General features: G+C 47.3%; 2 protein-coding genes across 3 annotated transcripts; both read left to right on the forward strand.

Moving 5' to 3' along the window:
- The first annotated feature begins 11259 nt into the window (after positions 1-11259).
- On the forward strand, positions 11260-86389 carry FBXO42 (F-box protein 42). Its single transcript, XM_004603369.3, has 10 exons — positions 11260-11460; positions 36738-37004; positions 40264-40380; positions 53444-53578; positions 73971-74124; positions 75851-75961; positions 78599-78695; positions 79168-79224; positions 80198-80314; positions 81671-86389. The coding sequence occupies exons 2-10, from the start codon at positions 36755-36757 to the stop codon at positions 82784-82786; spliced, it is 2154 nt and encodes a 717-aa protein (XP_004603426.1). The 5' UTR covers positions 11260-11460; positions 36738-36754; the 3' UTR covers positions 82787-86389.
- Positions 86390-98248: 11859 nt separating this feature from the next.
- CPLANE2 (ciliogenesis and planar polarity effector complex subunit 2) lies at positions 98249-104253 on the forward strand. Of its 2 annotated transcripts, none has more exons than XM_004603368.2 (6): positions 98249-98378; positions 98763-98893; positions 101803-101955; positions 102644-102768; positions 102990-103126; positions 103536-104253. In XM_004603368.2, the coding sequence occupies exons 2-6, from the start codon at positions 98782-98784 to the stop codon at positions 103783-103785; spliced, it is 777 nt and encodes a 258-aa protein (XP_004603425.2). In that variant the 5' UTR covers positions 98249-98378; positions 98763-98781; the 3' UTR covers positions 103786-104253. The 2 variants fall into 2 exon arrangements, with proteins under 2 accessions (XP_004603425.2, XP_054995383.1); XM_055139408.1 differs by lacking the exon at positions 98249-98378 and adding an exon at positions 98421-98576.
- The last annotated feature ends 2636 nt before the right edge of the window (positions 104254-106889 follow it).

Consider the following 106889-nt stretch of genomic DNA (forward strand, 5'->3'; position numbering starts at 1 on the left):
AATTTTGTTTTTGTTTTTGGTGAACTCTGAGGACAGAACCAGGAGTAAGCCCTGAGAATCACCTGATGTGGCCCTAAAAGAGAACAAAAATTAGTGATACAGCTGCTTCAAAGGTGGGTAATAATGATTAAGTGACCTATTAAACTTAGAACAGTGCTTGATGCATAGTAAATTCTGAGGGTTAGCTATTATTTGGGGGGTCCTGCATATCTTAGGTTTCATAATTGGAAGGAGAAGTATAGCTCAGTGCTAGAACACTTACTTTGTATATACCAGATCCTGGATTTGATCTGTGACACTTAAAATTGCATACATAAAAAATAATTTTCTTTTTTTTTTTTGGCTGGAGCAATAGCACAGCGGGTAGGGCGTTTGCCTTGCACGCGGCCAATCCGGGTTCAATTCCCAGCATCCTATATGGTCCTCTGAGCACCTCCAGGGGTGGTTCCTGAGTGCAGAGCCAGGAGTAACCCCTGTGCATCGCCAGGTGTGACCCAAAAAGCAAAAAAAAATAATAAATAAATAAAAATAATTTTCTTTTTTAATTGAGTCACTGTGAGAACAGTTACAGGGCTTTTAGCATCGAGTCTCAGTCATACTATGCTCAAACACCCATCCCTTTACCAGTGCACATGTATACCCTCCCTCCCTCTCCCCCCTGCCTGTGTGGCAGATGATTTTCACTTTACTCTTTCCTTACTTTGATTACATTCAATTTTTGACAGGAAACTTACTATCATTATTTGGAGTTTTTCCTCTAACAGACCTCTTGGAATGATATCATTAGATTGTATGTTTTCTGTTGTTGGTAGCAAAGAGCATATGATGTTGCATGGTCACGAAAGCGGCCGCCCAGAGTTGGAATTCTGGTATTAAGTCCAGAGGCATTTCTGTCAGTAGCCACTGCATTCCAAGATTGGTTTCTGTGGCGCTGGGATCATGGCTGTTCAGGAGTGGAGGAGCTGTTCATGGGCTCGGGGTCTCATTTGGGCAGGAGGCAGGGCCGGTTCTGCCTCCCCCATCGAAAGATTCCCCATGCATCCCATCCCATCACTGTAAACTCCTACCTCTCTGTCCAATTGGTTCTGAACGGTGGTGGCCGCCATGCTGTCCAGGGGGAAAAAGGCCAAGGGACAGAAACCCTTCCCCTCCCGGGGCTGCACGGGGCCGTAGCTTAGTTCGGAGTCCAGGAGTATATCTGCCAGCAGCCGCTGCGTTCTGAGATTGGTTTCTGTGCCTCTGGGATAATAAAAAATAATTTTCACATAATTTATCCCCAAAACAAAAAAAGTGGGAAAAACAAACACTATGTGTTTTTATTATCAACAACATGTTTCAGTAGATTTCTTAGCATTAGGAATGTCATTAAGTAGTATGGTACTTTGGGACAGAGAAATAATAGAGCAGGTAGGGCTTTGCCTTGCATGTATCTGAACCAGGGTCAATCCTGAGCACCCCATATAATCCTCTGAGCCCCACCAGGAGTGATCCTTGAGCACAGAGCCAAGAGTAAGCTCTCAATACTAGTGAGTATGTCTCAAAAAACAAACAATCAAAAAATGTAAAGTTGACTATGTAGGGACAGTGCAACAGTTCAGCAGGTAGGGGTGCTTGCTTTTTGCTTTGTATGTGACCGACCGTATGGTTCCCTGAGTACTGCCAGGAGTAACTCCTTAGTGCAGAGCCAGGAGAAACTCCTGAGCATTGCCAAGTATGTCCCAAAAAGCAAAATAAATAACAACAACAAAAAAAAATGTGACTGGTGCAGAGACAGCTCAAAGCAAGAGCCCAACACAGTAAGATCTCCTGGGTAATTCTGGGTGCAAACCCCAACAACAAGCTGGGAGTAGCCTCTGAGTACCTACAGGGGATGTGGCTCAGAAACCAAAAAAGAAATTTAAGGGACATGCTTACTGATTTTCTAAATTCACAATTTCCTATCTCTTAAATATCGATCATCTCCTGGTCTGTCCATAGTCCACTGCTACCTACTTGCTTGTGGTGCAAACCACCCTTTGTACAATAAAGACTGCATTGTTTCAGACAGGGCTGGAGCGATTGTACAGTGGGTGGTGCAAACAGCCCACCCAGATTTCATCCCTAGCACCCTATATGGTCCCACGAACCTGCTAGGAATGATCCTCGAGCACAGAGCCAGGAGTAAGTCCTGAGCATGGCTGGGTGTGCCTCCAAAAATTATTCTGACTGAGCCTTGGCAGCAACAAGGTGGAAGAGCACAAGGTGGAAGAGCTTGTTTACTCCGAAGTTTGCTTCTTTTTTAGGTGGGAGAGGCTGTGCTCAGCACTTAATCTTTTTATATATTTTTTGCTTTTTGGGTCACACCTGGCAATGCACAGGGGTCACTACTGGCTCTTCATTCAGGAATTACCCCCGGTGGTGCTCAGGGGACCATATGGGATCCTGGGAATCGAACCCGGGTCGGCCGAGTGCAAGGCAAACGTCCTACCCACTGTGCTCTCTCCAGTCCCAGCACTTACTCTTTGACTCAGTGTCAGAGAGTGAATTTACTCCTGGCCTCCTGGTTCTGCACTCAGGAATTGCTCCTGGTGGTGCTCAGGAGTCATATGGGATGCTGGGAATCGACTCCGGGTTAGCCACATGCAAGGCAAAAGCCCTACCTGCTGTGCAACCCCTACATTTAGTACTTGGGGTTAGATTTTCACCAATTGAGTCCCTGTATTTTCAAGCTTTGCAGTTATAATGTACTACCAGCAGAGGGAGCACGTTTCTTATAATTTGATTTTGTTTGGCAACGAGCCTTAACAAAGAATTAATTTGGCATTCTTAAGACTGAATTTTCTAGATCAGAAAGATCTTGTAGACCATTAGAGAACACTGCAAAATAAATGGCTTTTGGGGGCAGGGAGATGACTCAATGGACTGAGCTCATGCTTTGCATACAGGAGATCCAAGTTTTATACCTGGCACCACGTGGTCAGCGTAGCACCACCTGGAGTGACTCCTGAACACAAAGCAGGAGTAGCCTCCACGCACCCCTGGGTGTGGCCCCCAAGAAATAAAATAAAGAAAAAAGAAAACAGAAAAGGAATAGACTTTGTTCCCTCAAATAGGCAATTAGGAGGTCAGCCTTGGAGAGGCCGTTTGTGAATTGGTTAGGTTTTTTTTTTTTTTTTGCTTATTTTGGGTCACACCTCGAGATGCATAGGGGTTACTCCTGGCTCATGCACACACAAATTACTCCTGGCAGTGCTCAGGGGACGATATAGGATGCTGAGAATCGAACCCGGGTCGGCCGCGTGCAAGGCAAAAGCCCTACCCGCTGTGCTATCGCTCTAGCCCCTCCCTCCATTGGTGAATTGGGCAAGTCTTCTCATTTAAAATGAGAGAATAGAATGAAGTAAATTCTAAAATTGTGGCAGTGGTGATAATATCGTCTTCCATGGAAAAATCCCAAATAGTTGAGGAAATGGCATGTCTAGGTATTGTTTTGGGGTCTTGCACATCTTAGTATTCATAATGAGAGAGAGAGGTATAGTTCAGTGCTGGAGCACACACTTCGCATGTGCCCCAATGCATGAATCATTGGCAGAGACCCTGAAGTGCCAACTTCTCTTTCCTGTGAACTGTTTGAGACACCAATCTTGTTTGGGGTTCAGAGACGTGCACTCAGAACTTCAGCATACCCCAGATTCTTTTTGTTGTTGTTGTTTTGGGGCTACACCTGACAATGCTCAGGGCTTACTCCTGATTCTACACAATGACCACTTCTTGGGGGACCATATGGGGTCTTGGGATCAAACCCAGGTTGGCAGTATGCAAAGCAAGCACCTTAACTGCTGTACTATCACTTTGGCCCGGTGTGACCCCATATGGTATGTAACTTTGTTTTTTCATTTTGCTTTTTGGCTCACACCCAGCGATGCTTAGGGGTCACTTCTGGCTCTACACTCAGGAATCACTACTGGCGGTGCTTGGGGGACCATATGGGATGCCGGGGATTGAACCCATGTCATCTGCATGCAAAGAAAATACCCTATCCACTATACTATCACTCCGGCCCTAGGTATGTAACTTTAAAGTTGTTTTAAAATAATTTCTCTATTAATTATTACCAGTAAATGTTTGACATACCCAGAGTGGCATAAAAAAGTTATTGAGCTAAGGATCATAAAGTGGGAAAAGTTTAAAAAGTCCTATGAAGCACTAGATACAACACTGATATCCGATATCAGGTGGGGAGATAGTACTGGGTTAAGATATTTCAATCCCCCAAGTCCCACAATTTATATTCCTTAGTTTTCCTATTGATTAAAAAAAAAGGGAGATAATGGTAATGACAATGTATACCAGTAGTATAGCTGTTGGGCTGGAGTGATAGCACAAAGGATAAGGCACTTGCCTTGCACACACTTGACCATGGTTTAATTCCCAGTACCACATATGATCCTTACAGCACTGCCAGGAGTGATCCCTGGGCACAGAGCCAGGAGTAAGTCCTGAGCATTGGTGGGTGTGGCCCAAAATTCAAAGACATTTTAATTTCTTTTTTTTTTTGACATTTAAATTTCTTATTTAATCTTATTAGAGAGGTAACAACCACCCCTCATATCTGGACCTTGTCTTTTGTCTCTTTGTCTCTACTTTTATCGCAATCAGACGTCACATCACAGAAATTGCTCAACGACACTATTTGCATCATGTATCCTGCCCATTTTCAAATCTCCATGAGCAATGGTAATGTCGAACATTCCTGATATTCCAGTTCATTTGTAAACTTGGCTCAATCTTAGCCCCTCCTACTTGTCAGGAGCACATGGTACAGCTTTCAAGAGTATAGGTTCTGGTCCAGAGTGGTAATATAGCAGGTAAGCACTTGCCTTGCTTTTAGCTAATCATAGTTTGATCCCTGGCACCATAATTGGCCCCCTGAGCATCACCAGGAGTAATCTATGCACAGAGGCACGAGTAAACCCTGAGCACTGCTGGGTATGGCCCAACACCTCCTATCTCTTCACCCCAAAGAAAAAAGAACACTTGAGTTCAAGTCCTGCTTATGATCAGGGGCTAGATACTTAATTCCCTTGTATCTGTTTTATTATCTATAAAATAAATTATTGGTGCAAAAACAAAAAAGAATACAGGGGCTAGAGTGATAGTACAGTGGGTCAGGTACTTGCCTTGCATTTGGATTTGATCCCTGGCATCCCATATGGTGCCTGAGCCCTGCCAGGAGTGATCCCTGAACTCAGGTCCAAGAGTAAGTCTTGAGCACCACTGGGTGTGATCCCCCCAAGAAAAAAAGAATACAGAACAGGGCTGGAGTGACATTATGGTAGATAAGGTGCTTGCCTTGCATGTGGTTGACCCAGGTTTGATACCTGGCGCAGCATATAGCCCTGAGTACAGCCAGGTGGGATAGTATTCCGCCCCCTCCCCCAGAAAAGAGTATATAATAAATGTCAACTGTGGAAACAGAGAGACAGTACAGCTGGTATGGTGTTTGCCTTGGACACGGCTGGCCTGGTTTCGATCCCCAGCATCCCATGTGGTTCCCTGAGAGCCACCAGGACTAGTTCCTGAGTGAAGAGCCAGAGAAATCTCTGAGCATTGCCAGGCATGGCCCAAAACCAAAACAAACAAAATAAACATCAACTGTGATTATGATGAACCATTTTTCTTTAATAATAGCACACTTGTGCACATTAGCACTTACTATTTTATTTTGTTGGTTTTCAGGTCCTATCAGGTGGTGCTCGGGGGATATTCCCAGCACAGTGCTTGAGAGTTCTTTCCAGTGGTGCTCAGAAGACTGTGGGGTGCCGGGATCCAACCTGAGCTCCAGCATGCAAAGCTTGTGCTGGGAACAATGGGTTAAGACAGTATGAGGAGACAGCTTAATTAATGGCTGGATAAATAGAAGTACGCCTATATGTGTATAAAGACAGTATGAGGAGAAAGGCAGAATGGGCAGAAACAGGAATCTAATATCTGGAAAGCGGGTACTGATGTGGAAAGCCACTGAGGCAAGGGTCCTGTGACTGCTCTGTCTCTGTTCTTCTTCCCAGGGGGGAGCAATCCCTTGAGATAAGCTCATTATAAAGTTGTCTGTCCCGATATATTTGAGGTCCTTAGATGGGTAAAAGCTTAGCTGGATACAATTCTTAGGCCCCTGTAATAATATTTTTAATGAAACGACTGTATTTTTTTTTCCTGAGAGGAGACTTTGGGCCACACCCAGCAGTACTCAGAGGTTACTCCTGGCTTTGTACTACTCCTGATGGGGCTCAGGAGATGATATGGGGTGCTGGAGATCGAACCCAGCACCAACTGCATGCAAGGCAAGGGCTGTGCTATCACTCCAGCCCCCAAATCTTGACAACTTTTTTTTTTCTTTTTGGGTCACACCTGGCGATGCTCAGGGGTTACTCCTGGCTCTGCGCTCAGGAATTACTCCTGGCGGTGCTCAGAGGACCATATGGGATGCTGGGAATCAAACCCAGTTCGGCCACATGCAAGGCAAACGCCCTACACGCTGTGCTATTGCTCCAGCCCCTTGACAACTCTTATGTCTAAAGTACTTTTTTCCTGATCTTCCTGAGGCACTTTCTCATTGAACGGGGAAAGCTGTTACTGTTTTTGTTTGTTTCATTTCTAGTTTTTGGTTTGTTTGTTTTGAGGCTACACCTGTCAGTGTCAGGGCTGACTCCTGGCACTGCACTCAGGGATCACTTCTGGCGGGGCTCCGGGGGACCATATGGGGTATGAAGGATCAAACTTAAGCTGTTAGTGATTCCTGAGAGCAGAACCAGGAGCACCTGAGCACCGCTGGGCTTGAAACTACCCCCCACCCAAAACAAAACAAAACAGCAACAAAAAACAGGAGTTCTCAAGATTTCCTTCCCCGTCACAGAATGTGTGATGCCATCTGAGTCTCTCCAGGAACACACTGGTCTGTCAGGCTCCCGTCTGCTGGTCTGCTCCTTCACCCAAGGTGTTGCTCTTCAGTCACGTGGGGAAGCTGCTCCCATAGCGCAGAGTTGACTGGCACAGGCCTGCCCACAAGGCATCGAGCAACCCATGATGCCAGCGGACAGACAACACAGAATAATCTAGGGTGAGGGGGCCAGCAGGGTCGTACAGGGGCTAAGTCACTTGCCTGGCATGTGGACAACTCTGTTCAACCCCAGCACCTCATATGATCATCTGAGCAGTGCTTGGAATGATCTCTGAGTTCAGAGCCAGGGTAAGCCCTGAGCACAGTCATCTGTAGACCCAAACCGAAACAATCAAACAAAATCTAGTGGGGTTTGGGAGATCGTGCCAAAGGCATGCCAGAGACCGGGTTTGGTCCCCAGCACGGGTTGGTTCCCTAACCATCTCCAGGAGCAACCCCCAAGTTCTGAGTTTGTGGTAGCCCCTGAGCACCAAAAGTGGGATAGCACAAAACAAAATCAATCTAATGCTTTTAGTACGAGGTTGGTTCAACCCAGAGAGAACTTGGGTTCCAATTTAGTTCTAATGGCTAAAGAGATAGTACAGGGCTGGACTAGGGCATTTGCCTTGCATGTGGCTGACCTGGGTTCAATCCCCTGCATTCCATATGGTCCCCTGAGCACTGCCAAGACCAATTCTTGAGTGCAGAGCCAGGCTTAATCCCTGAGCATTGCTGAATGTGGCCCCAAAAGCCAAAAAAAAAAAAAAAAAAAAGGAAAGAAAGAAAAGAAAAAGAATACAACAGGCAGGGGGTTGCCTTGTACGTGGTGGACCTGGGTTTGATCTCCCACTTCCCGCTTCCCCAAGCACCTCTAGGAGAGATTCCTGAGTTTAGAACCAGGAGTAACCCCTGAGTATCACCGGGTGTGTTCCTCCCCCACCAAAAATCAACTCAATCATATGCCCTAATGAGTATCCCAGGAGCTCCACTTAATTTTTAAATTTCATTTGGTGGAGTGGGGTTATAACTGGCTCTATGCTCAGGAGTGAGCCCTGGTGATGCTTCAGGGACTATCTGTGCTATCAGGGATTTGAACTGAGATCTTCAGAGTACAAGATGCTAGGCCTTTACATCCTGTACTATTTCTCTGGCCCTCAGGAGGTCCACTTTACTCCAGGTGGGCTCCTGACAGCTCAAGTGTGCTTCATATTTATTAGAAGGAATCAGAGAGATGATGCAGGGATAAGTACTTGCCTCAGATCCCAGTGACCCAGCATATGGTTCACTGGTCCTCACATATGGTCTGAGAGCTCTACTGAAGCTTTTTCCTGAGCACAGAGTCAGGCCAGAGAGACAGTATAGCCAGTATGGTGTTTGCTGCTCTTTTGTTGTTGTTGTTGTTGTTGTTGTTTTTTACTTTTTGGGTCACACCCGGCGATGCACAGGGGTTACTCCCAGTTCTACACTCAGGAATTACTCCTGGCGGTGCTCAGGGGACCATATGGGATGCTGGGATTCGAACCCGGGTCGGCCGCGTGCAAGGCAAACGCCTTACCCGCTATGCTGTTGCTCCAGCCCCCCTTTTTTTTGGGGGGTCACACCCAGCAATGCACAGGAGTTACTCCTGGCTTTGCACTCACCTGGTGATGCTCGGGGATGCTGGGAATCAAACCCAGGTTGGCCGTGTGCAAGGCAAACACCTTATCCGCTGTACTATCGCTCCAGCTCTGCTTGCTGCTCTTGATTAACACAGTGTTTTTAAAATTTGTTTTGTGGTTACACCTAGCTGTGGTCAAGGGTTACTACTGGTTCTTTGCTCAGGGATCACTCCCGGTGGGGCTCAGGGGTGGGGGAATCAAGTCCTTGTTTGCCAGGTGCAAAACAAGGCACCCTGCCTGCTGTACTATCTATCTGGCCCTCAAGCCAGTTTATATTGGTGACACCACATATGGTCCCCTAAGCATCAGCAGGAGTGAACCCTGAGCACAGAGGCAGAAGTAAATCCTGAGCACAGCCAGGTGTGGCCCCCAAATCGATCAACCAACCATACGAATTTAGGAGCAAGAGATGAAGCCTGAAGCTCTTAGGGCTTGTATCTCAGAAAATTCCTTACACTATATTCTGTGAAAGGGGATCGAGGAGTCTCATCTTGGTAGCAGGTTGCTCCCTTGGAATGGAGATTTTGCTATGACCCACCATCTGGCTGAAAGTTGATAGTGATATTGGGAAGCTCAGGAGCTTGGCCAGCCGATGACTTGAGTTCCTGCACTGCCCGCATGGCCTCTCCTTCTTAGTCCTGTGGCTCTGGATAAATGACTGCTGCTTCTCAGCACCCATCCTCTCATCTGACAAGGGAACTAGTAACAGTTTGTCCCGTGGTGGCTGCAGGAAAGAGAGGCTTGGGAGACAGGGAGGGGTGTGTGTGGTGTGTGTGGGGTGTGTGTGTGTGTGTGTGTGTGTGTATGTGTGTGTTTGTGTGTGTTTGAAATATTCTGCAGTAGCATGTGGTATTGGCACTTTATATGCATGAAACTTTATTATTAACAGTATGTAACTTACATTTACCCCAATTTTTTTTTTCTTTTAAGAGGTAGAGAAGGGATGTGTCTGGCTGCAGAGAGAACATAGAGGAACTAAGGCACTTGTCTTGCATGTTGTAGCTTGGGTTGATCCTGATTAGATCTGGGCACCATTACAAGGTCCTCTGAGCACCATTGGGTTGGGAACACTCCAACCTCCTCCACCCAAGAGAAAGACTTCCCAGGATGAGGACCACGCTATTCTTTTTTTTTTTTTTCCTTTTTATCCCCTCCCCCTCAGCAATGCCTGGAGTGAGTACAGAGCCAGGAGTAACCCCTGAGCATCGCTGGGTGTGGCCCTAAAAGCATAACAAAGACACAAACAAAACCAAAACACAAATATCTTTGTAACTTTGTAGTTTAAGGTCATTCAGTTTAAAATTTCTTTTTGAGGGGCTGGAGTGATAGCACATCCGGTAGGGCATTTGCCTTGCACGCGGCTGACCCAGGTTCGAATCCCAACATCTCATATGGCCCCCTAAGCACCGCCAGGGTGATTACTGAGTGCATGAGCCAGGAATGACCCCTGTACATTGCCAGGTGTGACCCAAAAAGCAAAAAAAAAAACAAAAACAAAAAAACAAAAAAAAAAACCCATAAAATTTCTTTTTGATTTAAAAAAATTTTTTTTAAATAGTAATTGGTTGGAGCGATAGCACAGTGGGTAGGGAGTTTGCCTTGCATGCAGCCGACCTGGGTTCGATTCCTCCATCCTTTTGGGTCACACCTAGTGATGCTCAGGGGTTATTCCTGGCTCTGCACTCAGGAATTTCTTGGGGGACCATATAGGATACTGGGGATTGAACTTCAGTAGGCCGCGTGCAAGGCAAATGCCCTACGCCCTGTACTATCGCTCTGGCCCTGACCATGCTATTATTATTATTATTATTATTATTTGCTTCTTGGGTCACAACCGGCGATGCACAGGGGTTTCTCCTGGCTCTGCACTCAGAAATTACCCCTGACGGTGCTCAGGGGACCATATGGGATGCTGGGAATAGAACCTGGGTCGGCCCTGTGCAAGGCAAACGCCCTACCTGCCGTGCTATCACTCCAGCCCCTGGACCATGCTATTCTTGAAGGAGATCTGAATTTAATTCTGGCATAACATGTTCGTCCTAGAGTCAGGAGCGATGGTACAATGTGTGGTGTCTTTGCCCCATGAGGCAGACCTGGGTTGGACCCTCTGTATCCCATATGGTCCCCTGCACTGCCAAGGAATAATTCCTGAATGCAGAGCCTGAGCACAGCCGGTTGTAGCGCCCAAACTAAACCAAAACCAAACCAACAAACGAAAAAAACATGGTCCTCCTAGCATCCAGCCAGGAATAGCCCCCTAACACTACCGCTCCAAAACAAAGAGATAGACAGTCTTCACATGCAACACTAGACTGAGTTTCCTCCCCTTAACAACACAGAGCACTACTACCCAGCACCTCTCTCTCAAGAGCTCTTAGATTTTCCAGAAGGGGTGTGTGCTACAGATGAGTTAATTCCAGGCCAAACGTCCACGTATTCTCTAGCCTTCGGGGCGGCGTGTGTGGGGGGGAATGCCTGAGGCCGCAGTGGGAAGCAGGGCGGATGCAGTTCCAAAAAAGGTGCTGGGTACCCCTAAGAAGGCGAGCAGACGTCTAGCCCGGGCCCTGGCTCTGCTACACCCCGCCCCGCGGAGGCGCAGCCGCGGCCACGCCCCTTCCCGGCGAGGCCCCGCCCCCGGGCCGGCCGCGTGACGTGTGTGCGCGCGCGGCGCATGCGCGCTGGGCGCTGTCTTCCCCCGGCCCGAGCGGCGGCGGCGGCGGTGTTTGAGTGCGGGAAGATGGCGGCTCGGGGCGGCTCGGGGCTGCCCCGGCTCTGAGCGCCCCGAGTGCTGCGAGCGCGGCCGGAGGCGCGGCCAGGCTCCGCCGGCCCTGTCCGCGGCTCCGTCTCCGCCGAGCGAACCCGAGAGCGTGGCGCGGGCCGGGCCAGGTGAGGCCTCTCCCCGTCCCGGCGCCTCCTGCCCCTTTCTGCCCCCCAGACCCGCGGGGGGACAAGTGGGCGCCCGCGCTGGCCACCCCCGCCCCCCGCCGGGGCGGGCACGGGTCCCGGCGGGCCCCGAGGTGCTGGGGGGCTTGCTGTCGTCACGCCCGGCCTCCCTGGCTTCGGCCGCGCAGGGGGAGCGCTCCTTTCCAGCCGGCCCCGGGCAGGGGTGGGGACCCGGGGGTCTCTCTTGTCCCTCGCTCTGCCCCCGCCGGGCGGCTTCTCGGGGCGCGCAGGGCCGCGGCCGGGGTTGGGGGGGCGGCGCTCGGCGTGCCAGCCGGCCCTGCACCCCGCCCCCGAGTCTGGAGCGCCTTTGGAGACGAGACGGAGTCGGGGGGCGCCCCGAGCCGGGGTCGCGGCCGAGCCGGCCCGCACCTGCGAGGCTGCGGCTGCGGAGGGGGGACCCGGGGGCTGTGCCCGCCGCACACGGCACGGGGCGTCTCGCGTGCGCCCACCGGCGAGTGGGCACTGCGGACCTCTGGGTGGAGACCGCACGTCCACGTTGGGACCGTGGGAAGGCGATTCTCGGGGTGTGTGGGGGCGGGGCGGGGGGCCGGGGGGCTGTGGGTTGCGGGAGCCCCGGCGGGGAGGGTGGGAACGGGCGTGGGGGCGGAGGCAGGACCATTGTACGCTGCAGGTAGTCTGCGGAGCGGCCCGGGTGCGCGTCCTGCCCTCGCCGGGGACAGAGCTTTGTATGGTTGAGATTCGGAGTGGTCCATTGTTTCTGTCTGTTCAGAAACCGTCCGAGTTTCGGTAGGAAAATAAAAGCTTCGTTTCGTAATTGCCGAAGCCTATGGACTTGTCTGGGTGGTGGAATTCTGATTTCTCTGGATTCAGGCTCGTTACCAGTCCTCACTTGTTGGCAGGAACGTTGGACTGTTATTCTTTTTAAAGATCAACTTTTTTTTTTTTTTTTTGGTGTTCAGATGTTAATTTGGAGACTTGGATTTAGGGAAGCTGATTTTGAAGTTGGGGTTGTGATATGGGGAATTCATTTAGAAAAAAATGTTAACGTGTGATGGTTTTAGGTTAGGCACAAATACCTTTTTTAATTTCGATTTCTGTGTGCTTAAGAATGATGACATCATGGGCTTAAAGGGACAAGGAGAATTTAAGAGGAAATGCTAGAGAGTTGAACATTTAAAATTAATTCTTTTACAGTTGAGAGTAGTGATGTTGTGTCAAATTCCTGAATGTTTTAATGTGTACAGTGTCATTGGCTATTCCTGCTAGTCATTTTGTACCGTGTAACTGCTTCTAACAAGTCAATAGATTATTCAGTCTACATTGACCATGGGTTTTTTTTTTTTTTCATTAAAATGACAGCTGTTTGATTCAATATCAGCTAATTCCTTGACCTTTTTTTTCTTTTCCTAAAATGTGTTCTCTAAAGGTTTACCTGAACCAACTTTTCTGTTACAGAAAATGGAGAACCATTCTAAATACAGTCAGTCTGCTGATGAGGTGATGAAATTAATGAAACAGTATATTCTGGTGGTGACTTTGGCATAATGCTTTTTGGTATAATGTGTTGCGTTGTTGTGCTAAATCATCATCAGGTCTTGATGCAGTTTCATGACACCCATGACATCATGCACAGCAGTAATTTTTGCAGTTCCTTCTCAGTGTCACAAAAAGAACAAATCAGGAAAAATCACCTAGAGTATTTATTTATTGATTGATTGATTGGCTTTTTGGGTCACACCTGGTGATGCACAGGGTTTACTCCTGGCTCTGCACTCAGGAATTACTCCTGGTGGTCCTCAGGGGACCATATGGGATGCTGGGAATCGAATCCGAGTTGGCCGCGTGCAAGGCAAACGCCCTACCCACTGTGCTATCACTCCAGCCCCCTAGAGTATTTCTTAATACCTTATTTCTGGAAGAACCATTATGTAGCACTGCCTTTTTATTTTTTCCCCCTGGAAGAGTTTATTGTTTGGTTTTTGGGCCACACCTGGAGGTGCTCAGGGTTTACCACTGGCTCTACACTCAGGGATCACTCCTGGCGGTGTTCGGGGACCATATGGGCTGCTGCATGCAAGCAAGTACCCTACTGCTCTACTTCTCTCTGGTCCCTAAAACTGCTTTTTGTACTTAGAACCTTTCTGTAAGATTAGCTGTGTGATTTCTGCTTTTTTTGGCAGGGAGGGATTGGGGGATGGAAGGGCCCCACACCTTTCGATGCTCAGGGCTTGATCCGAGTTCTGCACTCAGAATTACTCCTGTGGTGCTTGGGGGACCACATAGGATGCCAGAATTGAACCCGGCTCAGCTACATGCAGGACAAGGACCCTACCCGCTCTTCCGCTCCATCCCCAATTTTGGCTTATTATGAAGAACAAGCCCAGAAAATAACAACAAAGCCTGCGGTCGAAGAAGTTACCTCAAAGAGGAAGAAATGCTAGATTATTTTTCTGGATTCAGGTTTGTTATTTTTTTAGGTTAACTAAAATTAACAGGTTTTTTTTTTTGGGGGGGGGTTCTGTTTTGGTGTTATACTCCTCACTGAATGCTTGGGATTGCTCCTGGTCGTGCTGCACGGGTTCAGGGTAGAGGTGGGGGAGAATGACTACAACATGCTGAATAGGGCCTTGAACTCAGGGCATCCTGGATGTAAAGCATGCATGCACTCTAGTCTTTGAGCTTATTCTCTGGGCCTGAATTAACAACTGTAGCACTGGAGCACTATCATCCCGATGTTCTTTGATTTGCTCGAGCGGGCACCAGTAGTGTTTCCATTGTGAGACTTGTTACTGTTTTTGGCATATTGGATACGCCACTGGTAGCTTGCCAGACTGCTGTGCAGGTGGGATACTCTCAATAGCTTGCCGGGTACTCTAGATAGCTGAGAGGGACAGAGGAATCGAACCTGGGTTGGCCACGTGCAAAACAAACGCCCTACCTGCTGTGCTATCCCTCCAGTCCGAATTAACAATGCGATAAAATTTGAAGCCGTTTTGTTAAATAAATCCTTTTGGCTTCACAAGATTATGTGCTTCAAAGGAGGTTGTGTTTGTAAAAGTGGTTTGCAGTATAAAGGTAGATGAGATTATTTAAGAATGAATTCTATGAAAACACCTACTGATGATCCTCTGTGTACTGGGCATTTTGGAAAGTAGGTACTAATTGTAAAATTATGTCTTTTTTGTCTCAAAATTGTCCATAATCTAGTTGAGGAGTCAGACAAGGAAATCAGTTAATGATCATGTTTTGAAAGTAGTGCAATGAATCCAGCCAGGGAATGCTTCTCGGAGCAAGGATGGCTTTCCCCAGCCATTGCTATTCTGCACGAAAGTCTGCCTTTTGTGAGAGATTTGTTCTTTTATTTATTTATTGGGGATGGAGTGGGGTTTGGGCCACACCTGACGACGCTCAGGGCTTACTCCTGACTCTGCACTGAGGAATTACTTCTCAGGGGGCTCAGGGAGCCAGATGGGATGCCAGGGATCAAACCACCCGATCCACTACACTGTCACTCCAGCCCAGATACTTGTTGTTTTATTGAAAACCTCTTGAGGGGCTGGAGCGATAGCACAGCGGGTAGGGCGTTTGCCTTGCACGCGGCCGACCCGGGTTCGAATCCCAGCATCCCATATGGTCTCCTGAGCACCGCCAGGAGTAATTCCTGAGTGTAGAACCAGGGGTAACCCCTGTGCATCGCTGGGTGTGACCCAAAAAGCAAAATAAAATAAAATAAAATAAAAACCTCTTGAAAATTATCTTCGTTTTGGGGGGAGCGGCCACACCTGACTGCTTCGGGCTTGCTCCTGGCCCCGGGCTCGGGGGATTGTCCTGAGGGCCTGGGAGCATGGCTCACAGGGCTCTGGTGTAGGCTTTCTGTGTGGGAGCCTGGGTTCAGTTCCTGATGTTACATGGACACTCAACACTGCTGAGTGTTTCCCAAGCCAACAACAATTAAAAAAAATTATATCATGAGTTAATTTCCCCTTTTATTCATTCATTGCTATGACACTTCCCACACAGCAAGGCCCTGTTATGGTTTCTGCATTCTCAGAAATCCAGCAGTCTTGGAGGAACCTTTCTGAGAGTGAGTCATACAACACAGGCAGCAAATACAAACATTGTAGCTGCAATTAAAATATCTCAGATTACTAAGTGGTGACAACTTCAGAGTGGGGATGTTTTTTGTTTTTGTTTTGTAAAATTGGCATAAGAAGCACTGCATGGTTTTAATTTGATCATTTTTAGTTATTGTTTAGTTGCAGGTATCTTAGACCCTTGTTGATTACAGATTGTTACTACTCTACCCTTTTTCCCAATAAATGTATAAAATAAGAAGATTTTCTTTTTAGGTGAAGCCGACTGTTAAACTAGAGCCATACGAAACTATTTTACAAAAGCAAGGCCAGAGAGACAGCACAGTGGGTAAATGCCACCAACCCAGATTCGATCCCTGGCATCCCATACGGTCCCCTGAGTGACTGCGGAGCCAGGAGTAACCCCCTGAGCATCACCAGGTGTGGGCCAAACCATACACACAAAAAAGCTACCTGGGTCATGGAGAAAACAGCAGCTTAGATGTTGAACTTTATATCCCCAGTTTTTATATCTTAGTGTTTGGTTATTTTATAATTAATTGATTTGAGGGGGCACTGGCAGTGCTTACTCCTGGCTCTTCACTCAGGGATAACTCCTGGCAGAGCTCGGAAGACAGTATAGGATGCCAGGAATCCAACCCAGCACAAAGCAAGTGCTGTACTATCTCTCTAGTCCCTTGTTTATTTTGCCTGCATTGCAAACATTTTACGAATTTTGTCTTGAGTTGAATCTTTTTTTGTGTGTGTGGGGAGGTTTGGGCTCAGGGATTACTCCTGGCTCTGTAGCTCAGGAGTTAGTCCTGGCGGTGCTCTGGGGACCATTTGTGATGCGGGTGATTGAACCCAGTTTGGTCACATGCAAGACAAGCACAGTACCTGCTGTACTATTGCTCCAGCCCCCTGAGTTGTCTTTCAAGTGGTGCTATATTAATTGAACCTGTACGGTCTTTATCTTAATTTTTAATGATTCAAAGTTGTAGTTGATAGAAAAGTGAAGATATGTATATATTCCTTTTTCTGATAAGGTAACAGTTACGCACGGAAGAATACGGCTCGCAGTCATTTTAAAATTACCCTGTACTTTAGGGCAAAGCTGGAGAACGGGAGCTCAGTGCTTTGCACACAGGAGCTCAGGCTTCGATTTCTAGCACTACCTGGTCCACAAGCGTTTCAAGAGCAACCCCTGCACACTGCTGGGTGTGGCACAAAGACCTAAATAAGTAATATGTGAACTAGAGAGAGAGGCAGGGTTAAGGAGATTCCCTTATGTGGCTGACTCTGGTTTGATTACTGACACTGTAGTCCCCTGAGCACTGCTGGATGTGGCCCAGCCCTTCCTCCAGAACAACAACAACAAAAATGACACAGTTCTCTTTGGAGATCATGCCATGGGACCAAGTTTTCAGTTTCATTGTGTGGGTATTATTCAATAACTGGTTGCTTTTTGTGTGTGTGGGTCCAGGGATCAAATACAGGGCTGGGCACCCATCACTGATCTCTGATCCACAGTCTCACCTCTTCAGCTGTCATTGTTGGGGTTGGGGACTTGGGGCCCTACCGATTGGTGTTCAGGACTTATTCCTGGTGGGATCCTTGGGGACCATATGTGGTGCCGAGTGTCAACAGAGGTTGGCTATGTGCCAGGTAAGCCCTCTTTGCATTTTCTGATTTTCATGAATAGCATGTACTCCAATATTTTCTTCAGCAATTTCTCCAGTTACTTTATTGTTTCTAATAAAGCATTAAAACTGAGGCAAGAGGGGCTGGAGTGGTAGCACAGCGGGTAGGGCGTTTGCCTTTCACGCGGCCGATCCGGGTTCGAATCCCAGCCTCCCATATGGTCCCCTGAGCACCGCCAGGAGTAATTCCTGAGTGCAGAGCCAGGAGTAACCCCTGTGCATCGCCGGGTGTGACCCAAAAAGCAAAAAAAAAAAAAAAAAAAACTGAGGCAAGAGATACTTCTTTTCTTTTCTGTCTCTGTCTTTCTCTGTCTCTCTCCTCTTTTTTTTTTTTTTTGCTTTTTGGGTCACACCTGGCAACGCACAGGGGTTACTCCTGGCTCTGCACTCAGGAATTACCCCTGGCTGTGCTCAGGGGACCATATGGGATGCTGGGATTTGAACCCGGGTTGGCCGTGTGCAAGGCAAACGCCCTACCCGCTGTGCTATCTCTCCAGCCCCTCTCCTTTTTTTGGGGGGGTCACACCTGAAGATGTTCTGGGGTTGCTTCTGGCTCTGCACTTGACAGTTATTCCTGGCAGTGCTGGGGCCACTATATGGGATGCTGGGGATCAAACTCAGGATGTCTATGTGCGTATGTGCAATGCAAGCGCCCTAAGTGCTATACGATCTTTCTGGCCCCCCAGACGCTTATTTTCTAGGTTTTTTAATAATAGAATTCTAGAGGCATGTAGCAGAAATGCATGTTTACCTTTCCTCCATTGTTTCTCTTTCTATCCTTTTTTTTTTTTTTTTTTTTTTTTTGCTTTTTTTGGGTCACACCCAGCGATGCTCAGGGGTTACTCCTGGCTTTGCACTCAGGAATTACTCCTGGCGGTACTTGGGGGACCATATGGGATGCTGGGGATCGAACCCGGGTCAGCTGTGTGCAAGGCAAACGCCCTACCTGCTGTGCTATTGCTCCGGCCCCTCTCTATCCTTGATCAGAGAACACAGATTATTAATGGCTTGATTTGACACCATCACCATGAAATTTCTTAAATCCTTTTTAGGCCCCTCCTCCCCCCCCCCTTTTTTTTTTTTTTGCTTTTGGGCTGCACCTGGCAGTATTCAGCACTCATACATATGGCTTGATGTTTGGGGGTTGCTCCTGGCAGTTCTTAGGGAATGTTCTTTTTTTGTTTGTTTTGGGGCCCCAGTGGTAGTCCTCTGGACTTAGGCCTGGCTCTGCGTTTAGAGATTATTCCTGGCAGGGGCTAATTGGGTCATATGTAGTGCTGGGGATTGAACTCGGATCAACTGCGTGCAAGGCACATGTCTTACCCTCTGTACTCTCTCTCCAGCCTGGGACTATTTGATATAAAGGATCAAATCTGGGTCTCCCACATGCAAAATATACACTCAGTATACACTTTACCCCTAAACCTTCACCTTGGCTCAATTGTGCTTTTTTCTTACGTGCTTTTTTGTTTTCTAAAGACTCTTAAAAACTTAGTTGTCCAGGTGTTCACAGCTCAGTTCATTATATTTTATTTCTGCCCCCAAGATAATGTAAATTTACCAGTCAGCTTCTCACTTTGTCCACTTCTAGAGGTAGTGTAGTTTTTTTTTTTTTTCTTTTTGGGTCACACCTGGCAATGCACAGGGGTTACTCCTGGCTCTGCACTCAGGAATCACCCCTGGCGGTGCTCAGGGGACCATATGGGATGCTGGGAATCGAACCCGGGTGGGCCGCGTGCAAGGCAAACGCCCTACCCGCTGTGCTATCGCTCCAGCCCCGGTAGTGTAGTTTAATTTTTTTTTCTCTCTCTCTTTGGGTCACACCCAGCGATGCTCAGGGGTTATGTCCTGGCTCTGCACTCAGGAATTACTCCTGTTGGTGCTCAGGGGGAATCATATGGGATGCTGAGGATCGAATGCAGCTTGGCCTCATGCAAAGCAAATGCCTTACCCGCTGTGCTGTCACTCCGGCCCCAAGGTAGTGAAGTTTAATTCTGGTCTGAGTGACTGTACAAATGGAAATATATATTTTTTCATTTTTCTTCTTTTTTCTCCAATATCCTGCCACATAGTTCTTTATTCTCTTACTCAGTATCCCTGTTCCTAATCGTGTTTGCTGCCCTGACTTTCGACGGGACTTGATTGAGATGAAGGTCTGTTGAGTAAGTGCTGTAACTCTTGCCTGGTCTTACTGCCAAGGTTCTGTCCTTTGCAGGTTCTGTGTTCTCAGTCTTCAGTATGGGAATTACAAATCCTACGTTATGACATGTGTAAAATATTTAGACATTTCCTAACAAATGGTAATAGCAGCATCTGCCAGAGTTTTGGTTTTTGAGCCACAACTGGCAGTGCTGAGGGCTTACTCCTGGCCCTATGTTTAGGGAGCACTCCTGGAAGGGCCCAGGAACACCAGTGGTGCTGGGATCGAAGCTGGGTTAGCTGCATGCAAGGCAAGCACTTTACCCATTGTAATAGCTCTCTTCTAGCTACTGTTATTTGAGTTATTATTCTTGGTAATCTTTGGAAATGCTTTTTCATTTCTTTGTGTGAGTGTGTGTGTGTGTGTGTGTGTGTGCGCTCGCGTACATGCATGTGTGTGCCACACCTGGTGCTCAAGGCTTACTCATGGCTGGGCTCGGGGGACCATATGGGGTGCTGGGGATCAAACCTGGGTCAGCACGTACAAGGCAAATACCCTTCCCTTCTTTAGTGTCTTTCCTGGCCCTCAACCTTGATGCTTAAGATTGAGATGATAGTATTATGACAGATCAATCTTTTAAAAATTTATTTTTTGTCTTGATTTTGGACCTTTCTATAGATTGTTCAGAGATCATTCTATATTTTTTCTGACTAACCTCACTCAGCATTGATATCCTCAAGTTCCATCCATGTTGTGGAAATTGCATGATTTTGTCTTTTCTTAGAGCTGTATAGTATTCCACTGCTTTCCACAATGGCTGAACCAGATGACATTCCCACCAACAGTGAATGAAGGTTCCTTTCCTTTCTCAACACAACCCTGTGGACACTGGCTGTTTCCAGACTTGTATATATGTACTATTTTCAGTGGTGTGGGATAATTTCCCACTATTGTTTTGATCTGCATTTTCCTAATCATGAGTGATGATGAGCACTTCTGGCAGAATAATGATCTGAATGTTTCTCCTTTGAACTAGAAGTAGGGGTAACTCACTGCCTAGCACCTTTTCTTTTTTGAAGAGGAGGGAGGCCTCCCTAGCAGTTCTCAGGAGTTGGGTGCCACTTCTGCCGATACTCAACTGAACTTTACATATGGCTTAATACTGGGGCCCAGTGATATAGGCCTGGGGACCACCAGACTTGTACCTGGAGGTGCTGGACGGGGCGTATGATTCCTGGGATCAAACTGGCGTCCCGTGCATGCAAACATATGCCCTTGACATCTGTGCCATCTTCTGGGCCTCCTCGCACTCATTTTTTTTTTTTTTGGCTGCTATTCTATTTAAATTTTATTTCTTTGTAAAAAAAATTAGTGAATCACCGTGAGGTACAGTTACAGATTTGCAAACTTTAGTGCTTGCATTTTAGTCATACAGTGGTCGAGTGCCCATCCCTCCATCAGTGCCCATTTTCCACCACCAATGGTCCCAGCATCCCCCCCCCCCCCCCCCCCCCGTGGCAGAGCATTCCCTTTTGCTCTCTTGCTCTCTGTCTCTCCTTTTGGGTGTTGTGGTTTGCAATAGAGGTATTCAGTGGCCATGATGTTCGATCTATAGTCTACTTTCAGCCCACATCTCCCATGCCAAGCAGGCCCTCCTAGCATCCTTTACTTGATGGTCCCTTCTCTATCTCAGCTGCCTTTCCCCCCAGCATACCTCGCACTCTTTTTTTTAATCTTTGAAATTCTCCATAATGCTCTTCATTGTAACTTCTTAGCCTGTTTTCCATGAATATCATCTGGTAAACTTTCACTTCAGCTAATCTCACTTCCTCTTGCGTATATCATTTTTATTTATACATCTGGATCATTTCAGCTCTTTAGAGTATTGCTTGCGTACATTTAACCATAGTTGCCCTGCATAATTATGTTAAAGTTAATATTCAGGTCGCTGGGGAGATAAGTAGGGTGCTTATGTTTGCATGCTTGAGCCCTGCCAGGAGTAATTTTTGAGCGTAGAGCAAAAATAAGCCCAAAGCATAGCCGGTGTGGCCTTCCACCTTCCCCCCCCACAAAAAAGAGAAAATTTACTGTGCTAAAAATGAAAATTACTGTGCTAATTACTGTCAGATACCTGAAAAAACATGTATCATGCTATGTAATTTTTTTATATTTTGGTGCCTTACAGGTGCATTTGCTGCTTATGTATTATGCATTCAAATATTCATTTAGTTTATACATTTTGTGTGTGTGAGGCAAAAATAGTTTTGTTTAAAGAAATTATAGAAGTGTGTGAGAGGTGTGAGGGAGAGAGATGTATTCAAGAGAGAACCCGGGCTTCACCAGAAGGGGCGTTTCAGGTTGAGATATGGGCCAGTCGCCAAACTGGAGAATGAGCCATGAAGTAAAAGGAAAGTATGATATGTACAACTGCTTTGGCTCCTAAAATCAATTTTTTTAAGGCACCATAATTTACAAAGTTATTCATAGTTGAATTTCAGGCAGACATTGTTCCAATACCAATTCCACGACCAGTGTCTACTCCCCAGTGTCCCCAGGTTCCCGACAGGGATGAGTCTCTCCAGGTAGCTCTATGCTCTGCCACTTGAGCTCTTTCTCTGGCACTCCGGTTGGTCCCATGTGTGTGACAAGCAGCATCCTAGGAAGGGGGATAGCAAAGAGAAGGGCATTTTGAAAAATGACTTCAAGGGGGCAGGTGAAAGTTTGCGTTCAGAATACCATGTAATGAAACGTATAGCTTTATTTATTTATTTTTTTCTTTTTGGGTCACATCCTGTGTTGCACTGGGATTAATTCCTGGATCTGCACTCAGGAATTACTCCTGGCGGTGCTCGGGGGACCATATGGGATACTGGGGATCAAACCCGGGTTGGCCTTGTGTGCAAGGCAGATGTCCTACCTGCTGTACTATAGCTCCAGCCCCAGTATAGCTTTTTTCTTTTTCTTTTTGGGTCACACCCGGCAATGCTCAGGGCTGACTCTCCTGGCTCTGCACTCAGGAATCACTCCTGTCAGTGCTCGGGGGACCATATGGGGTGCTGGGAATCGAACCCAGGTTGGCCGCGTGTAAGGCAAATGCCCTACCCGCTGTACTATTGCTCCAGCCCCCAGTATAGCTTTTTTTTAGAGTATGATTTTTAAGTTAACATCAGTGACTGTTTAATAATACCTCTTAAAACGGAGCAATAGAATTGTATTCAAATTCCGGTTTCTCTTTTTACAAAGCTGGGTCATCACGGATAAATTAATTTATCCAAGCCTCATTATTCTCATCTATAAGACATTACTGATAATATATCCATCAGAATTGAGGTAAGGATTAAATGATAAAAGGCACCTGGCGCATGCTCTCAGTATCTATTGATTCCTCTTCCTTTTATCATCAAGTCTTTACACCAGCTGCATTTTTAATGACTCTTGGTACTCAGTTCTGTGACTGAGAATATTGGTATCACCAGGGTTAGAATGCAGCCTGTCGGGCCGGAGAGATAGTGCAGTGGGTAGGGTGCATGTGGCTGACACAGGTTTGATCTCTGGCACCCTGTATGGTACCCTGAGCCCGCCAGGAGTGATCCCTGACTACAGAGCCAGAGGTAACCAACTCCTGAGCATCACTGGGTGTGGCCCCCAAACAGCAGGATGTCAGGGCTGGAGAGATAGTATAGGGGTTAAGGCACTTGCCTTGCATATCAGCCTTTGTTCTATTTCTGGTACTGCATATGGTCCCTGGGCACTGCTGGGTGTGGCTCAAAAAACAAAAGGCAGAATGTCAGATTCTACTCTAGATCTACTGAATCTGTAGTTTGATGAGATCCACATTATAATTTGAGAAGCACTGGAGCTTTTGAACTTTTCAATAAGTTTTCCTCCAAGTTCTGGAATCAGTCGGGATGGGAGATACGTGCTGAAAGTAGATAATGGACCAAACATGGGGCCGGAGCGATAGCACAGCAGGTAGGGCATTCGCCTTGCACGCGGCTGACCCGGGTTCGATCCCCGGTATCCCATATGGTCCCCCAAGCACCGCCAGGAGTAATTCCTGAGTGCAAAGCCAGGAGTAACCCCTGAGCATCGCTGGGTGTGACCCAAAAAGAAAAAAAAAATGGACCAAACATGATGACCTCTCAGTGTCTGTGTTGCAAGCCATAATGCCCAAAAGTAGAGAGAGTATGGGGAATATTGTCTGCCATGGAGGCAGGGTGAGGGTGGGAAAGCAGGGGTAATACCGGGGATATTGGTGGTGAGGAATGTGCAGTGGTGGAGGGATGGGTGTTTGATCATTGTGTGATTGTAACCCAAACATGAAAGCTTGTAACTATTTCATGGTGATTCAATAAAATAAAAAAAGAATATGTGTAATAAATAAATAAAACAAAAAAAAAAGATTTCCTCCAAGTTCTGATGATGATGATGATTTTTTTTTTTTTTTGGCCAGGGATGGGGTGGGATTTTGGGCCGCTCTGGGTGGTGCTCAAGGCTTATCCTGGCTCTGTACTCAGGAATACCTCCTAGTGGTGCTTGGGGTCCATATGGGATGCCAAGGATTGAACTCGGGTCAGCCACGTGCATTGCAAGCACCCTACCCACTGTACTTTTAACCCTGCCCTGATTTGATTGTTCTTTTTGCGTATCTTTGGCAGATAACCTGTACACTCCATTGGGGGAAAAAAAACCTTTTCCTCCCACACCCAGTGGTCCTCAAGACTTGACTCTGTGCTCAGGGATCACTCCTGATGGGGACTGGGGGACCATATCTGGTACCAGGTATCAAATCCAGGTTGACTGTATGCAAGGCAAGTGCCTCACCCACTGTACTGTCTCTCCAGCTCCTGAAATTATGAGTCAGAGAGATAGTTGAGGAGGTCAGTTGACCCCAGTTCAAGTCTGGGCACCACATATAGTTCCCTGCATACCACCAGGGGTCACTACTAAGCAGAGCTAGGCGTAACCCCTGAGTACCACTCGTGTAAGTGCTCAGGGACCATACAGGGTGCCAGGGATTGATCCCAGATTGGCTACATGCAAGGCAAGCGCCCTACCCACGGTACTATCACTCTAGCCCCCCCTAGATTTTTTTTTTTTTAATATTGTAAGAAGTTAAGAAGAATGTATAAAATATATACTAAAAGAATTGTGAGGTGGGTATGTAATCGTCAGTGGAGCACTTGCCTTGCATATGTCTGGTTCTGGTACTATCTCAAAGTTATGGACTGGGAAGATAGCTCAAAGGGCTGCAGCATGTGTTTAGAACACCTACATACACACGTATGGCCATGAATTGGAATCCCTGGTGTCCTATATGCCGTAAGTGCACTCCTAGCAGCTCTGGTATTTGGGTCTGGCAGCTCTGCTGTCTTAGTCCCTGACACTGCAAATGCTATTTGGTCATACTGCAGCCGTGTGTGTGTGTGTGTGTGTGTGTGTGTGTGTGTGTGTGTGTGTGTGTGTGTGTGTGTGTGTGTGTGTAAGCACCACGAAGGCGTGAAGTGACTCCCCATTGAGGCTGAAAGATGTGCCAGTGCCATGGCCTAGAAGTTTGAGCTCTGGCGGCACAGTGTGAGCTTCCCTGGCGAAGCCTCTCAAAGCTCGTGAGTCTCAGCTGACGGTGCAGCTCAGGGTGAGCATGTGTGCAGGCACAACCTAGGGGAGTGCCAGCCTGGGTGAAACATGGCCAAGGGTGCAAGCACCATGACCTGACACCTGATCTCAAAAATGTACCAGCACCCGGCCAGAGTGCTAGGCCAGAGGAGAGCATACTTGCCTTACATGTGGCTGACCGACTCAGATCTGGTCCCTGGCACTCCACAGGGTCCCTTGAGTACCGCAAGGGGTCATCCCTGAGCACAGAGCCAAAAGTAACCTCTGAGCCCCATGTGGCCACAAAACAAAATGAAAAGAACATCGCCAAGTTTGTGTGGAACCTTGGGTCATTGCAAAAACAACTTCCGTGGGCTGGAAAGGTAGATCAGCAGGTGGGGAACACATGCTTTGCATACAGGAGACCCAGGTTTGGTTCTGGACACCATGTGATCCTCTGAGCATTGCCAGAAATGACCACCGAGTACAGGATTGGGAATAGTCTCTGAGCAACATGGGTGTGATTCTAAAAAAATAACCCCAAAACCCTCACCAAATACCAGCCTCAGCAGCAATAAAGAGAATGGGAAATGAGATGGAAATAAAAATTTAAATAAACTTAAATAAAATTTAAAATAAAATTAACAAAACAGGGCTGGAGTGAAAATATAGCTGGTAAGGTGTTTACCTTGCATGTGGCCAACCTGGATTCAATTCCTGGCGTCCCATATCAGCACCCAAGCACCACCAGGAATAATTCCTGAGCATCACTGTAGGTCTGGCCCCAAAACAGCTAAAAATCAAAAATAAAACAAAAATCAAGAAAACTCAACAGCTTGTTGTAGCAAATCCAATTCGTAATTGAAAAGATTTCTTCTTTTTACATACTGCCATGGGGCTGGAGCAATAGCACAGTGGGTAGGCGTTTGCCTTGCACGCTGTCCAACCTGGGTTCATTCCTCCATCCCTTTTGGAGAGCCCGGCAAGCTACTGAGATTATCTCGCCTGCACGGCAGAGCCTGGCAAGCTCCCCATGGCGTATTCGATATGCCAAAAACAGTAACAAGTCTTGACAATGGAGACATTACTGGTGCCTGCTCCAGCAAATTGGTGAGCAACGGGATGGCAGTGACATACTGCCATAGAGAATTATTTTCAGCAGTTTGGAGTAAAATTTTTCTGTGCTGCCAGATACATTCATTATCACATTTTAAGGTATCAGTGGCTTAAATATCGCTATATATATTTGTGAAGCAAAATAGATTTTATTGGGAGGTTTTTGAAGGTGAGGAGGAAGGAAGGGAGGGGAGAGGAGAGAGAGAGAGGCAGAGAGAGAGAGAGGCGCTTAAGAAAGCTTGGGCCTCCCTGAGGACGGAGAGAGCCCCTACACACACCCCAGCATTAGATATGGAAGTATGAAAGTACACATCTCAAGAGCTCAGGTGACACATGTGCTTGACCACGTGGGCACAAGCAGCACGTGGACTCGGGCAGTATATGCACATGTCACTATATGTTTTTTGAGGGGGAGCTGGGTGGATCATATTGGATGCTGGGGATCTAGATCAGCTGTATGCAAGGCAAGCACCCTACCCACTGTGCATCTCTTCAGCCCCATCTCTCAGAAACCTTTTGCCTGTGGATATAGAAAATAGATTATATTCTATCCTGCCTTGAGGAGAGAGGACGAAGCAGATAGAGAAATGCAGTATAGTAATGGCTAGTATGCACTCAAGGATTTTGTGTAATAGGAGTTTAGGGCAGAGGTCTCTGCTTTGAGCATTTTCTGTATCCTGGTACAGTCAAGTCTGAGTGTATACAGTTTCTACTGTTAACTGTATGGTTATTTGCCTCTTTGTATTCTAACTTTCCCAAATAACTATTTTTGTTTGTTTGTTTGTTTGTTTGTTTTTTGGGTCAACTTGGTGATGGTTAGGGTGACTTCTGGCTCTGCATCCAGGAATTACTCCTGGCAGTGCTCGGGGGACCATATGGGATGCTGGGGATCAAACCCAGGTTGGCCGTGTGCAAGGGAAATGTCCTATCCATTGTGCTATCACTCCAGCCCCAAATAACTATTTTTTTAAAGAAAAAAATTTCCAGGCCAAAAAAAATGTTTTCTTGTTGGTGTTTGGGCTACACCCAGCAGTGTTCAGGGCTTACTGAACACTGTCTTCAGGGGCATCGAATCATAAGTGGTGCTGGGCATTGAACTGGGTGTGCTGTATGCCTTAACCTCTGTACTATCTCTCTGGGTCATACTTTCTTTCTCTTTCTTTCTTTCTTTCTTGCTTGCTTGCTTTTTGGGTCACACCCGGCAATGCTCAGGGGTTACTTCTGGCTTTGCACTCAGGAATCACTCCTGGCAGTGCTCAGGGGACCATGTGGGATGCTGGGAATCAAACCTGGGTCGACTGCGTCCAAGGCAAATGCCCTACCTGCTGTGCCATCGCTCCAGCCCCTCTGGTTCACATTTTCTTTGTGTGTATATTTTGGATCACACCTGGCAGTGCTCAGAAGTTTCTCCTGACTTGGCTGTGCAAGGCAAGCGCCCTACCCACTGTACTATCACTCCAGCCCCCCAAACTTAGTTTTTTTTAATACTGTAAGAAATTAAGAATAATGTATAAAATATATACTAAAAGAATTGTGCGGTGGGTATGTAATCATCAGTGGAGCACTTGCTTTGTGTATGTTTGGTGCTGGGGGTTTTCTGGACAGTACTTGGGGAACATCTGTGGTGCTTGGGTTTGAACTTGGGCTTCCTACATGCAAAGCGTGTGTTCAGCCCGTTAAGCAATTTCTCTGACTGCAAAATATATTCATTCGTTCCACACCCAGCAGTGTTCTGGTGCTACTGGGGGTTCATTTGCTATCCAGGAGGGAACACAGGCCAGGACTACCAAACTTGGAGCCTGTGCTCTACCCTGGTGATGGATCTCTCTTGACCCCAAAATAAAATGTGTTTTTTGGGGGGTGGGGGAGTCATACCTGGCTCGCTCCTGATGGTGCTCATGGTGACCACCTGGGGCACTGGGGATCGAACCTGGGTTGGCCATATGCAAGGCAAGTGCCAGATGCCTTTCCCACTGTGCTATCTCTTCGGCCCTTCTCACATCAGAATTTGGGACTCACGTTCGGCCACGGGTGCTCGCCAGGTTTGAAGTTCTTGCCCCTGCAGCCCTTGCACATGCATTTTCCAGGGCCGATCCTCTGAGTGGGACACGCAAGTTATGTTTGTGAGCTCACCCACTTTCAACAATGCTTCCACATGAACTTGCCAGTGGTTCCTTTCCTGGCCGTGGTGCTCCTGCGCCCTTAGTCATGGTTGTCATGGGGGCTGTGTTCTTTTGTGTGGTACTCACATGCACCAGCTGTGGGGGGCCGGAAATCATCCATGGTGTGAGGGATCACAGAGAGCAGAGCCGCCAGGACTGTGATTGGCACATGCAGAGCACCAGGGATTTAACGCAAACTCAAACCGTATACTTGCAAGGCAGGCTCTCTGAGCCACTGGGCTGTATTTCTGAAACCGTAAGGGGAATTAGGTGGATAACACTCTGTTTTGCTTTTTTTTTTTTTTTTTTTGGGTCATGCCCAGTGATGCTCAGGGCTGACTCCTGGCTCTGCACTCAGGAATCACTCCTGGCGGTGCTCAGGGGACCATATGGGATGCTGGGAATCGAACCTGGGTCGGCCGAGTGCAAGGCAAACGCCCTACCTGCTGTGCTATCGCTCCAGCCCCAAGAAGTGGATAACACTCTGATGAGTTAGCTACTTTAAAGATTCACTGACAACTGCTGTTGTCATTAAATTTGGAATGCTTTATAGAAACAGCTCTCTGAATTTTCCTGTCAAAACAGCTAACAGTTTGCTAATAGCAACAATGGTTATGCCACATTTTTCTATTTCTAGACTTTTTAATCAAAACATCAACTGTCGGGAACTCAAGAGTCTCCAGACTGTAGCCTCTCTTATTGGAGATAAGTTATTAAAGTACTATGTGATTGTGCTGCAAACCCATTGAGAAAAAAATGGTTCTTGCCCTTTTGTCCTACAGATACATTTGTGACTAGCAAAGTATCAATTTAGAGAGAGACTAGCAAAGTACCAATTTAGAGACTAAAAAAGTATCAATTTAGAAACTAGCAAAGTATCAATCTAGAGACTTTATTTTTGTGTGGGCGTCCACACCTGGAGGTGCTCAGGACTTACTCTTGTTCTGTGCTCAGAGATCACTCCTACTGGGGTTCAAGGGGTCATAGGTGGTGGCAGGGATCAAGCCCCATTTGAATGCGTGCAAAGCAAGCTGAACTATCAATCCAGTGAGACTTGAAAATATCTTTTGTTTTCATGCCACACTCAGCAGTGCTCAGGGCTTACTCCTGGCTCTGTGCTCAGGGATAACTTTTGGCTGGGTTGGAGGGAGGGGTGGGCATAGGCATATAGTTTGCTAGGAAGCAAACCCGGATCTGCTGCCTGCCAGGCAAGCACCCTACCTGCTCTACTATCACTCTGGCACCTCATTGCAGTTGTTAGGCTTTTGAAATTGTGAAGAATAAGCTTTCTTATATTTTATTTCTAAATTTATTAATCTGCTCAAAGGCATGTGCTTGAGGATTACTCCAACTCTGTCCGTGGGACCAGATGATACTGAGGATTGCACCTGGGCCTCCTGAATGTGAAATATGTGTTAAGCCCTCTGATCTATCTTTCCAACCAGCCTGCTGCTATTTTAAATCTTCAATTTATTTTTAGATGAATGAAATGTATTCCAATAAAGTGACATTTATGCCAAGAGAATTGTCAGATAACCAGTTTCTGGAAGTTAAAGGCATTAGAACTGGAACGATATAGTACAGCAAACAGGTATGCTGCTGGCTCAGGTTTGATCCCTGGCACCTTATGTGGTCCCCTGTGCATGGCCAGAAGTAATTTCTGAGTGTAGAGCCAGGAGTAATCCTTGAGCGTCGCCAGATATGGCCCAAAAGCCAAAAAAAAAAAAAAACCAAATAAACAAACAAAAAGAAAAGCAAAAAACAAGAAGAGAGCGATATCAAAGGTACTGTTACTCAAATATTATACTGGGAAGTTGGTCTTGCTGTTATGTAGGTAACATAATTTCTGTGAATGGTTTTCAATTCTTTACAAGTGTAGCACTATCTGCCAGGTAGTTCAGAAGAGTCTCTTACACTGGGGTCACTCATGGCTCAGGTCAGTGGTGCTTAAGGGTCACAAGGGCAGGTCAGGGACTGCCATGTGTTACAGGCCTTGCACATGCTAAGCATGTGCCCTATTGCTTGAACTATCTCTTCGGTCTGGCTTTCCTGTCCTACTCTGTCACAAAGAATTACAGCTAGAAGCAGTAGTCATATCTTAATCTCAAAATCTGGTTTTTTTTTTCTTCCCTTTTGGGATCATATGTGGCAGTGCTCAGAGGTTACTCCTGGCTATGTACTCAGGAATTACTCCTGGCAGTGCTCTGGGATGCTGGGGATTGAACCTGGGTCAGCTGTGTGCAAGGCAAAAGCCCTACCCACTCTGTACTGTCTCTGGCCCCGGTCTCAAAATCTTAACCTTGGTTTCTGTTTTGAAGGGCAGGGGTCCTGGATTGTAGAAATTTGATTTATATTTAGTTGTAAATATAAATGTAAATATAAAGAACAATATGTTTCCAAAGGGAAAAAATGCTGCCAAGGAAATAGTTTCATCAGTACCATCTCTCAGCTGAATCAGGCGTCATTGGGTCTGGCCCGGGAGCCTGGTAACTCAAAGGTCGTAGTCAAAATTCAAGAACCAGAGAGTTACATTAATCCTGGGAATGAAAGATCTTGGCAGGATTCAGTGACATGTAAAGGTAGGGTCTACTATTTTCTGGATCTGCTAGTGATGTCATCTGTTATAAAATAATGTGTTCTCAGCACAATCTTGTTCTAAGTAGAAATGTCAGAAAACCTTGCCCTCATCTGAATGTCAAGTGCTGGGAAGAGTTGGATGCTTACACTAGACAGATAGTCTATTCCTCAGGAGAGGGAGGAGTTCAGACTCAGTTTGTGGTTTCTCCTACAGACTTGATAATTTTGGAGTAACACACAAATCTGATGAGGGTGGGGGGAGACTTTTTTTTTTTTTCTGCACCACTCCTGGCAATCAGTGTTCAGGGCTTACTCCTTGATCTGTACTCAGGGATCACTTCAGGAGGGGCTTGGGGGACCATCTGGGGTGTTGGGACTGAACCAGGGTTGGTTGTGTGCAAGACAAGTGCCTACCTGCTGTACTACCACACTGGACTGGCAAAATTCACCCCTAACCACCTCCCAAGACTTTTTTTTTATGTGTGTGTGGTGCCGAAAATCAAACCCAGGGTGTCTCACGTGTGAAGCAAGTGCTCAACCACTAAACCCTGTCCCTGGTGGGGAAGATTTCTTTTATTGTTTTGTTTGGGGGCCACACCCTGTAGTTCTCACGGGTTATTTGTGGTTCTGCACTCAGGAATCATTCCTGGCAGGCTTGGAGGAACCATATGGGATGCTAACCTGGGTTAGCCCTATGCATCACAAGCTGCCCTACCCTCTGTACTATTTCACTGGCCCCTGGTGAGCAAGATTTCTTAAAGACTTTCATGAAAGCTCACATTTATTGTGTTAACATACTTACTGTGAAAAAAAATTTTTATAGAATTTCTTTTGGCATTAAAATACAAACCTTGAAAATGCCGATATTATCTGGGATGAAGAGTAGTGATTTCATTACTTAATAACGGAAGTGAAAATGAAGGACTGCAAATTGGTGCTGTGCATGTAATTACAGAGAAATTGTTCTGTGCCCATCCCTCTGTGCTGCTGGCCAAGTTAATAAACTTCCCCTCAGGGGCATGGGACTTGAAACTTTGTAGGCTACAAAATGGTTATATAGTGAGAATTGCTTAAAACTGGATATTACAAAAGTGAATGCCTTTATGGAGATTGCTAATTATACTTTGAGAAGATTTGAAAGGGAGTAAGAAATTGTTTTATTGGGCTAAATGGTTTGCTTGGGGGGGAATAATATAATTAACCTTTCAGAGCCTTCATTGATTATGTTCTGAAGCTGATACTAGGTTTATTATGGTCATCAAGATGTTGTGTCAGGCTAGAGAAATAGTACCGCAGGCGGGGCGCTTGCCTTGCGCACAGCTAACCCAGGGTTCAGTCCTCAGCACTATTTTATTCAAAAACTCAAGAAATCTGTTTATGGTGGAGAGGGATAGTGTAGTGGGTAAGGCACTTGCCTTGCACGTCGTGGCTGACCCCGCCAGGTTCAATTCCTGGTACCACCTTATGGTTTGCGGAGCACTTCCAGGATTGATCCCCAAGTGCGGAGCCAGGGGTAACCCCTGAGCATTGCCAGATGTGGCCCAAAAACAACAACAACAAAAAACCCTTTTTATTTTATTTTAATTGGGAGTTAAAACATGAGTAAGTAAATCAGTGAAGGTAGCCAATGAGAGGTGAAAAATGGTAAACTTACTGGAGAGAGAGTTAAAGATCATGGCAAGTTTTTTTTTTTTTAGTAGAGAAGGCATATTTTAATTTTTTTGGCTACAAAAAATTGCAATCTTTGTTTCTTGTTTTACATGAGTGCTGTTTGATGGGAGTTAAGAACAGAATTGAGAACATCTTCCTCTAGCAAGTTAAGCACAGGGATCAAAAGCTCGCTCTGGATAAGTTGTGCTGAGGGCGCTAACTCCACAGGGTCTTTTATCTGATACAGTTTTTAGCAAGCCTATTGCACTATTTCTGTTTGAGGGGTCACTAGGTTACTCCATTTAGCCAGTAGTTGTTCACTCTCATTAAGATTCTAGCAGCCACTCTGCTAGGACATACTCTAGTGTCCTGAGCTAATTTTATTTTGTTTTTTCCTTGGGCCACACCTGGTGATGCTCAAAGGTTACTCCCACCTCTGCCATATGGAATATCAGTGATCAAACCCAGCTCTGCCTCATGCAAGAAAATACCCTACCCCTGTGCTGTGCTTTCTTTTAGGCTCCTCCTGAGATAATTTGACTAATTTGGTTGATAAATTGTCTCGAAAAAAATATTGGTAGTTTTTTTTTTTTTTTTTCCCTTAAAAATAGGATTAAACCCAATGGTGCTCAGAGGCACACTCCTGGCTATGCTTGGTGGACTGTACGTGGTACCAGGAATAAAACCTGACTTGGCTGCAGGAAAGGCTTTACCTGATGTTCTCTCTCTCTCTCTCTCTCTCTCTCTCTCTCTCTCTCTCTCTCTCTCTCTCTCTCTCTCTCTCTCTGGCCCAATTTCATGAAGTTATTGTTTCTTGTTTTTGATTTGGGGCTACACCTGGGGGTTCTCAGGGCTTATTCTTGGCTCTGTGCTTATGGATCATTCTTGGCAGGCTCAGGTATTAAATATGCTGTCCGGGATTGGACCTGGGTCAGCTGCATGCAAGACCACATTGGACCTGGGTTCAATCTCCTGCACCCCATATGGTCCCCTGGAGAGACTTCCAGGAATGATCCCTGAGGCACAGAATCAGAAATCAGTCCTGAGCATAGCTGGGTGTGGTCCAAAAAGCAAAAAAAGGAAAAGAAGAAAGGGGCTTTAACCCATGCTATTTTTCTGTGCCCTCATGCAAAATACGTTCCCTATACACTGTACTGTTGCTTGGGCCCTGTTTTCCTTTTCTTAATGTGAGTTCCTTTTATTTTTTAAATTTTTATTTATTTATTTATGCTCTTTTTTGGGTGCATCACGCGTGGCAGTGCTCAGGTGTGTGAGATGCTCAGCATGCTCAGGCGATGCTCCTGGGAGTACTCAGGGAACATATGGGATGCTGGGAATCGAATCCGAGTTGGCCGCATACAAGGCAAACACCCTACCCGCTGTGCTATCGCTCTGGTCCTGCAAGTTCCTTTTTAAAGGTGTATAAAATTAGTATGAATGCTAGAGTTGGGGGACTGGAGCGATAGCACAGCAGGTAGGGCGTTTACCTTGCACTTGGCTGACCCGGGTTCATTTCCTCCGTCCCTCTCAGAGCCTGTCAAGCTACTGAGAGTATCCCGCCCACACGGCAGAGCCTGGCAAAGCTACCTGTGGCGTACTCGAGATGCCAAAAACTGTAACAAGTCTCACAATGGAGACGTTACTGGTGCCCGCTGCCTGCTCGAGCAAATCGATGAACAGCGGGACGACAGCGCTACATTGCTACAGTGCTAGAGTTGGGATGATGTGAGTGGTTTCAGTTCTGAGCTCTCCTGCTCCCTCATCTTTGGAACCTGTCAGATCTGCTCCTCTCCGCTGTCCTTTCCTCTGCTGTGGTGCCCAGGGCCTGCACACTTGGCTGCAGTCTTTGCGGGTTACGCCTGTCGCGCAGGGACCATGCTTGGCATTTGGGGGAAGTTTGGGGATCATACTCACCACAGCACTTGACCACCGAGCCACATTCCTGTGCCCCAGATCTTCCTTTGGTATGTGAGGAAGGCTCCCCCTTACTACCTGGACCCAGGGGCCTCTTGCCACTCCCAGTCATACTTGATTTGAGCCTGATGCTTTTTTCAGTGCTCAGGCCCAGGGTGCTGGGACTCACTAGGGCCACACTTGGAGGTGCTGGGAAATGGACATCCAATGTTTGCCATCACTTCAGGGTCTTGCACACGTAGAACGTACTCCAGCCCTTTGAATATCTCTCTGCCTAGCCACAGCCCCCAAGTCCCCCCCCCCACACACATACACATCTTTTTTTCTCCTTTTGGCTCTTTGGGTCACGCCATGTGATACTCGGGGGTTGTTCCTGGCTCTGCACTCAGGAATTACTCCTGGCAGTGTTGGTGGGACCGTGTGCCAGGGATCAAACCCGGGGTGGCTGTGTGCAAGCCCAACCCGCTGTACTGTTGTTCTGGCCCCCACACCCATCTTTCTTATGATGTACAATTCAAGGCCTCTTTTCTCTTTCTGCTATTTCTAGTGTCATCAGTGCTAAAGGTAATATAAATTTGTAAGGTGGGTAGTGTAGGGAATAATCAGGAATCGGGATGGGTATGTATTGTCAAGAGGAATAAATGCATCGTAAAAAGGAAACAAAATGAGTAGAAAGAGCTCAGAGGACTGGAGGATATGCTTTGCATGCAGAAAACCTGGCTTGATTCCCAGTGAAGAATGCTCCCGCAAGCACCACTGAGAGTGGTCTCCCAACACCACTGTGTATGGCCTGGAAACAAAACAAAATGAATTAAGAGACCTCTTCAAGGAGGAACTCACTGCCTGGCTGTAAGAGTATTACTAAAAATGTTAGTCCTTGGAGCTGAAGAGATGTACAGTGTACAGCTGAAGAGAGTGTTTGCCTTACATGCAGCTGACCTGGGTTTGATACCTGGCACCTCTGTGTGGTCCCCTGAGCACTGCCATGAGTGATTCCTGAGTAAGGAACCCTGAGTATTGCGGGATGTGCCTCCAAAATCAGAATAAAATATAGATGTTAGTCCCTCCAGTATCTGTCCCACTTTTAGAGCCAAGGTGATGTTCCTCTGGCTGAGCAGAGCAGTGATGTAAGCACCCCACCTTCTAACTCAGCATTAGCCTTCTAACGCCGGTCCTTCCTGAACTTTCTGTTGGACAGTCTGGGTCAGGTCTGCATCGTGGTCTAATGGTTCTTCCTTCCCAGCCCTGTTCCTTCAGCTCTTACCAGAAGAGTTCTCCGTACTAAACCTTTCTCCCTCCTAAAGCTAGTTTGTTTGGGGAGGTTAGGAGGTTCGTCTGGTGTTCCTCCAGAAACTACATGGACTGAGCGCCAGGTATCAGATTGGAACCTCCAAATGCAAAGTGTTAATTCTAGCCCTTTGAGCCATTTCCCTGCCCCCAGTGTGTTTCAACTTTTGCTTCCCGGAGAGTCTAACCTTTAACATACTTCTTACATAAATCACTCTATTTCCTTCATCTTACTGCTGCTTGTTTGAAAATTTTTTTTCTCTTTGGGTCACACTTGGCAATGCACAGGGGTTACTCCTCGCTCATGCACTCAGGAATTACTACTGGCGGTCCTTGGGGGACCATATGGGATGCTGGGAATCAACCCAGTTGGACGCATGCAAGGCAGATGCCCTACGCGCTGTGCTATCGCTCCAGCCCTTTGCTTGAAATTTTGCATGAAACAACGGGAATGGTGTATGAGTGCGCATGTGTGTGTATGTCTATGTGTGTGTGTGTGTGTGCGCGCGCGCGCGCCTGTGTGCCTCTCTGTGTCTCAACTTATGACTCTGCTATGGAGTTGTGAAGGGGCTCAGGGGACAATGTGCTGGTTATTGAACTAGGGTTGGCTGTGTGTGCAAGGCAAGCTCTTTAACCACCCAGCGGTGCTCAGGACTTACTCCTGTCTCTGTGCTCAGGGATCGTTCCTAGCAGGTTTGAAGGAGCTAATGGGGTGCTGGAGATAGAACTTGAGTCAGCTGTCTGCAAGGCAAACGCCCTTCCTGCTCTACTCTCTCTCTCCAGCCCCCTGTTTATAGAATTTGACAGTCATTCTGGTTTTCAGTGGACGGAAGTATGAGTGTACCTTTAAGGATTGATTAGCCCTTTGGAATGAGCTTCGTCTTTGAGATGTGCCTTTCAATTTCATGTCATTCAAATCAACTGATATGGCAAAGCGCAGAAGAACTGATTTCCTATAGAGGGCATAACTGCCTGGGTGCCTGTGCCTCAGTTATTGCAGGGCTTCTCACAGCATGTGCTGATACTTATTTCTTTCCCACTCTAGCTAACGAGTGGAATGTCATGGCCAGCTCCTCAGACAGTGAAGATGACAGTTTCATGGCTGTGGACCAAGAAGAAGCTGTGCTGGAAGGGACAATGGAGCAAGATGAGGAGCCCCATCCAGTATTAGAGGTTGACGAGACCAGACATCATCGGGCCATGTCTGAGTTGCCTGAAGAGGTCTTAGAGTATATCCTGTCTTTTCTCTCACCGTATCAAGAACACAAAACTGCAGCCCTTGTCTGCAAACAGTGGTATCGACTTATCAAAGGTACTGTGGAATGTAGAATAATGTATTAAGATTTGTTTGAATGGTTTACTTTATTTTGAGGTGCAGGGTATCAAACTTAGGCCTCACACCTACAAGGCTGAGTCACATTCTAGGCCTAAATGATTTACTTCTTGTTGTTTATTTTGGGGACACATCCAGTGATGCTCATCAGGGCTTACTCCTTGCTCTGAGCTTAGGGATCACTCTTGGTGGGATTCTGGGGATCATGTAGCATACTGGGCATTGAACTGCCAGTGCAGAGTATGCTCCTTGTCCTTATCCCTTACCCCTATCCTTCTGCTTTATCCTTGTTTCTCTGGTCCCCTGAAGGGTTTACTTCTTTTGGTTTGTTTCGTTTTTTTTTTTTTTTTTTTTTGGACCACACCTGGACGTGCTCGGGGCTGAGTCCTGGCTCTGCACTCAGGGATCATTCTGGGTGGGGCTCAGGGGATTCGCTATATGGAGTGCTGGGGATCAAACCTGGGTTGGCCAAATGCTTGCTCTACTCTCTTTCCAGCCCCACGAATGGTTTACTGTTTTTTTTTTTTTTTTGGCTTTTTTTGAGTCACACCTGGCAATGCTCAGGTGTTACTCCTGGCTCTGCACTTGGGAATTACTCTTGGGGGATCGTATGGGATGCTGGGGATTGAACCCTGGTTCAATGGCAGATGCCCTACCTGCTGTGCTATCTCTCCGGCCCCGTGAATGGTTTATTTTTAAGCTCCTAATTTTATTTTCTTTGTTTCTCCTTAACTCTGTGATTCTAACATTTACCTTACTTTTTCCCCTCTTTCATCCTAGTTGGTTTTATGAGTGGCTTGGATATGAGAGTATTTACTGAAGTTTAGTTTTAGGACTCTGCGCCTGCGTATTGCTTCTCAGGGTTGGAAACAGTGGTTTGGTCCACCTCCAGTGGTGCTCAGGGCTTCTTCCGGGTTGGTGCTCGGTGTTTACTCCCCGTGGTTCTCTGGAGACCAGGAGCCAGGACTGAACCAGGGTTGGCCGAATGCAAGCACCTTCTCCCTTTACTCTCTGATCCTGCGTCTGCATTCTCTTAGAGTTGATATGTTAAATTGTATTATTTTTGGGTAAGCAAATGAGGCAAGAGTTATGGGATAGCAATAATAACTAACAATGTAGTGGGGTAGGTGGATAGTAGGGATTAAGACATTTGCCATCTATATTTCCATCCCCGGCACTGCTTATGGTCTCCACACACACACAGATACAAGAGGCAAAGCATAAAGATTATGTCCATTTTACAGGTGAGGAAACAGTGAGGCACAGTTAAGTTACTGGTCAAACAGGAGTAAACAGAAAATCAAAAAACCACCTTAAGGAAGTTGGCTTTAGATGTCATGTTCTTTATGAGGATTGAATACTGTCTCTCTCTCTTTCCCTGCCTCTGTGTCTCTCTTAAAAAAACAAAAAATGGGGACGCCACCTGGCAGTGTTCAGGGCTTACTCCTGGCTCTGCACTTAGGAATCACTCCTGACAGGGCCCTGGGGACCTTATGGGGTGCCAGGTATGAAACCCACGTCAGCCATATGGAAGGCATGTGTCCTACCCACTGTACTATTACTCCTACCCCACCCCCTATTTCTGACTGAGATTTCAGCTTTAGGGACAGGTATATGTCATAGATTACCTGCTTCACATATTGAAAGCCCTGGCTTTCAGATACACATACTTTAGTCTTAGCTAAATGTTGACGCTACTATACTATATTATAAATTAAATGATAGCAGCTGTTTAGCTCCATTTCATTTTTGGTATTTTTATCTGTTTCTTTTTTTTTTTTTTGCTTTTTTTTTTTGGGTCACACCCAGCGATGCTCAGGGGTTACTCCTGGCTCTGCACTCAGGAATTACTCCTGGCGGTGCTTGGGGGACCATATGGGATGCCGGGGATCGAACCCAGGTCAGCCGCGTGCAAGGCAAACGCCCTACCCGCTGTGCTATCTCTCCGGCCCCTATCTGTGTTTCTTGTGATCACATCTGGCAGTGCTCGGGGAGCCATCTGCCGCCGGGATCAAACCCAGGGCTCCTTCATGTAAAATCTGCACTTCAGCCCATCCAACCTTTTCCTTGACCTCTAGGTTCCTGTTCTTAAATAAAGATGGACCAGGCAAGTTGAATAATTTTGATTATTGATTAATCAGTAATAATTATCAGTGACTTCAGTGGTCTGTTCTTTCCAGGTGACTATAAGACAGCCTTATGTACGTGAGAAAAACATTAGGTCTGAATTAGGTTTCACATCTTTTCCTTGATTCAGGTTGATTCTCATTGGGAGGTGGGGGTGCTTGTCAACTCCCCAACGGCATTGAAACTGTTTGCTCGACCATGTCCATGCTCATTTATGAAACTGGTAAATCTGGCATGCTCAGCCAGCTTCTGCTTGCAGAGTTCACGGACCCTTCCAAAGAGATTGGCTCCCTGTAATATGGATTTCGTCTCTAAAATAGAAGTTGAAGGGCTAGAGAACTAGTACAGTGGGTAGGACACTTACCTTGCTTGTGGCTGTCCCGGCTTCTATCCCTGTCATCCCACACAGTCCCCCGAGCACTGCCAGGAGTGATTTCCTGAGTGCAGAACCAGGTGTGACTCATGGGCACCATCAGGTGTGGCCCAAAAAATAAGAAACAGAAAATAAGTTGAAGAATCAGTAGTAAAGAGTTTATTGCTGCGTGTAAAAATGAGTTGGGGGCAAAGGATGTAGCTGAGTGGTAAAACGCATGCCTCATGCAGAAGACCGGGTTTAATCTCTGGTACCACATAGTCCCCTAAGCATTGTGGGAGTGACAGTGACCACAGCTTCTCGTTTAAGATGGGAGATGCTCAGTTCCCCTGGTCCAGCCAGAGATGTTTACAGCTGTTATATTCCAGGCATAATCATAGTCCATCTCACAGAGCTAAATTTCCCCCTCTTTGTTTGGTCTGAGGTAAATAATGTCAGGCTTTTTGTTGCCTCATGAAATGACAGGAAGGGGAGCAGAGTTGTGGTGTGGGCCAATTTTATTAACTTTGACGGAGTTGATTAATTTTTCCTAAAAGTAAGATGAAAGAATAGGATCTGGCAGTTTTGAAATAACAGAATTTTTTTCCTTTTTTTTTTTTTTGAGAGATGAAGGAAATTTGGAGTTCCTCAAAGAAACTTGCTTTATAAAAGAACTGCCATACTTAACAGATGCAGCTTTAATAATTTGCTTCACCAGTGAAGTACCTAGGCTGAAGTGGTTCCTATTTCTGTCCTTAGGTGTGGCCCACCAGTGTTACCATGGCTTCATCAAGGCTGTCCAGGAAGGAAACATTCAGTGGGAGAGTCGGACTTACCCTTACCCTGGAACCCCGATCACTCAGCGGTTCTCGCACAGTGAGTATGGGCTGTGGAAGCAGGCCCCCCCCCCCCACTGTGTTCATGCTTCCAGAACCTGCTGCAGGAGCGTGGGTCTGGTCTAACTTCTGAACCACAAGACTGGAAGCGACAATCAGAGATAGGGAGGAGAGTGAACCTAAATAATTGTAGGCATTTTGGTATTATTTATATTCTTCTTTTTGTGGATTATCTTAAAATTATGTTCCAGAGAGGTCCGTCTTGTGCTTCAGCAGTCTGAAACATGAGAGTAAAACAAAGGAAAGACATGCATAAGGTATTTCTGGTAACCACCTTAGTAGGTGTAGTCAGGGGTTAGCACTAAGTTTCATAATAACTGTTTTATCATATGTTCAAATTCAGTTGGGTATGGGGGTCACAGATATTTTGAACATATAAAGAAATTAATCACTGACTACAATTAATTTTTGTAGTTAATAGTTTATTTCCTTATACCCTGCTATTCTATTTCATTTCTTTATCAAAGTATTTTGCAGGGAGGCCTCCCTAAAGCATTGCCTAAGGGACCTGGGAGCCAGTCCCAGCAATACTTGTTAAGTTCTGCAGGCTGGAGTGTTCAAGACTTAGACCCAGTGGTGCCAGCTAGGGCTTCTGGGGTCAGCCTGGTGGTATACAGCAGAGTTTGAGATGTAGTGTGTCTTAGACCAATAATGGAAATGGTGTTTTGCAGAAAGAGAGATAATTGTGGGAAAGGAAGGGCCTCTTAGAAAGTACTGTAGTAAAAAGCCAGTAATGATTGGCTGGGGAATGTGGCGTTAGTGGCAAAAGCATGTCTTATATGCATGAGACTGTGGTTCTATTCCTGGTAAAACACACAAAACACACACACACATGCATGCACACATGCACAGAAGAACTTGAAAGATAGTTCAGTGGGTTGAGCTCTTGCTTGCTGTTCTGGAGGCCTGATTTCCGTCTCCACATGATCCCCCAAGCACAGAGCCAGGGGTAAGCATCTGAGCGCTTAAATCTGAGCATCGTGGCCCAAGACCTCCCTCACCCCTAAAAAAAGGAAAGTTCTCATAATTACTGCTATAATTGTATTATGTTCCCATTAAAAAACCTTCAGTATTTATCTATGCCTACAAAATAATATCTAAACTTAGCCTTATATTCAGAACCTTCCATATTTGACCTGTGTCTAAATTTATTTCATCTCCCAACTTTTCCCAAGAGGTCTCTTCAAAAAATTGTCACTTAACCTTTGCCATACTATTTTCTTTCTCCCTGGAGCAGTTAGCAGAAACTCCCTCTTCTTGAAGACTCAGTTGTAGTTCTAGCTCTCACGAAACCTTTTCTCAACCTTTTGGTCCACAGAAAACATCCCTTTTCAGGCTTACCTAAATATTTATCTTGACTCTTAATTTGGCACTTAGCTCACTTTGTGTTTTTATTTTTAGTGTGTACGTCTGTCTGTCTGTCTCTTTCACCCAGGATGACTGGGTGCATGTACAATATTAAGGATTGACCTCAGGACCTCACACTTACCCTTGGCACTAAGTAACTGAGCCATTTTTCAGGCTTTTTCTTGCTGGGGATCCCAAAAACCAGGACTGTCCTTATCACCGTCGCAGCAACAGGGTTTGAACTCATGACCTTGTGCTTACCAGGCAAGCATCTTAAGCTGAAGAGGAGGACCATCCATTAGGTCCCTGTGTATCTTTAAACTGTATTTTTAACTCTTTTTGGTTGTTGTTTGTTTCTGGTCGGGATTTGTACTTGGCAATGTGCAGGGATTACTCCTGGCTCTTCACTCAGGAATTACTCGTGGAGGTGCTCAGGGGACCATATGGGATGCTTGGGATGGGATTGATCCTGGACTGGCAGTGTACAAGGCCTACCTGCTGTACTGTCTCTAGGAATTTGGGAGTGGTTTAGCTGGGAGGTTCTGACTCAGGGTCTGTTCCGAGCCTGCTGTCAGCCAGGGCTATCATCATCTGAAGGCTGAACTGGGATGGACCTCTGGGGGATTTGCTTCTAGGCTCATTCAAGTAACTGTTAACTAGAGACTTAGACCTCATCACTTCTTTACTACATGGACCTTTCCATCTAGCTGCTCACAGTTTATGGCTTAGATTCTGGCCTTCCACAAATGGATGGATGATTTGAGAGACAGAGACAGATATAAAGACCCTCCCTTCCTCTCTTTCCTCTCCTCCCCTCTCATGCTCTGGCTTTGCACTCAGGAAGCACTTTTGGAGGTGTGTGTGGGGACCATATGGGATGCTGGAGTCAAACCCTGGTCTGCCATGTGCAAGGCAAGCATCCTACCTATTGTACTACCCTCTTGGCCCTCTTTTTTTTTTTTTTTCTTAAGGAGGGTGGTAGAGGCAGGGTTGGGGCACACCAGCCTCACACAGGGATCATTCCTATTGGTGCTTTGTGGGTCATATGTGAACTGGTGTCAGCCTCATGCAAGACAAGTGGCCCTTATACTCTCTCTAGCCCAAGATACACCAAAACTAAAGCTATGGCATCTTTCACAGCCTAATCTTTGAAGTGAATGCCATCTCATTTATCCTATTGGTTACACACAAATTGACCATCTAGATAGATACAAGGAAATGAAGGTCGCTGGAAGCTTGACTACTTCAGACTAATATACTCTCTGTATTCTGCATCCAGAAGAGAGTTGATTGAATAATTAGGACCCATTGTCATCTCTGAATTGGATCTAAATGGCTCCAATTCAAAGGATTACTTAAGCACCGAACAGTTGCTGTGTTTTCATTTCTTTCATGAGACTGTTTTTATTTGTGCTTGTGTAAACTAAAGGAGTAGGTCTCAAGTGTGTGGTTCCTGGACCTCTGCTGGAGAGGGCACAGCATCTGCGAGGCCTTTTCAGGGGCTCTGAGAAGTTAGAGCTGGTATGGTTTGTTTTAAACTGTGCGTGACCGTATGGAACCCGGGTTCCTAGAGCAGTCCAGTGTCCCCCTGCCTAGATTCATGCCTGGTCTGCAGAAGTTGTCCCCCACATTGCTGTGCACTCGTGACCCCTTAGTGGTGGGAGTGTGGCTGCCTGAGTGTTGCAGTGGTGGTCACGGTATGGTCGTTGGTGGTGCCATGCCTGTGCGAGTGGTAGTAGTGATAGTAACAGTCATAGTATCATTATTATGGAAATAGCTTTGAGAGGTCGAAGTGATAATACAGAGGGTTGGGTGCTTGCCTTACAATCGACCGCCTGGGTTCAATCGCTGGCCCCCCAGAGGTTCTCCTGGGCCTGCCAGGAGTGACCCCTGAGCACAGAGCTTAGTAGTAAGTCTTGCGCACTGCCGGGGGTGCTCCCCTGACCCTCCCCCTCGTATCTTTGAAAGGGTCTTGGATGTTTTTCAGGCATCTCCAGAGTATATTTTGACGACCTACGGTATACACTATAAGTATCTCTCTCTTAAGAATATTTAATGAAATTAATAGGAAAATCTGCATTGGGTCCAATATTTATTGTTAAAGGGAAGGGATAACTCTCACTACCTCTGGCTAACTGAAATGCCTCATTGTTGTTGAAAAAGGATCACAGAAACTATCTTTTAACTGAAACAGCATAAAATAAGTGCAGATTCCCAATAATTCATAGTGGTGGAGGGGATTCTCCCCCCCCCATCATTATGTAACCAAACAATATTGAGTGAAATGTTTTTTATGGACTTTCTGTAGAACCAAGATTTCTAAAGAAAGGGGCTGGAGAGGAGAGAAAAATGTGTGTGTTTAAGAGAGAACACGGGCTTGAAAAAAAGCTTCAATCATTTTTTTTTTAAATTTAGCTTTTTATTTTGTATTTTTAAATTTTTAAAAAAAAATTATTTTCATAAAGTTGTTTACAATAATTGATTGCATTCGGGGCTGGAGTGATAGCACAGCGGGTAGGGCGTTTGCCTTGCACGCGGCCGACCCGGGTTCAAATCCCAGCATCCCATATGGTCCCCTGAGCACCGCCAGGAGTAATTCCTGAGTGCAGAGCCAGGAGTAACCCCTGTGCATCACCAGGTGTGACCCAAAAACCAAAAAAAAAAAAAAAAATTGATTGCATTCAATATTTCAACACCAATCCCACCACCATTACACCTTCCCAGCACCATTATTTCGAATTTTCCCACCACCACTCAAGCCTGCTCACACAGGCAAATGCTAGATAATTTATTTTGTATTTGTTTGAATAGTACGAGATGTCTGTAAGGGTCTGTCTCACAGTGATTCACCAAAAAAAGTCAAAAAAAATAATACGAGATGGAATTCTAAAATTTTAAATAATTGGGGTCCAGAGACATCTCTGCAGTGAGCTGTTTGTTTCTGAGATTCATTCGTGAGTCTCTGGATCGTGGCCTAAGGTTAATGGGCTTAAATGGCACCTGGAGGCATCAGTGTGATGGCCAGGGCCCTGGAGGGGCAGGAGATGGGAAGGGACAGCCCAGTCCCAACCCCTTGAGGTCTGGTGTTTTCAGTCAGTGGTCCCGCGTACCTGGGTTTTTCAGCGGATTTATTCTCTTGTGTGGGGCTCCCTAGAGGAGCCTGTGAAGATGGACGTGAGGGTCATTGGGTTCTGGAGGTTTGCGGCTGCAGGGCTTCCTTTGGAGCAGGCGGAGAGAGAACACCTGCTCCCGTCTGGGGCGTCTCGGTGAAACCAGCCTGGTGCAAGGTCTGGGAACATCTCTGCAGCAAGCTGCTCAGTTTCGAGATTCATTTCTGAGTCTCTTAGTCATTTTCTTCACAGTAAAAATCAAATACTTCTGATGTTATTTATCTCTGTAATCTCATATCTTTTCCTATTGCTCAAATTTATGATTTAATTTCATTTCCCATAAATATTTTATAAGTGATCTTTTTGCCTTTCCTCGTTCTTCACCTGAACCCAAACTAGACTTGATATTGGCATCCGTGTGTCTCTATAATGGGGGGCTGTCTCCTGGGGCATTTGGAAATGTGTAAGGTTTATTATTCTGGCTGGATGAGGTGTGCTTACAGCCCTGCAGTGAGTGGAATGATCCCACATTAGGGTTTGGTAGTTGTTTTACCCAAAATGATAGGAGCCCCTTTGAGAAACACTGCAGGTCTGAAAAACAAACCAGCCGTGACCTTCCTCCCAGTGAAAGCCTGAGCCTTTCTGCCGCGTGGAGAAATATCTGCTTACGTGGCTTTCAGGACACCACCTCTTTGCTTGACCACTGACACAGCCTTTCACTGTCCACTTAACGAGAGATTCCCTATTAGGTCTTTTTGTTTTGTTTTGTTTTATTTTTTGCTTTTTTGGTCACACCCGGCAAAGCACAGGGGTCATTCCTGGCTCATACACTCAGGAATTACCCCTGGTGGTGCTCAGGGGACCATATGGGATGCTGGGATTCGAACCCAGGTCGGCTGCGTGCAAGGCAAACGCCCTACCCGCTGTGCTATCACTCCCTCCAGCCCCCCTATTAGGTCTTTATCTTCCCTGTGTATGGCTTTGCTTGGGTGCTGTGGCTTCGTTCTCTCTTTCCCTGCGATTCCATTTTCGTATTCATCCCTAGAATTGGTCTGCCTTTATTGATATATGAAAAACTTTCTTTTCTCTGTCTCTCTCTCTCTCTCTCTCTCTCCTCCTCCTCCTCCTCCTCCTATTCCTCCTCCTCCTCCTCCTCCTCCTCCTCCTCCTCCTCTCCTCCCTCTCTCTCTTTCTCTTTCTCTCACAGCAGTGCTTAGGAGTTACTCCTGGCTCTGTACTCAGTGGGGTTGGGGGACCATATATGGTGGCAGTGATGAAACCCGGGTAAATTGTGTGCAAGGGGCTGGAGTGATAGCACAGCGGGTAGGGCGTTTGCCTTGCACGTGGCCGACCGGGTTCAAATCCCAGCATCCCATATGGTCCCCTGAGCACCTCCAGGGGTGATTCCTGACTATATGAGCCAGGAGTGACCCCTGTGCATTGCTAGGTGTGACCCAAAAAGAAAAAAAAATTTGTGTGCGAGGCACACATTCTACCTGTTAGACTGTCCCTCCAGACTCTTCTTTTTCAGTTTTTGGGCCTCACCTGGCTGTTCTTAGGGGCTTCTCCCACCTCAGTGCTTGTGGGTTAGTCCCAGCAGTGCTCAGGAGACCATGCAGTGCCAGGAATTGAAATCAAAGAACCTTGTGCAGAGCCTACACAGCAGATCTTAGTCTCCATGGTGGGGAATTTGAGAATAGTCCGTGTTCTTTCTCATAGACTATTCTCAAATTCCCACCATGGAGACTAAGGGGTTTTGTTTGTTTGTTTGTTTAATAGAAAGGTTTACTGGAAAGTAAAAGAGAAAGGAAAAGAAACTCCCCAGCTGGGGAAGAACTTAGTTTAGGACTAAGTCTGAGACTAAGTTCTTTTTACCTCCTTCTCTATTCTGTTGGTACATTCTTCATACCTTCCCCTTATTGTTTTTTACTAGGTTTTAGCCATAATTATCTGTGTAGGAGAGTCTGCATACAAAAGAACTTCGGATTTGAAAGCAAGTTCCTTGGCTCTTCTAACCCACAATTTACTTATCTGTAAAGGGTGTATGGCAGATTCTATTTATACCACAGGGTTTCTGGAAAATCTAACTAGAAGACTCTTGTAAAATTTGTTTTAAAAAGTGATAGAATGATGACAGTGTCTCCTCCCAAAAATTATGTCTCCTTGAGAACAGATAGGTTCCATGCCTTAGACCGTGTCATGTCCACTTTTCATGACACCTGTTTTATATCTGTGGAATTAAGTGTAACAAAGAGATAGAAACAGTGCAGCTTTCCTATGTAGAAGTGTAAGACGACAAAGGTTGGGGAATTAAAGCCAGTTCACCTGGAATTTTGCAGAGTGTTTGCATGACCAATCATGCAAGACTTGATTAATGTAGGAGGACCTTTTCAGTTTGATACCGGGGTCTGTTGAATCCTTAGCATCATGCTTTGTGAAACATTGTGCTGTTTAGGCTCTAAATAGGGTCAGATCATTCCACACATATACTAATCCCTGTTCCTGCAGTAGCCAGCAGGCCCAGACTGGATAACCAACCTTGTTTGTTCCATCGTTATGTAATTAAAGGCCTTATCAAATATGTCCTAGCTTGTAGATGTGAGACATATGACAGCACAGTCTCTTTGAGCATGGGATAAAAGCCTCAGGACCTTTCCCTGGAGACAAGGAGGGAAACAAAAGAGTTAAACTTTGGAGAGTACAAAAGTTAGAGCTCAGTAAACATTTATTGAGTGACTATCAGGTTTCGTGGAAAATATGAAACAACTGGAAGTTCTTGCCCTTGACAGAATTCTAATAGAATAGGGAAGGACTCAGAATGCTGAAGACAAGTTTCTTGCTGCGTGTCTGATCATGACTATTTGAGTTGGCTTTCATAGGCAGTCATTAGATATTAGTCTGAGATGTGTCTGTGGTAGTTGGTCATGGGACAATTGAGTCAGTTTTAGAAAATTTGAAGAGATCTAGAGGTTGAAATAAACTCAATGTTGTTTCTTAGAGGATTCTTTATAGAGCATGTTCCAATGGTCCAGATATTCTGAAAGAAAAATGTTCTGGGGGCTGGAGAGATCGTTTAGAGGTAAGGTAGGGTTCAATCCCCAGCATCACGTCTGGTCCTAGTGCCCTAAGCACAGCTGGGTATGGTTCAAAAACAAAAAAGATAAAATGCGTTTTTTTGTTTGTTTGTTTTTTTGGTAAAAGGGGAATGACTACTTGAGCACTGGTATTTGCTCAGATTCTTAGTTTTTTTCTAAAGACTTGTTGAGTTTGTTAGGCTCTCCCTACTATACTAACATGTAGTTTGTCTTAAATAAAAGTACACAATAAGGGGCCGAAGAGATGGTACAGGTTAAAGCTCATACCTCATATACTTGCAACCCTGGTTGGATCCTTCAGCACTAAATGGTACCCCAAACACTACGGGGTCACTCAGGTGCTCCTCTGACCCAAGCAGCACTACATACTTGGACCCTTGCATTGAACTCCTGGTGAATCGGCTTTCCTTAACACCATTGGGGTGCACCCCCCACACGCCACCCCCCAAAAAAGAAAAGTTTAATAGAACACTGAAATAGTTGTGTGCATTTGGGAGGGGGTTGGGGGGACTGGCAGTGCCCAGGGCTGACACGTGGCTTTGAGCTCAGGGATCACACCTGGAGGGACTTGGGCAACCATGTGGGATACTGGGGATCAAACCTGGGTTTGCCATGTGCAAGACAAGTACCCTACCAGCTGTATTCCAGCCCTGTTTGTGTGATACTGATTTTTTTCTTACTCTGAGTTATATCTGAGTTTTAAACAACTGCCTAAATGGACTGCCTTCTTCTTGCAGCTTTTTTTTTTTCTTTTTTGGGTCACACCCGGCAATGCAGAGGTCACTCCTGGCTTATGCACTCAGGAATTACTCCTGGTGGTGCTCAGGGGACCATATGGGATGCTGGGAATCGAAACCCATGTCAGCCGTGTGCAAGGCAACCGCCCTACCCGCTGTGCTATTGCTCCTACCCCTTCTTGCAGCTTTTTTAATTGATTGTGTGGACATTGAAAATACAGTGTGTGAAACTTGTTGTTTCAGTTCCATTAGGTTTGTATAGTTAAGGGCTGTGCCTTGTCTTCCAGAAACTGTTGTTTGCTCAAAGGGAAGCAGGAAATGCTGCTTGCCTTATTTTTGTGTAGGATTCAAATGCATGTGGTAAGGACCCCATGGGACACAATTGTGGATGGGTTTTCAGTCCAAGTAGAGCAGAAGAACATTTGCTGACTCTTTACTGTAAAGGCCCTAGGCTGTTTGCTGCATGAAGCAGCTGTATGGAGGTAATTTTGAGGAATGGTGAGATACAAATGGGCCTTTACCTCTTTTAGTTGTAAATTCATGAATTTGTCTTATGAAATAATAATAAGACGCTAAGGTTTCAGAAGTCATGGATTATCAAGAGGAAAATAATACTTTTTTTTCCTGGCACCAGTTGGTTTGGTTCAAAATTGCCTTATTTGTTGGAGTGGCTAATTCAAGGAAAGCATGAAAAAACCAATATATTATCTGAGGCTCAACTCCCTTAATGGAAATAAAATGTAGCTCAGTAATTATCTTTTTTATCTGAGCTTCCATTTTTTGCAGTTCTTAACAAAGCTAAAACATGAGCATTGGGTTTTTGTTATTGTTGTTAAGGTGTTTGTAGTTTTTTTTTTTTTTTTGCCACACCAGCAATGTTCAGGGGCTACTACTCCTGGCTTTGCATTCAGGAATTAATCTTGGCACCCATGTTTGGGGGACCGTATGGGATGCTAAGGGATGCTGGGAATTGAGCCCAGGTTGGCTGCGTGCAAGGCAAAAGCCCTTCCTGCTGTACCATCGCCCCAACCCCAAGCAATGGGATGTTATTGGATTTTTCTTCATAATAGACTTTCTTGTCTGTTAAGGATTATGACCATCTGTTCCAAAGAACAGAGACTAAGTGAGCTCTCCAGCAATGACAGGACTTAACCCTCTTGCTCCTTGTCTGTACTCTGGTATTTGTTTCTCATAATCAGGCCACTTTTTGGAACTCACACCATGTTAAGGTACACGTTGTAGCTTAAAAGCTCTTGGGGGATAAAAAGCTCTCTTCATCCAGAGCAATAGTACAATGGGTAGGGCCCTTGCCTTAAAATCCTCTGAGCCCACCAGGAGTGATGCCTGAGCTCAGAGCCAGGAGTAAGCTCTGGGCACAGCCAAGTGTGGTTCCCAAACCAGTCAGTCAGTCAGTCAGTCAGTAAATAAAAACAAAGACAAACATTGGACTCAAGAAGCGGCCCAGCAAGTAAGGCGCTTGCTTGCCTGGCACGTCGCCGGCCAGGGTTTGAGCCCCAGCAGCAGTGATCCCTGAGCACCCCCAGGTGTGGCCCAGGAAATACAAAGCTCTCTTCAGAGATCACAGTGATTTTTACAACAGTTCAGTTCTTGGGGCAGAACAGTAGTAACAGTGGACTGGGCATTTGCCTTTCCTGCGGCTGACCCGGGTTCCGTCTCTGGCACGCTGAGCCCCATCAGGAGTGATCCCTGAGCATAGCCAGTTGTGGCTCCAAAACAGAAAAAAAAATAGTTCAATTCTTTATAAATTTTTGTGAGCGGGTAGGGGGAATGTTGGGCCACACCCAGTGATGTTCAGTGACTGTTCCTGACTCTGTGCTCAGGAGTCACCCTGGGTGGTGCTTATGGGACCCTGGACAGTGCTGGGGTTTAGACCAAACCAGCATCGGCAGAATACAAGGCCAGTAGTCACCTTAACTCCTGTCCTATCTCTCTGACCCTTAATTTAATTTATTATCTTTGTGTGTTTTTGCCACACCTGACAGCTTACAGCTTACTTTTAGCTTTGCAGTCAGGGATCACTCCTGGCAGTGCTCGGAGTCTATTTGGAGTGCCAGGAGTTGAACTGAGGAACACTGCATACAGGGCAGGCGCCTTGCCCTCGATATTATCTCTCTGGTCCCTATTTTATTTTTTATTTTATTTATTTATTTTTGCTTTTTGGGTCACACCCAGCGATGCACAGGGGTTACTCCTTGCTCTGCACTCAGGAATCACCCCTGGCGATGCTCAGGGGACCATATGGGATGCTGGGATTCGAACCTGGGTTGGCCGAGTGCAAGGCAAACGCCCTACCCGCTGTGCTATTGCTCCAGCCCCTCTGGTCCCTATTTTAAAGTTTGGTTTTTGCATCATAACTGGCAGTGCTCAGGTCTTACTTCTTGTTCTGCACTCAGGGGTTACTCCTGTCTAGGCTTGGAGGACTGTATAGGTGGGTGCCCGGGATTGAACCTGAGTAGGCTGCATGTGAAGCAGTTGCCCTCTTTGATGTACTAATGCTCTGGTCCCTGATTTTTTTTTTCTTTTTGGGCCACACCCAGTGATGCACTGGGGTTACTCCTGGCTCTGCACTCAGGAATTACCCCTGGCCGTGCTCAGGGGACCATATGGGATGCTGGGTCGGCCGAGTGCAAGGCAAACGCCCTACCCGCTGTGCTATTGCTCCAGCCCCTGATTTAAATTTTTAATATATTTAATTTTATTGTTGTGGGAACACCAAATAGTGATTCTCAGAGACCATTAAGGCCACACTCAGTGATAGGAGGGGCGTGTGATGCTGGGAATCAAATCTCTTGCCTCACACTTACAAAAGCTATGCTCTGCCACTTGAGCCCCCTGCCCCCATTTGTGCCTTTTAAACATTTCTTACTGCACTGATTTTCTATTCAGCACCCAACTGGGTAGCACCTGCTGAGGGGACTTTTGGATCCATTTAAAGGTTTAATAACATCATGCTTTTTCTCTGTTGCTTTGCGACCACAGTACTTCTGTGTTTCCTAAGCTAATTGGTCTTTTTGTATGTTTACTTCATGCCACTGATTAAAATTGTTTCCTGTCATTCTCTTTGCTGTAAAGATTTGTTTGTTGATTTGTGCTGTTGGTTTCATTTCAAAGCAAAACCGTTTAAGAGCAGGGCTAAGAGGAGAAAAAAACGGGAGGACAGCGTGCATCTGTTAGCACTGACTCGCTTTGTCTACCCGAAAAGACAGTGATGCAGATTTAGGTTAATCATGCAGCTGTGCTGAAATTTTATTCATTGAATGTCCTTAATCTACATTCATGTGTGCTCGTGCTGGAGTTCTGCTGTCTTATTTAATTACATAGCCAATTTGTTGATGTGTTCAGAAGCACTTTCCCTAGGTTCTCTGGCTCATGTTTAATTTCTGTAGGAGAGCTGCCCCAGCAGTGCTGGGGCCCATCAGGACGACACTGGCAGTGTCTTTCCATTCCAGGAGCTGAATCAGCGCCGTGCCTGGCCAGCCCTCTGTGCTCTCTCCTGTCCAGTCCTTCGTTAAATGGTTCATCAGTTGTTTTGGTTTGGGGGCCTTGCCTGCTGCTGCTCAGGATTTACTTTCGGCTCTGCAAAGACGGGATCTACTCTGGGGCAACCAAGTGCCAGGCTGGTGCCCTCCCTGCTGCCCCTGTCCCTCTGGCCTCTGGGCCTTATTTTGTTTATTTAATTTAAGAATTGATTAATTTTTTAAATGTAATTTGTTACGGGTATTCAGTATTCCAACACCAATCCCACCAGCTCTGCACCTTCCCTTCACTATTGTCTTCAGTTTTCCCAACCACCCCTTAAGCCTGACCCCATAGCAGGCCTTAATAATTTATTTAATATTGCTTATTCTCAATCAGACTGGAGCAGTGCACAGCAGGTAGGGCATTTGCCTTGCATGTGGCCAACCCATTTTCAATTCCTCCGTCCCTCTCTGCCCCTCAAGCTACCGAGAGTATCCCGTCTGCACGGCAGAGCCTGGAAAGCTACCCGTGGCGTATTCGATATGCCAAAAACAGTAGCAAGTCTCACAGTGGAGATGTTACTGGTGCCCGCTCGAGCAAATCGATGAACAACACTGTGCTATTCTCGATAATTTGCTAACAGAAGGATCAAAAAATGTTTCCTTAGAAGAACGTTAGTGGGACTGGAGTGATAGCACAGTGGGTAGGGTGTTTGCCTTGCACACGGCCAACCCGGGTTCGATTCCCAGCATCCCATATGGTCCCCTGAGCACGGCCAGGGGTAATTCCTGAGTGCAGAGCCAGGAGTGACCCCTGAGTTTCGCTGGGTGTGACCCAAAAAGCAAAAAAAAAAAAAAAAGAAGATCGTTAGTGAAGATTGTTGTTTCTCACCTTGAAGCCATTAAATCCTTGTATAAGAGATTACTAAGATATTGTTATAGGTTGAGCTGTCTGTGTTTATATTTGTAAATCAAGGTCGGTTGCATTCCAGTTCCATCCCATCCATACCTGGGCCTTATTTTATTTCATTTCATTTCTTAAATTTATTTATTGGAAACACATCATTTTATTTAGTCACTGTGATTTACAATGGAAAACCTGAGCCTTATTTTCAAGGCTAATGTTTTACTGACCAACATAAAGATTTGAAACTGGTTATAGAAAGTCAGTACCTGGTAACTGTTTTTAAAAAGTCATCTTTGGAAGATTGGGACTTTTGATGTGGTATTGAAAAGGCTTCAAAATTAAATGTTTTTATTGTTTTTCCTTTGCAGGTGCATGCTATTATGATGCTAATCAGTCTATGTACGTGTTTGGAGGCTGCACCCAGAGTAGCTGCAATGCTGCCTTCAATGACCTTTGGAGACTGGACCTAAACAGCAAAGAGTGGATCCGACCTTTGGCTTCAGGTATGAGACAACATGCTGACCTCTGCCTTTTTAGGTGATAATTCTTGTTATGTGGAATTCCTCCTTGATGCTTCTTTGGTGTTGTATTCAAGGACAGACTCCTGGGGCCCCCAGTCCTTTCTCAAACATGCTGAGTAATAATGCTTTTGAAAAGTCTTTGAACTAGAAAATAAAAATTGTATATGTAGTAGGGAATCCTGCTTCAGAGACCCCCATCCTAGGTGCCTTCTTGCCATTTTCTCTCCCTTCTATCCTTTTAAATAGACACACACACACACACACACACACACACACACACACACACACACACACACACACTCACACTCACACTCAACGTACATGTAATACTTTCTCTTTAGTATTGGTGCCCTCGCCAAAATTGCTATACTACTCTGTGAACTTACTTGCATGGTTTTCTCAAGTACTTGTACAGGTGTGATAGGGTTTTTGGTCCAAAGTGAAGAAGAAACAGAAACACAGAGTCGTGAGAACTATCACTGACTGACAGAAGCTATTGTCCCAGGGCTAAGATCTGAATATCTTTTGTTGTTTCCAGCTCAGATATTTGGGGAGTGTATAGAACATGCCTCTGCTAGTTACTTTCAATTCAGGAGTGTGGGAAGATTCCATGGTAGGTACATTCCTGTGTGGTTCCACTATGCCAAAACCGGTGGACAAAAACTGGATTATTTCCCTTTTCACTGGTGTGATGGAGTAATTGAATCTAACAAGTATAAAGTATTTTGCTACTTTTTTTTTTTTTTTTTTTGTAGACTTTCCCCAAACATTCTTCATTTGACTTTTCAAGGTTGAAACTCACTCTTGGACTAAGGAGACTTGTGTTTTTCATGGGCAGATTCATTATTTATTTAGGTCTTGATTTACTACTCTGATTACTAAATAGAAGGCAACGTGATATATTCAAAAGGGCACTGGAGGAAGGGTGAGGAAACAGGAGTTTCGTTTCCTTGCATCATTACCTGTCCTCTGTGTAACTGAGAAAGTTACTACATTTCTCTGGGAGAAATAGGGAGTAAAACTAGATTCTGTTTTTAAATGGATTGGGAAGGCTAGTTTATGTTTTCTTTTATTTCTGTAACCACTGCTATGAATGTCTTATTCATACGAGAAGAAACTAAGGTTTTGCTTTCCCAGTATACGAATTCCTGTTTCTTCCCCCCGTAGTAGGCAACCATAAGGCGCATACTAACAGTGAATACTTACCAATGGGACCAGGTCATGTACCATGAATTTCTTTATTAAAATTATTGGACAGGGGGCTGGAGAGATAGCACAGCGGGTAGGGCGTTTGCCTTGCACGCGGCCGACCCGGGTTCAAATCCCAGCATCCCATATGGTCCCCTGAGCACGGCCAGGGGTGATTCCTGAGTGCAGAGCCAGGAGTGACCCCTGTGCATCGCCAGGTGTGACCCAAAAAGCAAAAAAAAAAAAAAAAAAAAAAAAAAAAAAATTATTGGACAGATGGAGAAATGTTAGGGTTTTTTTTTTTTTAACTTTATTTAAAAAAAAATTTTTTTTTCTTTTTGGGTCACACCAACATGCTCAGGGGTTACTCCTGGCGGTGGTCAGGGGACCATAGGGGTTGCCGGGGATTGAAGCCGGGGAGGCTGCGTGCAAGGTAAACGCCCTACCCGCTATACTATCACTCCAGCTCTTAAAAAAAATTTATTTGAGGGTTTTTAGGTCTCAGAATTTTAGGACTTGAAGAGTTTTTTCTTTTGATCCTTTGTTCCAGGTTGTACTTAATGCAGTATTAATGTTTAGAACCCTAGATTCTGGAATGCAGTGCGTTTTCTTCATGTTAGAATGCAGCCCTGCTGTGTTTGGTGTAGGCCCATTCTCGAGCAGTTTTTGATTGTGCCACTCACAAAGCACAGGTGCTGCCTCTCTCTCTACTGTAACCACCATTTGTTTTGTTTTTGTTTGGGGGCCACACCTGGCAGTACTCAGGGCTTATTTGTATTTCTGCACTCAGAAATCACTCACTCCCGGTGCGGCTGGAGGGACCATATAGGATGCCAGCTGTGGGCAATGCAAGCACACTACCACTGTACTCCTCTCCAGCCCTGTAACCAGTTATTACTGTTCATTTGGAATGGCTCTTGTTCTTCCTTATAGAAAGGGAGATTTGGTGTGTGGGACCTTTGAAGCCTGTTGTCAGCCAATCTTTTCATGGTTTTGGGTTTGGGACATCACGCCTCAGCCAGAGCCCAGGAACTATTCCTGGTTCAGTGCTTAGGAGTCACTCCTGACTGCTTTAGGGACCAAAACCAGGTTGCCACAAGGAAGACAAGTGCCTTCCCGTCTGTACAAGTGTCTTTCCAGCTTTGTTTTTATTTATTTTAGTCATAAAGTTTAAAGACTTTTTTGAATCCCCCAGTGAAATCGAAATAAGTGCCTTGGTAATTAAGACTTACAGAAATTATTCTACAAAGTGTCTGAGTTTTAAGAAATACATTATTAATCTCTTCCCTTTTATGAAATAACAAATGAATGTTTAATTTCCTGACAAAGTGTCTCAAGTAATCAAGTTGCTACTTCAGCCTAATCTATAACTGACACTTAAGTTTTAGTGGAGGAAAACTGAGTCTTTTTAATGTGTCTTTAAAAAAAATAAAAGCAAACAAACAATCGTTTAATGGAGAGTCCTGTGAGAGTCTCCTTTAGGCAGAAATCCCATGGGAAGATTGCCTGAGGAAACGTTTCTATATGCTGTCATGATCCCAACCAAAATTGCTTCCCAACCGAAGCATCAGTGTGGTTTTCTGAATAGAACACAGTTGTTGATGTGTCTTGGTGCGCCTGACTCACCTAGTTTAGCCCATGGTGATGGGTAGGGAGGTTGGCCATTGGGAAGGTGCTCTGTACCACCCATTTAGTGCTAGTTACAAGGTTTTCTTCCAGCGCTTGAGCCTCTGCAAGTGGTGCTATTAGCTTTGAAGAGTGCTCAGTTTTTGCGTGTGACCCTTTGAAAAGCATGAAACAAACTGGAATAGTTAGGGATGGGAATAGAGAGTATTGACCAAGAATGTCACTCCAGCATGCATCTTTTTACTTATTTATTTGGATCATCTCCCGATGAGTCTGGAACACTCAATTTGGTTGATGTCTTTATCAGATCATGCTACCATATCAAAGTACCATAGACTGAATATTTTTTGTTTTCGGCTTTTTGGGTCACACCAGCTCAGGGGTTACTCCTGGATCTGGACTCAGGAGTTACTCCCCTACCTCCTCTGTTCCTCCCATATCCTCCTCCCACCCAAAAAAGTAGAGTATACTGTTCAGAGACTCAGTGGAAAGCTTCCAGAAAGGGGAAGCCAGTCTTTGGAATGTTTTAGTATCTCTTTCATTTAAAGAATGTCATGAGTTTGAGCCTTCCTATGTTAGAAACGTCGTGTGTTGAAGATTGTGCCATTAACCCATACGTGAATGGAAGCCTGCTGCTCGAGTCACACGTGCCTGAGGCCTTGCTGCCATCAGCTCCCCGAATGGGGGACTCCTGCCACGTTAATTGTAGTTTGTCTTGGAACGGTTCAGCTGACAGGGCCCAGAAGCTGCAGGAGTTTTCTTTGTGAAAATCTTTGTGAAAATTTCACAGGGCCTGAGCCAAGCCACGTGTGTAAGTTGGGGGCTTGACCCCTTCGTAATAGAGAACTTGAAAGCAGATCTCTCTGTGAATGCGGTGAGAAGAGCGGCACAGATGAAGCTGAGGTGGAGACAGGAGCCAGCTCATTTACTCCTGGCTCTGGACTCAGGAATTAACTCCTGGCAGTGCTGGGGGGACCATATGGAATGCTGGAGATCCAACCCAGGCCGGCCACATGCAGTGAAGTATTTTTCCCTAAGAGTCTCCCCAGGAGTGCTCCGGGGCCTGGAGACCTCCTTGCCTGTGATACTGTGGACTGTGGGCTTGGCGTCCTGCTGCCCTGCCCACCAGTGCTGGGGCACCATGTGGTGTCCGGAATCAGAGCGTGCACTCCAGCTCTTTGGACTCTCTCCCCTTTGCTGCCAGATATCATTTTAAATAATATTTTCATTGCTATAAGTTAAGGTAGACCCCCAGAATGAAACAGAATAGATAGTAGGTATCAAAATAATATAAGCGGGAGACCAGTGGTGTGGGCTAGAGTCCTAGGGGTGGGATGAAGAGTGGTTTGAGTGATGAGCCCCTGCCCCTCTTTTGTCTCTGAAGCCGTGCTGGGTTTGGAGTGGGGGTGGGGCCAGTAGGCAATTCTCGGCACTTGTTGACCACTTATGAGTCTGTGGCTCAGTGTAAGGGCCCAGTGGTGCTAGGGATGACCCAGACCACCCTGACAGTGGTTGGGGGCCTCCAGGGATACACCCAGCAATATTTGGGGAACATTGTACCAAGGATCAAACTGGGTCTGCCCATGTACGAGGTATGTGAGCTCCAGCCTCTGAAGTAAATTTTTTTTTTTTTTTTTTTTGCTTTTTGGGTCACACCTGGCGATGCACAGGGGTTATTATTCCTGGTTCATGCAGTCAAGAATTACTCCTGGCGGTGCTCAGGGGACCATATGGGATGCTGGGAATCGAACCTGGGTCGGCTGCGTGCAAGGCAAACGCCCTACCCACTGTGCTATCACTCCAGCCCCTCTGAGGTAAATTTTTATGTTAAAATGTGGGGACTGGAGAGGTAGTCCGGCAAGTAGGGTACTTTCCTTGCATGCAGCCAACCCAAGTTCAGTCCTCAGCACTGCCAGGAGTAATTTCAGAGCCCAGAACTAGGAGTAACCCTGAGCATCACTGGATATGGCCAAAGTAAACAAAACTAATGTATGGTACTTCTGGTGAGTTGGATATTGAAGGCCAAGATTCATCCAAGAAGGATTTGTGTTTCAGGTTTGTATAGCCAGATACGTAGCAGGGCACTTTGCTAAAACATGGAATCAACTATCTGAAAGAACTTCAGTTTTTCATCTCTTTAGACATTTAAATGGTGATCTCATATATAATGAGTCCTTGAGAGTTTGCATTTAAAATAGACGGTTTGCCTTCTCTTACATGACAGCACAGGCCTGCCTTTTGTTCAGTTAAATTCCTCTTACACCCTGTGTTTGTTCATGTTACAAATATTTACGAATTGCATGGTCTCTGCCTGGTATTGTTCTAGATTCGAGGAATGGATGGATGGATGGATAAAGTAGATTAAAAATTCTACTTCTAATGGAGATTAAATTCCAATGAAGGGAAACAGATATTTAAACCATCAGCTGTAGGGCCGGAAGGACAGTACAGAGGTTAAGGCACTTACTTGCTTGCTTGCACCATCCCTTGTTCAGCCTCTGGGATTGCCTATAGTCCCCCGAACACTGCCAGGTGTGGCCTGACACTCCCCCTCACCCCCCTCATCCCCACCCCTGCCCCCGCCAAATGACAGATACAATGTGTTAGAAGGTGATTAAGACTATTGAAGGGACTGGAGAGATAGTACAGTGGGTCGGGTACTTGCCTTGCACATGACTGACCTGGGTACAATCCCTGGTACCCCATATAGTCCTCCAAGCACTGCCAGGAGTGATCCCTGAGTGCAGAGCCAGGAGTAACCCCTGAGCATCGCCAGGTGTGTCCCCAAACCAAAAACAGACTATTAAAGCAAAACTATGGCATGTTAAGTGGACTCAGGAATAGGTGGGTGTAATTAGGAGTAGACCTCAAGAGAAGACGACCTCAGGCTCTTCAGTCAAGACCTGATGGCTGAGGACGTGATAGCTAAGGAGAGAACATATCAGAGAGAATGACCACTGCAAAGTTCCAGAGATGGGGGTGTGCTTGAGACAGTCAAGATAATGGGGAATTGAGTGGGACAGGAACAGAGTGAACAGGGAAAGGGACAATGGAGGAGGAAGTTTTACCTGTCTATGATGTTTTAGCAGGTGTAAGGACTCTGTCATCTTCTTTGACTGGTCTTTACTTGTTCTTTACTGATTGCTTGATTGCTTAGATAAAATAATTGGGAGCAGAACAGAAGCAGAGGAAGTTCTGACCAGTAACAATGAATATGCAATTGTAAACATTGTTGTTTTGCTAGGTGGTCCTAGGAAGCAAGATGTTTCACCTTCTGCTATTATACTATGGCAACAACTTGATTTTTTTTTTTTTTTTAAGGGAGAGGGGTGTTGTGGCTTGCCTGACCATGTTCAGGGCTTACTTCTGACTGCGCTCTCAGAAATCGCTCCTGGGGACTGTTGTGTGCAAGGCAAGCCCTTACCCACTGTACTCTATTCGCCCCCGGCAACAACTTCATTCTTAATCAGATTCCTTTGATTCAACCTGTGTTCAGTTCCCTAAGCGTATAAAGGCGTCTTGGGACCAACAGTGAAGTGTAAACCACTGTTTCTAAAATGAATTACACTTTATTTAGGCTGAAGTTGATTTTAGCATCTGCTTAATATTTAATGTTGTAAGAGGTCAGAGCAAATAGTACAGCAGGTACTTCCTTTCTTGTCTTACATGTGGCTGACCCAGATTTGATTCCCAGCACCCCGTATTGTATCCAACACAGTGCCAGGAGTGATTCCTAAGCACAAAGCCAGGAGTAAGCCCTAAGCACCACCATGTGTGGCCCCTAAATGAAAAATTACATAAATAGAATTTGGAGTATTCTGGCTTTTCAAAACTTCTTGATGATCAACCCAGCCCAGTTACAAAAGAGGAGCAGTTTCTAGTTTTAAAACTCTGCACAGACAATATAAATGTTGGGAGTCCAGAAATGTTGGTAAAGTTTATTCAATTGAATTTATTTTTTGGGGGGCTGGAGAGATAGCACAGCGGGTAGGGCATTTGCCTTGCACGCAGCCGACCCGGGTTCAAATCCCAGCATCCCATATGGTCCCCTGAGCATGGCCAGGGGTAATTCCTGAGTGCAGAGCCAGGAGTAACCCCTGTGCATCGCCAGGTGTGACCCAAAAAGCAAAATAAATAAATAAATTTTAAAAAATGAATTTTTTTTTTTGAGGTCTTCCTCCTAGTGTTTTGGTTTCTTTTCCTGTTTCTTCTTTTTGGGGAGAAGAGGCAGGTTCAGCAAGGAGAGCTCAGGGACCAGAGTGTAGATGCCCCGGGCATAATTGAGGACCACTCACTTGCATGATATGTGCTCTAGGGCCCTTTGGGCTGTCTGCGTCCCCTAGGTAAGGATTTAGAGGCCAGTTGACTTTTCCCACCCCCTTCTCCAAATTAAATCTACTTCATCAAGAATTTTGTGGGACTGGAGCACAAGCAGATAGGGTGCTTGCCTTGTATGTAGCTGACCCAGGTTTGATTCTCAGCACTGCATATGGTCCCCCGAGCCTGTCAGGAGTAATTCCTGAGCACAGAGTCAGGGTAACCCCTGAGCATTACTAGATGTGGCCCAGTAACCTAAAAATCAATACATAAAAATTAAAAAAGAAACTGTTTTCCCCTTTCTAGCTTGCATTTCTATGGGGAGAAAAAGACCAAACCACTATTCCTGAAAACCAGAGTAGATGACTCTTATCTGAATCATCTCAGAAGCTTACTCAGAAACAGAATTCTCCTTGTAGTACACCCACTCACCTGATCTCGAGGGCTCCAGGGAAAGTCTGCATTTTGGACAAGTGTCCCAGATGAGGATGCTCAATGTTCTACTATCCCCTGTAGCACCAAAACAAAATAAAGCAAAATTGAAAATTCTGAATCCCTGTGGTGTCATCCTGGTTTTAGCTTTTTGTTCTTGTTTTCATCTACAATCTGTGTCTTCTTTGTCACAGGACTCCATAGTTAAGGAAAGCTGTTGGACTCGAACCCTTAGCTGCTCTTTATAATAGATACCCTTTACCCTACTTAGTACAAGTGGCTCATGTTCAGAGATTGCTGGTGGGCCTTGAGAGTTGTTTGTCCCGTTCTCTTTATACACACTATCTCACCTTCATTCCAACCCAGTTAGGTTGGCACTACTATTATGCCCATTTTACAGACGAGGAAACTGAAGTTCAGAGAATCATCTAGTAATTTACCTAAGATCATACAGCCAATAGATGATGGAGCAGATACTGAAACCCAAGATTTTTGTCCCAAAAGTCTGTGTTCGTTCTACTATGCTTTCCTGTGGGTAGTTTTACTTTTTGTAATTTATTTCACATTATCAATTAAAGAAAATGAATATACTTTAATTTTAGAATAGAAGTTTTTTTAACTCCACACCCAGTTTTCTATTTTTCTTTTTTTTCTCTTTTTTTTTTTTTTTTTTTGCTTTTTGGGTCACACCCGGAGATGCTCAGGGGTTACTCCTGGCTCATGCACTCAGGAATCACTCCTGGCCATGCTCAAGGGACCATATGGGATGCTGGGACTCAAACCTGGGTCAACTGTGTGGAAGGCAAATGCCCTACCTGCTGTGCTATCACTCCAGCCCCACACCCAGTTTTTTATATCATCTCCTTGCATTAGTTTAGTACTTTTATGACAATTTTTATGAGCCAATATTGATATTATTACTAGTCCATATTTTATTCAGATTTCCCCCCCGCCTTTTTTTTAAATCTAATAGCCTTCTATTCCAAGATCCCAACCAAGGTACATTATGTCTTTATGTCTTTACATTTATGTCTTTACATTATGTCTTTATGTCTCAAATTTCTTTTGACTGTGATAGCATCTGGCTTTCCTTGTTTGATGAGCTTGATGATTTTGTGTGTGTGTACAAGTGCGTGTGTGTACAATTTGATTTTGTTTTGGGGTCACAGCCAGTGATGCTTAGGGGTTGCTTCTGACTCAGCCCTCAGGAATCATTCCTAGTGGGATTCGGGGAACCATGTGGAATGCTGGGGATCAAACCTGGGTTGGCTGAGTGCACAGCAAGTGCCTTACCTGCTGTCCTATCTCTCTGGCCCCCAGCTTGATGATTTTGAGGAGTACTATCAAGTATTTTGTGCACTATATTTAGTTGAGTTTTGCTGGTATTTTTCTTATTAAAAAAAGTTTTGTTTTTGTTTTGGGGCCACACCTGGTTATGCTTAGGGGTTACTCCTGGCTCTTCACTCTGGAATTACTCCTGGTGGTCCATATGGGATGCCAGGAATTGGACCTGGGCTGGCTGTGTGCAAGGCAAATGCCCTACCTGCTGTACTCTCACCAGCCCCAAAACATGAGGTTTTATTTTTTTTAATGCATTATTATAGTTTTGATTCAGATTGCAGATTATATACAGTTCTCAGGTGGCGCAGGAATGTAGAAATTGAGTTGACACCTCTGTATATATTGATGGTGTACTGGTAGGAGTTGGGAGTTATCTTAAGTGATCTTAAGTTATCCTTGAGTTCCCAAAACTTGAAAAGTTACTGCATTTATTCATTTATTTATTCATTTTCTTGCCTCCATTTATTTTATGTCCAATTAATGTTCTGATTATTGCAGATACATGTATGAATAAGAATCAGGAAAGATATAACAAAAAAATAAAAAGAAGTAAATAACTGGTGATGAAAGAAGACTATAGGCCATTTAAAAAAGTTATGAGGGGCCGGAGTGATAGCACAGCGGGTAGGGCGTTTGCCTTACACACGGCCGACCTGGGTTCGATCCCCGGCATCCCATATGGTCCCCCAAGCACTGCCAGGAGCAATTCCTGAGTGCAAAGCCAGGAGTAACCCCTGAGCATCGCTGGGTGTGACCCCCCAAAAAAAAAGTTATGAAATGTATGGAAAAATATTTATTTGGGTGACTAAATTTTTTTTTAACTTTTTTTTTTTTTTTTTTTTTTTTTTTGCTTTTTGGGTCACACCCAGCGGTGCACAGGGGTTACTCCTGGCTCTGCACTCAGGAATCACCCCTGGCGGTGCTCAGGGGACCATATGGGATGCTGGGAATTGAACCTGGGTCAGCTGCGTGCAAGGCAAACGCCCTACCCGCAGTGCTATTGCTCCAGCCCCCTAAATTTTTTTTTTAAGGAAATAAAAGTTTTTGTGGACAAAAGTAACAAGTACATAAATTAAAATTCTTACGGAATTTGTTAAAATTTGTAAGGCCGGCTATTCATTCTTCATTAAGAGAAGGGCTTTTTTCCTTTTCTGGTTACCGTCAGCAGTGCTGAGGGCCCTGTACGATATTGGGGGTTGAGCTCAGGTTCCACATATGCAAGGCATGTGCTCTTACCCCTCTCAGCTGTCCCCTAGTACATGATGATGTGCTTTGATTAGCATGACTGAAATATTTGTATCTCCATCTCCATATTGTGTTTTCCAGAAGATGCCCAGTTCCCAGATGCTATTTGCATGTGGAATCTCCATAAGGATGGCACAGATGTTACTTAAATGATGATTCTAAGTTTTTTCTTTGTTTTTCAGCCACCCCTGATAGTGTTTAGGGTTTACTCTTGGCTGTCTATTCGAAGGACCATATGTGGTGCCAGGAATCAAACTGGGTCGGCAGTATATAAGGCGATCACTTAGCCTCTACACTATCCCTCCGGACAGACTGGTCTAAGATCTTTGTTGGATTAGCTCCTTTTCCAACCATGGCCCTTCCTGCCCTCAGCAGTGCTCAGGCCTTACTTCTCACTCTGCCTTCAGGGGTCACTCCTCGGGAGGCTCAGGGACCAGATGGGGTGCTGGGCATTGAAGCCCAGTTGGCCTAGTGCAAGGCAAACGCCCTACTGCTCTACTATTGCTCCAGCCCCCCTTTTGTTCATGCCTGTGTATCTAAAATCATTCTCAGGTCCATTACAAAATTCTAGTTGTTTTGGGTGTTCTACAAGTGACCCAAGGAGCGTTATTTTTTTCTTTTGTTTTTGGACCACACATGGTGTGCCTCGTAGTTATTCCTGCCTTAGTGCTCAGCACTTGCTCCCTGATGGTGCACTGCCAGGTTTCAGACCCGTCTCCCATAGTAAGCTGTGTGCTCCAGCCCTTTGAGCCATCTCTTGGCCAGAAGTGATATTTTTAAAGATATGTGTATCATTGTAATAATGGGGGAATGGGGGGAGGGAGTATAAAACAATCTATAAAAGCTTCCTCTAATATTGTATCAATGAATTGTTTGATGTCAACCAGTAACTGTATAGCCATGTTTGTTGGCAGCTAGGGAATAAGTAAAAGAAAAGGGAAGTTTGAGTGAGGGAAGGCTGAAAAACAAAGAAATAAACTATCTGGCTTTTCTGGTTGGATCTATAACAGAATTCTGACTTACCTGCTTGGGTTCAGTTTAGTTCAGGGCATGTATATGTATGGTGTCAGAATTATGTGCACTCTCATGCATGCAGGGCTTGTACTTTTCCCCTGAGCCACATCTCTGGCTCAGGAAATAGTTTTTCGCTAACATAGTGGAATCTGGGGCAAGAACAGTAATACAGTGGGTAGGGTGCTTGTCTTGCAGGCAGCTGACCTTGATTTGAGCCCCTGTATCCCATGGTCCCCAGAGCACTGCTTGGAGTAATTCCTGAGTGCAGGGCCAGGAGTTATCCCTGAGCATAGCTGGGTGTGGACCAAAAACAAAACAAAAATACGTAGTAAAGTCTTCTAGGGAGCCTCGAGGATCATGCCTGCACCCTGTGCCCAGTGCTCAGATTGAAGCATACAGATTACCCCTTCCTGTGCCCCCCTTTTCTCCCCTTGGAGAATCTTGAACCCTGCAAGGCAATGGACAGTTCTGGCAGAGATGCTGAAGAAGGCCATGCTTATTTATGCAAAAACATTTGTTCTAACCCAACTTAATTCTCTTGTTTCAGACTAAGTTAAAGAGCACACTTAGCTGAAAACAAATTTTAGAAAGTCAGGATTTGGGAATTTGTAATGACTTTGCTAAAGAGTTTGTTTGCTTCCTACTTTCTTTAAAATAAGCTTTACAGGGGCCAGAGCGATACAGATGATAGGGCATTTGCCTTACACGTGGCCAACCTAGGTTCCATTCCTGGCATTTCATATGATCTCCAGAGCTCAACCAGGAGTAATTCCTGAGTCCAGAGCCCTGAGCATCACTGGATGTGACCCGAAAAGATTTAAAAAAAAAAAACCATTATATTTTTGTACTTTCTAGATATCTGTGTTTTAGAATTACCTTCTGTAATTATTTGCCTTACTGATATTAAGTTGAAGATACTTTCATTAGAAGAGTAATCACTGTGTTTCAAGTAGATTCCAAGTGGTTCTTAATTATAGACTTTGGAGACCATCTTGGTGGGATTTTTCCCCTTAGTGCCAGGGTTGGACCCAGGATTTTATTCATGCAAATCAAGGGCTCTACCATTGAAATGTATTTCCAGCTCCTCAAGACATTTTTTTTTGGGGGTCACACCCGGCGATGCTCAGGGGTTACTCCTGGCCCTGCACTCAGGAATCACCCCTGGCGGTGCTCAGGGGACCATATGGGATGCTGGGAATTGAACCTGGGTCGGCCGCGTGCAAGGCAAACGCCCTATCCGCTGTGCTATTTTTTTTTATTTTTTTGGTTTTTGGGTCACACCTGGCGATGCACAGGGGTTACTCCTGGCTCTGCACTCAGGAATTACTTCTGGCGGTGCTCAGGGGACCATATGGGATGCTGGGATTTGAACCTGGGTTGGCCGCATGCAAGGCAAACGCCCCACCCACTATGCTATCACTCCAGCCCCCCGCTGTGCTATTGCTCCAGCCCCTTCTCAAGACATTTTGAATAATTATTTTCTTTAAGATATTTACAGCCCAAGACAGACTTTATACTCATAAAAGTCTGTATTCTTTTCAGATTTCCCTTTCACTCCCCATTTTTCAAACCATAAAGCTGTGAAACATGCTTTTCTTGTTCCTAATACAAAGTACTATGTAGAAAATCAAAGCAGATCAAAGGAGTTAAATTTTAACTCCAGTGGTTTTTCTTTAAAGGGTCTCTCTGGTCTCCTGAGTTATAAGTGCCAGCCTGTCCGCTTTTGCTCTTAAGGTTTTCTGATTCAGATGTTAATGTAGCGTTCTGGGAAATGTCTCTCCAAATTATTCTTCTCCTGACCTCTGAACTCTTGCTATCAAGGTCAGTCACTTCACACACTACCATAATGACAGCTCTATCTAGCCAAAGACTTGGTCAGTTTCCCAAGACCCAGCTTAGATCCTATCAGCAAAATTGTCGCCTCTCTCTCCCTCTGCTCCACCCTCATCCCCTGCCCCAGTCCCCTCCCCCCCACCAACTCAAAGTTCCTCACTATTAAGAAAGTACCCACACAAAAGAAAGGGAGGTGGGTTTGTGGGTTGATCTGGTCTATCTGATCGGATTTTGCCCTCAAGGCCAGTTTTGTGTGGGAAGGATATGCACATGTGCCTTCCATCGAGCTACCCTGAGAAAGTGCGTCCCTGTGGAGTTGTTAATGAGAAAGAGAATGTCTAGGAACCCCTGTGCCTTTATTCATTCTTTAATGCCCCCTTTAGCATCATAACTACAAAATAGGATAATTTGAAAGCAGCTAGGGGAAAATTTTTGTCTAGTTTGTTGCCAGTGAAGCAATTTAGAGCATATCCCTTTAAAAAGCAAATCGTACACCAAAACATGGAATTTCATGAGCTAAGTAGAGTTTGTCAAATGCTTTTCTGCTGGATTCATTGGCATGCTAGTAATTACCATGGTTAAATTTTATATGCTCATAGTTTTCTTTTTTTTTTTTCCCACTTACTTTGGGAGGAGGGTAGGGTGTTGTGTAGTACACTCAGCTGTGCTCACGATTTACTCCTGCACTCAGTGATTATTTCTGGCAGGGCTTGGGGGACCATATAGGGTCCAGGGATCAAACCCAGACTGTGTGCATTTGACTATCTCTTTCTCCTCACGTCCCTAAATTTTACCACTTTTTATTTTATTTTTTTTTATTTTTGGGTCACACCCGGCGATGCACAGGGGTTACTCCTGGCTCATGCACTTAGGAATCACTCCTGGAGGTGCTCAGCAAACCATGTGGGATGCTGGGAATTGAACCCGGGTCGGCCGCATGCAAGGCAAATGCCCTACCCGCTGTGCTATCCCTCCAGCCCCTAAATTTTACCACTTTTAAGTTACTAGTTACTAGTGTTAGATTTCTCTTAACTTTCAGTCATGAGAACTGTTTGCAAACCACTTGTGTTCCTGTTAAGTCTTTCTGTTAATTTTTTTTCTGTTGTGCCTGAAACTGTACCTGGGACTGCGCACAAACAAGATAAATCCTTGGCCACTGAGCTGTATCCCCAGCCCTATTGCTGTCTTTCTTAAAGTGGTTTTGTCCAAAGTCCAGAAGGTGGAACAATTTTTTTCCTTTAATTTTTCAGCATGTTGGTTCCGTGACCTGTGTAGGTGAGAATAACTAGGGCAGTGTTTGTATATGCAAAATACTGAGTAGTACTTTTCAGAACCTTACTTGAAGCGTTGTCAAGGAAAACCCACTCTGAACCTTTGTCCTATCAATAAAGGTTACAGTAGTCTTACAGGGACTGAAAAGATAGCCCAGTGGTTAAGGTGTTTGCATGAAGTTGACCCAGTTGGATTTGCAGAGTATCATATGGCCCCCTGAGCACTGCCAGAAGTGAACCTTGAGCACAGAGCCAGGAATAAACGCTGAACCCTGCAAGGTGTGCCCTGAGAATAAAACAAGAAATCACAAATAATTTTATACATATACATCATCTTATACCAGAGACATAGTGCAGTGTGTAGGGAGCTTGCCTTGTACACGGCCAACGTGGCTTCGACCCCCAGTACTCAAGTGCCCTGAACATCACTGGGTGTGGGCCCCCCAAAAGCAAAACAATAAAAGCTTTATATAGAATGTATGTATGCACAGGAAAAAGTCTGAATAGAGTTAGTGTTAAGAAAAATAAACTTGGAAATAAGAGTGACCAATGACTGCATACCTTTTTGATGTCATTTTGGAACATGCCCAACAGGGTCAAAGATTTACTCCTTAGCTTTCTACAACATTGTTCTCAGAGTCTAGTTCCCAAACAGCAGAATTACCTGAGAACTTGTTAGAAAATTACCCATGTCCAGTAACTTGAAGACCACGTCTTTCTGTTAATATTGTCCTGTTGTTTGAATTGGGGCCTTGCATTGTGTTGTGACAAGTTCTCCAGCATCTTAAGTTTGAGAACTACAGCCCTAGTTGTTGTTTGTGACACCTTAGTAGTGAATTAATAATACTCATTACTACTGGTGACAGTATGGCAACGTAAAAATAATTTTTAATCATACATAAAATATAGGCATTCCCCCTTAAAACTAAGGTTCTTGTTTTCTCTTGAATTAGTTGAGTTGCTCTTCTTGTCCTGGATTCTGTGTGAATGGAAACCACAATTGTGGGAATGGTATAAAAACAAACCAGAATTTGGAATTGCTTCACTCTTTTATCATTTATTTTCTTTGCAGAAACAAGATTGTCTTGTAATTCTGTCACATGTGAAATTTGTAATTTCATAGAGACCTTGGGAAACATCTGAACCAATTAACAACGTTAGGGAATGTTAGTTCTGTGTGTAGGGTCCCTGTCTGATTATCCGGTTTCCCACAGCTGTCTTTTTGGCTCGTGCCTTGTTTTGAAATTTGCTTCATTGATTATATCTATTATATGATTAGATGGTCTTTGGTGTATTAGGGGCATGGGACTATATGAAGACAGCGATTGAGTCTGGGAAATAGGCTTGAGGACTATGTCCATCTAATTGATTGTTTTGGGGGAGAGAGTACAATGGGTGCTTTCTTTGCACGTGGCCCACCCAGATTTGATCCCTGGCATCCCATATGATTCCCCAAGAACCCCCAGGAGTGATTCCTGAGTGCAAGGCCAGGGGTAAATCCTGAGCACCTCTGGGTATAGCCCCAAAACAACAACAGCATAATAGTTTTATTTGGCTTTGTGGAGATTAATGAGAACTTAGATATGAGCAATATCCTTTCTTCCTCTACCTTTGTGATTTAATGAAAATTAGATAAATATTTAGAGACCCAGCGTGCCTCATTATTTTGGAGACAGGCAAAGAAATATCCTTGTGAACATAAAATCTTCTCTTGTAAGTTTTCTTGAAGAAAAGGACGTTTAATTCCATAGCATGTCTCTCTGGTATTGATGTACTTTTAATTGTGGAGTATCTGCTGGTTCAGAGTGTGCCATAGTTTGCTAGAGTTCCCACAAATTGGTCCTAAGGTGGTAGGAGTTTTTAATAAAGATTTAATAAATTGTGTGAGTTCATCAGAGTTACTGTATGGAATTCATTACATGAACCTAGTTGTGGTTCTTCAAATTTAGGATCCGACATTTTATCCATCACTAGTTTATATAGAATTCATTTTTTAAAAACAAACTTATTTTCTGAGTCAGAGATGCTTAATGGGCTGGAGCACGTGTTTTGCATGCAGGAGGCCCAGGTGTGAGCCCCAGTGCTGCGTGGACAAAGCTGGAAGAAGCCCCTGAGCACTGCCAAAGGAGGCTCAGAAGCAAAAAAAGGAAACAAGCCCTTGTTACTGGATAGTCATGGTTTGGTTGTTTCTTCTTTCTATCCTCCTTTTTTTGCCACAGGAAGCAGGATTTATGGGGGTGAGAGAGGAGAGGAGCAGGGCGTCAGAGGGTCAGCCCCAGGGCTCCTGGGAATGTGAAAGCCGCCACTTATCCCACCATTTATCCCGGCAGAGCTGAATCACTATGCCATATTCCCGGCCCATATTGATTCCCAAAGTAATAAAATGTGTCCAAGTTGTAAGTTATGCACAGTGCAAACATTTTATACAGGGGTCATAGAAAATTCCGTACTGAGTGTCATGACTTCTCATTGCTGAACTGGGTAGAAGTGATACGGCGAATTCCTTTGTTGTAGGTTTGTTTTGTGGGGGACACATCCATCCATGCTCTGGGCTTACTCCTGGCTCTGTGCCCAGGGATCCCTTCTGCCGGAGCTCAGGAGACTGTATCGGGGTCTGGGTACTGAACTTGGTTCAGGCACAGTGAAGGCAGGTACTGTGCCTGCTCTACTATCAGTCATACCCCATCTGTCAGATTCTGTGCCTTCTTTCCTGCTTATAAATTGTCTTCTTGATTGTTTTTCTCATTCCTTTAAGAGCCAGTGCTCTGCTTAAGTAATATAGCCCTCCTAAATGGAGAGGGAGATTTCTTATTTTTATTTTTTAAGAAGTAGAAAAAAAGGTGGGCTGGAAAGATAGCTGGTAGGATGCTTACCTTGCACATAGCTGACCCGGATAGATCCCCAGCATCCCATATGGTCCCCCCAAAACCTCCAGTAGCAGCCCTTGAGCATCACTAGGTATGGCCCAAAAGAAAAGAACTAGAAATAAAGTTGATTGAAAAGAACTAATCTCTAAGAGGGAGATTTCTGTGTCTTGCCAGTGCTTAGAAATATTTTCTTTTTTACACTTTGCTTATAAATTAATGGAGGAGCACAATTAAGTTAACTTTTAGTGTAACACTATTATTTATCAAGATAGTTAAATTAGGGACTGAAGTTGACATTTTCATTTGTGACATTAAACAACCTTGGAATGCTATACAAAGGATTACTCTCATTGCTTGGGATTACAAGTTAGAGGGAAAGGTTTTGGCTTTCTAAATGAGAAAGTCATTTGAGAAGTCATTTCAGAAATCCCCTGCCTAAAATAATCGTTCAGAATTAACACAGCATTGTCACTGGTCCCAGTTTACCTTCGTTTAGACCAGAGAGCCAGGAGCAACAGGTCATGAATTTGGGGTAGTGTGTGACCCAGAGCCTTGTGGAGAGAAAGAGGGCCTAAGAATAGCCGTCTGTTCAGTTTGCTTCTCTCTCCATTTACTCCAGGTCTGTAATTTACATAGTTAAATTTTAGGAAGATCATCCTCTGGGCCAGAGAGAGAACTTAATGACCCGCCATGTGTTTTGCATGCAGGAGGCCTGTGTTTTAATGCCTGACACCACATGACAATCACAGAGCACAGATTCAGGAGTACGCCCTGAGCATTCTACACACACTCTACAGTTTATCTTCAGTTTTCAAACACTGGAATTTTTTGTGGGGTGAGGTGGGGCAGCAGGTCATGCTTAGTAATACTCAGGGCTTACTCCTGGCTCTGTCCTCAGGGGTCACTCCTGGTGGTGCTATGGGACCATTTGGGGTGCTGAGGACCAAGATAGGGGGGCTTCACGCAAGGCAAGAGCCTACCCTCTGTGTGCTTTCTCTGGCCCTTGCATCTAATTCTGTGTAGCCATTGTTTGTTTTGTTTTGTTTACAAATCATGTTCAGTGTAATTGATTACCTTTGGGGGGCTTAAAGTGACTTCTTTTTTATATAGATAGCTGTTAGTCATATAAAAATATTTTCATAGTGTAGCTTTTTGGTCATTTTGTATTGGAGCCACCCCTAGCGGTGCTCATGGCTTACACCTGGCTCTGTAGTCAGGAATTACTTCTGGCAGGGGTCCGGGAACAAATTATATGGTTTGATTCTTTTTAATTCTTAGAACTACTTTTTGAAGGCAAGTGCTATTGATATGTTATAAGTAGGGAAACTGAGGCAGGAGAGGTGTGGTAAATGGCCTGAGTTTTACTTGTTATTTGGGAGGACTGGAATCTGACCCTTGGCAAATTGACTTAAAAGCCTGCAGTCTGTTTTGAGGGTGGGCAGAGGGGTGGCTCCTTTTGGGTAGTACCTGGCTAAGCTGAGGGAATGAAGTGAGGTGCTGCTCCCAGCTCTGTGCTCAGGGGTCTTTCTTGGCAGTGCTTAGGGACATGTGGTGCCAGGGATCCATCCAAGGACTCCCAACAAAGCCTGTGGACCTATGCAAGGGTTTTGAAATTGGATCCCATAACCTTTGGTAGAAAGGGGATGCAATACTAACTTGGAGCAGTTCACAGGGCTGAGGAGATACTAGAGCAGGTAGGACACTTGGCTTTGCACACAGCCAACCCGGGTTTGATCTCCAGTACTCCACATTGTCCCCCAAGCCCACCAGGAGTGATCCCTAAGGATAGAGCCAGGAATAAGTCCTGAGTACTGCCAGGTGTGATCCAGAAAAAAAAAAAAATAGATAAGTAAATAACTGGAGTAGTTGAACTGCTGTACTACTTGGGGTTCCTTCTTGGGGTTCCTTCTGCGTACGATTTTCTTTGAGAAACGGATCCTGCAGCTTTAGCAACAACAACAAACATTTCAGGGGCTGGAGCCACAACGGGTAGGCCGCTTGCCTTGCACATGTTTGGCCTGGGTTTATTTCCCGGCCCCCCATATGGTCCCCTGAGCCTACCAGGAGTGATCCCCAAGCAGAGAGCCAGGAATAAACCTTGAGCACCTCCAGGTGTGACCCCCAAACCAAAGTAGTAACAATAATATTCCAGTGCTTACTGACGCCTAGGTATTGAGACAGATTATTCTGATCTTGAAAACTAAATGTAGCCTGTGGGATTAGGGATTGGGAGCAAATAATAATTGCTGTTTCAGAGACAAAGCAGCTGTGAAATATCATGTTCCTGTGAGATATTCATGATTCTCTCATTTTTTTTTTTTTTGTTTAAAAATTTGGTCAACACAGCCCAAGGTCCCAAATGGGCTACTCTTGGTTTCATTGAAATGCCTTTGTATTGAGCCTTCAGAACCAAACAGATGCGCTCATCTTATGCTAGAGAGTCCCATAGCTAGTGCCCAGAGACTACTAAGTTAATGTCTGATTCACAGTGCAAACAAAAATAGCATCTGCTTCCTTTTCACTTATGTTTGGCAACAGCTGTGTAAATTGTGCCCAGGTATTTAGTCTTTTTGTATCCCCAAATCCCTTATATTCTGTTCTCTGTGCTTTCTATTAAGCTTATTAAAGGGATGGTAATGAGAGCCAGCATTCATTGAGCATCTGCTTTGTACTAGGAGCTGTGTTGAGCTAGATGTTTGAAGTTATTGTTTAATATACTCACACTAGCTGGGGCTGGAGAAATAGCACAGCCGGTAGGGTGTTTGCCTTGCAAGCGGCCGATCCGGGTTCGATTCCCAGCATCCCATATGGTCCCCTGAGCACTGCCAGGGGGTAATTCCTGAGTGCAGAGCCAGGAGTAACCCCTGTGCAGTGCCGGGTGTGACCCAAAAAAGCAAAATAAATAAATAAATAAAATACTCACACTAGCTGTAGGAGATAAGTGCTCATTCCTAATTCCAGACAGAGGAGCAAAGTAAGCCTGAGAGAGATTAAATGACTTTCCTCTAACTCGGGTTTCTCTATTGTAATTATAATAGAAGTATAAATTGACGTGTTGATTGGTTCCCTCTAACCCCCCATATCAAGCCCTCAGATCGAGTTTGTTTTTCCTCCTTCTGTTCTGTATCCCTTATGATACTGGTTTTGTGGCTCTGGGAGGGAAAATCAGTTCATAGACCACCTTCCTGATGGTGTGATGAGACCCCGAGTCCTAACTGTGCTGTTCACGACTCCTCTCAGGGTCCTACCCTTCCCCCAAAGCTGGAGCGACTCTGGTTGTATACAAGGACCTGCTGGTGCTGTTTGGTGGCTGGACGCGGCCAAGCCCTTATCCCCTGCACCAACCAGAGAGATTCTTTGATGAAATACATACCTACTCTCCCTCGAAAAACTGGTAAGACACAAAGATAAGTTTTAGTTGGAAATAAAATTTCTTATTGTATTTATTTTATTTGGGGTACATGGGGGTTTTAAGTGGTGCTCAGGAGGCCTGAGCCGACAGGCACCCCACCAGAGCCAGAGGCTGTGATGCTGCTTGGGGTCACACCCAGAGGGGCTTGGGGCCTGCAGGGCTGGGGCATGGACCCTGTGTACCAGAACCAAACCCACACAGCTGGACTATCACCTGGCCCCTGACTTATTGTACATGGATGGACTCCTTATTTTCTCTGTGTGTCCAGGAATCTCCGGCAGTTTGATTGATGAGAACTACGGACTTCTTCTCCAAGGAGAAATATTTACATATGCACAAATTTTTGCCTAGTTTTAAAGTGTTAGCCGGTGACCTCAGAATCTGAAAGTACCCTTAGTTTGAAGAAGACATTTATAGCGCTTTCTTGAAAAAATGAGAGAACCAGATGAAGAACAAGGTTCTCTTTAGTTTGGGCTGCTAACACCCCAGTTGTAAATCCAGATGATTCCTTCCTTCCTACTGTTGTTCTCAACACTGCTTATTTTTCAAACCCGTCTTTTGTTTGATAATCATTGCTTGATTGACACCAATGCTTGGACTAAGTCGGGACTTTCGGCTGTACTAATCAGGGTTATAGAAAAGAGAAGTGGAGGGGGTGCGCCTTCAGCAGGCGGGGCTGGCGCCCACCACAGCCTCGATAGAAACCCTTTTTCGTCTTCTCATCTCTCCACTCTACCTCTGAGCCAACACACACTTTGAGAACTTGCCAGTGAATATGGCCTTTCTGTTGGTTAGTTCGTTTTTAGTTTTGGGCCATACTCAGCCACTGTGCTGGAGGCTGCGGCAGCTCTCCGCTCCGGGGTCACCCCCGACAATGCTCAGGGAACATACAATGCCAGAGATCCAGCCAGGGTTGCTCTCCTGGAGAACAAGTGCTTTCACCCCTGTGCTATCCCTCTGGCCCTGAAAGTGAGTGTGGCTTGATCAGGATTTTAGAAAAGTCGTGAATGCCTTAAGTCACCTCCCCCACCACTACTTTTGAGCCTCACTTGAATGTGCTCAAGATTCATTTCTCTTCACTCAGGAATTATTCTTGGTGGGGCACAGGGGACCATAAATAGTTCTGGGAATAAGGCTGGGGTTACAGCATGCAAGGCAGGAACCTTACTTGTGGTACTATTTCTCTCGCCCCTAGCCCTCCTTTCCTAACCTGCTATTCTGTCTGTTATTAGCAGTTTGTCTGTATGGACGGTGATAAGATTATCACTTCAGATGGATGCCCGGGCTGGAGAGAAAATACAGTAGTAAGGCAATAGCTTGCACGAGGCCAATCCAGGTTTGACCCTGAGTACAGAACCATGAATAAGCTGCCCCAAATAAAAAAAAAAAATACATATACGCATATATATACATATATATATGTGTGTGCCTACTTTAGTTTTTCCACCTTGAATATATAAATGGACCAGAGAGAGTACAATGGATAAGGCATTTGTCTTGCATGCAGCTGACCCCAGTTTGACCTCCAATGCTGCATATTGTCAATACTGCCAAGAGTGATCCCTGAGTAAGCCAGGAGTAAGCCCTGAGAATTGTCAGGTGTGAGATGTGTGTGTGTGTGTGTGTGTGTGTGTGTGTGTGTGTGTGTGTGTGTGTGTGTGTGTGTGTGTGTAAGTTGCTGACTTCTTGGCTTCCCCTTTTCTTTCAGGTGGAACTGTATTGTGACCACCCATGGGCCACCTCCCATGGCCGGCCATTCCTCCTGTGTGATAGATGATAAGATGATTGTCTTTGGAGGCTCCTTAGGATCTCGACAAATGTAAGTGTATTTGGTTTAATCTGTCTGTGTCACCTTGAAGGTCCATATTTCTGAGAGTAACAGATCACAAAGTTGAATAAGGGGTGGGAAGGCAGCTCAGGGTACCTTGAGTTCAATTCCTGTTCCCGCCTAGCCCCTGAGCATTACCGAGTAATGGCCCTGGTGGCCCCCAGGTACTCCAGCAGCACTGAGCCTCGGACCTGAGCACCAAACCACCAGGCCTGAATTGCCGAGAATGGCCCTACTCACCCCCAGCTCTGTTGGGTATGGCTCTTCTCTATAATAGTAATAATAAAAATAATAATTTTTAGGGCAGGGGAGATAGCACACAGGCCTCGAGTAGTGGCTGCATGTGGGGGGCCTGGGCTGGCACCGTGTTGTTCTCCAGGCACTGCTGTGTGAGAGCCTGTACTGGCAGGGGGCCGAGGGACCCGAGAAGCGATGCGTCCTTGGGCCCCAGCATTGAATGACTGGTCCAGTTGGCAAAGAGTTCCCAGGAGTGATCCCTAGGCCCTGGTTCCTTGAGCACAGCTTGGGGCACCAGCTAAACAATGGCCAAAAAAAAAAGGGGGGGGCGCTAGAGGATAGTACAGCAGGTAAGGTGCTTGCCTTATACACAAAGACTGCCTGGGTTCAGTCACCATGCAACTCATGTGATCCCCTGAGCCCTCCAGGAATGACCCCTGAGCACAGTCTAGTGTGCCACCCACCAAAAAAAAAAAGAAGATGTTAAAGAGATAGTACAGGAGATCAGGAACTTGCCTTGCATGCAGTCACTTTAACAGTGGCCCTAGTTCATCCCTGGCACTTTGGTCCCCTAAACATCTTTAGACATCACTCCTGAGTATAGCACCGTGGAATGTGCTCTAACTTCTTGCCCAACCTCCCCCCACCCCCCCAAACGAAAAAAAAAACTAAGAAAAGGTAGCTATTTCTGGACATACTTTTTTTTTTTTTTTTTTTGCATTTTGGATCACACCTGGAGATGCACAGGGGTTACTCTGGCTCTGCACTCAGCAGTTACTCCTGGCGGTGCTCAGGGGACCATATGGGATGCTGGGAATCGAACCTGGGTCAGCCTCGTACAAGGCAAACGCCCTACCTGCTGTGCTATCGATCCAGCCCCCTTCTGGACATACTTCTAATTAATCCAATTACATCACTCTCATCCTCGCATTCCATTTTCTGATCACCTAGAAAATTAAGTTGAAAGACTTTCTCCATAAAATCAGGACTGTGTAGAGAATCTTCTGGTCCCTGATTTTCAGTGGGATCAGATTCTAGTGGTACTTCCTATTTCTCCCTGTTTCAGAAGGCCACCTCCTAAGAAGCAGAGTGTTTTTACCTTCTGCTTTTTATGATCCAGTATATCTCTTTGTCTTTTTGTTTTTGTTTTGGGGCCACACCCAGCAGTGCTCCCGAATCACGCCCGGCGATGCTCAGGGGATCCTCTGGGATGCCAGAGATCAGACCCAGCTTGTCCGTGTGCAAAGCAAGCGCACTCCCTGTTGCACTATCACTCCAGCCCTCCAGCTTATGCCCTTTAGGACTTTAGAGAAGGAGAGGGGTAAATTGACAGGATAAGGCATATGGTTTACTGTCTAAATGGGTTGAGTTGGGGGAAAGAGATAGAGCAAAAACACTGTTAGGTCTGACACGCTTCTGTGAGGTTTTTCTCCCATCCTCTGGCCACAGTTGACTAGATGAGACCACAGCCCAGGGCCAGAGCAATTCCGTGAATGGCTGTCTCAGACTTGGCAAGAGTGGCCGTGTCCTCGCAGTCTGAAGAAACGACTCACGGCTCAAATCCCTTTTCCTTATTTCACTCTCCACCTGTCTCTTTATAAAAATCTTTTGAGTCACCCTCTATGTGAGGGTACTCTATGTGAGAGGGTTTGGGATTTAAGGTGCTGTATGTGTGAATAAATGACTTTCAGGAGGTGACCCTAAAATAAGAGAAACTGCAATCCAGGGTCATCTTTGCTCTGCCACTCCTGAAAAGGCTGAAAATGTCCATTTGTCCTTGATAAAACTACTTCTTTCTTTAGCCTGGTGAAATTACTTTCTGTGGGTAGAATTTTTATGTCCTGGATAATGCTGGAGTTTTGTTGGGGGGTTTTTTGTTTGTTTTTGTTGGAATAATTTTTTTCTCCTGTAGTTTTTGCTCTTGAAAGACCTTATCTGTACCTAAGTCATTTCCTCCTGTCACCAATTATTTTTTTGTTTGTTTCTTTTTGGGGAGAGGGCTCAGCCAACTGTGCTCAGGGACTCTCCAGCCTCTGTGCTCTGGGGTGATCTCTGATACCCCATAGTTTGGTGCCAGGGATTTAAACCTGGGTTGGCAGCTTGCAGTGCCTTATCTTCTGTACTATCTCTCCAACTAACTGTTTTTGTTGTTGTTGGTTTGGTTTTTGGGCCACACACAGCAATGCTCAGGGGTTACTCCTGGCTCTGCACTCAGGAATCATTCCTGGAGGGCTTGTGGGACCATATGGGATGCTGGAGATTGAACCTGGGTTAGCTGTGTGCAAGGCAAGTATCCTACCCATTGTATAGCCCCCGAATGTAATTCATTTGTATTAGCTCATAAGGTGTAAGTGGTGCTCCTGGCTTCATCCTAGCATCTTTGTCTTACAGGAGCAATGATGTCTGGGTTCTTGACCTTGAGCAGTGGGCCTGGTCCAAGCCGAACATTTCCGGCCCCAGTCCTCATCCTCGGGGCGGCCAATCTCAGGTGTGCAGTCATTAAGATAACTGTTCAGTACTCTGTAGCCTCTCTCTGTTAGGACCTGAGAGGGAAGAGGGAGTCAGGTAAGATGCCATCATGCATAAATAAACCAGAGAATTTATCATTCTTTTGTGCTGGTATTTTTCAACCTCTGCTGGATTGTATTTACGCATAGCAAATTCTATTATGCCTCTCCCAAAGCACTGCTGTTTCACTTCTCGAGAGAGCTCTGACTTTTATGTGGCCGGTGTGCATGTTAGTGATTTGATGAGCAAAAATTGCATCTGTTCGGGTGCACCAGTAATTTGTTCCCAAGGCTCTGAATTGGCCTGGTTTGGGAGAATGGAGAGCGTGGGGTCACCCGAGTGCTCTCACTTGGGAGTTGGGCAGATTAGGCTATTTTCACACACCACTGGGGGCCAGGAGGTCAGGTGCCTGTGTCTTTGTCGGCTTATTTTCTGTTTCTTCCTCTCTCCAGATCGTCATAGATGATACAACTATTTTAATCCTCGGAGGGTGCGGCGGCCCCAATGCTGTGAGTAGGGGTGATGTGCAGCCCCTGCACTTGCTGCTTACCGTTTTTCACAAGACCATTTTTGTGTTATTTCATTTAGAGAGTGCACTTCCCACCTGGGCGAGGATGGAGCGCAGTGGGCTTGTTCTGAGCTCTTATTTTTTTACAGGGAGTTTGCTTTTAATCTGAGACATCTGTCTCTTAATCTATGTTCTTCTCCTCTCTAGATTTGCTGCCATTTATCTTCTTTTTTCTCTTTCCTTCTTTCCGTCTTTCTTTCTTTCTTTCTTTCTTTCTTTCTTTCTTTCTTTCTTTCTTTCTTTCTTTCTTTCTTTCTTTCTTTCTTTCTTTCTTTCTTTCTTTCTTTCTTTTCTTTCTTTCTTTCTTTCTTTTTTCCTCTTTCTTTCTTTCTTTCTTTCTTTCTTTCTTTCTTTCTTTCTTTCTTTCTTTCTTTCTTTCTTTCTTTCTTTCTTTTCCTTTCTCTCTCTCTCTCCCCCCCCCCTCCCTCCCCTCCCCTCCCCTCCTTCCTTCCCTCCCTCCCTCCCTCCCCCACCTTCTTTCCTTTCAAAGGAGGGGTAAAGCTAAAAAAGTAGTGCTGCTTGCCAGAGTTCACCTGGAATTTTAAAATGCAGGATCAGAAAGTTACAAACATGTATCGTCTGCCCTCCTATCCTTTTCCAATAGAAGCATGTGCTCGTGTGCGCGCATGCGCGCGCGCACACACACACATTCTCCCCCCCCAGCCGCAGGCAAAACTCAGAACCACTTAAAATTCAGAACCACTTGACTCTTGTCTCTCTCACACACACAGAGCACAGTTTCATATGTCAGGCCAGTGGCAATATATTACTAAATGAAGACATGAACAAATAGGCGAAGACTTTGCTTTTCTTTCTGAGGAGTCTACAGACTCTAGATCAGATGGTACAGCTTTGAGAGTTCAGGTCTTTGTGTCTTCTCCTCTTCCTGACTTGTTACTGGTCCTTCTCTACAGCTGTTCAAGGATGCCTGGTTGCTGCACATGCACTCAGGTCCCTGGGCCTGGCAGCCTCTGAAGGTCGAAAATGAAGATCACGGGGCTCCAGAGCTCTGGTGCCACCCGGCTTGTCGGGTAAGTGGCCACCAAATGGAGCAGGAGAGGCCCTAGAGGCCAGATCAGCTTAGATTTCTGAGCAAGTGTGTATGGAAGTAGAAAATACTGTGGCATTTGTAGAAGTAGAAATTATCCCAAAAGAAGTGGACATTATAATGGGCCAGAGAGATAGTACAGCGGGTCGGGTGCTTGCCTTGCACGTGGCCGACCAAGTTTGATCCCCAGCACCCCATATGGTTTCTCTAGCCTGCCAGGTGCCAGCCCTGAGCGCTGAGCCAACAACAGGCCTTGAGCACCATCAGTTGTGGGCCCTGCTTCAAAAAAAATAATAAATGGGGGCTGGAGCAATAGCACAGCGGGTAGGGCATTTGCCTTGCACGCAGCCAACCTGGGTTCGATTCCCAGCATCCCATATGGTCCCCTGAGCACCGCCAGGAGTAATTCCTGAGTGCACGAGCCAGGAGTAACCCCTGTGCATCACCGGTGTGACCCAAAAAGCAAAATAATAATATAATAATAATTTGAACATTAACCATAGCTTTTAGATTTCACCCCCTTCTCTTTATTGTGATACTGGGGTTGTGTGTGCACCACAAGCACATTTTTGGTTGTGGTGCTCTGTATTTGCTCTCAGGGCCACACCCTTCATTGAGACTCTCAAGGTGGCTGTGTGCTCCTGGAAGGAGGGGTCACTGTGGTGTTCACACGAGTGTGTGCACCTCTGGGCCCTGCTCCTCATTGAGAGTCAAACCCGTTTTTTGTGATGTTTTTGTGTGCCTGGCTACAGAGCAGCTGGGAATCGCTTGCAGTGCCATGTGAAGGAATCGTGGACAGCAGAGCTGCAAGGGTTGTGCCCTGCACAGGTGGAACCCCAGGGACTTGAACTCAGGACCATAAGCTTGAAATTCAGGCTCTCCAAGCTCCATTTCCTGTATGCCCTGAGCATCATTTTTCTCACATGTGTTTCCCACTAGATGAGAAAACTTAACTTGGGTCAAACAAAAACTAGTTCCTTTCTCCACTGTAAGTGATAGCACGTATCACATTGTTTCTATATATGCCCTGCTCCCAGCCTGATGGCCAGAATACATTAAGTCTGTCTCCCTGTCTCAGTTACCCTCAAAATGCCTGGCACATCCAGACAGATGCTCAGTATAAAATGTTTGGGGACTCGCAAGACAGTGTGGGGGTTTCAGAGCTTGCCTCACTCATGGCTGAGCTTGGTTAAATCCTCAGCACCCCGTAGAGATCCCCTGAGCACTGCCGGATGAGGCCCCAAACACCTGGGTTTGGGCTTCCCCCCCATCCCTAAGTAAATAAGCAAAATGTTCGGATGAGTGGTCAGAACTGAGCCCAGAACATTCTCTCTTCCAGGTGGGGCAGTGTGTGGTGGTCTTCAGCCAGGCTCCTAGTGGGAGAGCCCCACTCAGCCCGAGTTTGAACTCTCGCCCGTCACCCATCAGTGCCACTCCTCCGGCCCTGGTTCCCGAAACCCGAGAGTACCGCTCTCAGTCTCCAGTCCGGAGCCTGGAGGAAGCCCCCTGTGTTAACGGCCGCTGGGGAACGCTGCGGCCCAGGGCTCAGAGACAGACCCCCTCGAGTTCCCGGGAAGGGAGCCTGTCCCCAGCCAGAGGTGACGGCTCCCCCGTCCTCAATGGCGGGAGTTTGTCTCCAGGAACAGCAGCTGTTGGTGGCTCTTCCCTGGACAGTCCTGTGCAGGCCATCTCTCCTAGCACCCCGTCCGCCACCGAAGGCTATGAGCTGAAGATGGGCCTCTCTCTGGGCCCCCGGCGTGGGTCACTGCCAGATCAGAAAGATCTGAGGCTAGGCTCCATAGATCTGAATTGGGATCTGAAACCCACCTCCAGTAGCAATCACACGGACGGCGTGGACAGCAGGACAGTGGGGGGGAGTGTGAGGCACCCTCCTGAACAGACGAACGGTGTGCATACCCCGCCACACGTGGCCAGCGCCCTGGCCGGAGCCGTCTCCCCAGGGGCCCTGCGTCGGAGCCTGGAAGCCATCAAGGCGATGCCCGCCAAAGGCCCCTCAGCCTCTGCGGCTCTCAGTCCCCCGCTGGGGTCTTCTCCGGGCTCCCCCGGGAGCCAGAACCTGAGCAGTGGCGAGACCGTGCCCATTCCTCGCCCGGGGCCTGCCCAAGGAGACGGACATTCCTTACCTCCCATTGCCCGCCGCCTGGGCCACCACCCGCCACAGTCGCTAAATGTTGGTAAGCCCTTGTACCAGAGTATGAACTGCAAGCCCATGCAGATGTACGTGCTGGACATTAAAGACACTAAGGAAAAGGGGAGGGTCAAATGGAAAGTATTTAATAGCAGCTCTGTGGTCGGGCCGCCTGAAACCAGCCTGCACACAGTGGTGCAGGGCAGGGGGGAGCTCATCATCTTTGGAGGACTCATGGACAAGAAGCAGAATGTGAAGTACTATCCAAAAACAAACGCCTTGTACTTTGTGCGAGCAAAGAGATAATGTGCTCTGAACCCGTTTCCCTTTTTTGTGGCTTTTAATTTGAAGTTTCCAATGCATAAGCATTTGGACTGAGAATTGGGGAAGACAAAAGGACAGAATTCCTCTCCCATAAACCAAAACCCCAATTCCCAACTCACTCACTCTAGGCTGGGATCAAATCTCCATTAAGAAAGAAATTATATATAAATATATAAATATATATTATATAGCCAACTCTGTTTACAAAGAGGGAGAGATCTCTGTCCTGGTTCAGATAGATTTAAAAAAAAAAAATGTTGCTGTGTTTTAGCAGAGGCTGTGCTGCCTTTTTCTACTTTGCTGGTAACTAGACCAAGACTTTCCGGGAACAGCTCGCTAGCCGAACTTTCCTCAGTAAACTGAAGAGCCCTCTGTAAATCTCTCTGTGGCCTTCTCAGAGTTAGAAGAAGGAAAGGGCCCGTGTGTGTCGAGTACACAGTGGAGGATTCTGATTTCACAGCTTTAGGTGCTGGCAGGGTAAAAGTCACTTTTAGGAAACTGTCCTTCCCTCTCTCTGCAAACTCGAGGGCCCGTGAAATCTCTTTGCAGCCGTGCCCTCACCTGGCCCCGTCTGCCTGTCCTGTCTGAGGAGCGACAGCCAGCTAGGGTGTGTGTCCGTGCCAGGATCATCGTGAAACCTTGTTTCCGTGGCAATGCCTGTCCACCTCGTGTCTGTTGGTCTTTGGAGCGCTCCCTCCATATCTCAAAACATGTTTTGTTGTCTGTGTGTGGAATTTTTCTGAAAACTGTGTTTTGGTTGCAAGTTGCCAAAATCCACATTTGTTTTCTTTCTTTACTTCCTTTCAAACTTGAGTCTCAGAGGCTACTTCTTCCGTATATTTCTTCCTCTTCTTTCCGTCCCCTCCCCTCCTGGAAACCTTTCTCGTTTCTTTTTTCTTTCACAGAATGCAGGTGCCCAGAGAAATCTCTCGGAAATAGCTCTGGAACCCTTTCTCTAGTGTTACTATGGTGAGAAATCCTTGAAGCATCCAAAGATACTCTGTGGGCTGCTTTACACTTGGAAACACTTGTTGGGCACATTCATTATGTTAGTAGGATGTAGAAATTGACCCAGAAAAAAAATTCCACCAACATTTCCTCCAAGAAATTATTTTTCTCCTTGTGACATCTATTCTTGAGGGGACCTGGCCCTTGACTGGTTTTTGGGTTGAGAATTTCGTGTGTAGCCTCTTCTCTGAAGCCAGCCTCAGAAGCAGGGCCTACCTGTGTGTCTCCCAGACACGGTTTCCGACTTTCACAGCCTCTCAGAAGGCGCAGCCAACTAGAGCATTTCATGAGTTGATAGATGAAGTAACAAATTAACCAGCCTCTAAATCATGGCCCAGGCTTAGGAAACCTCAAAAGAAGTCAAATGGTATCCCTCAAATGTGGATTTTGGCGACTCCTATGTAGAAAGAGGATTTTTTTTTTTTTGCCTTATGGATCTAAAATTTTAAAACCTCATAGCTTCCATCCCCATATTCCTCTTTTTCCTGCTCGCAGTTCCCAAGCACAAGCCTGATGCAGCTGGCCCTGAGTCCTGGCCCTCAGCCAGCTCTCTGCAGGCTGTCTGATAAGCGTGTTTTCTCTTGTTACATCATGTTGAATCCTTTCCCCTCATCAGTAGCTTTTTACAGTGTGGTCTTGGTGGGAAAAACCCCCTGGTGCCAAGCACAGGAAAGGGCCGGCTCACGGGGAGGGATCCGTGCTCCCTCAGCTGAGGAAACTGCCACGTGCCTCTTTGCGACCATGTGCAGCTGCTTGTAGTTGGGCGCCGCGATTTCCCAGTCCCTGTTCCGGGGGCTGTTGTGAGTCCTTTGGCAAAGACTGTGAGCTCACGTGGGGTCCTTCTTTACAAAGAGAGAGCTAGCCTAGAAGATGAGCAAAGCGGACCTCGCTGCTAACGCCGAACCTTGTTTGTGACATTGCATTTGTGCATGGACCGTGCCTCCAAACTCACTTCCTGTTTGAATCTAAAGTATTTGGAAGCCTGAGGAATCAGATGCGTAACTTCGTCTTTCCCTTTGTCCTGTGGTCTTCATCAGCCAGCTGTTAACTCGTGGATCCCTTTTCCTTCCCTCAAGGAGGTAGGCCAGAGGGAGGCCGATTCTCCTGGCAAGTTCCCAGCTGAGGCCTCAGAACCCCAGTATTGCCCGCCCCTCTCGGAGACGGACTGTCTGTTTACAGCCTTGGAGGAAACTCTGCCCTGCGTGCAGCTGCTGGTGTCCGTCTTGGTGGCTCCCAGGGCCTGTGGCCATGGCCCTTGGGAGGCGGCAGACCAGTCCAGGTGACTGTCTCCTCAGCAGCCTCGGCTTGTCTGCTGAGGTGAGCATTCCCCAGCAGAGCAGACTGCGCCCTAACTCCAGTTTTGACATGATGCCAATTTTGTCTTAAAATTCACTGGGGGGAAAATTAGACAAAATATGCTATTTTAAACCCTCAGGAGCACCTGAAGCAAATATGTATCAGTATTTAAGTATTCAGAATGCATTTTGTTTCTACTTGAAGCTTTAACCCCTTCCATTAGCCCCTGCGAGTGTGCCTTTCCCCCCATCCCGACTTCACCAGCCGCCTGGCTGAGCTCCTGTGAGAATTGTAGCCTCTCCCCCATCCTCACTAGCGCCTCTTGTTTCACTCCTTTTGCAGGCTGTGCAGCAGAGGGTTCGATGTTTCCCGTTTGTATTCTTCCCCTTCTGCAGTTAGGTGGGCTGGGGCACATCAGCCACCCTCCCCCTACACTAAGCCTCTAAGCAAGCTCAAACTTACATGTCAGGCAATGTTGGACTTAACTCTTCCCAGTCCTCTGCGGATCGATCGACTTTGAGTTTTATGTCGAAATCGTGGCCTATCCTAGGAACTGTGCTGGGACTCTTAAGACACGAAAGAAGATGACGAAAGGAAACCAGCTTTAGAAGTCTGGACTTTGGAGGACAGAAAGCCACCCGCTGATGGAGAACGAAGGGATGCTTCCCTCTCCTTTCACTTGGTCTTTCCGGATTCCCTTCTGCCTTGCTTCTTTCCTTGCCCCCCACCCCACCCCCAAGTGATTACTCCTGTTTGTTTTGTCTGTCGGTCCTTGTCCTTGTGATCCTGGCATGGTGATAACCTCTGCTTGGCATTGTCTGAGAGGGAGGATCTGGACATACCCAGGGGCAAGGACATGGAGCTCCCAGGCCTCGCCCCCCACAGCCTCCCCCCGAACACCACAGAAGGCATGTCCTGCATGCTGTCCTGGAAGCAGCTCGGCTCCCCCTGCTCATTGTCTGATGAGACTCGCCCTTCGGTGTTGGTTCCGTCTCTCCTCTCGCCTCACTCTCCCCTCCCACCAACCAGGGGTCCTGTCAGCGCACACCGCGTGCCCTGGCGAAGCTGGTGCTGTGAGTGATGTCCCCTCACGACTCAGGAGTCCCGGGAGACGTCCCCTGAGATGATCATTTTAGGCACATAACAGTGTAGGAATGAAAAGTGGATTTCACTGATATTTAAATCTGTCGATTTCTTTTCTTTTCTTTTTTTTTTTTTTTGGTTAATGTTTTACCCCTGATGACTTTTTAGCAATTTAACAAATAAAACAAAATGGACAGACTTGTCTGAGTTGTCTCATTAGTTGAAAGCAAGCCGTGATAGCAGTTGGAATTGGAGGAACAGGGTAGTTGGGGAGGGCTGGAGTGATAGTACAGCCGGCAGGACACTGCTTTGCATGCGGCCAACCAGGGTTTGAGTACCTGAGACCCCATATCGTCCCCCAGGTCCGCCAGGAGTAAGCCCTGACTGCAGCCGGGTGTGGCCCACAAACAAACAAACAAAAAACCAGTATTTGGGACGAGAATCCTTCCAGTCTAGGAAGCTGTGATTTCTGGTAGAGGAGTCGAGACTGCCCTTCCCAGATGCCAGTGCCAGTTCCTAGTGAAGATGCACAAAGGACTTGGTGTTTCAGAACAGCGCCACCTGCTGTGTAGGCCCCCGAGAGACATGAGGGGCTTAGAGCAGAGGCCCCGGGGTCAGGATGATACCCCCCTCCCGCTCTCTGCCCCCCCCCCCCCCGCCCGCCCAGAGGACATGGCCCAGTGTCGCACATGGCGACTGTCAGCAGACCTGATGCCACAGTGGGTCTAGATCTAACCCTGCTTCCTCGGCATAGTACTTAACCTGGCGGGGGGGGGGAGCTGGGGGGATCGTACAGCTGGTCATGTGATGGCCTCGCTCCTGACTGACCTGGTGGTCCCCTAAGCACCACCACCAGTAATCCCTGAGCTGGGTGTAGCCCCCCCCCCCCACCGGGGAAAAAAGAAACGTCAAAATACGTAGCACATATATTCTGCCTGGATTCAAGGGCAGCTTTAGTTGATTTCCAGTCTGGGAGGGTCATTCGCAGGCTGAGCTCATGAGCCCACCTACCCTTTCATGTCCCCCACCCCTTCCTAAGAACCAGACCTCAGTTCACTTTTTGAGTATCTTGCCAGTTTCTTAAGCTCTGGTTATGTGTGTTCTGTCCCTTTAACATATATTCTATTAAGATAAACCCCTACCTACCCTGTTCCAGGCTCCAGTGCTGCGGGCCTGCAGAATCTCATCTGCAACTTTGTATTCCCCAAGCTGCAGGGTGAAATGCATGTGAAATTTACCAGTGTGGTAAAATGCTATCTCATTTCAGTAGTTTGCAGTTCCTTTGAGGTGTTTAATAGAGTGTGGTCTGAGAAAGGGCCTTGGATACGAAGCTCCCCCTCCTCCGCCCACCCCCCACCCCCGTTGCTGGCAGCTACTGAGTTGTGACATTAGGGAAAAGCCCCGAGGGTAGAAGCCCCAGGAAAGAGACTTCAGGGTCATGGGGAAGGACTTTGTCATGGTGAGAGCTGGAACAGTGGGGCCAGTTGGGGGATCCTGGAGGAATTCAAGCATTGCCTGGACAGCTCCTCTCTGGGATAAGACCAGGTGCCATGCAGTGGGGGTTGGGCCGTCCTGCGTGAGATCTTGGCATGTGGAGGAAGACCCCAGGCTTCAGGGAGGGAGGCTCAGACCTGTGGGTCTTTCCCCCACCCTCACCCCAGCATCCTAACAGGACACTGATGGGCAGGATGTGAAGCCGAGAGGGGGAGGGGGGCTGCCTCAGGTCCCAGATGTGTGGGAGTGGAGATTGGAGGTTACCACTGGGAGAAGCCTTAATGTATGTCAGGGAGGAGCCAGCTCAGGGAAGAGCCGCGACTCCCTCCGGGCCTTGCTGCAGCTGTCAGCCAGGCCTCCCAGCCAACGGCCCTGGGGACTGTGGCGCCAGAGGCACCTGCACCTGGACAGGGGAAGGGTAGCTGGTCTTCTCCTCCCCAGCAGCCGCTGCGATCAGCTGGCTCGGCTGCGTGAGGGGCAGTGCAGGACTCACTGGCTCAGTGGAGGAAACCAGAGCTGCTCCCCTGACCAGCTCTTCATTCTGGTCCTTGGTCGTACCTCACTCTGCCTCCAGCAAACCAGGCGAACGCTCGACTTGGAGCAGCCTCAGGCCTAGACAAGAGGCGGACATCGCCCTGAAATCCTGCAGACTGCAGACGGGTCTGCAGAGCAGCTGACCCATGCATGGCGCAGTCCCGCCCCAGCTAAGGTCTGCCGCCCGCTGCACGGTCACCAGCAGAAACAGTTGGGCCTGACTGCAGAGGTTTTGTGAGGTAATGATTTCGCCATTGCTGGAAGCATTCAAGTGGAGTCTGACTGTCTGCGTGAGACAATGCCAGGGCTGATCTATGCATCAGATCGAGAATGGGCCAAGATAGCCTTACCTCCTCTTTCAGCACTTTCTTTTTTTTTGTTCGTTTGTTTTTGTTTCCAGGCCGCACCTGGCCTGGGAGTGAAGGGCTACTCCCTGCTCTGTGCTCAGGTATCACTCATGCCCTTGACCCATTGAACAATCTCTCTGGCCCCAACTCTTATTGTTTGTTTTGGGGGCACTCTCGGGAGTACTTGTGTGGGGGGAGGTTATTCCTGGCAGAGGACCACAGGGTTACTCCCAGCAGTGCTCAGGGGACCAAATAGTTCTGGAGATTCTGGAAGGAGGAAGACCCAAGAGACATGACGGGCTTTGAGCTGAGCCCCAGGGCTCAGGATGACACCCACACCAAAGCTGGGCTCCCGAGCCAAGAGGACACAGGGCCCAGGATGTTGAAAGGACTGTCACACAGGGCAGTTGGCAACAGACCTGACGCCCTTTGAACCATCGCCCTGACCCGCCTTTTAACTTTTTTTATTTTTATTTTTAATTATACCCTGTGGTGCTCAGGGGCTCGTCCAGGTTCTACTTAGGAGTGATCCATTGGCAATGCTTGGGAAATGGTTTAGAGTAGTAGACATTTTTCTTTCATTCTTTTCTGTTTTGTTTTTCATTTGGGGCAACATACCCAGTGGTGCTCAGGGCTTACTCCTGGCTCTGCTTTCAGGGGTCACTCCTAGTGGTCTCGAGGGGCCATACGGGGTGCCAGGGATAGAACCCGGATCAGCTGCGTGCGAGGCAAGTGCTTTCCCTGCTATACTGCCCCACCTTTTAATCTTTATGGTAGCTTCTGTGAACTTCTAGAGAGGATGAAGGATTGGGGTAGAGGCACACTCATCTGAGCAAAAAGAGCATTGGTTCGAAAACTGATTGTCATTTGAGTGGGGCAGTTTCTCCCTGGTAGTGTCTCCGTGGACGTTGCTTGATTTGCACTGCGAAGATTTGCAGTGGAGGTGGATTTTTCATCTAGGGATGGCTGTGATTCCCCAGCCCACCACCTGGGGGCACCCGTTGAAAGGCTTTGAGACCTGGGCATTCTCAGAGGCTCCCACGGGGAAGCCAGAGGGCTGGAGGGGGATAATGCCCGTTTCTATCCCCCTGTGTTACTTAAGCCCCTTTCTCGGGCTTCTCCCATGCTACTAAACTAAGCACCATCCCCAGGCTGGCCACCTGCCTTCTCCACCCCAGCCCCCAGCTGTGGGAAAGCCAGTGTTTTCTCCATGGGTCTGGGCTTCGGGCCCAGGCCCTGTCAGCATGCACAAAGCTGACTAATGTTTTAAGTAAATGCCTAAGAGGCCTGCCAGAGTGTGCCAGCCCCCCACCAAGTGGAGCCTGTCTGCCTCCCCGTGCAGGGAGGAGGAGGTCTCAGGACGGGGCTTTCCCAGAAGCCTGAGGGGAGCAAGAAAGCCGCTGCCCGGGGCCTGGAGGCCTTGGCTGCAGCCCACCATCAACAAGACCAGGAGCCTGCCCTGGGCAGCATCTATTCTCCGCACGCGGTGCTGAGCAGACACTGAATCCTGTGGCACTGGCACATAACGACGCAAAAAAAAAAAACAGAACTCTGCCCAGAAGGAGCGGTTATGGGGGCATCACTTTGGGTGCAGTAGAGATGGCAAATCCTGGGTGAGAGAGACAGGACAGGGGACAAGACACTTGCTTTCCATGTAGCCGACCTGGGTTCATTCGCAAGCACCACATAGGGTCCCTGGAACCCTGCCAGGAGTGGTCGCTGAGCCCAGAGCCGGGAGCAAGCCATGAGCCAGGTAGCACTGTAGCACTGTCGTCCCGTTGTTGATCGATTTGCTCGAGCAGGCACCAGTAACCTCTCCATTGTGAGACTTGTTGTTACTGTTCTTGGCATACTTTGGAAACAAAAAAAAATAAATAGGGCTGGAGTGATAGCACAGCGGGTAGGGCATTTGCCTTGCACGCGGCCGACCCGGGTTCTAATCCCAGCATCCCATATGGTCCCTGAGCACCGCCAGGAGTGATTCCTGAGTGAAGAGCCAGGAGTAACCCCTGTGCATCGCCAGTGTGACCCAAAAAATATAATAATAATAATAATAAATAAATAAATAAATAAATAACTCCCAAGTGTCATGCTGAGGTACTGTCTTGTGGTTGTACCTGGAAGAGGGCTCTTGTGCCTTACTGAGAAAATACACATGTTTGGGGCTGGAGCGATAGCACAGCAGGTAGGGCGTTTGCCTTGCACGCAGCCGACCCGGGTTTGAATCCCAGCATCCCATATGGTCCCCTGAGCACTGCCAGGGGTGGTTCCTGAGTGCAGAGCCAGGAGTAACTTCTGTGCATCGCCAGGTGTGACCCAAAAAGCAAAAAAAAAAAAAGGAAAAAGAAAATACACATGTTCAGAGGAACTAGGTTCAGACACAATACACAATATTGGTGGCTATGAGTCCAGTGGCAACAGGTCAACAAATATGAAATGATTGCTTGACAAAAATGTTACATGAAGAGAGGGTTGCAGGAACTGAACCTGTATTCTAGAAGTGATTGCTCAGTAATTGCTAATCTGGTTTGGCAGGGACTTTATAGAATAAAACTATTGCAAGTTGTTAGAATCAACTTTACTATGCTCTATGCTTTACAGCTAAGAAAATTAAGGACCAGGGAGACTAAATATTTTCCTCCAAGGTCACCCATCCAGTTGGCAGCAGAGTAAAGACTATAAATAACGTGCTTTGTTTCCAAATCCTGTGATCATTTTACTGTCTCATGCTCCCTGCCTCCAATCACACACACTTAAGAGCTGCCATTCCTAAGGTGTTCCTTTCGGTATTACCTGTGGCACCGTAGCACTGTCGTCTGGCCCAAATATAAGATGGCAAATCCTGACTTTCTGAGACCAAAAGGCTGTTCAGGTTTTGTTATGGGATTGTGACCTGGCTGGAATGGGAAAAGCCAAACGCTCACTCACAGAGTCTTAGAAGTAGGATTTATTTCATTCGGGGACCAGATGGAGGTCATGCTGTTTTTTTGTCCAGGCCCAGAACAAAGGGAAGAGCTCAGTTTTAAAGAATATCTGAGGGGGTGGGGATGGGGCATTTGCAGGCAGCGAGGAGGGGAGAGTACAGACAGAAATTCCAGTACAGACAGAAATTCCGTAGCAGTTACTTAGCAGAGTGAGCACCATTTCAAGGACACTCTGTGTCCATTCAGTGGTCATAAGGCAGAGGTTATCTCGAGGTCAGGCCGCCCACCCCATTGTAGCAGTTTGTTTCTGACAGACTCATTTCTCTGGCTGCTAGGCTGTTCATGATGGAGGCAGGGGGACAGGGCCTCGTTCCCTCATCCTTGGGGGAGCAGAGGTCTATTTTCCTCATCAGTATCACACTCGAAAAGGAGAAAGAGGAGCTGGAGCGATAGTGCAGTGGGTAAGGTGTTTGCCTTGCATGCAGCCAACCAGGGTTCAGTCCCCGGCAGCCTATATGGTCCCTGGAGCACCGCCATCTCTGAGTGCAGAACCAGAAGTGACTCTTGAGCAATATCTGGTGTGGCCCAAAACCCCTCCCAACAAAGAAAAAAAAAGGGACAAAGAGGTCTAGTTGGTAGAGCTAAAACCAACACACTAACCAGTACAGCTATGGGGGTGGGGGTGGGGGGTGGATATCGAAAAAGCCCCAAACCTAAGAAGCAGATCTCTCTGTCCTGACCTCATCCTACTAGTCTGAGACAGAAGGTAAAGGAGGAGAGAGCTTTCTGGGGGCACAGCAGATGGATTCCAGGCTGGGAAGCTGGCAACCAGTCATGCAGGATACGGATTAGGCCTGCGGGCCTCCGGTTGACCGCCACGCTCCAGGAAGGTTGCAAAGGCCTGGCACATGCGGCGCGGCCCGTGTGAGTTGAGGACTGGAGTCGTCCTTCAGATACAGCAAGGAGAGAAGCTTCTGAGCCAAGTCTACAGTGAGAAGAGAGAACCGGGGCAGAGGCCAGCCCTGATGGGCCCAGCACAGGCAAGCGCGTCTCTCTGGAGCCTGCGTCTCGGCTGCCTGGGCCAAGAAAAGGAGACGCCCAGGAAGCTGGTGCCCCTCCCGTGTTTTTTTTTTTTTTCACCCACACCCACAGTTCTTTATTTGAGGGGCTACTCCAGGCTCAGTGCTTGGGAATCAGCTCTCAGGGGTGCTCAGGAGGCTGCTCTCTGCTGGGAATTGAACTCAGAGCTTCTGTATGCAAAGCAGGCGGGCGCCAGCCCTTTGAATCATCTCTCCCGTCGTCTCCTGACTTTTGAACAGGCGCCCCAGGGCCAGAAGAGAGGGAGGCAGAACCAGCCTTCAAGAGATTTGAGGGTTTAAGCTCAAGAGAAAGCAAAATTGCTGAGTTTAAATTTACCAGGAAATTATTGGATTAAATGTCTGCATGGCAGAGACAGATTAAATTGAGTCAGAGGAAAACAAAGCTCCGTTTCTCAAATCTGAGTCAGTGAACGTGCAAATTTGTCCTCGCTTCAATTAGAAGGAAAGAGCTCAGACGAAGTGCTGGAAACCAGGGAGCTTGGGATGAGAGGGGCATGGCAAGAACCGAAAGAAGAAAGGAAAAGGGATGTTTCGGATCTTTGAGCTGGGCTTACAACTCAGAGCCTGCAGGCGCCCCTGGTTTGATCACCACCAAGCACCACACCACACGGCCCCCTAGAATTTCTGGGGGCGACCCCAGAATACCACCTTTACAAAGGCCCAGACATCTGAATAGGACTGGCCCTTGCACAAGGTCAGTGTGACTGGAGTGGACAGGGTAGAGCCGGAGAAGGCACTGGAAGTACCAGAGCAGGACCCAGAAGGGGAGCTGGACTGAGACTGAGGCAGTGCAGAGAGGGCAGAGGAGAAGGAGAAAATCCAGCCCAGTGATTGGCTCGGGGGGAGGAGGAAGGATTTTCATTTTTTATTTCTTCTTGCATGGTCAGGGACAAAAACCCAAGGTTTCATATATGCAAGACAAGTGCTTTACTGCTGAACTGCATTCCCTTTGAGCCTACTCTCTGGATTAAACAGTATAAATGATCGGGGCTGGAGCGATAGCACAGCGGGTAGGATATTTGCCTTGCAAGCGGCCGACCTGGGTTCGATTTCCAGCATCCCATATGGTCCCCTGAGCACTGCCAAGAGTAATTCCTGAGTGCAGAGCCAGGAGTAACCCCTGTGCAAAGCCGGGTGTGACCCAAAATGCAAAAGAAAAAAAAAACCCTAAAAACAAACAATATAAATGATCCTACTCTGTGCCAGGCACTGTCCCTGCCCTTTGCGGCCTATATGTCTGTGGGATGGGAGAGAAGGAACAGACAGATGTATAAACAACTTAAGATTACTCTAAATGAAGATAATTCCTGAAGAAAATTAAAATGGGCAGCTGGAAGGTAGTACAGGGGTTGTGGCATTTGTCTTGCATGCTGCCAACAATGGTTCAATCTTTAGCATTCCATATGGCATCTCAGCATTGCCAGGAGTAATCCCTAAGCACAGAGCCAAGAGTAAGCGCTCAGAACCAGCAGGGATGGCCCAAACTTCCCATTGCCACCACCTACTCCGCCACTCAAAAATCCGAATTTCCCAGAGGCCAGAGTGATAGTACAATGGATTCAATCCTTAGCATCCCATATGGTCCCTGAATACCATCAGTAGTAATTCCTGAGTGTAGAGCCAGGAGTAACCCCTGAGCATTGCCAGGTGACCCAAAAAGACAAAATAAAATAACAAATTTTCTGGTGGGACCAGAGAGTAGGCTCAAAGGGCTAGTACCCAGACTTCACATGCAGGGCCTCAGGGTTTGATCTCCAGCACCGTAGGGAACCACTTCTGAGAGACATGCATGCAGGGAGCAGGCCCTGAGCATCCCCAGGTCTGGCCCCCAAACCAAAATGAATCCCCCGGATATAATTGGCAGTTCCAGTCTCTATCCTTTATTTAAATGGGACTGTAAGTCATTCCTCTGGCCTACTGCCCTGATCATCAGTGCGACATTAATGGGATTTTAATGGACCAGTTCTGTATCTCTTTCACTACTGTCTTCCCAAGTGTCGCTGGGCTCAGGGAGTGCTCATTAATATTTGAGAAGTTCATGTCCTCATCGGCTTCTGCTTCCCTTGTTGCTCCTTGCAGGCCTCGTATCAAGTCATAGCCCACAGTTGGTCCGTCCACACATTGCATGGTGTATGACCACAGGTGAGCCATATTCCAAGGAGTAGGGATTATGATGGGATGAGTTCTCATCCTCCTCATCCTAAAACAGATTCTCATGCAAGGAAAGCCTAATACCCAGAACCTCAGAATGTATCATATTTGGAAATAGGGTCTTTATGGGGGTGAGTACGTTGAAATGAGGTCATGAGGGTGGGCTCAGTCTAATCACAATGGTATTATTATGAGAAGATGGAGCCAAGGGAGGAAGAAGGTGGCTCCCTCTGATCCAAGGAAAGAGACCTGGAACAGAGTGTCCCCTTGTGGTTATCAGAAGGAAAACAGCCTTGGGGCTGGAGTGATAGTACAGGGGTTTGGGTGCTTGCTTTGCACACTGCCAACCTGCGTTTGATCCCTGGCATCTCATATGGTCCCTGAGCACCACCAGGAGTAATTCCTGAGTGCAGAGCCAGGAGTAACCCCTGAGCACCACTAGGTGTGGCCCAAAAACAAAGAAAGAGGAGGAGAAAGAGGAGGAGGAAGAGGAGGAAGAGGAAGAAGAGGAGGAGGAGGAAGAGGAGGAGGAGGGGGGGAGGAGGAGGAAGAGGAAGAGAAAGAGGAGGAAGAGGAAGAGGAGGAGAAAGCAGCAGTCAGGCCTGTCAGTGTTCTAACCTCTGGTGCCTGAGCTCCAGAATTTAAAAAACCTCCTGGCTTCTGTTTTTTTTTTTCTTTTTGGGTCACACCCAGCGATGCTCAGGGGTTACTCCTGGCTTTGCACTCAGGAATTACTCCTGGCAGTGCTTGGGGGACCATATGGGATGCCAGGGATCGAACCCGGGTCGGCCGCGTGCAAGGCAAACGCCCTACCCGCTGTGCTATCGCTCCGGCCCCTCCTGGCTTCTGTTTAAGCCACACCACCAGCTTCAGTCAGAGACTGACCTAGGGAAATGACAGCAAAAAGACAAAGCCTGGAGTCAGAGAGATAGTACAGCCACTAAGGTACTTGCCTAGCACCTGGATGACCCGGGTTCAGTTTCTGGCACTGCATATGGCCCATCAACACCCCCAGGAATATCCCTGATCTCAGAGTCAGGAGTAAGTCCCGAGCTGGGTGTGGCCCCCCAACAAAAGACAAGGCCACTGTCCCCAAGGAGCTCATGTCTTAGGTGAGACATACAAACCTGTTTGAAAATGCCAGGATCAAAACAGTTTGGGCCAGGAGAAACAGGAGAGGGGGCTAACTCCGTAAGTGGCTAATCCCAGAGCCCCCTGAGCCCTACCAGGAGTGATCCATGAGCACAGAGCCAGGAGTAAGCCTGCTACAATGCCAAGTGTAGACCAACACAGCAACCCCCACCCCCCAAGCATGGTAGAAAGGGGACAGCCTCATTGCAGGTGACATTTAGGGAAGCAGTCACTGTGTGAGATGCTGGGGGTGGTTCCAGTGTCCTGCAGCGCACAGACCCTCAGAAGGGCACAGGAGAGGGTCCCAGGCAGCAGGAGGGCTTCGAGGGGAAGAGAAGGACTGTTAAAAGGCAAGCCAGCAGAGGCAGTCAAGGGCCAGCCAGTCACAGAAGGCCTTGAAGGCATGGCACTGATATTTTTCCTTGAGCATTGAACACAATTGGAAGACTATAATCATGGGTGCGCAATTACAGGATTTACGTTGCAGAAAACCCCACTCTGGTGCCTGGGTGGCGTCCCAGAGGGCAAGCAGGGAAACCCAGCAGGAAGCAGCTGCTGAGTCCGGGCAAGAGGTGGAAACACAGATGGACTCTGCGCTCCTCCACTCCCCCTCCCAGGACTCCCACTCCCCTCCACACGGCTGTCTGTGGCTGCCCACCTACTCCTGGAGGCTTGGCTGTCCCACCTTAATAAATCCTCTCAAGACCTCTCAATCTCTCTGTGGCCCAACCGAGAAGAAACAGTGGTAAGAGCAGAGGCCTAAGGGGACATGACATTTGTGGACACAGGAGCCTGGGGAGCAGCCACGTTTGGCCTGGATGGCCCAGAGCATTCTCTGACACGCGGTTCTGACTGGTCACTTGCAGGCTCCCGATGCCACTGCAGGCCCCCACTACAGTAGCATCATCTGTCATTTTCTTCTTCTTCTGTCTTTTCTTCCTTCCTCTTTCTTTCTTTTTTCTTTTTCTTTTTTGGGTCACACCTGGCATTGCACAGGGGTACTCCTGGCTCTGCACTCAGGAATTACTCCTGGCAGTGACCATATGGGATGCCGGGAATCGAACTTGGGTCGGCTGCATGCAAGGCAAATGCCCTATCTGCTGTGCTATCACTCCAGCCTCTCGTTTTTATATTTTTTGGGCCACACCCAGTTGTGCTCAGGGCTTACTCCTGGTTCTGTGTGCAGGGATCACTCCTGGTAGTGCTCAGGGGACCATATGAGATGCCAGAGATTGAACCTGGGTTGGGCTGTATATAAAGCAAGCAGCTTACCCTCTGCTGTACTATGGCTCTGGGCCACGCAGTTGTTTTCTTTTTTCCTTTTCTTCAAGCAGTGGTTTCCTAAGTGGAGTCTGTGAGCTCTCTTAAGGCCTGAGTCATGTTCTCTCAAAATTTCTTTTGTTGAAGGGAGAGATCAATCCAATAGTGCTGGTTTCCTTGTTATAACCCAGAAAGAGAGAACAGAGGTTAAGGCAGCCAACCCCCTCTCCTCATGATTCCTCAGCCCTGCCAGGAGAGAGCCCTGGGCACTGTTATGGCCAAGACACCGTGTAAACGGGCTCGAGCGATAGTACAGTAGGCAGGGCGTTTGCCTTGCACGCAGCTGACCCAAGTTCAATCCCTGGCATCTCATATGGTCTCCCAAGCACTGCCAGGAGTAATTCCTGAGTTCAGAGCTAGGAGTAAGCCCTGTGCATCGCCGGATGTGACCCAAAAAAGCAAAAAAAAAAAAAAAACCAAAAAACACATTGTGTAAAGGACCCTGGGAGGTATAGTACTTTATCTACATCTTGAAGAGAAATATGATGGATTGGATTGGGCCAGAGCGATATATATAGTGGGGAGGTCTTGCCTTGCATGCAGCCGACTCCGGTTCGATCCCGGGCACCCCATATGGTCCACTGCGCCCTGCCAGGAGTGATCCCTGAGCACAGAGCCAGGAGTAACCCCTGAGCATCTCCGGGTATGGCCCCAAAACAAAAGTAAAAGATAGGGGCTGGAGCAATAGCACAGTGGGTGGGCAAGGCAGACGCCCACCCGGGTTCGATTCCCAGCATGGTCCTCTGGGCACCGTCAGGAGTTATTCCTGAGTGCAGAGCCAGGAGTTAACCCCTGTGTATCGCTGCCGGGTGTGACCTAAAAAGAAAAAAAAAAGTAAAAGATATATGCGAGTTCAGGAAGGTTCCTGAAAATCGGGGAAGTTGGTCAGGTTTTGAGAGAAAAACGGGGAGTCACGGACACTGCACTTGACAGGCAGAGGCGCACTCCGGGCGCGCTGAAGCCGGAAGACACGCCCACCCGGTCCCGGTTCCCCACCCAGCATCCCAGCGCCGCTCCCGGCGTCTCCATGGCAACAGCGTCCGCACATGCGCCTGGCGCGGGGAAGCGGGACGCAGGCCGGGCGGAAGCGAGCCGGACGGGCCGAGCGGCGGGAAGGCGAGGCGGGCTTTTAAAGGGACGGTCTCCGGCTCCTCGCTGGGGAGACCCGGCTGTCGGGCTCGAGGAGGTAGAGGGGAAGCGGGGCTGCGTTACTGCCCTTTCCCAGACGCACAGACAGGGCGACCTGGGAGAGAGAAGGGCTGTGGCGATGCCTTCCGGGGCATTGGTAGAATGACTGCCCCGGTAGAACGAGAAGTATGCGGTTGGGGCTACTATGAAATCGAACCATCCGGATAAGAAGAAAGAGAGAGAACGAGATGGGGTGGTAATCCCCGGGATCCAAATAATTCTGATCGGTTTATAAAAAGGAGAGAGTATTTGGGCTGTACCCCGTTCCCCCCAGCCCCCCGGAGGGAGCTGGACTGCGTGGGTTGAGTCTCCGGGGACGTTAAGAGGGATCCCAGGTCCAACCTGGGAGAGTCACCCTCTGTTCGTTCTCTCTTCTCCCTAGCCCGTCTCGGTGCCCAGCCATGGCCAGACCACCCGTTCCAGGCTCCGTCGTTGTCCCAGACTGGCACGAGAGCGCCGAAGGCAAGGAATACTTGGCGTGCATCCTGCGAAAGAACCGGCGGCGGGTGTTTGGTGAGTGCAGCCCCTTTCCCCAGCCCAAACTTAAACCTGAGTCCTGAGACTCCCAGGGTAGAACTGTCACCACTCATCCTGGGGCCAAACAGATGAGGAGGTGGGAGGAATGAGGGTCCACTTCACTCCACTCCTCTGCCTGGGAGTCCTCTGGAAACTCTATCCTTGACGCCCCCACCCCCAAATGGCCTTAGAGCTAATTCCATCATCAGAGCCAGGGACATGGAAACACCCAAAACCATGCCAGGAACCACTGTCAGCTGAGATGTCGCTGACTGTGCCTTTGTCCTTGACATGCTCTTTGCTGAGCACTTCGCACAATTAATATCTTTAACCCAAATGCACACCTTTGACCTAACCGCATACTTTCAGCCTGGTCACACACTCTTTTTGGTTTGGTACTATTGAATTGGAGCCTGGCAAGCTCTCTGTGGCGTATTCGATATGCCAAATACAGTAACAATGATGGGTCTCATTCCCCTTACCCTGAAAGAGCCTCCACTGGGAAGAACGAGTAAGGAGAGGCTGCTAAAAATCTCAGAACTAGGACGAATGGAGATGTTACTGGCACCCGCTTGAGCAAATCGGTGATCAATGGGATGACAGTGATACAGTGATTTGTTTTGGAGCAATACCTGGTGGTGCTCAGGGGTTACTCCTGGCTCTGCATAAAAGGATCACTCCTGGCGGGCTCCAGGCACCGTATGGGACACCCGTGATCGAAGCCAGGTCGGCCTCGTGCAAGGCAAGCGGTTTACCTGTTTACTATTGCTCTGGCCCCTGATAGCAAACTTCTGACCTAACTGTATACCTTCAGCCTGGCACACACCTTCCAGACTCATCTACCCCCCTCTCTGGTAAGGAGAAGTGAGCCTCTTCCATATCCTCTCTCTTCAACATAAGACACACTTCTGTTCCTCCCAATAAAACCAACTCCCCTCAGCAGGGCCAGCTGGGGCCTGGGCAGACAGATCTGGTCAGACTGAAAGAGCCCAACTCTAGAAGGAGAAACAAATGCACAGGTTTCGGGCCAGAAAAGGAGAACTTGCAGGTGCTAAGCATATAGATATACCATCATTTATACTGTTCTTGTATGTGTTGTAAATTTATAATATTCTTAAAGATTTGGGGACTAGAGGGGGTGCATGCCTTAAGAACCCAATTTGATAACAGGCTCCATCGGGTACAGACTCGGAGACCCCCAAGAGCCACACAGTATGGTCCCTGTGGGCCCCAGCACTACTTAGGAGGGGTCCTTCTAAAAAAATTATTTTGACACGTGAGCTTTAGAGTTTTATTTGTAGTACTTGGGAATAATAATTTGTGGAGGGAGGGGCACACAAGAGTGTCAGGGAGTACTCTTGACTCTGTATTCAAGGATCACTCCTCGTGGGGCTGGGGCTGGGGAAACAATGGGGTGTTGGGGGTTGAGCCAGGATTGCTGTGGTCACATGCTAGGCAAGCATTTCAATGTTTGGGGTTTTGGGTTTTTTTTTTTTCTTTTTTTGCTTTTTGGGTCACACATGGTGATGCACAAAGGTTACTCCTGGCTCTGCAGTCAGGAATTAACCCAGGCAGTGCTCAGGGGACCATATGGGATGCTGGGAATCGAACCCGGGTCGGCCGTGTGCAAGGCAAACGCCCTACCCACTGTGCTATTGCTCCAGTCCTGGTTTTTAGGTTTTTTTTTTTTTAATGGTTTTTGGGCCAGTGCTCAGGGATTACTTCTGATTCTGTGCTCAGGAGTCACTCCTGGTGGGGCTCAGGGGACCATATGGGATTCCAATGAAACCCGGGTCACCACGTGCCAGGCAAGTGCCCTACCCTCTCTACTATCTCTTTGCCTGGACTTCAGTGTTTGTATTCTCTTCAACCCCTTGAGAATACTTCTGTTAATATTTTTTTCTATTAAGGAAAGAGTTATGGAAAACCTTGCCTTTACATGTGGGAAAACTAAGGTGTGTAAAATAGCAATAACCTCTCAGGGACCAGAAAGAGAGTACAGAAGCTAAAGTGCTTGCCTCAGTCCTGAGCAGAGCCAGAAATAGCCCCTAAGCACTGTAGGGTGTGGCCTGAGACACACACACACACACACACACACACACACACACACACACACACACACACACACACACACACACACACTCCAATCTCATATTGACTAGGAATATGTGAGGCCCTGGGTTTGTTCCCAATGCTGGGTGTGTCCCCAGCAACAATTAAAAATAAGAAATAAGTTAAGAATTAAACAAAACTCCCTGTCAAAAAAGAAAAAAGGGCTGTAGTGATAGTGCTGGAGCAATAGCACAGCAGGTAGGGCGTTTGCCTTGCATGCGGCCGACCCAGGTTTGATTCCACCATCCCTCTCAGAGAGCCCAGCAAGCTACCAAGAGTATCCCGCCCACACGGCAGAACCTGGCAAGCTACCCATGGTGTATTCGATATGCCAAAAACAGTAATAACAAGTCTCACAATGGAGACGTTACTGGTGCCCACGTGAGCAAATCGATGAACAGTGATACAGTGATACAGTGATAGTATAGTGTTTAAGGAGCATGTTTGCCAATGTTGAGCCCACTTCCATCCCAGCACCTCACGGACCCACAAGCAGTGCCAGGAGTGATCCCCAAACCCAACCAGGTAAGGCTCAAAACCAAATAAAAGCAAACAAAAAAAACCCAAGTAAATAATAATAATCAATTATTTAATGAACCAGAGAAGTGGTTCATTTGTCCCAGATCACAGAGCAGTGCTTCAGCAGGAGATCCTGCTTGTCCCAGGCCTTTGCACTGAATGTCAGGCGCCATAGCTGGTCAGCTCTGAATAGCCCTTAGTGGAAAAGCTGCCCACTCAGGCCTAAGGGTCAGTATAGGTGTCCCCCAAACTACCTGATTTCCTCCTTGTCTCAGGGCTGCTCGAGCGGCCAGTGCTGCCCCCATCTGTGGCTGTTGACATGGCCAGCTACAAGATCTTTGTGTCCGGAAAGAGCGGTGTGGGCAAGACAGCACTGGTGGCCAAGCTGGCTGGCCTGGAGGTGCCCGTGGTGCATCATGAAACCACTGGTAAGTGGATCCCAACCTTTTGCCCATCTTTGAAGGCCTTCCCAGGGGTGGGGAAAAGATTTTGGCTGTGCTCCCTGCAGATGGGCAGTTTTAAGCAGCTCCGCTGTTTACTTTGCACCTTAGAAAGTCGCTTCACCGCTCTGCATCCCCCTTAGCTCCTCTGTTCACCAGGAGTGATAGTACCAAACTGTTAGGTCGGTGTTAGGGACAGTGGTGGTAATGTGCCTGAGCTGGTACAAAGTCCATGCTCAGGAAACACTGAATCTTCTGTTCTTTGACGGGGCACAGGGCACGTGGCTTGAGTTTTGCTCCTGATGATGCAAAGGAACCTGTGATGCAGGGGATAGAGCCCAGGTCGCCAGCATGCAAAGTGTAGGCCTTTCAGCTATCTCCCTGGCCCTAATCTTCCTGGATGCAGGGAATACTGTATCTTGGACCTCTAGTGCCCTCAGTACATCCAGGTGGGACTGCTTTGCCAGGTCCAGGTCTGGGCTGTATTTCCCTTGTATTTCCCTGTATTTCCCTTGTATTTCCCTATATTTCCCTGGGACATCCCAGTTAGGCGTGGTGGCCCATCCCGTGGAACATTCTCCCAGCTCAACCACTGTGCCTCCCCCAGCCCACTGGCCACTTGGCAGGGCATGCCGCTCTCCTCCCTGACCCCCTCTTCTCCTCTCTTCCTCCCCAGGTATCCAGACCACTGTGGTATTCTGGCCCGCCAAGCTGAAGGCCAGCGACCGTGTCCTCATGTTCCGCTTTGAATTCTGGGACTGTGGAGAGTCAGCACTCAAAAAGTTTGATCACATGCTCCCCGTGAGTGGGCCCGAGGCTTGGGCTGGTGTCTGAGCAGTAGGGGCTGGAGTGGGTCCCCAAGGCACTGTGGCCACTGCATTTGCAGTGGGGATTGCCCAAGCTCTGCCCTGGGACTAGCCACACCCTCCCTAGTCCTCAGTTTCCAGGAAGGAGGAGACAGGTGCTGAGACCCAGGTTCTCGCCCTGTTGGTTAGGGCCTCACAGCTGCTCTCCATCCCCAGGCCTGCAAGGAGAACGCCGACGCCTTCCTCTTCCTCTTCTCCTTCACCGACCGTGCCTCTTTCGAAGACCTGCCTGGACAGCTGGCCCGGGTGGCAGGCGAGGCCCCTGCTGTGGTCAGGATGGTCATCGGCTCTAAGTATCCTTAGGGTGACCTCAGAGACACAGAGGTCACACTTGCAGAGCACTGAGTGGGGAGGTCAGAGACACTGCCTGTGGCATGCTAGGGGTTCCAGCCGCCTCGTGGGAATGACCAAGGCTGCAGCAGGGACCCCAGAGCCGGGGGCGCGGGCACTGTTGGGAGGAGAAAGGCTGGTTCTTTTCTATTTTTGAGGGGAGTACTGTGGACTTAGTCCCGTGTCTGTGTTTGGGGATCACTCCTGGCAGGGCCCCGGGGACCCTATGTGGCACTAAGGGTGGAACCCGGGTTGGCTGAGTGCGAGGCTGCAAGGCAAGCGCCTTCACAGCTGTGCCGTCTCTCAGGCCCAGAGGTTGGCGTGAGGGACGCTGAGCAGCGGTGCTCCACAGGCTCCTTGACCCTCCCCCAGATTTGACCAGTACATGCACACAGACGTGCCAGAGCGGGACCTCACCGCCTTCCGCCAGGCCTGGGACCTGCCCCTCCTGCGGGTGAAGAGCGTGCCAGGGCGGCGGCTGGCCGACGGGCACACCCTGGATGGGCGGGCCGGGCTGGCCGATGCTGCCCATGTGCTCAACGGCCTCGCGGAGCAGCTGTGGCATCAGGACCAGGTGGCAGCCGGCCTGCTCCCCAGCCCCCCAGAGAACACACCTGGCTGAGGGCTGGTGCTCTCATGAACGGGCACCTGTGATCCCCACTCCTGCCCCTGACGCAGAGCGCAGGCGTCAGGGCCAAAGGCTGAGGTAGGAGCAGTGACTTCACCCGGAGGCCTGGCCAAGGAGGGTGGCAGGATGGAAAGGCCCCACCCCCGTGCCACATTCCTGCCAGAAGTCAGGGGTGTGAGGTAGGGACTCAGGTTCTGCAGCAGAGAACTGAGGACATCTAAGCACCTTCTGGACTTTTCCCTTCGCCCTTCATGGACCAGATTTCTGGAAGTTGAAAATCTTTATGGGCAGGGCCCCAGGTCCCAAATGTGTCCCCAGCTCCCTTCTGCAACTCCATGGGACAACCCAGGGAGAAGGGAGTGCCTCTTCTGGGCCTTCAGTCTCATGTGATGTTCTCCAGGAGCCTGTGTATTGTTTAAGATCACATATCTGCTGTTCCAAATAAATCCTGAATTCTCCGTGGCTAACCTCCAAGGGCTGGTGTGTGTGTGTGTGTGTGTGTGTGTGTGTGTGTGTGTGTGTGTGTGTTTATTTATTTATTTATTCTTTTTGGGTCACACCCAGCGATGCTCAGGGGTTACTCCTGTACTCCTGGTCTGTGCTCAGGAATTACTCCTGGCGGTGCTTGGGGGACCATATGGGATGCCGGGGATTGAACCTGGGTGGGCTGTGTGCAAGGCAAATGCCCTTCCCGCTGGACTATCGCTCCAGCCCCTGTGTGTGTTTTCTTTATGTCTCAGCCCAGGTGAAGGGGAAGTGGGTGGAGAAACTATGATTTGCTCCAAGAACTCATTCAGAGACTCAGGCTGGAGACCAGGGACTTTTCCACATTGTATTGGCCAGCACTTAGTCACGTGGTCACAGGTTGCTGTGGGGGAGGCTGGGAAATGGAGTCCACCTACGTATTCCGCAGGAGGGAGCCCCTTGTTCTACTGTGTCTTGCTTGGAGCTGTCGGGCCAGGCTCGGGAAGGGGCCCCGCGTCCTTGGGGAGTTGGACAGCAGCACTGGGCAGGCCAGGAAGTGGGGCTCCGAGTTGGGAAAGCGAAGCTGCTTCTTGAGTCTCCGTCCTGCCCCATCAGTCAGAGACACCAGTGAGTTCGGCTCCAGCAGCCAGAGTTGGGTGCTGACAGCATGGCCTCTTATACTTTATTTTACTTCCTCTGCCCTCCTGGCTCCGGAGGAGGAGGCGTAGGATGAGGCTGCATCTGAGTCTGACCCAGGTGGGAGGGCTCAGAAAGCCCCAGTCCAGTAACCCCCTGAAGCCAGCCATTCCCTGAGACCCCTATTCATTAGCTGCACCTACAGCTCTTTTTTTTGGTTTTTGGTTTGGGGCCACACCTGGCGGTTCTCAGGGCTTACTTCTGACTCTGCACTCAGGCAACTACTCCTGGAGAGGTTCGGGGAACATATGGGTTGCTGGGGATCAAATCTGGGTTGGCGTGGGTAATGAATGCAAGCACCCTACCCGCTATACTGTGGCTCTGGCGCCAGCACCAGCAGCCCTTACCCCCACCCTCCCAGGCACAGGCCTGGAGTCCCACACACCAGCATGTGCCCCCGGATTATTGCACCCCTCCCTCGTGGCACCCGCTGGAGTTCTTGCACATGACCCCGGCTCAACACAACATCCTTCTGTCCTGACTATGCTGAATTTAGCCTCGGTCCCCTTCAAACCTTCCAGGGTCCAAAGAACTGATTCAGAATCTTCAAACCTCAACTGAGGTTCCTGTCTGAGAGCTGAGACTATCCTATACCCCAGAGAAAGAATGTCCCGGGGCAGGGCCCCCCCAGGCCCAGCCCATGGGGCCCACAGCCTTCATGTTTTTTTCTGTCTAGGATTATTCCTGTTTGCGCTCAGGAGTGTCCCATGTCAGTGCTTAGGGGACCCTGCGTGGTACTGGGGATTCAGACGAGGCTTGCTTGCAAGCACAGCTGCAAGTGAGGCGAATGCCTTATGTCCTGTACTCTCTCTGGATCCAGCTCTGTGTTCAGACAGCTGGCATCCACCTAGTCCCTTGGTTATTAGGCCCAATAGACCTTTTATTTTTTTTCTTTTGGGGTTACACCCAGTGATGCTCAGGCTTATTCCTGGTTCATGCACTCAGGAATTACTCCTAGTGGTGGTCGGGGCACCATATGGGATGCTGGGAATTGAACCTGGGTTGGCCACATGCAAGGCAAGCACCCTAACCTCTCTATACTATCGCTCCAGCCCCAAAGTATTCTTTGTTTCTTTTTTTTTTTTCCCTTTTGGGTCACACCCGGCGATGCTCCTGGCTCTGCATACAGGAATTACTCCTGGCAGTGCTCGGGGGACCATATGGGATGCTGGGGATCAAACCTGGGTGGGCCTCATGCAAGGCAAATGCCCTACCCGCTGTGCTATCACTCCAGCCCAAGGCCCAATAGACGTATCCCACCAAAGCAGAGAAAAAATAGGGGGATCTGGCGGGAGTGACCCTGAGCCTGGTGGGGAACTACCAGTTGCCCATGTCTCAATCAGTTGTCTCTGTTTGGGCATAAGCCTCCCCGCAAAAGGAAACTTCTGGAGCCACAAGGTTGCTCTGAAGAAAGAATCCTCTCCGGGGCCAGCTGGCTGGCTTCCCCCTATACCCAGTCAGACATGAGCAGGTCCTGCTGCCACCTCCCTGGGTAACAAGAACACTTGGGGCAGATGATGGGGCTGGGACCAAGTGTCCTGCACCCCAGGTTTTCTTCCCTAGCTCCTGCTAGGGAAGCCCCAGGGATACTGTGTAGGAGACCCCCTAGAAGTTGAACTAGAGCCATAATTCTACTAGCGGGGCTTGCATATGGTGAGCAAGGGACAAAACTGGACAGAGCCCTGAGAGTGCCCACACTCAGTCAGCTTCCTGTCTCCCACCGGAGCAGTCCCCAGGACCCTACACTTGTAGGTGCCCCATACTGGATCCAAAGCTCTTTGGTTGCCATCTTGATGTGTGCAAAGGACGGTCAGTCACTTTGCACTGGACGCCACCAACGTGAGTACAGCACCCCCAGTGGAGGAGAATCTGGGCTCCAGGTAAAACTTTGGAGGGCCTTGGAGACAGAGGCCATTCCTGGGTGGACAGAAGATCTG

This window comes from Sorex araneus, chromosome 5 (assembly GCF_027595985.1).
Source record: "Sorex araneus isolate mSorAra2 chromosome 5, mSorAra2.pri, whole genome shotgun sequence".
NCBI lineage: Eukaryota > Metazoa > Chordata > Mammalia > Eulipotyphla > Soricidae > Sorex > Sorex araneus.

What these genes read in the sequence shown, in the direction of transcription:
- FBXO42 (XM_004603369.3), top strand. Translation starts at nt 36,755, where the DNA reads ATGGCCAGCTCCTCAGACAGTGAAGATGACAGTTTCATGGCTGTGGAC. An exon ending in CACTCAGCGGTTCTCGCACA is followed by an intron (nt 40,381 to 53,443) that starts GTGAGTATGGGC and finishes TTTCCTTTGCAG; the next exon opens with GTGCATGCTATTATGATGCT. An exon ending in TACTCTCCCTCGAAAAACTG is followed by an intron (nt 74,125 to 75,850) that starts GTAAGACACAAA and finishes CTTTTCTTTCAG; the next exon opens with GTGGAACTGTATTGTGACCA.
- CPLANE2 (XM_055139408.1), top strand. An exon ending in GAACCGGCGGCGGGTGTTTG is followed by an intron (nt 98,894 to 101,802) that starts GTGAGTGCAGCC and finishes TCCTTGTCTCAG; the next exon opens with GGCTGCTCGAGCGGCCAGTG. An exon ending in GGTGCATCATGAAACCACTG is followed by an intron (nt 101,956 to 102,643) that starts GTAAGTGGATCC and finishes CTTCCTCCCCAG; the next exon opens with GTATCCAGACCACTGTGGTA.